The sequence below is a fragment of the Peromyscus leucopus genome, chromosome 14 (assembly GCF_004664715.2).
Source record: "Peromyscus leucopus breed LL Stock chromosome 14, UCI_PerLeu_2.1, whole genome shotgun sequence".
Lineage (NCBI taxonomy): Eukaryota > Metazoa > Chordata > Mammalia > Rodentia > Cricetidae > Peromyscus > Peromyscus leucopus.
In genome coordinates, this window is record NC_051075.1 from 46,922,798 (window position 1) to 47,035,118 (window position 112,321).

The 112,321-nt window shown below is 44.2% G+C and overlaps 4 protein-coding genes across 4 annotated transcripts; 2 read left to right on the forward strand and 2 right to left on the reverse strand.

Annotated features, from left to right (window-relative positions):
* Nucleotides 1-16,059: 16,059 nt before the first annotated feature.
* Nucleotides 16,060-42,638, forward strand: Arg2 (arginase 2). Its single transcript, XM_028876119.2, has 8 exons — nucleotides 16,060-16,288; nucleotides 17,145-17,217; nucleotides 33,223-33,400; nucleotides 35,371-35,530; nucleotides 36,401-36,495; nucleotides 36,632-36,736; nucleotides 37,604-37,740; nucleotides 42,176-42,638. The coding sequence occupies exons 1-8, from the start codon at nucleotides 16,154-16,156 to the stop codon at nucleotides 42,379-42,381; spliced, it is 1,089 nt and encodes a 362-aa protein (XP_028731952.1). The 5' UTR covers nucleotides 16,060-16,153; the 3' UTR covers nucleotides 42,382-42,638.
* Nucleotides 42,602-61,054, reverse strand: Vti1b (vesicle transport through interaction with t-SNAREs 1B). Its single transcript, XM_028876122.2, has 6 exons — nucleotides 60,614-61,054; nucleotides 53,360-53,418; nucleotides 52,131-52,322; nucleotides 46,753-46,926; nucleotides 44,144-44,205; nucleotides 42,602-42,914 (listed from the first exon to the last, which is right to left on the reverse strand). The coding sequence occupies exons 1-6, from the start codon at nucleotides 60,726-60,728 to the stop codon at nucleotides 42,818-42,820; spliced, it is 699 nt and encodes a 232-aa protein (XP_028731955.1). The 5' UTR covers nucleotides 60,729-61,054; the 3' UTR covers nucleotides 42,602-42,817.
* A 3,042-nt stretch (nucleotides 61,055-64,096) lies between these two features.
* Nucleotides 64,097-80,222, reverse strand: Rdh11 (retinol dehydrogenase 11). The gene is made up of 7 exons (XM_028876121.2): nucleotides 80,071-80,222; nucleotides 76,855-76,973; nucleotides 76,338-76,493; nucleotides 73,778-73,882; nucleotides 72,509-72,718; nucleotides 70,215-70,404; nucleotides 64,097-64,812 (listed from the first exon to the last, which is right to left on the reverse strand). The coding sequence occupies exons 1-7, from the start codon at nucleotides 80,133-80,135 to the stop codon at nucleotides 64,707-64,709; spliced, it is 951 nt and encodes a 316-aa protein (XP_028731954.1). The 5' UTR covers nucleotides 80,136-80,222; the 3' UTR covers nucleotides 64,097-64,706.
* A 17,185-nt stretch (nucleotides 80,223-97,407) lies between these two features.
* Nucleotides 97,408-109,960, forward strand: Rdh12 (retinol dehydrogenase 12). Its single transcript, XM_028876123.2, has 7 exons — nucleotides 97,408-97,657; nucleotides 99,600-99,718; nucleotides 100,158-100,313; nucleotides 101,087-101,191; nucleotides 102,029-102,238; nucleotides 106,040-106,229; nucleotides 109,217-109,960. Exons 1-7 carry the CDS (start codon nucleotides 97,590-97,592, stop codon nucleotides 109,317-109,319), a joined length of 951 nt encoding a protein of 316 aa, XP_028731956.1. The 5' UTR covers nucleotides 97,408-97,589; the 3' UTR covers nucleotides 109,320-109,960.
* Nucleotides 109,961-112,321: the final 2,361 nt, after the last annotated feature.

The following is a 112,321-nucleotide window of genomic DNA, read 5'->3' on the forward strand; positions in this document are numbered from 1 at the left end:
AGAGAGAATCAGTGCTCAGCCTTTCCACTCTTGCAGAACCAAAGGGCACCTTGTCACCAGGACTTCAGTCCAATGTCCTCAGAGGACCTTAGCTTCAACTCCAGTGGGATCAGGGTCCCACAAAGACAAGAGCTTTGGTTCCAGTGGTCTCTGAGGTCATTATGGATGTAGGGCTTTGATTTCTGAGGTTCCAATGGTCACGCCAGGACCTGGAGTCTATTCTGTTATGGCTCCAGAGTTTACTTTGTTCCTGTGGCACTCACCACAGCCCCTGGAGCATAGACAGACTTTATTGGGTCTGAAGTTTTGTATCCTGCCTCCATCAGGTTCACAGAACCCAAGCTGTGACCAAGGTTTTGACTCCATCTGGTCACCTTGGTGCTGAATGTCCAGCCCCTTAGTCCTGATGGCACATAGTCAAGACAGGATCACATCATTAACTCATTTGATAGTCAATACCACGTTTCACCAGTCCTCTACGATGAGTTACAGAAACCAGAATATCCCAATAGGCGCAGAAGAAGAGGAAGTTAAAACAAACCCACTCCAACAGATATGTAAAACATGACAAAAAACACAAAAAAATATGACACAATTACCATCCATGACTCATCATCAACTGATCAATTCCCCTGGAAGGGGTTCCAAAGTAACAGAGATAGCTGGAATGTTTGAAAATAAATTTAGAGTGTTCCTTACTATTCAAAAGAATTATTGAACACATACAAAAGTTAGACAAACAGATGCGTGGATTTAGGAAATCAATCCAAGACTTTGACAAGACAGTCTTCAAAGAGAACATAGCAATTGGTAAATTGGAAATGAGCATCCAAAATATGAAGGAAAATTTTTGCAAGGAGGTTGAAACATTGAAAAACAAACAAACAGACAGACAGACACTTGAAATGAAGGAGATCATCAAGCAAATAAAAACCATAACAGATATCATTATTAGCAGACAAGATCATGCAGAAGAATTAATTTCAGGAATGGAAGACAAAAATCAAGAAAACACATACATAAGGAAAATAATTGAGGAGCATGAATGATTATTTCCAAGAAGTCTGTGATACATGAAAGGCCAAACCTGAGAATTTATGGTGTAGAAGAAAGAACAGAGGTAAAAATCAAATGGAATAGACAGACTACTTAATGAGGAGGAGGAAGAAAAGGAGGATGAGAAGAAGGAGAAGGAAGGGGAGGAGGAGGAAAAGACTTCAACCGCTAGAGGACAGTTAGATTCCCTTGGTATTGCTGGATTTTTGCTAGATTTAAGACTGCAGTTATGAACTAATAGTGTGCCATTCCATAAAGCTTTAAAGGGTTTGGACTCTGGTCCATTAAAGTGAACCCATGCTCATTAGCTGGACAAGAGGCAACAAGTTGGGCTGGAATGTTGATCCAAACGCTAGGGGATGTTCCCCAGTTAATTGCTTACCACTTACTTCAAACGGCTCGGAAAGCGGCAGAAGGATGGTTCCCATGGCTGAGCCATAGCTGCCCTTCACTGCAATTTACTGGATGCTAAACTTTTCACCCTGGGGACCTGGGGAGATGGTTCAGCAGGGAAAGCACTTGCCACAACAAGTGTAAGCAGCAGAGTTCAGATTCCCATGTCCAGTAGAAGAGGTAGCAGAGACAAGGGGAATCCCTGGAGCAAGCTGGCTAGGTCGATCAGCAAGCCTGGGACTCAAGTGAGAGATCCTGTCTCTCTGTGTAAGTGGAGAGTGAAAGAGGAAGACACCCAAAGTCAACCTCTAGCTGGAACATGTGCACACACACACACACACACACACACACACACACACACACACATGCCCTTCACACAAGCATTCATACACACATCCATTAAAAAATAATTTTTATCCACCAGGTACTGACTTTTAGAGCAAAGTGCTAATTGGCTAAGAGCTAAAACAAGAGCCGGGCGGTGGTGGCACACACCTTTAATCCCAGCACTCGGGAGGCAGAGCCAGGCAGATCTCTGTGAATTCGAGGCCAGCCTGGTCTACAGAATGAGATCCAGGACAGGCACCAAAACTACACAGAGAAACCCTGTATGAACTCCCCCCCCCCAAAAAAAGAGCTAAAATAACGGGCAAATATCAGTCTATAGTACACTTCATAGGACTGATGCTTTAAGTCATAATTGTATAAAAACTGTGGACTTAGCCTAGTACAGCAGGACTGCCCTGGCAAATCAATCAGGCAGGGAGCTTTTCACTGTTGGATGGAACTTCTTGGGACGAGGGCGCTGGCTCTGGGTTATACCATATGGGCTATGTGCCTTGACCGAGGGATAAAGGCGAAACTCCTCTGCTGAGACATCGGCAATAAAGGCAAAATTCAGTGTTGACAATGACCCTACAAGTGTCAGCCAGGAAGAAGGTGAAAATCTGCACAGATTTTAGGTACGTCTTTCTGGTCACTCATCAACATGCAAAAACTTGGCCAAAAAAGATGAGAGTATGACACAGCAAATAAACTACTGAATGCCTATCATCCCTGGAAACTAGACACCTTTTCGTACCCACCGACATGGAAATGCCCTCAGAAGTAGTCAGGGTTCTACTAAAAGAGATAATGCCCTGGTTTGGGCTGCTAAATTGGGTAAGGAGTGACAATAGACTGGCTTGCATTTCGTGGTGGTTTGAATGAGAATGACCCTCCATAGGCTTATATGTTTGAACATTTGGTCTCCAGTTAGTAGAATTGTTTGGGAAGGATTGGGAGGTGTGGCCTTGTTGATGAGCTGTGTCACTGGAGGTGGGCAGTGAGGATTCAAAAGCCCAACCCATTCTGAGTTAGCTCTCTCTGCCTTGTGTGTATGAATGAGATGTGTGTATCTGTGTGTCTCTCAGCTTGTGTGTAACTCTCAGCTACTCTTCTAGCACCATGCCTTCCTGCCCACTGCCATGATGGTGAGTGACTCACTGTGGTGATTTGAATGTCATTGGCCCCCATAATCCCACAGGGAGTGGCATTATTAGGAGGTGTGGCTTTGTTGGAGTAGGTGTAGCTTTGTTGGAGGAAGTGTGTCACTGTGGGGGCAAGGCTTTGAGGATTCCTATGCTCAGGATACTGCCCAGTGTCTCAGTCGACTTCCTGTTGCCTGCAAGATGTTGCACTCTTCATCTCTAGCACCACATTTGCCTGCACACTGACATGCTCCCCCATCATGCTGAAGTGGACTGGACCTTTTAAACTGTAAATGAGTCATCTCAATTAAATGTTTTCTTTATAAGAGCTGCTGTGGTCATGGTGTCTCATCACAGAAATGAAAACCTAACTAAGGACGCTCACCCTCTGAAACTGTAAGCCCCAAATAAACTCTTACTTCTATAAGTTGCCTTAGTCACGGTGTCTCATCACAACAACAGAAAAGTAACTAAGACACATTCCTGTTGTTTTTCTTTATAACTGTGGCTGCCTTTTAAGCAATGGTTGTCCTGACCAGAGGTTGCAACTTTACTGCTACTAGCAAGGGTTCGGCCTGCAAGGGCCGCAGCCTGAGGGGATTTCGTTCCCTCAGGCACCGACTCTTTCAAAGTTACTAAGGGAACTTATCTAATTCTCTAGCCCTCTAAAGAACTCAAAATTCAAAGGCTGAGGTGGAATTCTGCTCTCTCAGGGGGGGCTGAAGAGCAAGTAGCTAACTTTCTCCCTTTGCCTGCAAAAAAACCCAGCGTCCTTCTCTCAGCCCCGCACTTAAGAACCCTAGCTACACGTGGTTCCTGCTTACCACTTCCTGTCAGCTACTTGCTGATTCAGCCTCCTGCCCGCAGGTTAATTTTACTTAATCAAACAAAAGGAATACATCTTTGCATTAACAAAAGCAGCAGGAAAAAATGCAACACACTTTAAAATAATATTCCACAATTCATTTCAAAACCAAAATGATGAAAACAAAGCAACTTTTGCCAAGATCTACCTCTTTGCCTGTTTATGTTAGGGTGTCTTCCTGGAGGGGGCTAAAATCAAGCCCACTTAAAGTTCTGTTCAGCAGATCCTTTCAGGCATCTGGAACACTTTGTTTCCCACTTTAAATATGGAGGAATTTTTAAAATTAAATATCCTTATTCTAGGTCAGTTTCCATCATATAAATTTCTGTACCCAGGGGACCAGTGATGGCAACTTCAAGCTATTGTGTGTGTGTGTGTGTGTGTGTGTGTGTGTGTGTGTGTGTGTGTGCACCTGTGTTTTATGAGACACAGTTTCTCTGTGGAGCCCTAGCTGTCCTGGAACTCACTTTGTGGACCAAGCTGGTCTTGAACTCAGAGATCCACCTGCCTCTGCCTCCAGAGTGCTGGGATTAAAGGCATGCACCACCACACCCAGCTTCAAACTATCCTGGTTTACCTGGCTATCCAGATGCATGAAAGGATAAAGTTTTCATCTAAGTTAAAACTGTACCTGAGGGAGGGGGGCAGCAAGATATCCAGTGCGTCAAGGCACTTGGTTCTGCACCCGATGACCTGAGTTCATCCGTGGGACTCACACCGTGCAAGGAAAAAACAGCCTCCTACAAGTTGTTCTCGGACTTCATGCATGCTATGGCATTAGCCCTAAATAAACACTAAATAAGTAAATGACAACAAAAATACCCCTGTGGCTGGAGCAGAGGAGATGGCTCAGTGGACAGAGGACTTGCCCCACAACCATGAGGGCTTGAGATCAAATCTCCTGCCCCACCACGTAAAGCCTGGCATGGCATCAAATCTTTAAAGTCTTTGCTCCTACGGTGAGAAAGTGGGTGGAGACAGGAGAATTCCTGCGAGCTAGTCTGGTATGTGCAGTGGGGAACAACAAAGAAATTCTGTCTCAAAAAAACAAACAAAGGTAGGAATTAAGGACCAACATGCAAGGCTATCCTCTGACATGCATATTTGATAAATGTTTTAAGTTTATTTGCATTTTTCTCAACAGTCTAAATATGAATAAGCTGTAAGTTTAGGCCTTTTCTTTGATTAAATTGGGTGAATTAATCTGGCCGTTAGGATCTCTTGACCAGGAATGAGTACGAAAAATAAATAAAAGTTTAGGAAAGAAGATAGGAATATCTTAAAACAATGGTGCATAAAGTAACAGTAATTAAATATACTATCAAGGAGACTGGGATGCAATGGGAGATGATAGAGGTGGCTATATTTATAATATATATGTCCATTTGAGAATTAGGTATATAATTTTTAATTTTTTTAAATGATTACATTTTCAATTTTTTTTTAGAAAAGATTTATTTGCTTCATGGGCATGGATGTTTAGTCTGCATGCATGTCTGTGTACCACATGTGTGTCTGGTGCCCAGGCAGGCCAGAAGAGGGTGTCAGATCCCCTGGAACTGGAGTTTCAGATGGTTGTGAGCCACCATGTGGGTGCTGGTTGCTCAACCTAGGACTTCTGCAAGAGCAGCCAGTGCTCTGAACCTCTGAGCCATCCCTCCAGCCCCAGGTGACCAGTTTTTAAATGAGAGGCTAATACTAGTGAGTTCTATTGTGTCTCCATGGTTTATTTCACCACTAAAGGTGGATTCTCATCAGCAGCAAAATGTCCAGAGTAAATCAAAACACCGGAATAACAGGTGGAGAGTAGCCTGGATGCTCACTGGCAAAACCACCTGGGGTGTGATTCTCCATCTGTGATAAAGTATTTTATGACCAAAATGGAAAATAACCGGCCACCAATCAACCACTCATACTCAGTCCCCAGGGGGTCCTGTTCTAGCTCAACACATTTCCCCTGCCTCTGTTCAGTGTGGGTAGCTTGGTCTGAGACTGAAAGTCCAGTGCCAGAAGACCGTGAAATAGACATCTGACGGTGGAGAACTGGAGTGGAGTGCCAAGTGTGTTTCCATTCCTTACCATGCGTTTGGCAATCAACCACAGGGCCGTGGGGCAGCTGCCCCATCTGGCCTGCCCTTTGTGATATAAACAGCATAAGCCAATCAGTGATAAGAATAACTCTTGACATAATGACCTTTGTTCTTGAGATTAAAAAAAAACAACAACAACTGAAAAATACCGTATGACTAGGTTGGTAGGGATCAAGTGTGCGTCATCTGCCCACCTGCTTTGGGAAGATATCCCCCACCCCCAATTCTGTGGTTGTTCATCATCAGCTGGGAGAAGCCTGAGACGACCACCAACCATATGCATAAACCGACTGCCAAGATGGGCTCTGTAGGAAAAGAGCGCTTCCCCCTCACCCCAGGGTCTCACGTATTCCCAGGTTGGCCTCACGCTCATTATGTAGACAAGGATGACCTTGGACTTCTTTGTTTTAAATATATTTGTTATTCCATTTGAAAGCTACTGTTTTAACTGGAGCTACTCCATTTGGAGTATAAGGGCTAAAGACAGAATTATTCTACATCTTGTTTACACAAGTAAACACCATCTGCCAGCATACCAGGAGGCACAAACTGATGGTTTATTTGTGCCAATAAAGAATTACACCTGTGAATGTATCAAATCAAAGGAGAAACACAGACCTATTTATTGGTTGAAGTATTAAGGCAACTCCTCGTTGTTAAAAGGGAGGTTTATTTCGTGGGGTAACTTACAAGTGAAGGGATAGGTAGGTTACAGGGTCTGGGAAAGGTGTAACGCAGTCCGGCGGTGTTCTCTGGAGAACTCTGCTCGGTCTACCTCCAGCATCCAGGATCCAGGAACCAAGAGAGCCCACACATCCGGCTCTCGGGTCTTAAGGGCTCCTCTTTCCACCCTGCCTCATAGGCATGACAGTTACCGGAAGCCTCAATGGGGGTAGTACTTCCAGGTCAAAGCTGGAACAGCTACTCACTACACCTATTGGTGTCACCAGACATGCCCCTCCCCTGGGACACTTGGAACAGAGCCCACCAAGACTGAGAAGTGGTAGACACTGAACCATCCCTTTGTTGCTCACTGTGATGGTGAGTTTTGATTGTTGACTTGGCATAATACAGAACCACCTGGGAAGGGAAGCCCAGTGAGAAATTATAGGTTGGCTTGTATGCCTATAAAGGATTTTCTTAATTGGGTCAGTTGAGGCGAGAAGCCCCACCTTGGATGCTGGCAGCACCATTTCATGGTGGGGTCCAGGACTAATAGAAAGGAGGAGCTGAGCACTCATGTACATGTACGAATTCACTGTTCTCTTCTTGACTGGAGATGTAGCATGACTGCTTTGAGCTCCCACTACCTTGATCTCCCACAATGATGGACTGTAACCTGGAATTGTAAGTCAAATAAAGCCTTTCTCCACTAGGTTGCTTTTGTGAGGGTGTTTTTTAGCACAGAACAGGAAATAAAAAACCAAGACATTATTCATGATTCATAAGACTTGTCCAGGAAAATTACCAGAGCAAAAGACCTCCGTGTTGGACCTGGACTCCAACTCAAAGACAGTTTGTCCTGCTTGGACACTTGGACACGTTGAGACCACTTCAAAGTGACACTCAAGACTGCCTACCATCAGGACCTGCACTTGAAAAACTCGGTGTCCTACATACATTGGTACAGGTTACTAAACCTTATCTGGTCCTGTGTAGGGATGTTCCCCGGTGTCTCCAACAACTCTCCTCTCTGCCTTCAGTATAGCACCTCTAAACCCTACGGCTCTTAAAACCACTTAGTAGCTGTTGTAATGTGTCGGTTACACAACCATGTTTCTAACATAGCTCATTCAGGATACCTGCATCTCATGTTATCATAGGCACTGTGATGATGAATCTTTATTTTGCATTTCTCTCTCTCTCTCTCTCTCTCTCTCTCTCTCTCTCTCTCTCTCTCTCTCTCTGTGTGTGTGTGTGTGTGTGTGTGTGTGTGTGTGTGTATGGGCATGCAAGTCACAGCATTCTTGTGGAGGTCAGAGGACAACACATGGGGGTCAGTTCTCTCTTTCCACCATGTGGGTTCTGGTCATCAGGCTTGGTGAAAATTTCCTTTACCTGCTGAGCTGTCTTGCCAGCTCATTATCTTGCCAACTTGCTAGGATTTAGAATTACCATGGGAACAAATCTCTGGATTGACTGTGAGGAATATGATTTAGAACTACCATGGGAATCAATCTCTGGATTGGCTGTGAGGAGTATCTATCTAGTTTAGGTTAATTGAAGTAGGAAGATCTATTCTAAGGGGGGGGGGGGTTGGGGAGCACAGTTCCACTGGTGGGGTTCCAGGCTGAACAAACAGGAGAAAGCAAGCTGAACACATGCACTCACGCCTCTCTCCTTCTTGCCTTTTTGGATGGAAAGTGAACACTCACCTCAAGTCTGTGCTCCCATGGATTCCCCCCTACCCACAGAGTGTGTGGTAAAATCAGCCCTCCCTTCCTTAAGGGGTTGTCAGGTGCTGCATCTCGGCAGCGAGAAAGGAACTGATGTAGGCACAGCCCCGTTTATGAAGGCTCCACTCTGGTGAGCTCATCATCTCCCTGGAGTGCTCACGCTACCTTTTGATGGGAGTTAGGACTTCTATGGATGAGCCTGGGAACACAAACATTTAGACCAGTTCCCTTGACTCTATCCTAGGGTGGCATCAATTGTCTCCACCCAGATAAGAAAGAACAAGAAAAGTCCTCAATGTCTAGTGTTGCTTCAGACCAGTAGCCCTTCTGCTCCACAGTGCTGTCTGGTGGGTGGCCCCTGCCAGTCCCCCTGAACTGACCTACCACACACCCATTGCTCTGTACATCTAGGTTACATAGGTGTTCCGGCTCTTTCACTGACCTGCAAACACATTCTCATTCTCTCTCTCTCTCTCTCTCTCTCTCTCTCTCTCTCTCTCTCTCTCCTTTTTTTTCTTTTTGAGACAGGGTTTCTCTGTGTGTCTCTGGCTGTCCTAGGACTCACTCTGTAGACCAGGCTGGCCTCGAACTCAGAGATCCACCTGCCTCTGCCTCCCAAGTGCTGGGATTAAAGGCGTGATTTATTCATTTATGATTGTGTGTGTGTGTGTGTGAGAGAGAGAGAGAGAGGGAGAGAGAGAGAGAAAGAGAGAGAGAATTTATATATACATATATATACATATGATATACATACATTATACACATACATATATATATAATGTATATGTATCATATGTGTGCCTGGTGCCCAAAGGGGCTATAAGAGGGTGTCTGATCCCCTGAAACTGGAATTACAGATGGTTATGAACCATGATGTGTGGCTGGGAACCTAACCCTAGCTTTTCTGCAAAAGTAGCAAGTGGTTTTAACCACTGAGCCATCTCTCCAAGTCCTACAAATACATTTTCACCACAGAGCTTTTGAGCTTGCTGTCCCTTAGCAAGGAACAGGCTCACCTTCCTTGGGTCTCTGGCTCAAATAGAAGTTTGGAGAGGCCCTTTGACATCCTCTAAATGTCTTGGCCTCTTAACCCATTACTCTGATTTATTTTCTTCATGGCATGTCTTACCATCTGATTGGCTATTTATAAATTTCTTTTTACTTCATTATTCATTAATTTGTGTGTGGTGTTGGTGCGCATGTGCAGAGGTCAGAGGAGGCTGTCTGGTGGCCGGCCAGCTTTCCCTCTCTCCTCTTTATTCCTTTGAAACAGAGTCCCTCACTGGACCGAAAACAGGCTTATGTGCAGCAAGCCCCAGTGACCCTCCTGGCACGCCCACGACAATGCTGGAGTTGTCGGCCCATGTGAGGCCATGTCTGGTTTTTCATTTGGTTGCTGGGATCCAAACGTAGGTCCTCACGCTTGTCCAGTAAGCTCTCTTATGCACGGAGCCATCTCTCCAGCCCCCAATCTGAAATTATTTGCTTGTTGGCCCAACTAAATGCTGCACAGGTGATGGACGATTTCCCCCGTCTCCGTACGTGCTGATGGCACGTAGGAAAGTTCCTTGCACACACCGGGTGCTCGGTCAACAACTGAAGCAAGTTGAAGGAACGTATTTTGAAAACTATGGAAAGCTCTAGAGTGTGGCTGATGATTGTAACTAACACATAAAGGAACTACAGAAAGCTTCCTGGGGCTTCACTTTTCCATATTTGAGTCATAGACTTAGGACTGTGAATAAGGACTTTCAGGTTGTCTTAGTTGCCGTTTGCTCCAGCTGCGTGTTGATCACTGTACGCAGGAAGTGATAAAATGATGGCCAGAAGGAGTCAAGTCCCCGTCATCCTTTGAGAATTTAGTTTTTGCTCCGTTCTCTCAGATTCACAGTTTGAAGCTTGTTCTTAGCAGCTTGTCATTTTTGGGAAATTTGTAAGCTAATTATTTAAACTTGCCTTCTTTAAAAATCAAGTTTTATAAACTTAAATTTAAAAGTACAGGCATGACTGTAGCACTTGGGAGCCAGAGGCCAGGGATCAAGAGTTCAAGGTCAGCCTCAGATACATAGCTGGGTTGAATCCAGCCTGTGACACTTGAGACCTGGGTTGGTAGCTCAGTGGGCAAGGGCATGTGCTACACAATCACGAGTTTATGAGTTCAGGTGCCCCATGCCCATGTGAAGAGCTAAGCTACAGCCTCAGTACTGAGTGTGGGACTGAGGGGAGACAGAAGGGCTTGCTCGAGCTTGCTGGATTGCCAACCTAGCCAAAGTACCCACCAGATCTAGGTTCAGTGAGAGACACTGTGTAATGAGTCTTTCTCTGTCCTGCCAGCCATCTCCCAAAAGTGACATGGAGACTTCTTATTATGAAAGCTTGTCCTATAGCTTAGGCTTGTAACTTAACCCATTTCTATTCATCTACATCCTGCCATGTGACTCATGGCTCTTACCTCTCCTCCTGCAAGTCCTGCTTCCTCTGCTTCTGGCTGGTGACTCCACCTTTCTCCGTCCCAGTGTTCTTCTCTGCCCAGAAGTCTCCCGCCTAGCTATTGGCCGTTCAGTTTCTTATTACACCGATCACAGAAATACGTCTTCACACAGCGTACAAATATTCCACAACCCTGTTTCAAGGAATAAAATTGGGGAGTGATAGAGAAGGGCTTCCTCTGTTTCCCCCATACACCCTGTGTGTGTATGTGTGTGTGTGTGTGTGTGTGTGTGTGTGTGTGTGTGTGTACATGCGCTGGTGCATGCACACGGGCATAGGAAACACACACACACAAATAAATAAGTAAATAAATAAGGACAATATACTCAGCACTTACTACTACCCATTAAAAAAAAAAAGATCTCTCACTATTATTTATGCTCCTGAGGTTATTTCTGTGTATTGCATTTACATGGTGAAATTTTTACATAATGAACTCCTTTCTCAATGATATCTTTGGTTCCTGTGTAGGAAGTTTGAAGTCAGCATCAGTGAGTGTTTACACCATAGAAATCAGCAAACACAACAGTCAGATTTTACTGGCTCTTCCTCTCTTCCAGGCCCTCAACCCCTTTCTACTCCCAGCAATTTATGAAGGATAGAATGTGGGCTAGCAGACATAAAGTTAAAGAGGCAGATATGAACTCTAGCTTGGGTCAAACTGACACAAAACTAGCCAGCACAAGAACCAACTTGAGAAGAAAGGCTCCATCACTGAGAGGAGTTGGAGCAGGAACCATGGAAGAAGCTACTTGCTTTCCAGGTCTTGCTTAGCTATGACTCTTTCTTTCTAGACTTAGTCATTCTATTTTGATGTGTCTAGTTGTTTTGCTTGCATGTATGCATGTGTACCACGTGCATGCCGGGTACCTGAGAAGGTCAGAAGAAATGTTGGAACTGAAGTTATAGATAATTGTGAGCCCTTATATTAACAAAAGCTATTGGGGTCCCAACCCTCGATAGCCTTCACCCAGAGTTCCAGAAGAGACGATACCGGCAGCAGATTCATCTGAAGGGGTCACTAATAAACCTACTCACACAAAAGTCTTTGTCCATACACTTTATTCTTCTGAGTCATTTCTCTCTAGACAGCTTCTTTTCTGCTCGCGTACTTAGTTCCTTTCTTGCCTGATTCTCTCTACATCTTTCTGCTCTTCCCTCTAAGTGCTACCTTAATTCCTTCATCTTAGTTCTGCCCCATCTTGGTCTTTCTCATCTTGTTCTTACCCACCTAGTTCTTTCCCATCAGGCTCTTCCTCCTCTCCCATCTTGTCCTTCTAGTTATCCATCTAGTTCTCCAATCTAGTCCCCCAGTCTCTGAGGTTTACAGTTATATACCCATGCAATAGCAATGCTCTAGCTAAAGCAAGGTCACTAGGCTTGAATTCTTACAGGGTCATAAAGGTAGACAAGAGTTTTCCTCGGTCAGTGACCGTCAGGCTTTCTTTTACAACCCAAAAGGGGAGTGGTAAAGGAGGAGGTCAGCTGAGAGCTAAAATCAGTTGATATATCATAAAAAGGGAATTTATGTGCTCAAACTACATTCCTGAAAGTGGTTAGGTAAAATGTTAGGAGTCTATAATGTTAGTACAAATACCACTAAGGCTGTATAAGAAAGGAGGGTCTCGGCTTAATTTGTACAAGAAACAAAGCTATGTACCTAAGGTCCGCCTGACCTAGGCAGTGTCTCCATATGGAATTTACCTTAATTCAAGAGACTGGCAGATGGTGGTCTGGAGTGCTATTTCTGTCATTTGTCCTTGGGTGGAGCTAAAGGAGGTATCTGGTTTTAATGCTAAAAAAGAAAAGCAGAAGGCCTGGAGACAGGAAACCTTGTCTATGTGACTGTATCCGAATACCTTAGAAGCTCTTGGGGAAGCTATGAGGGTGCACATGAAATTCATAGCAGGAAACAGTTGATATATTAAAAGCCAAATAACACTAAATACTCCTTGAGATCTGGCTTTTACTCTGGAAGAATTTCTTGATTCTTCCAGGTATAGTTTTACCATATTGAGCTGAATTCTTACTATATTCCTGCGGCTCATAGCACTATACGAGTGCTAGGAATTAAACTCAGGTCCTCTGCACGAGCTCTTAATCACCAAGTTTTCTCCTCAGTCCCTCAGTTGCTTTCTTAGACAACTCAGGACCACCTGCCCAGGAGTGGCACCATCCGCGGTGGGCTGGGCCCTCCCACATCAATCCTTGATCAAGAAAATGCCCTCCAGACATGCCCACAGGCTGGTCTGATAGAAGCAATTCCTCAATTGACGTTCTTTCTTCCCAGATGACTCTAGCTTGTGTCAAGTTGACAAAAATTAACCAGCACAATGTTCTATACTGCCAGTATCAAACATGCAGCCAAGATTTAATTCTTTATGTAAAATTAAACAACCACATCCATCTAATTAATATGCAAATCTGCTTTCATTTTTAATAAATGATAAAATTATGTGTATGCCAAATAATTATTTTTAACATAAACTGTCATCAGTAAATACTTGATTTGTATACTTATTTTATCTTTTAAAATGATTTTATTTTGTTTTTGTGTGTGTGTGTGTGTGTGTGTGTGTGTGTGTGTGTGTGTGCAGGTGGAGGCCAGAATAGACATCAGATCGCCTAGAACTTTATGTCTATTTTATACAGCTGGGGTTACATAAAAGAATTCTCAGGCCAGGTATGGTGTCACACACCTTTAATTCCAGCACTCGAGAGGCAGGGGTGGGTGTGTTTCTGTGAGTTCAAGTACAGCCTGGTCTACAAAGTGAGTTCCAGGCCAGACAGGGCTAAATAGTGAGACCCTGTCTCAAAACAACAACAAAATTCTCTGGAAATAAAGGGTTGTGAATTGGGGGGGGAAAAAGAGCTTAAGATGCCCTGATTTGGTGTGCTAGCTAGTCTTTTGTCAACTTGACACAAGCTAGGGTCAACTGGAAAGATGGAACTATTGAAAAAATGCTCCCATCAGATTGTCCAATGGGCAAGTGTATAGGGACATTTTCTTTATTAATGATTGATGGGGGGGCAAGTCTGAATGAAAAAAAAGTGAGGACATGACTGCTCCCAGGTATGGGTTTATTGTAGACATAAGGGGAAAAACCAACCAGAGACATCTAGAAGGGTCCAGACTGAATGGGGCCGTGACAGGAGAGAGAGGTGGGTTTGGGAGTGTGGGGTGGGGGTGTAGGACAAGAGGCCAAGAGATCTAGAGACCAGCATGGCCCAAATGGCTGAGATTATATAGGGGTTCAAGGCTGGGAGAAGAGAAGTCCAGGCCCTGGGCTGAGAGGTTTAGGGTAGGAGGTGGGGGTGAGAAGAGCTGGGAGGAGCCACAGATCCTGAGAAATGTGCTAGGTTTGTTACCTATCGAAGGCCACTGTAGGTGGTGCCACCCATGGGTGGGTGGCCCTGAACTGTATAAGAAAGCAGGCTGAGTAAGCCTGTAAATACCACTCCTCAGTTCCTGCCCCATTTAACGTCCAGCCCTGACTCCCCTCAGTGACGGAGTGTGACCGGAGAGTTATAAGCTGAAATAAACCCCTTCCTCCCCAAGTTGCTTGGTCATAGTGTTCCGTCACAGCAATAAAAACCCAAAGCCGCTGGGGGCTGGAGAGATGGCTCAGAAGTTGAGAACTGTTAACTGACTAATTAATGACTGTTCTTCCAGAGGTCCTGAGTCAATTCCCAGCAACCACACACAGCAACTCAACACCATCTATAATGAGATCTGAAGCCCTCTTCTGGTGTGCAGGCATTGCATGTAGACAGAACACTGTATACATAATAAATCTTAAAACAAGAACCAAAGCCGCTTAACTAAAGCCTTGCCAGGTTCAAGTAATGTTGGGCTGATTTTGCTTACAGCACAAGACGTCCTTATTTAACCAGCAGGGGGAGACACGTATACCACCTAGCCCCTAAGACGCTTTATACCAAGCACCTTGGAGTTAGTGTTGCTATGGAGACTGCTGAACAACTTAGCTTCTTAGAAAGAAGCATGTAAATTGGCATCAGGTGAAATAAATTTCAGATGACTTTAGGAAAAATGTATTTGGGAAAGAATAAGGTCTAGATTTTTGCTTGCTATAGTGTTACTGTTAAGAGTGTGGTGTTCATAGTCTTGTCGCTGTATGAAACATTAAATATGTCTATTTTATCAAACACTGCAAACTTGTGCTTACATTAAAGTATTCAAATCTTTTTATCTCCCCTCCCTTGCAGTGACTATGGAGGCAGGAAGCATCTGATTCCCCAGAAGCTGGAATTACAGGCTGGGGACAAAACTACAAAACTCAGGTCCTCTGCAAGAGCAGTGTGTGCTCTTTCCTGCCAAGTCCAGTAAACATGTTTTACTACTAAAGCCATGAGTAGCTATTTGGTATTGTGCGTTTGTTTTAGCCTCCTTTTAGTTTATAATGGTCCAAGTGTGTTGATATAATTGACCTTTAGTAACCAGTGCTCTCATTATTCATGTAAACAATTGAAAGCAGGAGCTGGTGGAGAGGTGGGTCAGCAGGTAAGAGCACTTGTTACTTTTGCAAAGGACTTGGGTTTCCCAGCACCCACAGGGTGGCTTACAATGATCTGTAATTGAGTTCCAGCAAATCCAAAATCCACTTCTGACCTCCCTGGGCACATGTACGCACGTGGTACACAAACACACAGACGGGCAAAACACTCATATATCTAAAAAAGAAACAACTGTTTGTTTAAAAAAAAAAAAAAAAAGAATTAAAAACACCTAGAAAGTAATTGCTTGGTAAATCCTAACTTCCCCATCAGGAATACCCAAGGTAGATGAGTCTTTATTAAGAAGCCAGACCCAGAGGATTCTGCTCTGAGTTTTGACTCTTCAAAGATGGGGTAAATGTTGCTAGAATTTTTAAGCTTTGGAAATGCTTAAAAGCTATAGATGGATGCTGATTTGGTGTGGACTGGCTGATGATGCCTGTCAGCCAGACCATGGCCAGCACCAAGTCTTCAGTCGAGATAGTTCCTGCGGCAGGTACATATGTGTGAAGAAACCTGGAGAGCATGTGTCGTGTGTTCCACTGAGGTCTCCAACCTGGCGAGGACCTCATCTCCGCTTCCCGTGGAAACCACACACCTGCCACCCCAACCAAGGCCTATTTGGATCCAGTCCTCAAGGCTTAGGCATTGGGGGCGCGTCCAGGGAGAGAGGACACGCCCTCTTTGGTGACTCAACAGCGGGCGTGTCCCAAGCTCTGGAGAGAAGTGGTCCTCGGAGAAGGTGCGCCGGGGGCTGGTTGGGGGGCGTGTCCAAGCGATGCTGACATCACAGGGCGGGGCGCTCGCCTCGTAAGGCAGAGAAGCTGGGGGCGGCGGAGCTCACTCGAGATTTTTGAGTCGCACTGAGTCACTTCTCCTATGGTGATCCCCTCCCTGCCAATCATGTTCCTGAGGAGCAGAGCCTCGAGTCTCCTCCGCGCGCAAGTCCATTGCGTCCTGACGAGATCTGTCCACTCTGTGGCTATAGTCGGAGCCCCTTTCTCTCAGGGACAGGTGAGAGCGGGGACCCGAGCTGGCGGGACAGGGAGCCCCGAGAGAGTGGCGTGGGGCCGGGAGGGGGGGGGGGGGGAGCGAGAATGAAGAGAAACGCCGCGGGGAGGGGGGAAGCTCGCGGGTTCCCGCGGCTGGCACCGGAGCGCACTTGGGATTTTTTCCCCGACCCAGATGCAGATGAGGGACGGATGGAAGGCGAGGGGTGAAGGAGATCAGTGGGCATCGAGAGGGCAGGCTGCTGCGGCCTCCCCAGGACGATGGAGAGATCGGTATTTCCAGCCTGGGGTGGTGAAGGGGAGAAAAAGGGAGAGGAGAGGACTCCCTGGAGGATCTGGAGAAGGCAAAACCGGGGGTCGTTGGAAAACTGTTGGAGAGGTTAGAGACTGCGACCGGGGGATTAAGGAAGGCTTCAGGATCTATTCTTGCCTCAAGAGCATTAACCTGGAAAGAAATCAATGCTGGCCTCGCCAGCTGCGGGAGGACCCGAGGTGCTTTGTTCTGTCTTCAAAGAAAGAAACCTGCTGTCGGGGAGGGCGCGCTCACTGATGGGAAAGCCCAGCCTGTCATCCCAGCCACCGGATCATAGCCTCACTCAGCCCCTTCCCAATCTGGGACTCCTCTGGCCCGGCTGTCAGTGAGAGACTCAGAAGGTTGATTTGCTTTCAATAATGGAATTTTGCCTCCTCCATCCATTAAGCATTTAATGAAATGACCAGCCCCCTGCGGTGGAAGTTTGGATGCTGTGGCAGGTTTGCAGAGGAAGCTGTTAGGAATTCGGTGAAGCATCACTGAGTCAAAGTTTTTCTGCCCCTTCCTCGACCTTTCCTTATATCTGTGGGATTTGCATTATTCACAGAAAAAGAAAGGAGTGGAATATGGTCCAGCTGCCATTAGAGAAGCGGGCTTGCTGAAGAGGCTCTCCCTACTGGGTAAGTGGTTGGATTTCCAACGTTCAGGAATGGAAACGAGACCTGTTTAGAATTCTCTCTCCTCTATCCTGGCCCTGTGGTATCTATCAGCTTCGCACCTGGAAGTGTTTTGCGCCATCTGGTATCCTTCAGATTCCTTCTGCAGATAGAGACGTCAGGGAGTCTTGGGGGAAGTCTTGTTGCAAATAGTGTAAAGTGCTGGGATGGGGGGCAGAACAAAGGAGGGCCTGGTCCAGCCGTCAGTGACTAGGCTATCACGGTAGCTCTCTTAACTCTGTCTTCTCACGCTTCTGAGGCACTGGTCTTACAGGTTGCCTCTCTCCAAACCGTTTCCTCTCTGGGATTAACAGGTTTGTGTTATTGTCATCGGGACATAGATGAGTTTTTTTCAAAACTACCTAATTATGAAATCGCTTGGGTGACTTCTTAACAGTAGCTCCTAAACTCCCCCATGGAAGAGTTCTGACTCCCCGCATCTCAGGCAGGGGCTGGATGGAGCTGCGCATTTTCACGGGTCTCCCTGTAATCTCATTTGCCTTGTAACTGAGGTGGTATTTAGGTTTTTAGGACCAGAAGTACATCTAACCCAAGATGTCTACAGTAATGGAGAACTATTAGTGCCAAGGTCCCAAATTTCAATACCCGTATGGTCTCTAACCCAAATATCTCTAGCTTGTCCTCTATTGTCACTAGGACCATTCACGAGTCTTTTTCTGGTATTGTGAATACAAAATTTCTTTTCAGTCAATAGAGAGCTCCGGCAATGGGAATGCAGAATCTGGGCGAACTACAGAATCTTTGTCCACTCTTACTATGAAACAATTGCTGATTTGTGAGGCCATTCCAGGGGCCGCTCATCTTCCAAAATCAGGAATAATGAAATCACCTCATTCATCCCTCTTATGGGGACCATGATAGGGAACAGAAGGCTGATGGAAGTGAAGATCACACCAAAGTCAAGCTGGTGAACCAATGAATGTATTGGGATGACTTATAGGAGGATGGGTGAGGGGTTACTCACAGGAACACAAGGACTCAAAGGCAGCTGCATTACTGAGAACCCATCCTAGTTTGAATATCGAAATAACTAGTCACTTGAGCACTTTCAAATTAGCATGGGTCAGATTTTAAAGGAGAGAAGGAAGGCCTTTGACAAGATAGAGACTTGTGATGTCTTTGAATGGACTTGAATGGACCATAACTAGATTATGGGTGATTGTGTTAGACAGAAAATAAAAGATAGCAAAACAAAACAAAAACCAACCCGATTTTGTTGTTGTTTGAGACATGGTCTCTCTATGTATCCCTGGCTGTCCTAGAACTTGTTATGTAAACCAGGCTGGCATTGAACTTGAAGAGATCCACCTGCCTCTCCCTCCAGAGTGCTGGGATTAAAGATGTGTGCTGCCACGCCTGGCAGAAAAGCAGATTTGAAGATGAAATAAACTTGGTTTGGAACTTGATGGGTTTTTAAAAGGGAAATGAGGCACTAGAACCAAGGCGGAGAAGCAAGCTTGGCTTCCTAGAGGAAGGTCAGAGTCGGGGCAGAGCTGTGAGAATGGAGGGGGGTTGAGATATCTCAGGAATCAAGAGCACTTGCTGCTTTCGGAGAGGACCCAGGTTTGGTTCCCAGCATCCGCATGGCTGCTCACAGCTATCTGTGATTGCAGGAGATCTGATGCCCCTCTTCGGATCTCCATGGGCACCAGGCATGCACAAGTGCACACACATGTGAGCGACTAGGAGACAGTCTCTGTGGTAGGTAGACTGACAGGGAGCCATGGAGAATTTCCAAGACTTTTTCTTCACCCCCCTGACTTGAATCAAAAGCCTGGCAGCTTAAAACAACAAAGGCCTTGCAGGCCTTTTTTCCCACCAGCAGGCCTTCTGCTGACGGACTGGCTCAACAGGTTCAAAGCCAGATCCAGGACATGTTATATGACAGATGTGTGCCAATCAACCATCCTCTTCCTACAAACCGACCAGTTCTTCAGAGACTTGAAAATCCCCAGCCCTCAAGAAGAGACTGGATTTTTCCGTCTGTGTAAGGGTCTCTTTTCTCTGTGTGTCTGCTACATCTGTATGTCTCCTCACCCCCAATGAACACCTTTCTTCAATCGCTGATTCTGTCTGTCCCTGTTGGTTGTGTTTGTGATTGCTCTGCTGTAACCTGTTGTGTTCAGATTTCCCTGCCTCTTAATTCTTTAACTGGCAGAAAACGAACCCAGTCAAGACCCCTGGCCTGTATCACATGCATACACACACACATGCAGGTAAAAAAAAAAAAAAATCATACATAAAATGTGTTTGGCTGAGTGTGCCATAATGAACAAATGCCAGAGACACATCATTTGTGTGTTTTTGGATAAGAGGGTCTCCCAGGAAGGGACCTGGAAGGACCAACCAAGGGAGAGAGTGAGGTGTTGACCTAAAGAGGAGGATGTTTTGGGGACAAAGCAAGCAGCTGTGTGTGGGGGGTAAGAAGTCCAGCAAAATAAAGGATAGCAGATCCCCAGGCGTGAGCATGAAAGTTTCAGTGGAATAGTGGGAGAGAGCCGGACTGAGCCATCACGGTCATGCATCTCAGCGTGTGCCTCCTGACGGTCTCCTAACCACTGAAAACACACACATGCTAACATCACAGATACCTCTTCTCATACTTAAAATCTCTCATGTTCAATGACCAAAACAGATTCCTCTTCTGCTATTGGAAAAGAAGTAGATTCAAGAAGAAATGTCTTAGGGAAATTAAAGTGAGCTTTGTGATGAGACCAGAAAATTCCCAGGCAGCTTCTTGAATTCCAGCACCTGTGGCCAGCTAACACTGTCAGGTTTTTATACAGCAGCCTCAGTAACTTGTGGCCTCTTTGCGATCATAGCTGAGTCACATTACCATAATTACAAAGTGAGACGTGGAAGTGTTCACTGAGGCTTGTTGCTGCCTCTAAGCACAGGACACTCACTCTGCTTGTAATGACATGAAGTGGATTTCCATGGTGGTCAGAACTTAAGTAGACTCTGGAGCGGACGGACAGACGGATGGACAGACGGACCGACGGACGGATGCCTCTGAGCCTTGACAGAGAGAGCAGTGCCTCTTTCTCAATCAGGTTCTCCGGCTGGCACATTCCACCTTGTTTTCATCGCTGCTAAAGCTGTGGCCGATTGACCTAGGTTCCACCAAGGAAAGCATGCATAGCAAATTTTGATTTGAAATTCCAGAAGGGACTGTGACAATACCTTCACCGGAACATTTTGTATTGTGGGTGTCAGTAGATGGGTTTTTTGTTTGTTTGTGGAGTTGGTGTCTTACTATATAACCCTGGGTGTCCTGGAACTCCAGGGTGACCTCAAACGTGTAGCAACCCTTCTGCCTTTACCTCCCTAGGGTTAGAGGTTGGTGTCACTGTGCCTGGCTTTAGATTTAAATTCTTAATGATTCTTTTTAATGATTTCCAGGAAAGTCTCCGATTCATACGTTGTTTTCCTGCTTAGGCAGGTTTCTGTTGTTTGCAGCTTAAAACCTCCTAACCAGCAAACTAGTTCATAAGTGCCAGTGAGAGACGGAATACTATGAAGACCTTGAGTGCAAATTTTTGGTCTTCTGCCCCCACCCCCTTACACAATCTTTTTATGAGTTAATCCAGTGTTCTAGTTTGGTTTCTGTGGCCTTTAATCTTGGACTCTATCTTAATTCTTTTGTATTTCAGTAACTTCCTGATCTGGTAGGTGCTTTGATTTCTGAACTGTCACATTCCTTAATATGACTTCTGGAAGCAACAGTCTAAAGGCTTGATTTGCTTACAGATATCAAGTTCTCAATAATAATCCACCTTTTGTGACTGGAATTTTTTTCCCCATTCTGTTTTTAGTGTGGTGGTGGTTATAGGACTATATAACCATCAAAACACATTGAACTTAAAGATGTGAATTAATATAAAACACGCCTCAAATCTGTTTTGAAAAATTTCCACGTCTTGAAGTTTCTTTTTTGCTCTGTCTCTTCTTTCCTCCCTCCTGCCCATTCTTTCTGACAGGAGCTATCATTATGTATCCCAGCCGGCCTCAAGCTCACAATCCTCCTGCCTTAGCCTCCTGAGTTAGGAATTACAGGCATGTGGCACTGTGTCCAGCTAAGTTTATTTTTCTTAAGAGCAGCTTTTAGGCACTAAGACTATAATGAGCTGGGCATGGGGCCACTCTAGTCTTTTAACTCAGAAGTGAGTGGATCTCTGAGTTTGAGGCCATTCTGGTCTAGGTAGTGAGTTAGAGGGCTAGCTATCGAGAGCCTGTCTCAAAGCAAAAACAAAAATATGATGAGCGCATTCATTTACTGATGTGTATGTGCAAAGGTGTAATAGCTTGTATTTGCATCAGAGTGCTGCTAAATCCTAGATGCTAGACTTAACACTAGGGAACAAAATAGATTCCTGTTAACAATGTGCTAATGAGGTGTGATCGGAAATGAAAATGTAAAACTGAGGCGAGTATGTCAGTGGTCATGAGCACTTAACGGGGTAAGCAGGAGCCAGAGATGGGGAAAGCAAAGGGTAAGTGCTGTACCTTAGATAGGAGACTTCACTGACAACAAGGCTAAGTGAGCAGACCTGGGCAGGAAGGAAAGGAGTCTAAGCAAATTTGGAATAACACTATTTCAGGCAGAGAGAACAACGTGTACAAAGACCCTGAGACAGATCTAGACTATTAATGGAACAGAACCCATTCCCGGAGCCCTAACCAAGATTGCTGTCTTCAGAGGGGTTGACCTTCTACTTCAGGGTTTTAGCCTCATCAGTGACAGTTCCCAGGAAATTGTCATTATTTGACGATTCCAGTAGCTATTTATTTATAAGGCTTTTACTTGACTGACACAAGTCAATAGGGAAAAGAACCTTTTATAAACGGTGTCAGGACAACTGGATACCCTGGATAAATTTTTAAAAATGACTCCCCCTCCATTGTATTTATCAAAATTCCTAATTAGCTCTGGCTAGAGAGATGGCTCAGTGGTTAAGAGTGCTGGCTGTTCTTACAGAGGACTGGGATTTAGTTCCCAGCATCCACATGCGTCTCCATATTGTAGTTCCAATTCCAGGAGACGAAACACACTCTTCTGATATCCAGGGGCACCAGGCATGCAATAGTCCATATACATACATACATATACACATACACACATACATACATACACACACATACATACATACATTCATGCATGCTGGCACTCACACATGCATATAACATAAAAATAAATAAGTCTTTAAATAATTTTTAAAAGTTGGCATGTAGTTCTAAATTTAGTGTGAAGTTAGGAAACTGTAGAAGAAACTGTAAGTGAATTTTTGTGAATTTGGGTCAGACTGTAGTTTCTTAGCTATCTTAGCCAGTCACCAAAATCAGATATGACAGAAATAAAAATAGAGCCAGTGGATTTCATCAAAATCAAAACTGTGAGCCTTGAAGAGATTATTGTAGGAGGCCAGCTCTGACCTGTTCAAGGGTATTTGGGAGGAGAGAGGAATGAGAAAGTATTAGATAGATATATAGACAAAGACAATAAGAAAGACAGGGATGCCGGGTGGTGGTGGCACACGCCTGTAATCCCAGCATTTAGGAGGCAGAGGCAGGTGGATCTCTGTGAGTTCGAGGCCAGCCTGGTCTACAGAGCTAGTCCAGGACAGGCTCCAAAGCTACAGAGAAACCCTGTCTCAAAAGAAAGAAAGAAAGAAAGAAAGGACAGAGACACAGGATAGCTTTGGGAGGGCCCTGAGTCAATACCCAGCTGCCCCGAGTTTAATTATGATGGGCAAAAGACTTCACCCTTCCAAGGTCGAGGTATAAAGTAACGTGTAGACCCTTCAAAACACCTGGTAACCACGCCCTTGGCCAAATCATCCCATTATATATCCCTGCTGGGCAAATCAAGCTCAGACTTTCTGACCTTGAGTAAGGCCTTACTAGGGAGTCTCTGAGAGTCCTCACACATTATGCTTTGAAAGAAGGCAGACGTAAAAGGCCACTTATTGGCTCCTTAATTGTGAAATGTCTAGAGAGGGCAGCTCTTTGGAGGAAACAGGGCTGAGGAAATAAGGAATCACTGACAATGTCTTTAGGTTTTGGGGAGGAAGGGAACTTAAGATATCCTAGAATTAGATAGTATTGACATTTTCACAACTTGATGAATACATTAAAAACCACTGAATTGTAAATTCTGAGAATGAATCTCATGGAATATAAATTATATCTCTATCAAACTATAGAGACTTCTGTGACTGGTAAGGACTTGTGACCTGCATGTTTTCTTACATGGTGTTTGCTTTACAAACATCGTAAAACATATTTTGCATAGACTTTACAAATCATGTCTGTTGACAGATCTAGATCTTAGGCTATCAATTTACAATGTCTAGTTTGGGGGGAGGGGAAGAAAAAATTCTATATTAAAAAAAGATGAAATTAATGTCTTTGGGATGCTGTTTGAATAACACTGGGATATCTTTGGAACAAAAATTGGTTGCAAGGTTGCATCAGTAGCAAATAGCGAATCTCAGAATTTGCTGTCACTGGAGGGAGTAGAGTGGTGTAGTCACTTTTTGTATAAAAAAGACAATCTGCCTTTGCAGGGAGAAGGAAATCAAAGCAGAGAAGCTGTCAAAAAAGGAATCCAGCATAATGTAGTTTAGGCCTGGATGTGGGCTTGGAAGCTAAATTGTTGAAGTTAATGTCTTCAAAGTTTTGGATTCTGCTTTGTCACTAACATCATTTGGTCTTTGGAAGATCCAGTGCCAGAGACTTGGCTTTGTATTTCACTTTGATTGTGTTAGTCCATTTTATATTGCTTTAACAGGGTACCCGGGATTGGATGACTTATAATGAGCTGCCATGTAGGTGCTGGGATTCAAACTCTGGTCCTCTAGAAGAGCAGCCACTGCTTATAACCACTAAGCCATCTCTCCAGCACTCGATGACTTACAATGAATAGAAATGTATTGGCTCTAGGTGTGGAGGCTGAGGAGTCCATGACTGAGAGACTACACCTTTTGAGGCCTAAGTTTACTGTATCCTGACATGGCAGAAAGCATGGCAAAAGAGAACCAGAATCAACTTACAGCCTCCCACTCTCTTACAATGGGTATGAGGAAGACCTCATGATTGATTCATACACGTTTCCCATTAAGTCCCATTTCCCAGCATGGGAGTTGGTGCGTTAGGATTAAGTTTCCAACACATAATTTTTGAAGGACAACATTCAAAACCATAGCAAGAATTTAGAACAAGACCAAAATACTGCACTGCTTTGGACCTTTCTGAGTTCCACTGCCCCTGTGGGAAGGGCCTTTTGTCCTAAGGAACTAGGAGCTGAGGCCTGAGCTGAGGAATACCATCTTTTTTTTTTTTTTTTTTTTTTTTTTTTGGTTTTTCGAGACAGGGTTTCTCTGTGTAGCTTTGCGCCTTTCCTGGAACTCACTTGGTAGTCCAGGCTGGCCTCGAACTCACAGAGATCCGCCTGCCTCTGCCTCTCAAGTGCTGGGATTAAAGGCATGCGCCACCACTGCCTGGCCTTTATTTATTTATTTATTTATTTATTTATTTATTTATTTATTTATTTATTTATTTTGGTTTTGGAATACCATCTTTTTAGGCTTCCCTACTCTGTCATACCTTGAATGTTAGTATTAGTGATCTATTTCTTTTTTTTTTTTCCATTCTTAAAAAAAAGTTTGTTCATTTATTATTTTGTGTTTTGCCTGCATGTATGTATGTATGTATGTACCACATGGGGGCCTGGTACCCTTGCAGGCCAGAAGAGGGCATTTGATCCCCTGGAGCTGGAGTTACAGATGGTGCTGGGAATCCAACTTGGAGTCTCTAAAAGAGCAACAAGTACTCTTTACTAAGCCGTTTTTTCCAGCCCTTTAAAAAAACATTTTTTAAGCCGGGTGGTGGTGGTGGTGGTGGTGGTGGTGGTGGTGGTGGTGGTGGTGGTAGTGGTAGTGGTAGTGGTGGTGCACACCTTTAATCCCAGCACTCGGAAGGCAGAGCCAGGTGGATCTCTGTGAGTTCGAGGTCAGCCTAGTCTACAGAGCGACCTAGGACAGGCCCCAAAACTATACAGAGAAACCCTGTCTCGAAAACAAACAAACAAAAAAAAAAAACCACATCTTTAATTGTGTTTGTACACAGTTTGCTTGTAAAAGTCAGAGGGCCACTTGTACAATCTAGCAGGCACAGTAGTACACACCCATAAACCCAGCCAGTACCCTGGAGGCTGAGGCAGAAGCCAGTTTGGTCAGAAAATAAAAAAAGACATGTGGTCTTCAACGCCAACTTCCTCTGAAGATCCCGCTGTATTCGAGCTCACATGCTCACATTCCTCGTGACAATCCCTTATCTATAATCTCAAGCCTTTACCAGCTCAGATACAAACTCTCTAACTTCTCCGTGTCATCTCCCAAATTAGTTGTGATAACCAGAGCCAGTTTTTCCTCTCCTATCAAAGTCTGCATCCGGTCCCTGTATTGGGTAGCTAAGATTACACAAGCTCCTGAGATGTCAGCAGCTGGGGGAAAAAAAAAAAATTTCACTTTCAAGTAAACAATCTGGAGGGAGGTCTGGAACTGGTTTGGTGACTCTGTCCTCAGACCTGGGTTCTTATTTGTGTTATTGGCAAGGCCTCTCTACTTAATGGTTGTGTACTGGTTTCTGGAAGCAGGATAAATGAATGAACAAAGGAGGCACAAGGGGACATTTCCCGTTCTAAGAAGCCGTGGCAGGGCGTTTCTTCCTACATACTTGTTGGCTGGCATTGGTTATGTGGGCACATCCAGTTTCTAGGAACATCTTCTGTGGACAGAAGGCCAGATTTTGACCCTCAGCCATGCCAATGAGCTCTATATTAGGGCTTAAACTTCTACTGTCTCTCCTTTTCACCTGAGAAATTTCTATGCAGTTCTAGATATATAGGTATACAAATCAAGCATTTTCTGATAATCATAAATTTGTTTTAAAACAACCCCTTAGTATACATATTTTAACATGTATTAAAGACAACAGCAAATCCATACACTAATGAGATGGATGTGTCTAGTTTTACGTGCAGAATTAAATCTTGAACCGGGTGTGCTGGCTCATGCCTATAAATAACCCTAGTGCTTGAGAGGCCGCGGCAAGAGGATCATTACCAGTTTGAGGCTGTCAAGGGGCATAGTTCCAGGTAAATCTGGGTACAAATGTAAGACTCTGTATTAAAAAAATCAATCTTGGCTGAATGTTTGATTTTGCAGGATATAGTTACTGTCAATGGTTTTCAAAGTCGATTTGATATTTTTATTTTTATTCTAGGATCACCAACTTTAAGAATGCTGCTTCACATAAATATGTAGCATCAAGTAGAAGAATTATGTTTAGAGTTATTTCAGAGCCCCAAATCCAAGCCAAAATTCATGTAATGAGTTAGAAAAAAATTTTAAATCAATGTTATGTATGAATGTTTTGATTGCATGTATGGATGTGCATCATGTATGTGCTTGGTGCCTGAAGAGATCAGAAGAGGGCATCGGATCCCCTGGAACAGGAGTTACAGACAGTTGTGAGCTGCCCTGTGGGTGCTGGAAATCATACATAGGTCCTTTATAAGAGCAGCAAGTGCCTTTTAAGCCCCAAGCCATCTCTCTAGGCCTCATGTAATGATTTAAAAAAAAGAAAACTCAAGTCAGTAAGTGTATTTACCTTTATTTATTTATTTATTTATTTACTTACTTACTTACTTACTTACTTACTTATTTATTGTGTGTGTCTCTCTCTCTGTGTTGGGTCTTCTCACTCAAAATCGTTTAACAAAAATGATGCAGACATATGATAAACACATTTTGGGAAGTCTTAGGTTGCAACATCGGTTTCAAAGAAAACACAAGAGGAAGAATGGAGAGAAAAACCCCCAAGATGCCTCATGTAACCTGTAATCCCCTAGTATGTCCTGCCCTTCCTTGTTATTTGTTCATTTTATTACCATTTTAACACAGCCGGCAGGAAGGGCTTAGAAACTCCCTGTCCTTTGAGATCCCCACTCTTCTATGACATCTGGTGACAGAGGGCTGGGACTCTTGTTCCAGCATATGTGGTTATCGGTTCAGACCATGAATCTCAAGTCGTTATTATTAGGCTCATACATTGTTTCTTTTTATTTATTTAATTTTATTTATTTATTTATTTATTTATTTATTTATTTATTTATTTATTGGTTTTTTCGAGACAGGGTTTCTCTGTGTAGCTTTGCGCCTTTCCTGGGACTCACTTGGTAGCCCAGGCTGGCCTCGAACTCACAGAGATCCGCCTGCCTCTGCCTCCCAGAGTGCTGGGATTAAAGGCGTGCGCCACCACCGCCTGGCCATTGTTTCTTTTTAAATGTAGGGTCTGACTATGTAGCCCCAGCTGTCCTGGTATTGTAACATAGACCAGGCTGGCCTCAAACTACAGCTGGAACTTGGAGCTCTGCCTGCCTGTGCCTTCAGAGTGCTGGGATTGAAATCAAACACCTCCATGCCCGGCTCAGACACACATTTACTAGTTAAAATTGGAACCATTACAATCAATACATTTTTGCCACAGGGATATAAGTTTGTTTATTCCTGCAGTGTGAAAATTCCTGGTTTGGGATTTGACAAAGCCCTGGGAAGCGTTTCCTGCATCCTGCTGACTGTGTTAAAGGTTGTCAGGGTGTTTGAAGAAGTAACAGTCTGATGGTGAGAGGTCAGATGAGCATGGTGGATGAGGCAGAACTTCATTGCTCAATTGGTTCAACTTTTGAAGCATTGGCCTTGTGATGTATAGTGAGGCGCTGTTGGGGAGAATGGGGCCCTTCTGCTGACCAGTGTCTCCTGGAGGCACTGCAGTTTGTGGTGTGGTCTCCGAGGTTTGCAAGGGCTTCTTCATGCCTTTCTCTGTTCCTGCTGTCTTGAACCTGGGGAGACCTATCCTTAGACACAAAAGAGCAAAACCCTAGGTATGACAGAGCCACAAGCCAGGTCCTGAATCACTACAGAGGAAAGTCTGCTGTTTACTTGGATGGTACACAGACATGGCTGTATTTGAGCCATAGTTTGAGTAGGTAGCTGCAACAACTTAACCTATTCCACCTAATAATTTTGTTTAAAAAAATATGTATTATGCATAAAGGTCTGCAAGAATACAGTTGTCAGGTGTGGGGAGTAACAGGGGAGCTTTTACCATTAGATACTTATTCATTCTTACAGAGAATTTTTATTGCCTATAAGGGAAGAGGAGAAATACACACAAAACAGCATTGGTACAAATTGTACTTATAGAAGGCCCTTCCTCGACTCCAGCAGTCATTGTCTCTATTTTTTACGTGGTACTTATCTCGTGAAAATGAAAGAGCCGGATTAGGGAGGCAGTCATATTGAGTAGGTCACTTAGGCAGGGCTTTTCAAGATACAAGCCCCGTAAGGGTCTGCCTCTTAGTTTTGGGGAAACACAAGGCACAGCTCATCAAGTTTTCATGGCCAGACTCACGTTGACCACGTAAATGATCAAAAGTGCATGCAGCGGGGCATAGTTAGATTGAGAAATAGTCCTTCTAGTACACACTGTCAAGAAGCCCTTGTGGGTAAGGCATCTGGAAAGTAAGTGACAAACAGGAAGGCTGTTTGGCAAGAAGGAATCAGTAAATAGAGTGAGTAGTCATGCCTTAAAAAAATTATTTTTTATTTTATATGTGTGGGTGTTTTGCCTGCATGCCTGGTGCCCGCAGAGACCAGGAGAGGGCATCAGATCCTCTAGAACTGGAGTTACAGACAGTTGTGAGCTGCCATGTGGGTGCTGGGAATTGAAGCTGGGTCTTCTGGAAGGGCAGCCAGTGCTATTAATCACTGGGGCATCTATCCAGTCCTCCAGAGTTGGTAGAGTCCACATTCAGTATGTAAGTGAATCTGTTGAACCACCTCCAGCAATTGATTAGTGTCTGGGATCAAATTCAGGATCTCATGCATGCTAAGCAATTGCTCCACCCCAGAGTTACTGCCTAGCCCCAGGGCTGCACATTTAAAGACCAAAATCCTCTAGTGAGATGCAGTCTGTCTTCTCTGGAGTACTGCAGCAAGATCACCAGGTTCTTTTCAGACCTTGCACAGTTCCTTTCTGTTAGGCGCCTGTGACCAGAAGACTGTTTTCCGTCAGGCTTATATCAGTTTACACTCTGGGATCCTTGATTGGGCTTGAGTGTTCCTTAAGTTCTATTACTTATCTTATCCACTGGAACTTTAATGTCCTTGTTTTTCTATGAGTTAAAGGTTTGGCAGGTAGTTCTGAAAGTTAATATTAACATTATTATAACCTTTTGTATTAGGGTTCTCTAGAGAAACAGAACTTATAGAATGACTCTGTGTATGTGTGTGTGTGTGTGTGTGTGTGTGTGTGTGTGTGTGTGTATGTATGTATGTGTATGGGATTTATTAGAATGGCTTATAGGCTGTAGTCCAGTTAGTCCAACAATGGCTGTCTACCGAAGGAAAGCCCACAACCCATTCAGTAGTTGTTCAGTCCATGAATCTGGATGTCTCAGCTGCTCTTCAGGATACATGAGAATTTCAGAGAAGTAAGTGCTAAGGCCAGTGAAGGAATGGGGACTTGCTAGTGAGTGTGAGAGCAAGCAAGCAGAGAGGAAGAGTGCTTTCTTCCTCCATGTCTTTACATGGGCTGCCAACAGAAGGTGCGGCCCAGATTAAAGGTGGATCTTCCCACCTCTAAAGGTCTGGGGTAGAGGTGTACCTTCCCACCTCAAAGATCTGGATTAGAAGTGGATCTTCCCATTAAGGAAAAAAAAAATCCCTCATAGGTGTGCTGTTAGGATTTCAGTTAATTCCAGATGTGGAGAAGTTAACAACCAAAAACAGCCACCACATCTTTTATAGTGAATATTGTAGTTTTACAAAACACCAGGTATATTCTGCTTTCTTAAGCCCTCATGCTTGATGAAGTCTAAGGAAGTCACTGAGACAAACAGGGAGGTAGAAACGCTCTAGAATAGGAATCATTCAAGATCCGTCCAGCTGAGCTGGAGAGATGGCTCAGTGGTTAAGAGCACCTAACTATTCCAGAGGACCAGAGTTCAATTCCCACCATCCACTATGGTTTCACAGCCTCTTGTAACTCCAGCTCTCGGGGATTTTACACCCTTCTCTAGCCTCAGAGTGTCTGTATGTCTGTTTGTGTGCATATGTGTTCAGGTGACTGGGAAGCTGGAAGAGGATTCAGATGCCCCAGAACGAGAGTTAGAAGAGGCTGTGAGCTGCCCAATGTGGGCACTGGGAACAGAACTCCTGTTTCCTGGAAGACTAGCCACCTCACCAATCACACAAATGTGAAAAACATTTTTTTTTGTTTGTGAATTCTCAAACTTATTTTTTTACGTTAATCTATTGTGCATATGTATGTGAGCACATACATGCTCTGGTACATGTGTAGAGGTCAGAGGACAGCTTTCGGGAGTTGGTTCTCTCCATCCACCATGGCTGTTCAGAGTCAGAGTCAGCCTTAGGTTGTCAGCCTTGGGGGACAAGAGCCTTTACTCTGTGAGCCACCTTGCCTAGCCCTCTTCCCAACTTTATTTACGTGTATGTGTGCCCAAGTGTACATATGTGCATATAATGAGCCACCTTGCCCAGCCCTCCCCCCAACTTTATGTGTATGTGCACCACATCTGTGCAGGAGCTGGAAGGTGTCAGATCCCCTTGAACTGGAGTTGTAAGTGGTGATGATTCACCATGTGGGTGCTGGGAACTAAACACAGATTCTCTGTATGAGCAGCAAGTGCTCTTAACTACCGAGTCATCTCTCCAGCAGCCCCCTGTCCACAAGCCTTTTAAAACAACTGTTTTATTTAGTCATTTTTCTGCTGATTCTTGAACTTGTTGGTTATTTTGTCAGTTTGACACAAGCTAGAGTCATCAAGGAAAGGGGAATGCCAATTAAGAATGGTCTCCAATAGATTGGCTTGTAGATATGTCTATGGGGGCATTTTCTTTTCTTTTCCGTTTGAGATAGGATCTCTATGTGACCTTGGCTGGCCTGGAATGCCCTGTGAAGACCAGGTTGGCTTGGAATTCAGAGAGAACCACCAGCCTCTGCACCCTAAGTGCTGGGAATAAAGGCATGTGCCACCATGCCCAGCTGTAGGATATTTTTCTTGAATGATGATGGATGTGAAAGGGCCCAGCTCACTGTGAGTGGTGCCTCCTCTAGACAGGTGGCCCTGGGTTGTACATGAGCAAGCTATGGAGACCAAGCTAGTCAGCAGCATCCCTTCATGGTCTCTGCTTTAGTTCCTGTCTCCAGGTTCCAGCATTGAGTTCCTGCTCTGATGTCCCTCAGTGATGGACTGAGATGTGTATGCCAAATAGACATCTTTCCTCCCCTGGTTGATTTTGGTCATGGTGTCTATCACAACAACAGACAGGCAAACTAGAACAGTTCTCAGTGTCTTCAGCCTGTTGTCGCGGTCATCTTCTACTTGCCTGTATCTCCTTTCTTTACTTGACTAGATCTCCCTGGGGCCTTTTATAATTATTTCTTAATATGCAGGGATTAAAAGGTTCATAAAAATTTTAGTCAAGGTATGTCTTTTGAGAAAGGATAAAAATTTTCTGTTTTGCTTCCAATATTCATTTTTGTTGAGGATTAAGGTTGGCCTCAATGTCCCAGGTCATTCTTGGCCTTACGATTTAGTATTTTGAGTTAATGCTTCTCATTTTTACATTCTCTCCAAGTTTTGCTTTAGGATGAGTTGGGTTCAAGAGGAAAGCTCCTAAACTGTCTACTTTAAATTCCTGATAAATCCACACTGGTCATAATCCAAATCTTTAACCAGCCTCTGCAACTGTTAAGATGAATGGCTTTCCCAACACTCCAGAGGCAGAGGCAGGTGGATCTCTGTGAGTTTAGGGCCAGGCTGATTGACATAGTGAGTTCCAGGCCCAGGGATATATAATGAGATCCTGTCTCAACAAAACAAAAACAAACAACAATAACTAACAAAACGGGCCTCTTAGCTATAGATTTTGATTTTGGCACTTAGCAGGTGTGTGACCTTGGGCAGGTTCCTTCTTTGATGTCTTATCTATGCATGAGGTATTATTTTAGTTGCCTCATTATTTTAAGTCAGAAATAAAAATTTATGTTAAGCAATTCGAACAGGATACAAGCCCCTCTAAGTAACGAATAAACATTAGATATTTTTCTCTTTATGTCCTCTACTATTATTATTTTGGGACAAGTCTTGCAGCCTTGGCTGGCCTTGACCTTGTTTATGTAACCAAGGTGATAGCTTCTGATCCTCCTGCTATCAGTTCCCAAGAGGAGTACCACTGTGTGCACAGGGTTTTGTATAGGTGAGGCAATACTCTGTGTGCTCCAGTGCCTGAAGAGGGAACTGGATCTCCTGGAGCTGTAGTTATAGGCAGCTGATGTTAAGTGCTGTCTCAGGTCCTATGGAAGAGCAGAAAGTGTCCTTAACCGCCATGACATCGCTCCAGCCTCAGCTCCTGATCTTTTATTCTAGGGGGAAAAAATGAGAATTTGTTTTCTTGCCCTGCTGAGGCTCAAACCATGGCCTTGAGAATGTCTACACATGTATTTTTGTCTTAAATTGACAGTACTTAATTTTCCTTATAGCCTGATGGGTTTTTATTTGAATTACACCTTATAATTCTGAGATGTGAGGTCTATTTGCTTGTTACCTATCTGGTGATTCTTAGGTTAATAATGGCTCCGGATTTCACTGTCCAACGTGCAGCTTCTGGAAAATGGTGTTCCTAAGAGGGTCTACTTTGAAGACTTGAGCCAACCTTGCCAGTCAGATGACACCAGGAATTGTTCTGACAAAATGAAGCTGACATGTCCCAACTTTGTTGCCAATGATTACTTGTAGCCCAGGCCAGTAGAAGCTGGAATGGCATCAACCGTTCATTTTGTTATTTCCATGTGTTTCAGGATGCCACCTAAAAGACTTCGGAGATCTGAGTTTTACTAAAGTCCCCAAAGATGATCCGTACAATAATCTGGTAGTGTATCCTCGCTCAGTGGGCCTTGCCAACCAGGAACTGTCTGAGGTGGTTAGTAGAGCTGTGTCAGGTGGTTACAGCTGTGTCACCATAGGAGGTGACCACAGGTAAGCCGGGAGCAAGTGTGCTTTGGGCTTAGTGATGGGCTTCTTTATTTCAGTGTCCTTACTTGGAGAAAAATATACAACAGACAAGATCATGCGTGCAAGTGTAGAGGTAGACAAAGCAAGTTTCTTGAGAAACTGTCTCAAGACTTTCATGAAGCTCTTCTGATCCATCCATACTGAATTTTTTATAAGCATTTCTGCTATTACATTTGTTAGTGATCCTTCCTTGGGATGCTAATTTATTTTCTCTCTAATAAAGACACACTCCTTTCAATCATTCTTAGTGAATAGTGTTTTCCAACCAAGATCTATTAGGACTAGATAAAATAAATACATTATAGTAAAATAAAAACTGTAAAGTACTGAATACTACAGAAGTTGTTCAGAGGTGGGAAAGGTCTGGGCTAGTGGAGTCAGAGTTCACCAGGGAGTGTGGAATGAGCTAAGCAGTGAAAGTGGAAAGAGGTCTGTGGTACTAGCATTGAACACTTACTGGTACTTTCAGTTAGACAATCCGAACAATGTCACAAAGGAGATAGGGCTTTATCTCATTTATTGACCAAGTTAGATAACTTGTTCAAGGCCTAGCGCCAGGAAGTAGCTGAGCAGGCATCCAAATCCACTGTTTCTCTTCTTGATTCAGCCTAGCAATTTTCCCTGAGGTGTTCAGAGAACTTTCTAGATAACTACCTGAAGTTAAACCTTTGCTCCGGGTGCAGAGCAAGTAGATTCCTCTTTGGGAATAAAAATTCAGGCAGGGAAAAAACAGGTCAGACTCGGGTGCTCTAGAGATGATTGGGCATTCAGGGGAATCAACCAGAGAAGAGGGCAGCTCTCTTGCTTCCTACCTCAGTCCTGTCTCTGAATGCTTAATCTTTTTTTTTGTTTTTTTTCCCCTTGAGGTCAAGTCTCACTGGGAACCTCATCAAAGTGACAGCCACAGCCTTTAGCTTTCCTTTTTGTCTATAGCTGTATATACGGTAACCAGGTTACTCAACTATTTCCAGTTCAAAGTTAAAACTTGCCAGAGTTTTAGAGTCTGTTAAATTCTAGCAGGCAGGAATAAATGTATAATTTGAATGACTTTTATTCAGTGGTGTACATGAGCTCAACAGAGGTTGCCTTGTAACTTGAATGTCTCACAGCCCCACTTTTCAGGTTTTAAGAAGTGTTATAAACCAGCTTTTACAGCTGATTCTGTTGTGCTGGGAATTAAACTCAGGGCTTCACACATGCTAAGGCAAATGCAGGACTACTTAGCTACACCTGCAAGTTGGCTTCTTAATTTTTACCTTAAAAAAAAAAAATGTAGACTGGGTGGTGGTGGTGGTGCACGCCTTGATTCCCAGTACTCAGGAAGCAGAGGCAGGCAGATCTATTGCAACATGCAAGACCCATCTCAACCGAACAATAAAACCCCCTTCAGTGTCCCAGATTCTTTGCAAGTTAGAATTAAAGGAATTAAGCAGCTTTTCTGCAAATTGTTAGACTAGACCCCATTGCTCGACTAAATTGCATCCACTGGACAAATGTTAATATTTGAGCTCTTTTTCTGGGTTAGGGCTAATGGACAATTTACCAGGGGCCTGGGAGCTGCAGTGACATGTGTCTCACTGAAGGGACAGCCAATCATCAGCATTCTTCCCCCTAACCTTTAATTTTATGTATACGGTCTTCTGCCTGCCTGCATATCTATACACCACGTGAGTAGAGTGCCCTCAGAGGCCAGAAGAGGGTGTTGGATCCCCTAGGACTAGGGCACTGATTCTTTAAAGCTTTATCTTTCTCCGGTCTAATCCACTTAAAAGTTAATCTTTGGGAAGTGCAACTGAGGGACTTTTGTCTCCCTGGAACCCAGCCTCAGGCCAGACCCTGACTTTGCCCTGGGGGCAGAGTATAAGCAATGTTGGCTGAGGTTATCTGTTTGCCAAGCAGAAGGCCTTGAAGATTATTATATTTGTTTTTTGCAGCCTGGCAATAGGTACCATTAGCGGCCACGCCCAGCACCGCCCAGATCTCTGTGTCATCTGGGTTGATGCTCATGCCGACATTAATACACCCCTCACCACTGTATCTGGAAATATCCATGGACAGCCACTTTCCTTTCTTGTTAGAGAACTACAAGACAAGGTAAGTGAGATAAAATGAGACAGGGAATGGCCTGCAAGATTATTCTGGGACCTTGGGAATCTAATTGAGATTTGGATGAAGGGTGGGCTGAATGTGGCTAACTCAACTCCTTTACTTGTTATTCACATTATTAAGGACCAGACAGTCAGCTGGATGCTTGGGCTACAAAGATAACTAGGTTTCTGTCCTCAGTGGGGCTCATAATTGTTGAGGAAATTCAGTTTGTAGTAGTAGATAACTGTAGTGCTGGACACTTCATAGCCAGGGGCTATGTCAGGCTCCCACACTAAAACACACTGATCTGGAGCTTGCCTTTGGGTAAAATTCTTCTGAGCTCTTCAAAAGACAGGGAGTCTATGCTAGGCAGACAAGACTCTACGTCCCTCCACTTAGTGAAAAGCCAAGCTAAGCCAGGACAAGTTAAAGAACCAATCTGGAATGAGCAAAGGGGTGGGAAGGACTGGCCAGGATATTCCTGCTATGGAGGTAGTTAATGAGAAACCAGATCACCTCAGAAGACTTTTTTTTCGTTTTCAAGACAAGGTTTCTCTGGGTAGCCCTGGCTGTCCTAGAACTCACTCTGTAGACAAGACTGGCCTCGAACTAAGAGATCCGCCTGCCTCTGCCTCTCAAGTGCTGGGATCAAAGGTGTGTGCCACCACCCCTCAGCAGAATTTTTTTTTAAAACCTTCTCAAGAAACCTGTAATTTGTGGCTCCCCTTCTGAAACATTTCTATTGGACAGTTGTCTCTTCTAGCCCAAGTGTGCTTTGTGTCATTTTAAACAAACAGTGGACAGGAGAGGAAAGGGATGGTATGCTCTAAGGATCAAGATTATTTCAGTGAGAGTAAGAATTTCCTCTCTTCACAGGTACCACAACTGCCAGGCTTTTCCTGGGTCAAACCCTGTCTCTCTTCCCCAAGTATTGTGTACATTGGCCTAAGAGATGTGGACCCTCCTGAACAGTAAGTTGATGTAGAGGAGTTAAGCTTTGGGCCTGTTCTGCCTACTTCTTGTAGGTCAATATGAAGATGAGAGTTCCTAAATACACGTTTATTAAAACTGCTTTTAAAACTACAGTCTTTCCTTTTATCTCACCAGTTTTATTTTAAAGAACTATGACATCCAGTATTTCTCCATGAGAGACATTGATCGACTTGGTATCCAGAAGGTCATGGAACAGACATTTGATCTGCTGATTGGCAAGTAAGTAAAACAGCAAATGTCTACTTCTAGGTCCCAGGGGAAGATGGGCAAACTCTGGGAGAGCAGCACACTTAAGCCCGTATCTTGAACACAGTAAATGCACTTCTTAAATAAAAGCAAAACATGTGCATATTTTCAAATAGTTCAGAAGGCAAACTGTCAAACAAATCACATTCTTGTGGACTGGGGGTGGGGGGGCTCCTTTAAGTCACTGACCCATCCTTCTTCTCCTGAATTTTGTTTGTTCTCTATTACGATCTTACAATGAGAAGATTCATTGTTCTAGTGGTCTCATTACTTCATCCGAGTTCTGTATTAAGCATAAAACTGCATGCCAGTTAGGACAGTTTTCTCAGCCTTCTTGGCGGTCTAGGTCAGAACTGCCGTCTTAGGTCACTCTGTAAGCCTCTAAGAAGTCAGTCATTTGCTATGAGGATATTGTATATATGTTAGTTTCAGTCATGGGATATCCTCACTCAAGTTAGAATTGGAGGATAAATTTGCAAGCAGGAAACTGGATTATGTTCATCTGCAACAACTATAACCTAAATGAAGCTAACTTAATTAGTCCATCATGGAAGTGAAGAATTCCTTGTACTGGCAGTTACTAGTGTGAGAGGCTCTACTGCTTTAGGTAACCCAGAAATATGCACTGGGGTTTTTCTGAGACATGCAAAATAAATAGCAATATCTTAAAGTACAATGTAAGAAGTTAATGTGCCAATCTGAGTAATTTCCAGGAATAGAAAATCTAGAAATATGCTGAACTAGCAAAGCACCAGGACTAGAACAAAACCAAGTTCAAGCCACAGAATGAAGACTCCAAGCATAACCAGTGTCGTATTCTCTCGTCCTTTTCCTTTCCAGAAGACAGAGGCCAATCCACCTGAGTTTTGATATTGATGCATTTGACCCTAAACTGGCACCAGCCACAGGAACCCCTGTTGTAGGAGGAATAACTTATAGAGAAGGAATGTATATTACTGAAGAAATACATAAAACAGGTATGTAGTATTCAAGTCTGCAGCCATGTTAACTATATGGAACATGTCAAAATCTTTCTGCAGGGGCTCTTTTCTATGTCACTGAATTTGTTTTTGGTTAGACTTTTATAGCCCCAAATCATACAGTCAGGTTAATAGAGGATATAGATATTTTGAGGCATCTTTGGATCCGGACTGTACCAAAATATGCTAACACTGAACAAGAAATTGTGTCACTCACACTTAGTAGATTTAATATACGAACAGAATGCCAAGCATGCAGTCCCAGTGCCCAAGCTGTCTAAAGGCAGATTAAGACAAACAAAGCCAAGTAGCTCATTTTCTCTCATTATAAGGGCTTGTTGGTGCACTAGGAGTTGGGATTTGGAGTTAAGTCTGCCACCGCCGCCTTTTGGAGACCAGGTCTCTCTCATGTAGTCAAGGCTGACTTGAAACTCATGTAGTTGAGCAGGTAATGACTGAATGACATCCTGCTTCCACCTCCCAGCTGCTGAGATTATAGGCATGCACCAGCCACCATGGCCAGTTTTTAAGAGGGTTTCTTAGTTTTTGTTTTTTTGTTTTTGGATGTGGTTAACCTCCACTGTTGTTTCTCAGGTGCCACCCATCCTGTTTCTTGGATCTCTTACTTACATGGAACTCCCCGACTGGGCAAGTTGACTAGCCAATGAGCGCCAAGATCCACTTGCCTCAGCCTCCCTAACTAGAATCATAATCACACACCATTAGGCCTGGCTTTTTAAGCATAGGCTCTGAGGATTCTGCTCAGGTCCTCATGCTCGCACAAGCCCTCTGACTAGTTATCTCCCCAGTCTCAATCCTGAAGGCAGTTTAAGTTAATATCTTTTTTCTTTTTAATCTAAGCCTTCTCCTGGAGCTTGTTGGTAATTTTTTTTTTTTTTTTTTTTTTTTTTTTTTGAGACAGGCTTTCTCTGTGTAGCCTTGTGCCTTTCCTGGATCTCGCTCTGTAGACCAGGCTGGCCTCGAACTCACAGAGATCTGCCTGCCTCTGCCTCCCGCGTGCTGGGATTAAAGGCATGTGCCACCACCGCCCGGCTAACTTGTTGGTAATTTTAATGAGGATACCTTTACAAGAATGACTGATAAAGAACTAGGGTGAATTCTAGATTATCAACAGTAACTACCACATGATACAACTTCACTAATCATTTCATGAAACTGAGAGACAAAAGCAACCAGAACCTCGAGATTCAAAGGCCAAGGCCAATAAGGAATCCTTTGTTTTTATGCAGGGTCCCACTTATATAGACTAGGCTGGCCTTTAACTCATCATCCGCCTGCCTCTGCTTCCCAAGTGCTGGGATTAAAGGTGCACACCTCACAACTGACGAGGAACCCTTTAGGAATTAGGCACACACATGGAGTCAGAGGACAACTTGTCGTCGTCGGCTCCCTTCCACCATGTCAGTCCTGGGAATAGAACTCAGGTTGTGAGGCTTCGTGGCAGAAGCCTCCTCCCTCTGACCCACCTCACCAGGCCTACAAGGAACCCTTAGCTAGCGACAATAGAAATGGGGATTGGGTCCCAGAGTCTACTAGAACCTTAGGTGAGAACTGTCGATTAGAATAAGGAAGACACTTATTCTTGATACACAAATATAAATATTGACAGTGATCTTTTAGTTAACAGAGAACTTGGAAGTTCAATACTTCATGTGGCTTCATTCAGGAGGGGTTAACAAACTTAGCAGACAGTTGTGGCAATGGTGTGTCTTGTTTCCCTTCTGTTTTGTTGACGTGGCATTGTCAACAAAGACAATAATTTGCTTAAACTAATCTGCAGGATGGCAGTAGTCTGGAAACATAGGCAACATACATTTTTTTTTTTTTTGATGGTTCAAACCCTCTTTAGGATATACTAGAGATGCTAGGTTCAACCAGTAGGAATAAGACACAAATCACTAGGGACACAAGTTACCTGTGCAGGAAATAATGAATGCAATGTTAAATCCTTGGTCATTGTAGTTTTGTACAATACACTCAACTATGCATCACTAAGGACATAAAAACCACTGTAGTTTGTCACATACCATAATGTACTATAAGTAAACCATCAGGTATTAGAATATACTTTGACTTTATAGCCACTCTAAATATTCTTAAATACTTATGATAATGAATTCTAGTTTGTTCAGATCACTCTTTAAGAGGTAGATTAACCCAGAGTAACTGACTAAATTAAAAATCTAAGCCCAGGAGGTGTTGGGCTGTTATTCAAATCTTAGATGGTCTTTTAATAAAAAACCCAGAGCCAGATATCAAGGTAAAAGTTGAAAGATCAGAGAAGCAGAGCAGCCAGCCACTAGTTCTTACTTCTATAAAATCCTCAGCCTAAAGACAGTGAGTTCCTGTTTCCTCATGCCTTATATACCTTTCTCTGCCCTGCCATATTACTTCCTGGGATTAAAGGTATGTCTGCTTCCCAAGCAATGGCATGAGATCTCAAGTGCTGGGATTAAAGGTGTGTGCCACCACTGCCTGACCTCTATGTCTAATCTAGTGGCTGGCTCTGTCCTCTGATTCTCAGGCAAGTTTATTAGGGTACACATTATATCACCACACTGGGCAGTGGTGGTGCATGCCTTTAATCCTAGCACTCAAGAGGCAGGTGGATCTGAGTTTGAGGCCAGAATGGTCTACAGAGTGAGTTCCAGCATGGCCATGCAGAGAAACCCTGTCCTGGGGGAAAATGTCTGAAGGGGAAGTAGGCCAGATAAGGGGGGAAAGAGGGAGAAGGCAGATAGGGAGAGGCTCTTTCCTTTCCCTCAGCCCACTCCAGACAAATGAACAATGCTGAGGCACAAACTCAGACCTCAGAGAAGGCAACTGGAATCCAGACTGAACCAGTCAACACATGGCTGGATCCTTCTCTTTGACCGAATGCCAAGGCGCTAGGCCAGTCAGATAAGAGACAAAAATTGTGTCATATGTGGAAACTCTTCTTACAACTGAGTCATGAAAGTTTGGGCTAGCCTGGGATAGCAAGACCTTGTCTCAGAACAAAGAAAGTTAAGAGCAGTTACTATACTTTGGGCATGTGGGGGGTGGTGCTTTAAAAGATACTGATAGGGAGATGGCTGCTTGGTAAATCAATTGCACAAACATGAAGACCTGAGTTTGGATCCCAGAGATAGCACATGTCGGTAATCCCAATGTTCCTGTGGCAAGACGGAGACTTGAGGGCCAGATATCCTGGCATGTGCAACTAAAGAGACCCCATCTCAAAGTAGAAATGAAGACCACCACCCAAGATTGTCTTCTGATCTCCACATGCACACAGTGGCAGGTGTACACACACACACACACACACACACACACACACACACACACACACACACACACACCTTAACAAAAGGGTAAAGAAGTACTGGTGGGGCTGGAATGCAGCTCTGTGGTCAAGTATGTGCTTAGTATGCAGAAGACCCTGGGTTCAATCCATAGCACTGGGTGGGAGGGAAGAGGACCAATAAAAATCCCAGACAGAAAAACAGATGCCTAAAAGCCTGACAGACAACGCTTATTACAGTAGTTGAACCGGGGTAGATTTTATAATTTTTCAGTCCTAATATAGTTATTTCTTTTAACTTAAACTTGTGGTCAAGTGGATGAGGTACAAAGGGCTTTACATTTTGAGTGTGTATGAGTACTCTGCCTACATATATGGATGTATACCCACATGATTGGTGCCCAAGGAGATCTGAAGGTTTGGATCTTTTGGAATTAAGAACTGTAGACACTACTGAGCCACCATGTGGGTGCTGGGAACTTACCTGGGTCCTCTACGAGAGGAGCAAGCCATCTTGTCAGGCCCTCATGGGTTTTTGAGTCAGGGGGTCTCCGTGTAGCCCTGGCTGCCATGGAACTCACTCTATAGACCAGGCTGGCTTGCTATAGATCTGCCTGCCTCTGCCTCCCAATGACTAGGATTGAAGGTCTGTGCCACTACTGCCTGGCTGGTTTGTTTGTTTTTAAGTTAATTTTGCTTCTATGTTTGTGGGGAGTGGTGCGCACATGTGGAGATCAGTAGACAACGTGCTGGATTGGCTCTCTTAACACCATGTGGGACCCAGGGATTGAATTTAGGAAGTCAGGCTTGGCAAAGGCACCTTTACTTAGCCATCTACCGGCTGCAGAGGGTTTTCTGACAGTAGCAACCTTAGGCTGGAAAAGGACTTTCTACCAGGTGGAACAGCCCTCAGTGGAAGTAGCAGTAGGGAGGTTTGTTTTTTTTTTTTTTCTTCTTGAGACAGGGTTTCTCTGTGTAGCTTTGGAGTCTGTCCTGGAACTCACTTTGTAGACCAGGCTGGCCTTGAACTCACAGAGATCCGCCTGCCTCTGCCCGCCAAGTGCTGGGACTAAAGGCGTGCGCCACCACTGAGTTTTCTAAGGTCTTCTCCTACCTTTATTGTTCCAGGGTTGCTGTCAGCTCTGGATCTTGTTGAAGTCAATCCTCACTTGGCCACTTCAGAGGAAGAGGCCAAGGCCACAGCCAGCCTAGCGGTGGACGTGATTGCTTCAAGTTTCGGGCAGACAAGAGAAGGAGGACATACTGTCTATGACCACCTTCCTACTCCTAGCTCACCAGATGAATCGGAAAATGAAGAACGTGTGAGAATTTAGGAACTACTGTAAACTGCACCTTTCACCACAGCACTCAGAGTTGCAAGGCAGTGAAGGGGACAAGTATTAAGTAGCTGTCTGGAGCAATATTGCCTTAATGAGAACATCTGTGCATTCACAGCTGTAAAATTCCCCTTCTCTATTTGGTGACCAATACTACTACTGTAAATGTATTTGGGTTTTTTGTTTGTTTATAAGATATTAATGTTATACGTGTAAATCTGAAGGAGTCATAAACAGCATTTATTACCTTAGTATATCATACTGGTCTTGTTGCGGTTCCTTCACATTGATGTGGTTTTCCATCGCCCGCCCCCCCCAGAGTCTGGCTACACAATGCATTCTTGAACTGTTAGCCCACAGCAGCAATATATACGCCTAACACCGTTCCTTCAGAGTCAAGGTTCTGGTCCACAAGCCCTTCCCTCCAGGAAGTTCAATGGTGTCGAAAGAATTTGTAGTACACAAGACCAACCAGGATGGCTAGCTCCAGTAGGATGATGATGGAAAGCAGCAGCTTGTTGGTTATCACTCTACAAAGACAAGCAGAGTAAGAGACATGAGTCTGGGTAACCTTAGGTCTAGCTGTTTCTAATGCTGGATACAGTGAGGCAGATGGAGTCTGTGCTCGTTCACACAGCCACTTAGCACTAAGGCCTAAGTCCTTGGGCTACTGACAATTCATGGTGCTCTTCAGTTGTAACCGAAGGACATTACTTAGTACATCAGACATGTGGCAACCAGGAATATAAATACCAAAACATAAACATATCCTCCATTTGCATTTCTGCTGCTCTAAATATGGTCCTATCCGTTATACATACAGCTCTGAGTGCACCCTGGAAGCAGGGTTTGAGGATACTCCAGTTTCAAAGTTCATTAGGCTCATGGATGGGTCCTGCTTTTAGGTCAAGTAACTAGTGGCCTTGAGTTCTGCTTTTCAGTCTCTTGTAACTTCTCCCTTCCCCATCTGTCCCTCTGCTCTGCTACCTGGACAGTCACTCTAGAAGTTTACTTCAGATTATCATCTTTCTCTTATCTCACAAGGAATTTACCACTGTTTGGGAAAATTCTACTCCAATGGCTAGTTAAATGAACGGATTATGGTAGTTCTTGTTAGCTCACATGTACACAAAGACATGCCACACTACTACTATACAGCAGGTTAGCCCAGTCAGTGCCTCCCCTTTGGCCTTGTTTTTGCTACTGTTAGTACTCCCCTCAGATTGGTTGTTTTGTTCTAATCAGCGCATGTGTGCACACTCATGTGTGCACCACCACAGGTCACTTGTGGCAGTCAGAGGACAACGTTGGAGATGCTTCTCCCCCTCAACTCATCCCACAGCCACCTCTACCACTTGCCAGCTTGTTTAATATTTCTTGCTAAGAGGACAGGACTTCCAAAAGGGTCCGCCACGAAAGGCAGGAACTAAGCTCTATCAGTGCTCACTCCGGGCACTGGCAAAGCTGCTCAGGGAGTAGAGAAGCCTATCAGGTCCTTAGGTCCCGCTGAGAAATGGAAAGTGACGCTAACAGTGTCCAGCAGACACACTTCCCACTGCTTTAACAAAGGACTCTATCCTGGGATTGTAACTGCACCAACCTTCGCTCTTCTTTGGACAGTGAGTGCTGGGTGGAGTGCTTGATAGCACTGAGGTTATTTATTAGGACATTGGTTAAGTTACTGTATTTCAACTAAGAAAGCTTAAAACAAGTCTCAAGAAGTTGAGGGTTTTTTTTTTTGTTTGTTTTTTTAACTTACTTTCTGGACATTGAGCGGAGAATCTTTCGACTTTTGCTCAAGTTTTCATTTGTGTTTACCAGCTGAAAGAGAAAATAACAATCATTTCCTTCTCCTTTGAAAAAAATTCTATAGAATTTGAACAGTGCGTACTAAAAGATCTTCGTTAAGAAATGCAATGGATTTAATGGCTTATACTTGAGTCTAAGTGAAAGAACCTAGAAAGGTCAAGGCATGTGGGTGCCCATCGAGGAGGGAATGGCTGTGGCTCATTGTTCCTGTAGGAGTGGGTAGTTGTGAGGAAACTAATCCTTCACCCTGGCTATGCAAACAGGAAGGCTAAAGGCATGGCGGTGTACACCTTTAATCCTAGCACATGGAAGCAGAGGCAGGCCCTGTGAATTGTAGACAGCCTGGTCTACATAGTGAGTTCCAGAACAGCCAGAACTACCGAATGAGACCCTGTCTTAGGAGAAAAAAAACAAAGAATGGTGCCACAGTTGTAGCATCAAACCTTTCTGACTGCCAAATAGGAAGGCTTCATCTGTACCTGGCCAGTGACTGCAGGACAATTTAAGATTTGAATTTCATCAAACACTAGGAGAGCCTCTTGAGTTGGTGTTCGCTTATTTTTTTCTTTTTAAGGATTTATTTTGTATGTGTGAGTATTTGCCTCAATGTATGTATGTGCACCATGTGCATGTCTGGTGTTCACACAAATCAAAAGTGAGCATGAGATCCCCTGGATCTGGGTCCTCTGCAAGAGCAGAAAGTGCTGCTCTCTAGTCCTGCTTTTAGGATCTTAAGTTATTTTTTTTTTTCCTTTACTTGCTTGAGTAGTTACACTGAATGCAGAAAGGAATTAGCCCCGGTGTACCTTTCTCATTTGATTACCTGTTCCTAATCTAGTTAGCAGAAGGACATTTCACTGATGCTCCTTGCTGTCTGTTACTGCTGCTCTGTGGCCTTGGTAAGTCACTCTCTCAGATCAAACTTCGGTGTTTTAAGTTCAACCAATCTACAAAGTATATTCAAGACCCAAAACTTATACAACCTGTTAGCAATTTGCCTTCTCCATAGCTTGCTTTGAGAGTAGCACTTTATTGTGAATTTGCACAAAATAGGAAAATGGCGGGGGGGGGGATCCCTTTAATAAGATGTACAAGAAAATCAAGTCCTCACAATGAGCTAGTACTTTCCTGTCCAAATCCTGGCTACAATGTTTTTAGTTAAGATTTGCCTCAGGAGCCAGGTGGTGGTGGTGTCTACCTTTAATCCCAGCACTCGGGAGGCAGAGCCAGGCAGATCTCTGTGAGTTCGAGGCCAGCCTAGTCTACAAAGCAAGATCCAGGACAGGCACCAAAACTACACAGAGAAACCCTGTCTCCAAAAACAAAAAAAAAAACAACAACAACAACAAAAAATTATATATAACATTCAACAGGTAAACTTTTTTATTCTTTAAATCTGAAGTAAACTATCCCATTTATATAAAGGAAAAAGGAATTTCCCAAAGCCTCTTACAATCATAGTAGACCAGAGAAACTCAATACAGTCATCAGTTGACCCACATTTCTGCTTTCTTCCTTCAATAGAGCAACTTACCTTAGGCTAATGGGATTGAACTATAATTTATAAACCAATAAACTATCAGTTGTACTGTTTTTGACATGTGGGAAAAAAGAGGCTTTGCATTAAAAAATAGTCACATAAGTAGACAGTGTTTTCATAATAATAGAAAATAGGGCTGGAGAGGTGGCTCAACGGTTAAGAGGACTTGCTGCTCAGAGGACCCAGGTTTGATTGACAGGACCTGCATGGCAGCTTCAAAACCATCTAGCTCCACTTCCAGGGAATCCAATGTCCTCCTCTTGCCTATGTGGTACAGAGACATATGTGCAGGCAAAACACCTGTATATATTTATTTTTTAAGAACAGAAAAATATGCCACTAGATCTGAAATTGAAATATGCTGATGACACTGAATCCTTGCATGTGTTTTCACATTCTCTTGTAATGAATAAAGCAGGAGATGGAGTGGCATAAATCAGATTCTTCAGAAATAAAGCTAATGATTTCTAACTCTTAAAGATAAAATTACTTCTTTGTGGTCTAGCATGGTGGCACACAACTTTAATCCCAGGAGGCAGAGGCAGGAGGATCACTGAATTCCAGGCCAGCAGCCAGGCTTAAATGAGACTCAGTCACAAATATATATGCATACATGTATTTTTTTGGTATGTATGTGTGTTGTATGTGCACGTCTGTGTGGGAATGGAGGGTGCCTTCCTTGACTGCTCTCCACCTTACTAAGAAAGGATCTCTCACATAAACCTAGCCACAATGGCTAGTAACAAGCTCCAAAGATCCAACTGTTTCTAACCCTCATCCCCCAGCTCTGGGGTTACAGATATTAGCTGCTACTTTTATTAATTGACCCATCTCCCTAGCTCTGTAAAATTAATTCTAAGGGGAAATTTCTTAGCCAAGCAATTTAAAAATTAAGAAAAGTATATTGTATGTGGGGGGAGGGGGAGAGAAGAACAAAGTCATTCCCAGAATTCAGTCCTGCTGCAGTATCCGGCCTTTGTATGGAGGGCCCACCTACTTCACATATTGCCCAGACTTACTCTATTCTTGGTACGTTCCAACTGGTCTCTTTGCTCCCCCAACTCTTCTATGATTTCTGTACCAATCTGGTCAGTTTCTGTGGCAATCCGATGAGAACGCTCAATGCTCTGGGTGGCCCGGTTCAGGCTTTCAGTGCCTTGTAGGAGCAATGCTCTTTGAGACTGTAGCCGATTCTGACAGGAGTAGGGAAGAGTTGGGTTAGACTTCTTTAGTCATTATAAGTTTATTGTCAATATAGTCCTTGTGACCTTTTACACAACAAAAAGGTCACAGTGAGCAATCATTTCATTAGTTTTTCCTTTATATCTACAGGGCATTGGTTCTAGGACACTAGTGCTGCAATCCACATGTAAAATAGTGTAGTATCTGCTTATTAATATATATACATCCTCCCAACACATTAAATCATCTTTAGATTAATTATACCTGATGAAAGGTAATGCTATGTAAATAGTTATTTATGGTTCAAGAGAATGATGACAGAAAAAAGTCAGAAGATGTTCAGCATATATGAGGAAGTTTGCAAGGATTTGTATGTAAGCACCAAGGTACCCATGGATGCCAAAAGAAGGCAATGGATCCCTCAGAATTTTTTTTTTGAGACAGGGTCTCACTGTGTATTCCTGGTGTCCTGGAACTCTGTAGACTAGGCTGGCTTCAACTCAGAGATCTGTAGCTAGAGTTTTCCTGCCTTGCCCACAGTCAGGACAAATCTCTGTCACCCACCAGTCCCACAGCCGCTCAGACCCAACCAAATAAACACTGCTTATAAACTGTATGGCTGTGGCAGGCTTCTTGCTTACTGTTCTTATAGCTAAAATTAATCCATTTCCATAAATCTATACCTTGCCACGTGGCTCGTGGCTTACCGGCATCTTCACATGCTGCTTGTCATGGCGGTGGCTGGCAGTGACTCCCTCCGCCTTCCTGTTTTCTCTGTTCTCCTCTCTGTTAGTCCCGCCTATACTTCCTGCCTGGCCACTGGCCAATCAGTGTTTTATTTATTGACCAATCAGAGCAATTTGACATACAGACCATTCCACAGCAGAGATCCACCTGCCTCTGCCTCCCAAGAGCTGGGATAAAACAGGTATGGGCCACCACACTGAGTAGATGCAATATTTTTAAAAAATATTTTCAACTCAAGGCTGAGTATTCAGCAGCAGTGGATATGAAAAGCTGGCCAGCTGTGTTTCTAAAATAGAATCAAAGATACTAATGAATTGTCAGATCCTGTTCAAGGTCACAGACTAAAGAGGTGCATCCCACTGCCTGCTATACTTCTGTGAGGCAAGAGAAGAGACTCAAACAAAACAAAACGAATACTGGAGCATTTTGCTGTGGATCAGTTAAAATCTATCATAAACATGTAACTGGTTGGTTACTAGCAACTTCAGTCAACAACCGGACTGGGCAGGGGCAGGTGGAAATATGACCTGATAATGCAAATATCCTGCAACTTTAAAACTTTGTGTAAATATTTATTCACGTTTGTTTTTTTGAGACAGTCACTGTAATTCAAGCTGGTCTCAAACTCATCATGACCCTCCTGGCTCAACCTCCGAATGCTGGACCTGCAAGCATGTGTCATCATGCCCGGCTACCCCTGAACTTTAATAGTGCCACACTCTAAAACTCTGGAACATTAGTTCACTGAAGATGGGCTTGACTGATACTGAGGACTCGGGGACCATATAAAGCATGCTTTCTCAGCACAGAAGTCATTAAAAGCCAGAGACATTGCCACATTCTTAAAAAATAAAAATAAAAAATAAATAGCTTATGTGGCTGTACTCTGTTGGTGAACTTCACCTCAAGGCAAACGACACTCCAAAATGATCACACTGGTTGGTAGAATGTGTAGATGTGTTCACACGGAAGGTAGAATCTAGGCCTCAAGTAAGCTTCTTAGGTGCCCTAACTCCCAGGGGCTCTAAATTTTAAAGTCTCCACTGAACTTTTCCTCTACCTATAACCCTAAGCACAGAATACCGACAAAAGCAGCCTAGGCCAGAATTAGTAACTAGGGACAGGATGGGTGCAGTACCAAGTTCTGATCTGTTCGAAGCGCACACAGCCAAGAGGGGCTTGGCTCACAGAGCTCATTACAGGACAGACGGCAAATGGCATAAGATGTCATCAAGAATTAGGTTCTCAGGAGGCAGAGGCAGGTGGATCTCCGAGTTTCAGGATAGCCAGGGCTACAAAGAGAAACCCTGTATGGGGGGAAAAGATTCTTGGGCTTGGGGTGATGCACACTGCTAATCCCAGTACTCAGGAAGGAGGCAGGAGATCTGAGCTAAGGGCCAGCCTGGTCTATAATAGCAAGTTCCAGGACAATATACTCTGTCTCAAAATTTTTTTAAAGTAGATTCTTAGAACAGAATGTTTACTTCACAGATAGCATACAAACTATTAAGTGAAGAAATCACCAAGGGTCAAATAAACCAACTGTGTGTGAGGCATGCTTATAATCTTAACAAGCAGGAGGTAGAAGTGGGAGGATAGCTCAAATTCTGAGGCCAGCCTGGTCAATATAGTGAGGTCCAGTCCAGCAAACGTGGAGGCTAGTGATGTGGCTCAGTGCTAAGCCTGAAGACCTGAGTTCAATTATGTCCTTAGACTTCCACACATGTGCCTGTGCACGCATACAAAATAAATAATGTAATAAACAATAAACAAAGTAGGACTGGAGAGATGGCTCAGTGGTTAAGAGCACTGGCTGTCTTCCAGAGAACCTTGGTTCAATTCCTAGCACCCACATAGTGGCTCACAACTATCTGGAACTCCAATTCCAGAGGATCCAATACCCCCATGAGAGAGGTAGCCTCTAAGAGAGCTGCATGCATGTGGTAAACTCCCATGCACATAAAAATAGATCTTAAAAAATAAACTACAATTATATTAGCTGAAAGGAAGAAAAAACAATCTTTAAATAAAACATACAGTTTTAAATGATTAGTCTAAAGAAAGCAAGAAATGACATCACATAAATCAACCTCAGACAGATGTTGAATAATCCTACTGAAGGTAATATGTGTTATCTACAATGACATATGGACTTGGGTTTATGGTCCCAGCTACTCAGAATGCTGAATCAGGAGGCTCGATTGGGCATTTGAGGCCAGTCTGGGCAACACAGTGAGACTCCCCCTTCAAGAGAACTTATAAGTTCTGAAATTAATATATCTAAAACAAATGTTTGAACTTGTCAACCCTCCTGTTTTTGAGGAGAAAGTAGCAAATGGCCAGAGTAATTTTTATATAATTTCTGTTTTAACAGATTCTATTTGCCTTTTTCCAGCCTGTCTTCACAGGTGTACTCACATGTATCCATTTCAAAGTTGTTTCAGCTTTAATTATTATTAATTAATAATAATAATAATTATTATTTATTATTATTATTATTATTATTATTATTCAGCTTGTTTATTCTTCACAAATTGTGTATGATAAGGCAGGAACTAAATTGTGTATGATAAGGGGTTGTTGCTGGATATCTCAGCTCTGCTCCAGGTCAGCCACCAAGCAGGGCTGTGCATACCTCGGGGCTTTGAGGAGCAGGTATTTGCAGCTCTAGACTGGAGCAAAGCTGAAGAGCTCCCTTGCCTTGCTTGGGCTGGTGGTCTCTGTGCAAAGTGCTTGGTACTGTTCTGCAGCTGGCACCCCATCAAAGTCTGGGATCCTGGCAGTGAGTGCCTGCCTGGGCTGGTACACAAAATGTGCTGAAATGGCTGCCATCTGAGGAGGAGCACTGTGCCGCGACCCACGCAGCTGGAGCACGAAATCTGGCGAGGGACGCCAAGGTGGTTAAACAGCACTCTAGACACCCAGTTTCGGTTCGTCAGGGAAGCAGCTCTCTTTATTCATAACAACATGGGCTTATATACCCCTCTAACATCAGGGGTCAAGGAATGGCTACTCTGTATCTGGAGGCAAGCCAGACACTGTTTTCCAAACAGGAAAAACCACGGGGGAACTGATCCCCAGCACCCTCCGGAACCCAACTGCACATTTTTCACACAAACTTAACTGGGACAGGACAAAAAAGGGCATTTAAAATTAAGGCAGCAAACTTACTGCTGCCGACAGCACTGGTCACAGTTGACACAGCATCAGACTCTGATAATGACCATTTCCAGCTGCTTGGCCATCTTCCACATGCTTACGTCTCTAAGTACAATCACTGTGAGCTCCATGCCATGAGCCTCCAGACAGAAGCTGATAAGCTTGTCAGTGAGCTCTATGGTGTCCATCTGCATCGGGGTCCCAAGGCATGCATTCATAGCCCTTGCACAGGAGCACAGGCAGTAGCCTCACCTTGAACTTCATGAGCTCATTCACTGTATGGTATCTGCCTGTCCCACGACTTGGGTTCCCAGCCTCTTACCTTGACTGTGCCTGCCTCTATTTTAAAGTTTTACATTACTCCCAATGTTCTTTAACACCAGCAAGGTCAAGTCTGTATCACTCTGTTTCTCAAACTCTAATGAAGACCCGTCATAGAGCAGCAGTTAAAATTCTACTGCTAGTCTTTCTATAGATGTTAAGTTTGCATGCTGGATCCCTTTCCATTTCTTGTAAAAATTCTATGTCAACTTTGTTCTTTGTGGAATATAATCCAAGTACAGCACACTAAACTTAATCTTTGTCAAGTCTTTATTCTATTCCTTTATCTAGCCAGCTTCTCTAAGGGTATAAGATATGGGTTCTTAAGAGTCTAATTTTATGTCAGAATCCTCTGTGTTAGACGCATTCCAGCTGACTTTACAAGACTAGGAGATCAGAATGGCCCTATTGGGAAGCACCATGTCTCTTCTCTATCATTGCTGAGCTATCTTGAGATTAAGCTAACAGAAAGCTTACATTAGTCTTGCAAAAACAAAACCTCCGATGAATTAAAATCCTAACTGACAAGCTACTCAGGAGGTCAAGATGGGATGATTACTTGAGCTAATACAAAACCCTATCTCAAAAACAAAATGAAAACTTAAAACCTAACTGGATTTGGGGACTATATCTGAGAAAACGATTCTAAAATTTATATAAAAGAATAAAAATTCAAGAAGAAAAGGAATTAGAGCAATGGGTCAAGATAGATTCTAGCTAGGAAGAGTTTCTAGGTTTGCTAGAAACAAAGTACTGCTCTATATCTCTATATATGTATGCACACAAAGAAGTCTAGAGAACCTGAATTAGAATGAGCAGGTACCAGTGGGGAGAATGGACTAGATGCAGGAAAGAGGCCAAAGGCAGGAAAGTAAAGCCCGAGACTCCAACATGCAACCCTGTGACTGCTGCCCATCAGGTTCTGTACCACAGACCCTAAGGAGGAGCAGCTACCACCGCTCACTCTTACCAAACGCTGACCACTCACCAAATGCTCGTTCTCTAAGGCATATGAGCCATACTTCACATCTCCTCGGCCTCCAGGTGCGGCTGTCAAAGGTGTACTTCTCACCTCGCGGTGGAGTTTAGCAAGGTCCTTGCGGTAGTTTCGAAGCTTAGACATCATGGGGTTACGGAAAGTCAGGGGTGCATACCGTAGTTCTTCCTCCATCTCTGCCAACTAGGGAGGCAGAAAGGGATAAGTGGACAGCCTGGTTTTTCCCTAACCTGGGCATACACTTAGTTTAAACTTTACCACAGGCTACTAAAATAGCAACTGTATTTTGTGGCAGGGGCCACAAACACCATGTTCACTTTAAGCACCTGAAATAGTTTCTAGTAGACATTCACTCAAGGAAGTAGGTTATGGGGCTGGAGAGACAGTCAAGTGCTTGCTTTGCAAATATGAGGACCTACCTACCAATACCAAGCATGCGTGAGGACCTAGGCTCTATACCTAACACTGCAAATAAGTGCACACACACACACACACACACACACACACACACACACACACACACACGCATGCCCCATGAAGTATACATCTTCTGTGCTAATAAGTTTAACAAAGGTCAGGAACTGATCTCAGTGGCTAGCTTCAGGAAAGGTATGGGAATGCCCCTACTACTCATATCAGGAATGCATTATCAAAGGCCTGGACTTCAGAAATCTTCAAACTTTACCTGTTTGTGTTTGTTAAGCCCCCTCAACATCCATTCCCACCCGTCAGCCACATTTAATGAGTGTGACGGTTAGTGGCGTTAACTTGGCAGGATCTAGAATCACCTAGGAGACAAATTTCTGGACACACCTGTTATCTAGGGTAGCCTCTAGGGGATGGTTTTGATTGCATTACTCAAGGATGCAAAGGACTGCCACTGTGGGTGGCACCATTCCCTACCTAGCACCCTGGACTGAGTGGAGAAAGGGAGCTGAGCAGCGGCATGCATTCATCATCACTCTCTGTGATGTGACCTGCTGTCTTGACTGTCTACTACAGTGGACTGTACCCTTGAAATGTGAACCAGAACAAATACTTTCTCCCTTCAGACCTCTTTGTCAGAGTATTTTATCACAATAATGAAGGAGAACCTAAGAGTTACAAACAGTCAAAATCAAGGCAGTAGACAGGAAGAGGTTACCCGTTATGAAGTCACAGTATTTCTAGAAAAGATCAAAACCAAGTACAAGAAACAAGGACTTGCTCTCTGTCCTCACCGTTTCATTTGCTTCCTGTTGCTTTTCATCAAAGTCTCTGACCAGCTTCTTCTTCTCTTCTAGAAAAGACAGGCACATTTCAAACATTTATGGCTGCTTCTGTGCATTTGCAGAGGCCACTCCCTCCGCTTAGAACCACCTTCCCATTCTTCCCTGGGTCAGGTGGTAACACTTAACCCCCCCTGCTCCCCAGAGGCTTAGAAACATTTGAAGACTTGCTCTCACCATGCCTGAAGGATGCCTACTGCATTGGCATTTAGTTCCCAAGGAAATATTCCTGCTGAGGACAAAGTCTAGCTTAATAATTATTTGACTCTATGGCCAACAGCATCCCTACTACAGGTTTAAATTAATAATCATTTTTAACCTTTTCTCCTCCCCATCCTCATGTAGGGGCAGGCATTCTCTCATCAACATGAATGTCTACCAACACTGGGTTTCCAAAGTGAATCTGTAACCACCACTATTCTGAAAAACAAACTCAAAATTCACCTCCTCTGCTCACTAGTGACACCTCTCTCTCACCCATGGTGGCATGGATAATGACTTCGTTATGAGACTGTCACTCCTTCCAGCCCTTTGCATGCCATCTTAAGTGCTGCACTTGTTTGTTTACTGGCTTGTTTAATTAGGCTCTCCCTATGCTGGCCAGGCTGCCTTCAAATTTGCAATCCTCCCGACTTAGTCTCCCAAATGCTAGAGTTAAAGGTGAGTACAACCACTCCTGGCTGGTTTTTGTCTTTAACAGAAATTCCTGATCTTCCCTTTTAGCAATAAGAGAAAAAGCTTCAGTTTCAAAGTATAATATCTAAATGAATATTATTTCACCTTTACTATGTTTCTTCTGATCATTTATAATATGAAGATTTTCCGCTTAAAATATACATTTCTATTATAACTGTATTAGACACATATATTTTATATGAATACACTGATAAAGGAATAATGTCTAAATAACAAGAAAAATGGCACCTGACATGGTAAAAATTACTAAGGTACTTGGAATGCTGGTGAACCTCTGTAGAGGGGAGAGCTCTGGTTAGTCAGGGGGATTAGGTTCTAGAACCAGGATTGGACCTGCCTTAACGTGAAAGCTTGGGTAAGTTTCTTCATTTCTATGGCTGTAAAACAAGAAAGAAGATCATGCCTTCATATCTAACAAGCAGCAATCAGTTTCATTTGTGAAGAATTTGAATTTTTAAAAATGTATGCATTCACTGTGGTGGCTCACACCTTTAACACCATGCAGAGGCTGATGGATCTATGAGTTTGAGGCCAACCTGGTCTACGTAGTGAGTTCCAGAGCTTTAAAAAAAAAAAAAAAAAAAAAAAAAAAAAAAATTCCCCTGAAAGAACTATATGTGGAAATCTACACAACATAATCTACTCATTACAAAGTTACAGCCGGGCAGTGGTGGCGCACGTCTTTAATCCCAGCAGAGGAAGAGGAAGGTGGATCTCTGAGTTCGAGGCCAGCCTGGTCTACAAAGCGAGTTCTAGAACAGACTCCAAAGCTACAGAGAAACCCTGTCTCGAAACACACACACACACACACACACACACACACACACACACACACACAAAACAACCAAAAAACCAAAAAAACCCGAAGTTACTATTGTTACAATAGTTTTTGAACTCATTTTTTCCCTGTTTTGAGACAGGGTCTCCTATAGCTCAAAACTCCCCACTTACGGTGTAGCCAAGCACGACCCTGAACTTCTGATCCTCTTGCCCTCACCTCCCGACTCACCGTGTCCTACGTCCACTCCTGTAGTTTGATACTCCCTAACATACACAAGGCATGCCCAGTGAAACTATTTTTCATACTGCTTACAAAACAAACGGAAATCCCAAACCAAACTCAAGGATCCATTAATTAAACAACAACAATAAAAACAGGGAAAAGGTTAGCCCTGGCAAATGGTGCACACATCTTGACCATCTGTGATGTTACTGATATAGACACCAAAGCACATTCCTGAGGGCTGTGCTCTGAGCCACCAATATTGAAAGAACGTAATACTTGCCATCAAGACTTGCCACTTGCACAGAGCAATAATGTATTCTTTTGTAATAAATGTGCCTCAAAAAGTCGAGTGTCACCACTCCTGTAGAGGGGCCCCAAAGTAGCTTGACCACACAGCCAGAGGGACCAAGCTCCAGAGCTTGAAATAAAGGCTCTTTGCTTTTACATGCGGGATTCGGTCTCCGTGGTGGTCCTTCGGGGGTCCCCGCGATCTGGGCACAACACTCCTATGACAGAGCCTGTCTTCGTGACCCAAGCTAGAAAGCACACAGCAGCAGTACTGTGTCCATGCCTGTGTCCCCTCCTAGCCTGGGTCTTCCTGTAGCTGTGTCGGTCCTATTTTCCCTTTGTGAACATAGAAAAGGCTGCCGTCAGGGACATTTTCAAAGCAAGTGTCTGAGGCTTATGTGTGTCCCAAGCTCTATGTCAAGCTGCATTACTGTGGGAGCTGTACCGTTCACAGCAAGGTAGTCAGGATTCAATCTTGTGGAGCCAGGAGACCTAACACCCCCACCATGATTTAGACCTGCTGGTGCTGCCCCTCAACCTCCACCAAAGCCCATTAGGACAGAAAAACACCCGGGAAAAATAGATGCTAGAAAAGCAAATATTCAGAAGTCAAAAGAGGCTCGTCTCTATTCAAGAGCGGCCACTAGCTGCTTTTTTATGTTTCACTCTCACCCACCAGTCAACATTATAGCTAGGATGGATCTCAGAGATCATCAACTTCATTTTACAGCTATAGAAGCTAGAACCTGGACAACTAAGCATGTGCCCTAAGTGACATGGACTGCATGGTGACCACTGCTGCTTAACAAAGTTCCAGCATTTCAACATTGCAGACCACACTTCTCCAGCACCTTTTTACTTTTATTTTTAATGGTTTTCACTATTAATGCCTTTCCTTTTGGGAAATTTTGTAAAGGATAAAAATGTGTACAATGGTAGCCTCTCTAAACAAAATAATTCTTTGGAAAAAAAAAATCCCCGCCAGTGTGGAACCAGGAATTCCACTGTGCCCTCCTAATTACACCAAGAACAGGAGTGTTAAGAGATTTACTAGACACCTGATCCCAAGGATGAAATGCCTACAATTCAGATCCTGAGCCTGAGGCCATTAAGGTCAAGAGTTCAGTTAGTTAATAAATACAGAGAAATCAGAATGTTACAGTATAATGGGAAAAGAGTAAGACTTCCCTTTTGGAAGCATTATGAGGGGAACAGGCCCTTACAGTAAGACTAAGAAACTGTAGTATAGCATCTGCTCCCCAGAAGTCCTCTTCCTAAGGTCAGGCATTCGGATAAGGGTCTCCATTTCCTTGGGAGCTTGCAGAAAGTTCCTGTTTGATAAAGCAGTCATTCTTAGCCAAGAGGAACTTATGGCCCTTCCATTACATATGACTGGGACCTATTGTCAAGGTCAATGCTAGATTCCTCAACCCCTACCTCAAGCTACACTCCAGCTCACATGCCCCTTGTCTCCCGTTTAATCCTATGTGCAACTATACAGTAGAAAAGGTGTCATCTTTTCTCAATTAAAGGCTGCTGGCAGCCAACCTGATTCCCCGATTGACCCTCAGATAGTATCATCTCCTCTTTACCAGCCCCCCACCTCCACTCCCACTCCACACATCCTCTTTGGGACCTGAACCGCACACTGAAGCAGATCTCAGGCATTTAAGGCCACAGGAGTACGTGGGGACACTAGCTTTAAGAAGCAAGTCTCTTGACTCAGAAGCTAATTCTTCTGACATGGCTGTGTACAACTGAAGGGTGTTTGTATACTCAAAGTATACATCCTTAACCAGTAAAATATGCTAAAATACAAAAAAATCTCTTACTCCTTTTGGGGAACTAGAATGCATACTAAAATCAACCACAAAGCAGAATTGTATAGTGGGAAGGATGGGCCCCCAAACCAAGAGTGAACCACTGGAAGCAATGTGCACACACCTAATACCTGTGAGGTATGAGCGAAGGGTGAGAGATCAACTGTTTCATTTGATAAATGGGCTAGCACAATATTCTGGAATAAAATAGAAATAGGCTTTGAAAAACAGTGAGAAAAGGCTCAAATTAATATACTATGAAGGTTGGCACCCTCTCCTTACAGAATATTGGCTCATTAGACAGAAAAATTTCAGTTTCACCAAGATCTTGAAAACACAGGATTCATTTGCTTTTAGTGCCCTAGCGTGGCATTTCTATGACCTACAGAGTCTATCTGTAGACTAACAACGTGCTTACTTTATCTGATGGAAGAGAACAAAAACATCAGCTCTCTCAACCTGTTTCATTTGTAAATGCAATGAGTAATACTGACTTCAGAGGGCACTTAGCAAGTGCCAGGCACAGTCAACTTTCAAATACTAGGAACTACCATTGCTTTTCACAGACAATGAGCAAAAAACAAACAAACAAACAAACAAGAAAGCAACAAAACTCACCAGACAGATGAAGTAATTAAAATTCTGTAACCTGTAAGTGACTAGTGTTTACTGCTCGGCATGGGCATGGCACTTCATGTTTCCTTCCTAGCTCTTAAAATACAGAAAGGGCTGGCAGGACTACTTACCAGGCTAAAGTGTTTGCTGCAGCCTGGTAACCTGTTGAATCCCTAGGACCCATGTGGTGGACGAGGAAAACATAAGCTGTCCTCTGATCTCCACACACACATATACACAAAACAAACAAAACCGGGACTTGGGTATAGACACTAGAATTCAAGCATATGAAAACAGAAAACTGTCAATCATTTTATCACAGGGACACATGTCTACAGGTACCACAAAATCAAAACTTCATTCAATAGACCAATTAGATGACAAACCGCAGCACTCTGAGGCTTTAGCAAAAGCTCTTCAGAGGATACAAAGCTATAGGTGATGAATGGTATAAAGAGATCAATAAAGAGATGACAATGAGTATCATCCATGGTGAGACTGCCACTGCCACAAAGACTTCCTAAACCAGGACACAAGTGACAGCGATCCTTCAAGGGCCAAGAGAGAACACAGACTACACTTTGGGGAAATAAGTATCTCTTTTTGCTTTGGTTGTTTTAATAGGTGTGTACATCAATTTGAAGAGTAATGAAAATATGGGGAAAAAAATAGAAATATTCTGCTTATGCAGCTATTTTCTTCTAAAAACTCACAGTACCTTAAACAACCAAAAATGATGCTTAAAATAATTTAACAAGTTATTTTATGTGTTATGTAGTTTGGTTTTTTTTTTGTTTGTTTGTTTGTTTGTTTGAGACAGTCTCACTGTCTGAATTCAGGCTGGCCTTGAACTCATCTAGACCCATCCCCTGCCTCTGTCTCCTAAGCATGCACTACAACACTCAGATAAGGATGTGTTGGGTACTATTCCTGGGAGTTTATGATACAAGCTAACAGAACAAAATACTATTTTATTTCTAGTTCATTGGTTCTGAAACTTAAGCCAGCACCAGAAATCTTTATGAGCACAGTTAAGACAGACTGCTTGTCACAATAGTTACTGATTCTGTTTGTCTGGGTGGGGCCTGAGTGTGTGCATCTAACAAGGTCCTAGGTGGTGTTGATGGTGTCGATTTGTAGACCACACTTCCAAACTCCTTTTCTAGTGACAGAAAGACAAACAATATACTATATCATAAATATATAAAGTGCTGAGAACATTAGAAAGTAAGTGTTCTGAGGCCAGGCGTGGTGCTGCTTGCCTTTAATCCCAGCACTCAGGAGGCAGAGGCAGGTATATTTCTGAGTTCAAGGCCAGCCTGGTCTATAGATTAGGTTCCAGGTCAGTCAGGGCAACACAGAGAAACAAGAAAACCAAAACCCAACAAACAAAAAAGAGCATCCTAAGAATGGCTGTATAAAGAGCTAATATTTTAAATGTAAATGAAATAGCAAGTTCCCATATATTAACAAAAGCTAATAGCTCTTACTATTACCAGATGGTATTTTTAAGGGCTTTACGTATATTAACTCATTTACTCTTCACAAAACACCCATGAAGTTAGATGCTGTTTTATTTTGTAGAGGAAACTACTTTGGTTAAAATAACTTGCAAGGTCACAATGCTATTAAGCCAGTCTGAAGCCAGTCTCCCTCTCTCTCTCTCTCTCTCTCTCTCTCTCCATTCTCTCCTTATCTGCCCCCCCCCCAATACTGTCTCACTACATAAAATCTTGTCTGGAACACTCTATGTTACTAGGTAGACCAGGGTGGCCTTTAACTCACACAGATTCTCCTGTTTCTACAGCCCAAGTGCTGGAATTAAAAGTATTTGCCATTGGTTTTTACTATTTAATAAATTCTTCATGTTTTTAATGGCAGAAGAATATTTTGTCAGGCTAGATACAGAATACACTCCACAGGTAGACAGTCTCATCTACAACTCAAACGAATCTGCTCCTCATATTTAAGTTCATACACTCAACTGATCCGTGAGAAAACACGAAACTCCTCAATCTTTCTTCCTACTCTTATACACCAGTCTCATAAATCTGCCTCAGAGCCACCTGTTGGGTTTAACGCTCACTCTCCAGATTCCCATGCTTACCTAGTGCACTGCCATGAGCTCCTAATACAGCCTCATATCCATTCTCACATCCTCTATCCAGCTACCGCAGCCTTGCTTCAAAAATGAAATCCACATTACTCGGCTGCTTATGGTCCTTACTGACTTCCCCTAAGACATCAAAAGAGCCTTCATGTGAGACATTCAAGTTCCTCTTCAATGTGGCTGTTTGACTTCCCTCACCTCCCTCCTCTGTCTCACCTATAAATTAACTCTATGGTTAGAATTATTTTAAGATTTTCATTGCCTACCAAACTGCCAAACTCCTACATCCCCAACCCCCAATCTTAAGGTTTCTTTTTTTTAAATGTCATCACACTGAAACACAGGACCGCAGATTTAAGAACCTCCTATGCTCCTGGGAGAGGCAGATAACTGGGAATTTGGGGGGCTAGGACATGAGAGGATCCCTGAGACGACACCCTAATGTCTATCCCTTTGCACGCCCCCGTCACGCCAAGGGGCTGCAGGAGACGTGCCCGAATGGGAAGCGGGGAACCCGGGTTCGCTTTTGGGAGGACAGCACCGAGCGGAGTTCTTCTGGTCTGGTCCCGCAGCAGGGGGCGTGTCCGAATGGGAAGCGGGGAACCCGGGTTCTCATTTGGGAGGACAGCACCGGGCGGAGTTCTCCTGGTCTGGTCCCGCCCCCGCCTCACCGGTCCCCGCGGTCCCCAGCAGCCGCTCGGGCACCGCTCGTAGGTCTTCAAGGAGGCCGCGGAAGATCTCATGCAGCTTCTCGAAATGCTCGGAGGAGGCGGCGGAGGTGGCCATGGCGCAAGCTGCACGTGAGCGTCGGCCTCTGAGACTCCGGGCGCGGGGGCCCACTCCCACCTCGGCGCTCAGCTGCCGGGTCGCGAAGCCATCACCGCGACCGCCGGACCTGGGCGGCCCGGAACCAGGCGCTTCCGGGGTCCTCCAAGCCGGACGCCCTCCCTCTGCTGTCACCGCGCGGGCGCCAGGCGCCAAAGCCTGACGGAAAGCCGGGGCGGGGACGACTCCCCGCTCCTTCAGGGGCCCGGCGCCGCGCGGGGGACCAGCAGCTGTCTCCGACCTGGGGACAACCAGCCGGGGCTGGGGAGGTACCAAGGCGAAGATGCCCGAGGGGGCCCGCGGGACGGGCGCCTCGGCCGCCTCATCCGGGCCCGCCGGCCCTGCAGTGCATGCTGGGGGTTGTAGTTAAGTGAGGGAGCTCGGCTGATGGGTCACACGGTGTAGGGGCGTGGAAGGCCAGCCCTGTTGCGCAGTGACTGGAAAGCACGGGAGCCTCGGCTTCATCCTCGCTGTCACCGCAGTTCGTTCTGTCCCCTGACTTCGACTAAATGTTCACTCTTAGCCCTAGATTGTTAGGTGAGCACAGTCATGCCTGCCCTCGGATGGTAAAACACTAATATTGGGGAGACTAAGTGGCCAGGGTCACATGCTTTCACAAGAGGAAACTGGGCTGTGTGATCCCAAAATACAGTCACAGCTTCTAGGGGCTGAGCCCGTCTAGTTCATTAGGCTCTCACCACAGGTTAAGCACAGACATTGTGCAAAGGCCAAGTCGTATGTTGAACAAAATAGATTTTTGTCTCTGCGCTTGGGTTATTTATGATCTGGTGTGGAAGGCAGAGCCGTCTTACTGCGTCTTATCTGCCGTTAAGTGAAATATATCAACAATCATGACTTCTGACTTTCCATGGGTATTAACGGAAATATATCAACAATCATGACTTCTGACTTTCCATGGGTATTAATTAGTTCCTATGTATACTGATGGTATGGTTCACACAAAGAGCCTGTTCTCAAAAGTTTGTGTGAGGGCTCAGTATTTATGCATGGAAAGATATATATGGGGCTGAGGGTGCGACTGAGGGGTACAACGCTTATCTAGCATAAGCAAAGTCCTACATTCCATTTTCCAAGATGTGTAGGGGAGCAGGTTCCTTGGGGAATGTTTTAGTGATTTTTGTCTTTGAGGCCCTAGGTTTTACTAGCTTGAATTCAATAACCATTGAATTCAATAAATAAAATGTAATATGCATTGTGCAGAGATAAAATCTGGGAGTTAGTGGTGGTGCAAAGTCTTATATTCCTTTTTCTTATAAGTTAAAAGATTGGTCAGGAGTGGTGTCACACACTTTTAATCCCAGCACTTGGGAGGCAGAGGCAGGTGCATCACTGAGTTCAGGCCAGCCTGGTCTACAGAGCAAGTTCCAGAATAGCCAGTGCTACACAGAGAAATCCTGCCTCAAAAATAAAATTAAAATATTTGTATTTAGGTGTATGTGTATATGTATGCATACAAGTGTACTACTGCCTGTGGAGCCCAGAAGAGGGTGTTGGGTCCCCAGGAGCTGGAGTCACTGGTGGTTGTGAGCTGCCTGCCATGCATGTAAGAGTCGTGTGATCCTAAGAGCTGTGCCTTCTCTTCAGCCCCAAGCCTCATATTTTTGTCACAGAAATAAAGAGGTACAAACCAGGAGAGCCTGCCATGTCCAAGAGCTGTGGAAACAGTGACCTTTGGATAGTGGCATGAAAGGTAAGTAGGAAATAGATTTGATGATTGGTCTGATGATCACAACCCAAATTAAGGCATGTGAATTGCAGTTGTACTGTAATGATTCTGGGACACATCATCCACTAGAACGGGAAATAGCTGCATAACCACAGTAAGTGTTTTCTTTAAACTACAATTAAACTTTGTTTTAATTCTTACAGTGATAATCTGGAACTAAAAACATGATAATTGAAAAGCATCTTTATTTTCATTGACAGTTGAATATAAATTAAGTAAAATATTAATTCAGTTATTTGCTGCATTACCAAAAATTTTCCAATTTCCCCATAAACTCATTTTTAAGTATATAGTTTAATGGTCAGAAAAAACCCACCCAAATTATTAATTTACAAATATTAGAAGTTAAAGATTGTGGTCCTATCAATCTTACCTATTCCAGTGAAAATATAATTGTCAGCCCAAGAAGATGGCAAATGCTCTACAGTAACATCCTCCAAACAAGTGATGGGACGTGAGGAATTCCTGACTCCCTTTACTGGTAAAGCTCTCCAAACAAAGCACGGACTCTAAGTCAGTGGAAGCTATCTCTAGTTTCTTTTGCAGTGCTGGGATCCAACCCAAAGCCTCACACATGCCAGGAAAGCACTCGCCTCCATTCCCAAGATCGACATCTTTGTTTCTTAACAAAACATTCATGTGTGAGTGCCTGCTTGTGCACCTGTGCACCACATCTGTACAGTGCAGCACATCTGCACAGTGCAGCACATCTGCACAGTGTACCTCATCTGGACAGTGCACCACATCTGGACAGTGCACCACATCTGGACAGTGCCCATGGAGGGAGACGAGGGTGTGGGATCCTCTAGAACTGAGGCTAGAGATGGTTGGGAGCTGCCATGTAGGTCCTAGGAACTGAACCAGGGTCCTCTGGAGCAGCAGCCAGTGCTAAGTCACCTCATCTCTTCACAACCCCTCCCCCCAAATTGACACCTTAATATTGTTAAGCTAGTATAAAGATATGCTCTGAGAGATTATGTATTGACTATAATTACCAGTGTCAGACCTTAGGATAAAGACTTGTTAATTTTTTACTCTTGTGCTTTGGACTTTTTCTTCACACACACACACACACACACACACACACAGAGTGAGCTTTCTTTCTTTCTTTTTTTTTTTTTTTTGGTTTTTTTGAGATAGGGTTTCTCTGTGTAGTTCTGATCCCTTCCTATCATGGATTACCTCCCAGGATTTTTCTTTTTTAAAACTTCTTCCCTGCCGCATCTGTGCTTCTCAGTGACTGATTACAACATGTACAGTGTCTCCCTCTCTTTGCAGCCATACTCAGTAATATCGAGGACGCCACATGGGATTGCTCCACCTCTGGTCATCTGTCTAAACTATAGTCTGACTTAGGACTTTTCCCTTGTAGCTGCCGTGAATTTTGTGGAAACACTCTCAACTGCATGAATGCACAAGGAGACACACAAAGGCCAGCACAGTGATAGTGAAAAGGCTTTGCCTTTTCTGTTTCCTAAGAGAAACAAAGGTACAAAAAAAAGAGGCCTCCACGGGTCTGGAGTCAGTAACTGAAGCCAAGTGACCTATCTTCTCATAACGCTTCATTACCTCCTCACTGGGCTGAGAAACAGTGGGAAATGACAGTTTGACTTTATTTTTATTTCTGCCCTTCACATTCCACAAACTTCTTAGAGAAGGAAGCTCATCTGTGATCTGGACATGGGAAAGTGTTTCAGTAGCAAATGCTTCAGCCTGCCAGATTTAGTGAAGACTTTCCTCTAAGTAGCCAGACGTTGGGGCCACAAAGCCTTGCTCTTGAGCCAAGTCACTGGACTCCGGGGGTTCAGCTGAGGTCGCAGTGGAGCCTCTTCATGGAAAGTTTGGTTGGCTGGGAGGAGCTATATCTAATCCATATTGCCATGCACCGATCCTTCTAGGGTTTCCATTCTCCTAGGAATGGGTTTCCAAAGGCAACCAGGAGCTGCGTGGGTCATTTGAGGGTCCTCTATCCTAGTGCGTGATAGATAGCACTAGAAATGTCGGCAGGTGCAGGAACAAAGTAAGTCAGTACGAACTCAAAACGTTTCGAGGAACCTGGCAGTGTACTGGGATTTCACTGGATGGAGACCAAGCAGGCAAGGCTCGAAGTTCTGCTCTTCATGCTCAAGGTTTTGGCCACTTTGAAGGACAATCATCATCTCTTCCAATCTTCTCTGAGTCCAAACTAGCACTTACCAATCTGTAGGGAGGCCAAGCAGGTCACAGCTGACATCCCACAGCCGCCTGGCTATTGTCTCATTACGAGCTTGGCCGGAGACCCATGCCAAGTGACAATCACTGGAAGGGAAACAGAGATTTGAACAGAGGGTGAAGAATAGAATTTGGCCGGGCGTTGGTGGCGCACGCCTTTAATCCCAGCACTCGGGAGGCAGAGCCAGGCGGATCTCTGTGAGTTCGAGGCCAGCCTGGGCTACCAAGTGAGCTCCAGGAAAGGCGCAAAGCTACACAGAGAAACCCTGTCTCGAAAAACAAAAAATCAAAAAAAAAAAAAAAAGAATAGAATTTGTGCTGGGTGATAGTGGCACACGCCTTTAATCCCAGCACTCAAGAGGCAGAGGTAGGTGGATCTCTGTGAGTTTGAGTCTACATTACTAGTTCCAGGACAGCCAGGGCTACACAAAGAAACCCTGTCTCGAAACCTGCCTCCCCCCCCCCCAAAAAAAAAAGAATGGAATTTGCTTTTTGCCTAGAATGAAAAATATGACAGGAAAGCAGTCTAGTGTTCACAGGCCCCCAGGTACTTCACGGGAACAGTGCTGTCCCATTCATCCCCTGATCCTTCTGTTGATTAGCATCCCTCTATGTAGCCCAGGCTGGCCTGGAACACTTGCTCTGTGGCCCAGCCTGCCTTCAAACTCACGATCTGTCTGCCTCTATGCCCTCCCCTGAAATGCTGGGATTATAGGTATATGCCACCACATCTAACCTACTCTCCAGGCTTTCCCCCAAGAAAATATTTCGATCTTCTCCCTATACCATCTCTAAATCGGAATGCTTTGTCTGTGATACAATGTGATCAGTGCCTCCCTGACACCCGGACAGCTCCATCTATTTCAAATGAGGCCACAAGGTCTACCCTTCAAGGCCTCAGACAGTGTGCAGGAGCTAAGGCCCCGGTGTTCACAGTGGCTGCAGAACGCATCGGTACATGAGTGAAGAAGGCTGGGGAACCAGCTCAGTGGCTGAGCGCTGCCTGGCCTGCTAGAAGCCCTGTCACCAGGGGACCTGGGCAGGAGTGAGAGGAAGCCACTTTCATAATACCAAACCCACTCTGTCATAATGGCAATAATACCGATCTTGATGGTTCTGGTCAACACTGTTGTGTTGAGGACACAGTCAAGCCACAGAAAGGTATTCACATGCCTTTTCTGCCATAACTCTGCGCGACAGGTATCCAAGCTTTGTATCAAGGACAATCCTTTTAGTCATTTAAAATTCCCTGCATCTGGTACATGTTGTGTGTGCATACATGTGCATACGCATGTGTGTACTCATGTATGTGGAAGGCAGTGGTAGATGTCAAATGACTTCCTCAATCTGCCTTATTTTTAGGACAGGGTCTCTCACTGAACTAGAGGTCACCAATTCAGCTAGACTGGCTGGCCCGCAAGCCTCAGAGATCTTCCTGTCTCTGCCTCCCAGTGCTGGGATTACAGGTGTGTACCACTGCACTTGACTTTTCTGTGGGTTCTGGCGAATGATCTTAGGTCCTCATATGAGATGTGCTAGTTAAATGAGAATCATTTTATCCAACGATCCTGTAAGAAATGCTCGGTGGGAACACTGAGCAAAGTAACTCTGGACAAACCCAAAGTGTTTACCAACTGAGCAACCTCCCTGTCCCCTCTAGTACATCCTCATGCTGGGTTTGTCCTTGTCCTTTGTCCCTGCTTTGTCCTCCAGGACAGTGGTTCTCAATCAAGGGTGACATCCCTCCCAAGGAAACTTGGTAATGTCTGACTACAGTTATGGTTTTCACAATGGACAGGGGTCTACCAGCATCTAGCAGGGGGAAGGCAGGCGGCCAAAGATCTTACTGTGCACAGGGCAGCCTCCCACAAGACAGGACAAGTGTTGTGGCTCAGAAACTCTGCTTTACATTTAAACTTTGTTTGCAGTTAGAAAGGACTCCTCTGAGGACAGCTGACCTCCCCATATCACCAAGAGTGAGCAACTCCATCCTCATCCCTACAGTTGTAGGAGGTTCAAAGCCTTACCCAGCAAGACTTCCTCCCCAACACAGGTATAAATAGAATCAGTTCTTTCAACTTGCAAGGTTGGCCACAGGTCAATAGGCATTCGTGTTGTTCTCCAGGACCTAGCCACTCCTCTCCAAACTCTGCTTCTCTATGAACCCTTCCTCCATCTCGTCAGCTACTTGGTCACAGCAAGGAGGAAAGTCACCAACATGGTGACCTTTATATTGTGTCACATTAAAAAATTAACTGGAATGGCTCTTAGCCCTCACTGTAATGTTAATGCTGTAAAATGGTTAGAAGGAAACACAGTACAGTAGTATATCCTTGTGACCGCAGATTAGGCAATGGTTTCTTGGATATGACACCAAAAACCTATCTGACAAAGAAAAATGATAAATTGGACTTAGTCAAAATTAAAATTAAACACTTAGATTAGGGATGTAGCTCAGTGATTGAAGCTCTGGGTTCAATCCTAGCAACACACACACACACACACACACACACACACACACACACGCCATAAGTTAAATGTGTTTAAGGTTCAAAGGATACTATTAAAAAAGGTGAAATGAGCCGGGCGGTGGGAGCGCACACCTTTAATCCCAGCACTCGGGGGAGGCAGAGCCAGGCAGATCTCTGTGAGTTCAAGGCCACCCTGGTCTACAAAGCAAGTTCCAGGAAAGGCGCAAAGCTACACAGAGAAACTCTGTCTCGGGGAAAGAAAAAAAAGGTGAAATGATAATTCACAAAATATGAAAATATATATGTGAATCATATATCTGATAAAGGACTTGTATCTAGACCACAGCAGCAGGGAAGGGGCAAGAACAAGCTTCTATTTCATATGCACCAGGATGGCCAAGACCAGGAGGTGGGACAAGTGTCCACGACCGTGGAGAAACCAAAACTGTCATACACTGCCAGTGTCCAGCAAAATACGACAGCCACTTTGGAAAAGGGTGGTAGTTCCTCCGCAATTCACTCAGAAATTCCACCTCACACCAGAAGGAATGTCCATACGAAAATTTCTACATGGGCCAGGTATGGTGGTATATGACTTTAATTCAAGTATTCAGGAGGCAGAGGTTGGAGGATCATAAGTTCAAGGCCTGCCTGGGTTACTTAGCAAATTCAAGGCCAGCCAAAATACAGAGTGGAAACCTGTCTGAAAAACAAACACAGAACCAAAAAATAGAGCTGGGACATTGTAGCTCACACCTATAATCCCAGCATTTGGGAAGCTGAGACAGGAGGATTGCCACAAGTTCCAGGCCAGCCCCGTCTGAAAAGCTAAAATGAAAGCAAGCAAATAATAATAGTAAAATAAAAATGATATGAATGTTTATAGTATTATGTAAATAGTCAGAAAGCAGAATAGTATGTTCATTTTATGCATGATATATGATGCTGTGTCCATACAATGAAATATTCTTTGTAATTAAAAAGTGACTAAGTAATGACATATGTTTGGGCATGGATGAAACTTGAAAACAGTAGGGTTAAGTGAAAGAAGACACAGAAGATTCTAGTTGTACGATTCCATTTATAGAGAACATCCAGAATAGGCAGGTCCTTAGAGACAGGAAGCAGATTAGTAAAACCAGGCCAAGGGAAGAGCCACTAAAACAGCCAGGGCCTCAATTCAAACAGACTCCTACGCTCGCGTCTAGGTACCGATCTATATGACTGCTGTGGGGTCAAGTGAAGAAAAAGTCACGTCCACAGCATGAGAAAATTTCCTTACAAGTCAGTTCAGTCACCACGTGTGCTAGTGCGCACCTGTAATCCCAGCATCTGGGCATCTGGGAATCAGAGGCAGGAGGATTAGGAGTTCAAGACCAGCCTCATCTATAGAGTGAGCTTCAGGCCAGTGTGAGCTACAAGAAACCATGTCTCAAAATAAATAAATAAATAAATAAATAAATAAATAAATAAATAAATAAATAAATAAAAGAGAGGCCATTGTGGTGATGCACACCTATAATCCCAGCACTGTGGGAGGTAGAGGCCTCTGTTTAAGGTCAGCCTGGTCTACACAGAAAGTTTTAGGACAGCCAAGGCTACATAGTGAGACCACATCTAAAAAAAAAAATCATTGCAATGCACAGAGCTATGTATTTGTCCAGTGTATGGTGCTTCTACAGTTTATATAGTTCTTAAACTTCAGATCCTCATTTCCCAGTGTCTGCTGTACATTGTGTGGCATGCAGATATCACATATGAGACACATACAGTCTCAACTGTCACTTCAACTGACTATCCATTTCATTTTTAATTTTTTTGGTAACAGCAAGCTTACCCTCCTAACCAACTTGTCCTCTTTGGAGAGTGAATAGGAAACAAGGGGATTAAGACTCGACAGTTGGTGTCACACCCTCCCAAAACAGTTCCCAGTGGGGTGTGTCAGACAGTAGAGTTTTCATTGACCATTCCAAGTCGGCCCTGCGGTCTTCCCTGTAGATGTAGAGCCAACCCCTCTAACACTGTGGTACATTTCCTTCTGCCTTGTCAGCCAGACTCCATGCCCACTGCCTTGGAATTCAAGATCTTTAAGTCACATGTCCTCTTTCCCCATGCTGTTTCTCGGTTCATGTTCTCATCAACCTCCTAGTGCCACGGATGTGAAACTGGGTTACCAAATCCTCCTCCAGCCCCACACTCATAGGCACCCACTAAAATTCAGACCTCTCCCTTGTAAATTTCATTTTCATTCCAGTTCTCATTACTTGAAACTCTGTGTCTTACTGGGTTACTTGTTCATTCATTTATTAAAAAAAAAAAAAAAAAAAAAAAAAAAGCTTTCTCTTTTTTTCTCTTTTCTTTCCCCTAAATCACAGATCAGATTCTGTCTCTCTGTTGAACTAACTTCTAGGGCTCCTCCCCAAGTCTGGCATTATTAGCTTTTATCATCTGCTTACTCATCTTTCCAATCTAATACTATCCACAGCCTCTTCTCAAAAATGTAGATTATTTCAACAATATCTTGAAGGTGGAGGTAAAACACGTTAGAAGTTTGATCTATGTCTTCTTACTATTTTCTTACTAAAAATATGGTGACGAGCTGAGGATGGGAATGGGGCAGGTTTGGCCATGGTTATTGACAGCTGAGGCTGGATAGCGGGTACAGATGAGATTAATATGCTATATATTCTATGTGTACTTAGATTTTTAAAAATGTATTATTATTTTCATAGGTATGAGTATTTATTTATCTGCCTGTATGTCTGTGCACATGTCCATGCCCGGTGCCCCTGGTGGCCAGAAGAGAGTGTCAGATTCCCTGGAACTAGAGTTACGGACAGCTGTAACTGGGTGTGGAGAATGGAACCCAGGACCTCTGGAAGAGCAGCCTGTGCCGAGAACAACCTCATCTCCAACTCTGGGAAATACACTTCATACAAAGCATATAACACAGCAGACAAACCCAAGTTTTTCCCTTAAACAGTAACAACTCATTTCCAAAGACAGATACATTCATACCTGAAGTAACTGCCACTTAGGCTCTCGAGACCTTCTGTTACGGCACAGTACAGGCTTGTCTGGGCTCCCTGCTGAGGGGTCTTGATGAAAAGGAAGAAAAGCTGCCATATCCATCTCATGAACAACGAGTGCCGAGTCAATTCAGAATGGACTGTGCCAGGGTGGACAGAATACGTTGTCACTCCAGAGCCTGGTGCAGGAAGGTGTCATGTCAAGAAGGAAGATAAGACTCAATTTTACCAACTAGCCAAAGAGAGCAAGGCATGGGAAGACACATATGACCCCCGACCCCCAACAAGAATCTACACTTGTGATGACATCACACATCTTACAATTTTATGATGCTCATGCCTTTTGTTTTGTTTTGTTTTTTTGTTTTTGTTTTTTGAAATAGGGTTTTGTTTTGTAGCTGTGGCTATTCTGTAACTCACTCTATAGACCAGGCTAGCCTCAAACTCAAGAGATTGTCCTGCCTCCTGAGTGCTGGGAATAAAGGCGTGCACCACCACTGCCTGGCTGATGCTGACACTTTTTTAAAAAAATTTATTTCTATTTTATCTTGCGTATATGTGTGTTTCTCTGTGTGTATGCCGTGTGTGGGTGCATGGAAAGGCCAGAAGACACCCTGGAGCTGGGGTTATAGGCAGGGACTAAACTTGGATCCTCTGGAAGAGCAGCAAGCACTCTTAACTGCTGTATGCTCACATTTATAAATCTACACCCCAAACTGTTCCTTTGAATGGGAGTAAATTTGTATCGATTACATGGAAAGACCACTGAGATCTTGTTAGAGTTGTAGTGCCTCATGTATGACACACACAGAGAAGAAAACGCTTGGGAAAATGACTGGCAGTTGCCGACAGTGGTAACTGGAAGGATGGGGATGAGTGGAGGCTTTTTGTCTTTAGTGTACATCTAAACTATTTGAACTTCTTTACAGTGAGTGCTATTCACACAGAACTAGAGTGACTTTACATGTGTGACTTATACAAACACTTGTTAACATTTCTCTCCCCCATTAGATGTAAGCCAAGTCAAGGAAGTACCTGAGCCTGTCTTGTCCTGTGCTTCATCCCCAAACCCTAACTAGGACATGAGATGCACGTCTGTGGCATGGATGATGGACTTCCCTGGCATCAGGGTTCCTGTAGCATACCACTATTTTCCACTTAATCATCACAGCTGCTAGGGTCCCTCACTGGCGTACACTCTGCTTTTACCTAACTCTCACCCTGGATGCAGGTCTCTACCTCTGGGTCATCTTAACTTCCTAGTCGGCCCTTAGTGGTTCTTACTACCGTTTCTCCTGACCCATCCTGGTCTGATAAAGGATGCCTGGCCCTGGGCACAGACTCGGCTTCAGGGCTGAGCTGACCACCAGATTCCTTCCTCTCATCCTTCCTGCTTTGCCGCTGTCCATGTGGTCTGATTACTGCTTCAACGGTGGAGCTCTAGCTCCTGATTCCTTGAGCTTGAATTCTGTCTGGCTCAACTCCTAGCACTGCCCATCCTAGATTCCCTTTCTCGTTATCAGAAATGCACAGTAGACGGTGCTAACGACCTCTGTTTACTTAGGACTAGAGATCCCCCTTCTCAAGTATATTCTCCCTTTTATTTTAAAAAAAGTTATTTTTTTGTTGTTGCTGTGAGTGTTTTGCCTGAAGGTATATACCCCACATGTGTGTCTGGTACCCAAGGAGGTCAGAAGAAGGGATCAGATCTCCTGGAACTAGAATTATGGATGGTTGAGCCACCATGTGGCTGCTGACAACTGATCCTGAGTCCTTTACAAAAGCAACAAGTGCTCTGAACTGCTAAGCCATCTCTCCAGCCCCTTATTTGACCCTTTGCTATTAGAGAGATGCCCCCTCCCCGTGTCCACCAATCCCAGTCTATGCTTCCTACTAATGTCTGCTATTAAGTTCCATTTCACTTATCACTAGAAGTGAGAAACTCTGACTTGCTTGTCAGGACGGAATGGATTATGACAGCAACCCAGGAAGCAGTCCTAACTGTACCTAGGAGGAACTAGATCTTGGAAATCTCAGTAACTTCCTGCAGGCCACACAGCAGTAAGCAGTGGGGCCAAGTCTTCAGATTCAGAGTCAGAATTTCCCTGACCCCAGCCAGCCACCTCCAATAGTCAATGTGGGTGACTTACAAAACCATGCCGTTAGACTCATGGAAGCGGTTTCTGTTTAGGTGATGGGCTCTGGAAAAAGAGTCCCCATCTTGTGGCTTTTCACTATTTCCCCGCTCACTCTTACCTCTCATACTGCTCACTCTCCACTCACCTTTCAGCCTCCTGGCCAGCTCCTGAGTGAAGAGAACGTTGGCTAATTTGCTGTGGCAATAAGCCAGAGCCGCACTGTAGAACTTCTCCCCCTGCAGGTTATGGAAGTGGATCCTTCCCAGATGGTGTGCCAAGGAAGACACATTGACTATCCTTGATGGGGCTGAGTCCTTCAGTTTTTCGAGCAGCAAATGGGTCAAGAGGAAGTGACCTGCCGGGAGAAAGCAGGGTTATCAGAGTTGTTGGGCGCCTGGGTTGGGTAAGCAGCACAGTGGACAGCAGAGCTCAGCTCTGTGAGAGGTGAGGTGGCACTTGGGGACGAGGTACACCGCTGCAACCTTCCGTTGTAAATTAGAGAACAGGTTCAGAGGGGATTTAAGGAAATAGAAGCAGCCAAAGACATGAGACACCCTTACACAAGGCAGGTCTGTGCTAAGAATATGAGTCCTGTTTCATGTTGACAGAGCTGAGTGAGCCACACATAGGAGGCCGAGGCAGAAAGATCACGAGCTGGAAGGTAATCTGGGCTACAGAGCAAGACCTTGTCCCCCAACAAATGAACACGAAGAGAACATGGCCTCCACCTGATGCTGACCATAAAGATTATTCATAAGAATGGCAACACATTCCTCAATCTAGTCAAGCCATTCAAATCTACCCCCCACAGAAGCCAAATCGGAATCACAGATTTAAAAAGTAGGGAGAGGACTTGGAGAGGTGGCTCAGCAGTTAAGAGTGCTTGCTGGCGGGCCAGTCGGTGGCGCACGCCTTTAATCCCAGCATTCAGGAGGCAGAGCCAGGCGGATCTCTGTGAGTTCGAGGCCAGCCTGGTCTCCAAAGCGAGTTCCAGGAAAGGCACAAAGTTATACAGAGAAACCCTGTCTCAAAAAACCAAAAAAAAAAAGGGGGGGGGGGGGAGAGTGCTTGCTGGTCTTCCAGAGGACCCGTCTGGTTCCCAGCACCCATATGTGGAGGCTCACAACCACCTGGAACTCCAGCTCCAGGGGATCTGATGCTTTATTTCTGCTTCTGTAGACAAATACATACATGTAGCATACACCTACACAGTAATACACACATGTGTATGTATGCATGTATGTATGTATGTTTTTACATATGTATGTATGTACAGTAGGCAGAACTTGGAGCAGGCCTCAGGGCTGGTTAGCCCTCAGCCCCAATGATTCCACAGAGAAGGTTTGATCTGACCCTGAATGTTCCAAAAGAGTTTAGGTCCCCTCTGGCTTTGGACCGAGGCGAGACTTCTCACCCAAGTGGTTGACTCCAATGTGCATCTCAAAGCCATCTGCCGTCTTAGAGTAGGGACACATCATCACTCCTGCATTGTTGATCAGAATGTGGAGGTGCTTTTCCTCTGCGGGAAGAGAAAACAACCATGGCTTTCACGTCTCAGAAATCGTCCTCACAACCCAGGCCTAGGCCTCCAAGGAGGGGGCATGAAAGCAGGGGTGTAAGACTCCACCTTCTCCCTATACCCCCTCCTGCTACTTTGTATTGGTTTTCTTGTAAGACTCCACTCTCTTCCCCATCTCCCCTTTCAGTTTGTTATTGTTTTATATTGTAAGACTAGGGCTGATCTCACACACTTTTACAGGGCAAAATTCTATTTCCCACCACAGAATAGTATGTCCAGGCTCTCTCCAAAAGCTCCTTACTCATTGTCTTGGGGAAGTGTTCTGTCCATCTCTCCCAACAGAAAGACTTCCCAAGCTCAGTGGGAAGATGTAGAAGTCAGCAGGAAAAAGATGTTCCATAAGCACTGATGTGTCTAGGATTTGGGCCCCCAAAGAAACCTGCCACTTCTCTCTTGTAGTTCATTTCCTGGGTGATTTGTAATTCATGACTGTAAACCCCTGTGGGTGGAAGCTGCCTTCCTTAAGCAGTCTAGATCCCTGGGTGATGGGGGTGGGGCATACCCGAACAGTACTCGTGGGTGTATTTTTGGTGAAATACCCACAGCTTTCTAAACAACGTTTCTGCATGTGTTTATTTGAGTGAGAGAGAATACACGACATGGAGCGCATGTACAGGTCAGAGGACAACTTGGGGGAGCTAATTCTCTCCTTCCACCACGGGGAAGCAGGCGGCCTTCACCTGCTGAGCCATCCTGTGGGCCCCACAGGTTCTTAGATTAAGATGCTACAACGCTTAGTAGAATGACTTCACGATATCAGCTTGGATTCTAATTTCTTGCAGATCACCACCCTTCCTTCCTTCATTGATCCAGATCTAAGTGTGTGTTTGAAGCAGATGTCCCCCATAAATCTCGGGCACTTGAATACTTGGTCCCCAGTTGGTAGTTTTTTGGAGAGAATTAGGCAGTGTGGCCTTGCTGGAGGAAGTATGTTACTGGGGACAGGTTTTGAGGTTTCAAAAGGCTCATGCCATTCCCAGGACACTTTCTGTGTCCTGCTTATAGTTCAAGATGTGAGCTCTCGGCTGTTCCCGCTGCCATGCCTTTGCTCTGGAATCATGGACTCTAACCTTCCGGGACTGTAAACCCAACTAAGTGCTTTCTATTGTAAGTTGACTTGGTCATAGTATCTTATCACAGCAAGAGAAAAGTATCCAATATACTAAGAAAGAGTGAGCTGCTTTATTATGGCCCCGAGGTGGTAGCCAGGGTTTTGTTTTTCTCATTAGTACTTATATCAAGGACCAAATGGCTCTCTATGAATCTCAACCTTTTACACAGCTCCAGCTCTCAAAGGCCTGAGGCCTCATCGCTTTCCTATCCCAGCGTGGATGTTTATGACAGACCCTACCGAGCCCAGCCCACATTGAGTTCTGATGTTCCTGCTACAGTTTGACTTTAGCTCTTGCTCCCAGTTGTGGGTTTGGAGCTCTGTGGTGGTCTGAATGAGAGCGGCTCCCATAGGCTCATAGATTTGAAGTCTTGATCGCTAGTTGGTGGAACTCTTTGGGGAAGATTAGGAGGTGTGGTCTTGTTGGAGAAGGTATGTTACTGGGGTTGGGCTTTGAGATTTCAAAAGCCCATACCATTCCCAATGAACTATTTCTGCCTTGCGGTTACAATCAGGATGTGATCTCTCAGCTACTGCTCCAGCACCATGCCTGCCTACCTGCTGCCATGATCCTCCCTATGATGGTCATGGACTGTAGCCTTCTGGAACTGAGAAATCCAAATGAAACTGTAGTAGAATATTATTTTAAAGTGTGTTACTTTTGTTTATGTTTCATTTGTTTAACTCTGTGAAGCTGTGTTACTGTGCTTGTCTAAAACACCTGATGGTCTAATAAAGAACTGAACGGCCGATAGCAAGGCAGGAGAAAGGGTAGGCGGGGCTGTCAGGCAGAGAGAAGATATAGAGGGAGAAATCTGGAAAGGGAGAAGGAAAAGGAGCCAGAGAAGGGGAGGACATGAAGAGCCAGCCACCCAGCTACACAGCAAGTCATGGAGTAAGAGTAAGAATTACAGAAGTAAGAGAACAGGAAAAGCCCAGAGGCAAAAAGGTAGACGGGATAAGTTAAGATAAGGAAAGCTGGCTAGAAATAAGCCAAGCTAAGGCTGGGCATTCATAAGTAAGAATAAGCCTCCGTGTGTGAATTTATTTGGGAGCTGGGTGGTGATCCCCCCAAAGAGCAAAAACCCCCTACAACATTAAACACTTTCTTTTATAAGTTGCCTTGGTTATGGCATCTCATCATGGCAATAGAAAAGTAACTAAGACAGGTTCTCTGTTTGCTTCTGCATCCTGAAGGTGTCCCTTTGATCATAATATATTGACATAATGATATAAATAAAATGATGTCCCAATGGTCATAATATAGTCTTTGTCTCCACTTACCAGCTAAGAAGTCTTTGGCAAAGGCTCGGATAGACTTGGTATCAGCTAGGTCCAGTTTCCGTACCAGGACCTGATTGTTCCCGGTGGTGGCTTGGATCTCTCTAGCCACCTGTTCCCCCTTTTGGACATCCCGGCAAGCTAAATACACACGGGCTCCTGGCAGCCAAACGAAGGAAAAATTGTCAGCTCTATTTTCAAGTGGTTTGAGAGAATGAACACAGATGCTGAATGTTCCTGATATTTTACAAAACGGCAATTTTTATCCCTTACGTCACAACAGTGGTATATGAAGCAAATGAGCAAAGAAAAAAATAGAAGTGATATTTATTTTTTAAGTTTTTTTGTTAAATGCCCATTATATATAGAGCACCACACTAGATTCAGTCTATAATAGGAAATTAACGAGGTGTTTGGAGTATTCTTCATTCAAAATCTGGGAAGAAACAATGAATATGATAATCACTATGAAGGACAAAACATCAGCAGGGCAAGTTGGGAGCAGGCACACTTCACTTGCCTCTTTGGGCCAGGTCTTTGGCAGTCTCCTTCCCAATGCCTGTGTTTGCGCCGGTGACGATGACTACCTTTCCGGGAAGCTGGACATTAGATGTACACACCCCACTGGACAGCATTTTCCTAGAATCACAGGAGAATATATCAGTTCTTCGTTATCCATTCCTGCTGAGGGCTCCTGCAACCCCGTCTGCCTTCCAACCCCAAGGCTGAGTTTGCTTTTATGTTTTTCAATGTTACTCTTTTATAAGCTTAAGGTGGAAAGCAACAAGGACAGCAAGATGGCTTAGCAGGTAAGCATGCTTGCCTCCACGCCTGTCAACATCAGTTCAGCCTCCAGGACCGACATGATGGAAAGTGAGAACTGACTCCTGGGAGTTGTCCTCTGATCTCCATGTATATGCCATGGTACACACATGTGTACCCACCCAACATACAATAAATACATATACACAACAAATAAATGTTAAAAAAAAATTTAAAAGAAAGAAATAAGACAGCCTTCTGCTCTTAAGCCAGGTCTAATCTTACCACTTAGGAGACAGAAGAATTGAGTTCAAGGCCAGCCTGGGCTACTAAGCAACTGTCTCAAAAAGGAAAACAAACAAAAATTTTATGCTCTTGTTTAAGGACAAAACGTGATAGCATTTTAAAGACAAAAGTTAGATCTGGCTGGGCATGGTGACGCATGCCTTTGATCCTAGCACTTGGGAGGCAGAGGGATCTTTGTGTGTTCGAGGCCAGCCTGGTCTACATAGTGAGTTCCAGGACAGCTAGGATGATATAGAGATGCTGTCTCAAAAAACTAAAACAAACAAAGTTCTATCTGCTCCCTGAAGCACAAGACCTGGCTGACTGATTGGTCAGGCACCTGACTTCAGTTTGAGTTCCCCATCAGCATTTTTGGCTTAGGAAATCACAAGACTCAACCAAATAGAAAAAACTTCATCTCTGTAAGCCAATCTGTGACAAATGGCATTTTATAATCTTGAGAATGGCTAATCCAATTCAAAGACAAGCTTATGAATATAGGTCAAAAATAAGAAAAAGATAACACATCATTCACACATTTAAAAAAATTAAGAATGAGACAGGTGCTGGAAAGACGGCTCAGTGGTTAAGAGCACTGACTGCCTTTTCAGAGGACCAGCGTTCAATTCCCAGCACAGACATGGTGGCTCACAGCTATATGCAACTCCAGTTTCAGGGGATCTGACACCCTCACCCAGACATACATACATGCAGGCAAAACACCAGTACACATAAAATTTAAAACACACACACACACACACACACACACACACACACACACACACACGGCCAGGAGTATTGGATTTTAGCTTGGGGTAAAAGTATGTTCTTAGCATGTCCAAAGCCCCAGGTTTGATTACTAAGGTCACACATTAGTAACAGAATAATAAACCGGGTGGTGGTTGTGCACACCTTTAATCCCAGCACATGAGAGGCAGAGCCAGGCGGATCTCTGTGAGTTCAAGGCCAGCCTGGTCTATAGAGTGAAATCCAGGACAGGCACCAAAAACTACACAGAGAAACCCTGTCTCGATAAACCAAAATAATAATAATAATAATAATAATAATAATAATAATAATAATAGCAGCAACAGAACAGAGTAACACAGAGAGTGTGAGGATTTGTATCTTTTTTGTCTAATAGGAGTTCTTGGTCCTATGCTGTATGCTCTGCAGACTTTCCAAATGGGTGAGGCACAAACACAATCCTCAGGTTTTTCTTTTCTCTACAATCTTGGAACTAAAAGCATCCATTGACTAAGAGGTGTGTTTTGAAAGAGCATTTCAACCTGTTCTGTTGAACTTGCTAAATGCAAACAGCCACTGAGGCTACTGCTTAAGGCAAACTAACGCCTGGTGCCAACTGAACCTCTCTGCTCAGGGGTCAGGCCTCTGTCTCTGTCTCTCACAGCCCTTCAGATTGAGCGTCAACACCGTCAAATCCTCAGGACCTGTGCTTGGTTCTTTCTCTGTAATCAGCAAAAACAAAAGATCCGATCAACTATGAAAGCCCTACTCTGGCCCCACTCCCACAAGCTCCCATGGGGATAATAAAGTCCTTAGAGGGTAGTCTTCTCAGAAACATCTCCCTGGACGGAGTTCCGGTTCAAGTCTGTTCAGATTCTATGTGGATATGAAGATCTGGTGGTGGAAAGAAACCTATGTTTTCATCTGAGTACAAGGTCCATGTGTGCCTACTACATGTGGGACTATTGAGAATTCAGAGAGAAAGGAAAACTACGAACGGAAGAAGGCCACCAGGGAGAGAAGGAAAAGTAAAAAGAGAGGGAAGCCGGCCTTAATAAACCATTTACTACGGTTAAAAAATGACAGGAGGATCGGGCACAGCCTCAGGTCCAATAGGAACTACAGCCATGCTGCTAGAAAGAAGGAGACGATTATTACTAGTCCACCGTCACTCCTGGTGACTTACTCAGAACCAATCAGTGGGCTGCCCCTAGTGTAGCGCGCCTCTGATTCTCCGGCGGTATATGGCCAGCTTTGGGCTGATCTGACACCTGGTTAAGAGCCCATTTCGCCTTCTTTCACTCCGTCCTTCCTCTCCTGGTCCCTAGGAGTCTAATTCAGGCAAACACACACACACACCCCTGCTCCAACGGCAAAAGAAAGCAATCTCCCCTTTCAATTCTTCCTTTAACATCTGCACGGAGGAGTGAATAACAGTAAAGGGAGCATGCAGTGGGGCTACGGATAAAACTCGCGTCGGGTTCAGATAGCAAAAAGTGCAAGCAAGCGCTCTCTACTACCTCAAGGGCTAAAAGCAAGCAGCTAGACAACGGCTGGCTCTAAGCGTGGGAGTAGAGGAAATAGCGTTGAGAGCTGCACCCCATGTTAGGGTCTGAAGCCCGCCATGCTGTCGGGCTTCCCCCAGCCAGAAGCAGGTGGTGCTAGAGGAAAAGTAGGCCAGAGGAGCAAAGCAGGATGCTGGGGACCGGGCGCCCGTTCACGACCACCTGGGGTCTGGCGTCTCTCCATGCCCACATCCAGGGCACCAGGATCTCGCCTGCAGTCCACTGAGCTCTAGATCCTGACTATCTAAAGGACTCCTCGGGGAGTTTTCCTAGTCTTTTTTTTTTTTTTTTAAAGGGAGGGAAAAAGATGAGCTTCAGTGGGGATTCTTGTCCTCTCAAAACGACCTGGAGAGAAAAGGCAATACATTGGCACAGACCTGATTTTTGGCGTGGCCAGGTAGAGGATGAAGGGAAGACAGAGGAGCAGCAGGAGCACAACCATCTCAGCACCACCGTAGCCCAGAGGAGGTTGATGCTCCAAAGCCGCTGGCAGACTATGGCTTCTCTTTCCTAGTCACACCCCGATTCAATTGCAACCGCCCAAGAGCAAAGCCCTCTGGGAAATGTAGTCCAGGATTTGGCGGCGTACTTTCAGAATGATGCTTCCAAGCACTATTGAATAACACAATAATGGAGAAAGGCAGTAGCCAATGGCCTAGGTCCTGTGGGATCATTGAACCAGCCCTTCTGCCGCCCTTTGGCCACTATGATTCTTTGGAAATCGCCCCAGTTTGTTTTTTCCTGGAGCCCAAGTCCAGTACTTTGCTCAATTTTCCCCAATCATGATTAGGAAATTACCATATTTTGTCCAGGAGATAGCGTCTGGTAAGTATTCTGAGGCTGATTACACAGGAAAGGAATCATTAGTCTGACAGTTGGTGAGGTAGAAGGCATCCCTTCTCAGAGACTACCTTGGTCCTATGGGGGCAAAGCATGTAAGACTCCCCTAGAGAATCACCATAGCACCTACTTTGAACCATGATGCTATCCATCATAATTTCCCAAGTATTTGATCACTGCATGATAATAAAACAATAGTTTTTTTAATGACTGTCACGTGTTAGTCCTCAAACTAGCAACGGATTTCTCAGATTGGCACAGTTGGTTTTGCCAGTTTATGAAAATATTTAATCCTGTCTTGAACTAGGGCCAGTTAACATTTCTCTGGGATCAGGCAGGCTCCCTAGTCAACTTTTCTTTCATCTGAGGTCTATTTTGTGGGGATGAACATGGATTAAGTTTTAACAAGTCCTTATCTATTTGTGATTTCCCATCTACACTGGTAGTTTCTGGTTCTTTTGCTTAATTAATTTCCATTTGATTGGAAGACACTTGTTGCATGGCCAACTTGAAACAATATGTTGTATAGCAACTGAGGAAGAGGTTCCTTTACAAAATACATATTCTTACAGATTTAGCACCAGATTTCTCTAGTAATCATTAGATTTAGTCACTTTATCATTGTGCTGTTTAGTTTTTTGGATAGCAGCTTGCAGCTCAATAAAAAAGCCTTTTATGTGTTCTGTTTCTTTATTCATTTTGCAAATGTTTCAGGCATTTCTACTGTGAACTGGATTGTGCTGAGGCCAAGAGGGAGCCAGGCAGACATAACCTCTGCCCTCTCAAGCTTAAAGGATGTCAGGGGAAGTCTTAAAGGAGGATTACCTTAAATAGATCATGGGAAGGTTGTGGAGGAGAACAGAGAAAGCTTTGGCAGTTGTCAAAAAGCAGGGCTCTCTCACCCTGGATATCAGTAAGAAAATGGCATTGGAGCTGAGGCCTCAGAGGAGGTCAAGATTAATGCAGCTCAACACACAGGAGTTCACAGAGGAAAGACACACACACACACACACACACACACACACACACACACACACACACCAAAGGGGAAAAACAGGGCAGAGTGCAGAGGACTTGGGGGCAAGGAGAAGAGCCAGAAATGACACTTGCCTGTGTTTATATAGGGCTTATGTGCCAGATCAGGACCAAGCCCTTTATATTCTCCCTCTCTTTCTCCCCAACCCCCCACTGCTAAATTGCCTCAGATAACCTCAAATATATTAGCTCTTTTAGTTCTTAAAAAAAGCTTTTAGATTTATTTTATGTACATGAGTGCTTTGTCTGACTGTAGGTATGTATGTGATGTAGAGGAAAAATTAGTAGAGTCATTGTATCTAGGGTAAACATTAGAATGAAATAGTTGTTTTCACTGAATCTAAGCTAAACATATGAATGAACAGTTGTTTGCTACAAGTACTTAAGTCTTGAAGAAATCATTGTGGAAAACAGTTGTCTGATATCTATAGAGTTGTTTTTCTAAAGGAGCTTTACAGCCTTTGCATGACTTTGGTCACAAGACAGTCCTGGCACACCTGGAGTGTCTTGCATCATTGGGTCCTGCAAAGAGTACACAATAAGGACCAAGGTTGCAGGGGTGTGTTGCTTTCCTTCAGAAAACATACAGATTAGGCCGGGCGGTGGTGGTGCTCGCCTTTAATCCCAGCACTTGGGAGGCAGAGCCAGGCGGATCTCTGTGAGTTCGAGGCCAGCCTGGTCTACAGAGCGACATCCAGGACAGGCAATAAAACTACACAGAGAAACCTTGTCTCGGAAAAAAAACAAAAAACAAAACAAAAAAACAACAAACATACAGATTAGATCAGGGGCTTTGGTATGAGGAACTTGCTCTACCCAAAACACAACTTTGTGTAACAATCAATAAATACACCTTTGCCGGCTGTTTGGGGTTCAGTCAGTTCATAGGAACTGTTCCTCCCTGCTGTGACAGAGCCTGAATTGCATCTTGGAGTGACCCTCTTTCTTCAACTGACGGAGCAACACAGAACACCCAACAGCACAATGTGCATGCCTGGTGCTCAAGGAGGTCAGAAGAGGGCACTGGGTCCCCTGGCACTGGAAAGTACTGACGGCTGTGAGCCACAGTGTGGGTGCTGGGAACTCAACCCTGGTCCCCTGCAAGAGCTCTTAGCCACTGAACCACGTCTTCAGCTCCAACTCGTTTCATTCTTTTTTGGGGTGGCTGATAACCATCTATGACTCCAGGTCCAGGAGATCCAATGCCCTCTTCTGGTCTCCTCAAGTACCAGGCACACACATGATACACAGACATGCATGAAGGCGAAACACCCATATGCATGAAATAAGAATTAAAAAGCAAAAACGTTGGTTAAACTGAGTATGGTGGTACACGTTTTTAATCTCAGCACTCAGAAAGCTGAGGCAGTTGGATATCTATGAGTTCCACGATAGCCTGACCTAAATAATGAGTTCCAGGACAACCAGGGCTACACAGAGAGAACTTATCTCAAACTCCCCATAGCAGTAATAATAATAACAATAATAGGATGGGTCAGTTCCTTAGAGATCCAGAGGAGAACCTGGAGGATTACTAAAGGAAGGAAACGGTGGTGAGTGGGACTGAAAAAGGCCAGAGAATTAGAGATGTATCAGGTTTAATCTGCAGAGAGAGAGAGAGAGAGAGAGAGAGAGAGAGAGAGAGAGAGAGAGAGAGAGAGAGAGATGGAGACCTGGCTTTTTTAAAGTTTCAGAAGGAAGTTTACAGACTCTATCAAGGTTGTTCACTATTTTGAATTAATATTCTGTCATTCTGGTCAGCTGGGGCTGAAGAAGCAGCCATGATTAACAAGAGACCAGACAAATGAATCTTTTTGCATTGCTGGGACAATGGTTAGCCGGAGCTCAGAAATTAGTGATGATTAAGAAGAGACCAGCATCACCGAGGTGAAATCTTCTGGGAAGTGTTTCTTGAGTCAGTACACAGAAGCCGTGTTCCCGAGGCGGCCAAGGTTGTTCCTTACACTGGCAGCCAAACTTGGCAGGATGAGAGGCACCCAGGTGGTGCTGGTTTTGAAGTCACGAAGAGGCCGTGGAGAACAGCTGAGGCTGGGAACTATGAGAGGCCGGCCCAGAGTAGCCACCAATGAAGGTGCAGCCCCAGGAGCAGCTCAGGGCCAGGATTGAAGGGGTCACGCAGAGAAGATGAGGCTTGGCACCATGAAGTGAGCCTAGAAGAGGCTGTTGGTCAAAGTGCAGCCCAGTTGCCGCAGAAGGCCTCGGCCTTTTGGAGATGCCAGGACCATGGGAGGACCACCAGGAACAGCAGCAGCAGCGGTGTGGAGCCATCTGAGCCTAGAAGACAAGCTGTGTGTGCTGCAGAGGGTGGAGGAGAAGTGACCCAAGGCCCTTGGAGGATCCCAGAAGATCGTAAGTGGAACCTAGACATTGGGCATTGCGTTATTTGCACTGTTTGAGTTTGGTTTTTGCTTTGTTCAGATTGTGACTGTGCCCTGGTTCTTCCCTCTTGAAGTAAGGAAATATTTAATTAATTAATTTATTTATTTTTGATTTACAGGAGCCCACGGTTGAGACTGAATTTTTATTAAGATCTGTTTTTATTTTATGTGTATGAATGTTTCACCTGTAAGTATGTCCATCTACCAAATTCGTGCGATGTTCACAGGGTGTGGGGGCACAGAGAAGAGGGTGTGGATCCCCTGGCACTGAAGTTATAAACGGTTGTGAGTCATTATGTGGGTACTGGGATTTGAACCCAGGTTCTCCAGAAGAGCAGCAACTATTCTTAACTACTGAGCCATCTCTCCAGCCCTGAGAAACTGAATTTTAAAGTGTTTGATTTTTAAAGACTGTGGGACTTTTAATGTTTGGAAAATGTTTTATGTTGTGATTTTGATGTTAATGTGTGATCTTGGGGGTGAACAAGAAATGATTGGTTATGGTTAAACAGTGATATGTTTGTGTGTCAAGTTGACAAGAGGTCAATTGTCCTGGCTAGTTTATGCCAACTTGATAAATCTGAAAGGAGGGAACCTTAATTGAGAAAAGTCCTCTCTAAGGTCCAGCTGTAAGGCATTTTCTTAATTGATGGGGGAGGGTCCAGTCCATGATGGATGGTGCCATCCCTGGGCTGGTGGTCATGGGTTCTATAAAAAAAAAAAAAAAAAAAAAAAAAAAAAGCAGGCTGAGCAAAGCCATGGGAGCAAGCCAGTAAGCAGCACCCCTCCATGGCCTCTGCATCAGCTCCTGCCTCCAGGATCCTATCCTGACTTCCTTCAATGATGAGCATTGCTGTGAAAGTGTAAGCCAAATAAACCCCTTCTTCTTCAAGTTGCTTGAGTCATGGTGTTTCGATGCAGCCATACAAACGCTAACTAAGACAGATGTTTCTAGAATGTGGCTACATCTGGATCAAAGGGTAATTTGAGCAGAGATATTTGCAAACCTATGCGTGTTGCTTTATTCACAATCGCTAAGGTTCTGAAGTGCTTAGGTGCCCAGGAACAGATGAATGGCTGAAGGAACTGTGGTTGTATTAGTTACTTTTTTTACTGCTGTGATAAGATGCCATGACCAAAGCAACTTACAGATGAAAGCGTTTTGTTAGGCTTACAGTTCCAGAGGGTTAAAGTCCATGATGTAGAGCAAAAGCATGGCAGCAGGATCATCTCAAACCACAGACAAGAGGCAGAGAGCACTCTGGGAACAGCATGAATCTTTTGAAACCTCAAAGCCCACCCCAGTGACACACCTCTTTCTATGAAGGCCACACCTCTTAATCCTTCCCAAACATTTCCACCAACTGGGTTCCAAGTATTCAAATATACGAGCCGATGGGGCCCATTCTCATTCAAACCACCACAGTAATAGACAGACACAATGGAACTTTATTCAACTATACAGAAGAATGAAATTACGGCATTTTCTAGAAAATGGATGAAACTAAAGACCATCATGTTAAGTGAAATGAGCCAGCCTCAGAAAAGCAAATATCTCATTTTTTTTTCACATGCATAATCTAGATTTAAATATAAATATGGCAATACATATATATGATATGACTATAAGGAAGACTATGAAAGGGAAGAAGAGGCCTAAAGGAGGGCAGAGAGAAGAACAAGACAGAGTCCTCCCCAATGAGGGTGGGAGAGAAAAATAAAATAGTACACATCTTCTCTCTTATGGAATCTGGATTTAACTCTCCTCCTATCTACCTATCTAAGTACCCTATCTATGTACTTATTTGTATATCTATCTATCTATCTATCTATCTATCTATCTATCTATCTTTCTACACACACACACCAAGAAAGCATTGGGGAGAGAGAAGCAAGCAGTGAGGTGGGAGGAGGGATAGGAGAGATAGCAGAAGGGCACATATTATAAAGGGTATGATAATATATGTGAAAATACTATAATGAACCCTATTACCTTGTTTGCTAATTTTAATAATTTGGAAGGGTGGTACAGGCAAAGGATGGCCACTAAGGTCAAAGGCACAGATAGAAACCCGGGAGAACATGATGGGCCTGGATTGCCAAGCTAGAGCTACACTTTTATGTTACATCAAGCAGTGAAGGGTTTAAACAAAAGAAATGAGGCACAGAGGTCATGTTCTGTTTTATTCCCCCAAAGAAATACAATGCTCAACTCATCCCCCCAAAGAAATACAATGCTCAGCTCACCCCCTACAACACTCAACACACCCATTTCTCCCTCCCAGACTTCTGAGTGCCAGACCGATGTTTCCCACAACCCAACAGCCCCTTTATCTGGATAGCCTGGTCCTCTCCATGAGTTCCTTAGGTTGGGTGACTGGGACCATCCTTCTGTGTATCTACAGAGAGCCTGAAGGGTGTGCTGTTCAAGAGTATCTTTCGCTTTGGATAAGTAGGGATCTGGTAAATCACCCCTCAGCAACTGCAATCCAACATCACATTCATTAATCCATACTGGTTAAGTGTTCAACTGATATTTGGAAAGAAATGAACAAGCTTATGGCCTAGGTGACAAACTGGCTTCCAGATAGAACTGATTAATAAATTACCACCATTCTCTTTCAAGTTTACATGTAGGCATGGATTCAAGGGTAGCAAGATGTCATTAGTAAGGGATCTTTGTTTTATTGCTTAAGGTATTTATTTTGCAAATGTGAGCTGAGTAATAGTTCTCTAGGGCAGTTTTGTCAAACCATTGTTCCATGGTTGGGTAACACTCCACCCACACTTAGGAATTAAATAAAATTTACTTCACAATGGTTATGATTAAGAGTCCAGGAGGGCTTCACAGGCTGATTCTTCTGTGCCCTATGGAGTTGACTGTGACGGCTCCATGGGGTACAATTGATTTGTGGGTAGGTCTGGGGAAATTCAAGAAGGTATCTGGATTAATTTAAGCTATAAGCACAGTTAGCAAGAAGCCTGCCACGGCCATACAGTTTGCAAGCAATATAAGTCTCTGTGTTTACTTGGTTGGGTCTGAGCGGCTGTGGGACTGGCGGGTGACAGAGATTTGTCCTGACTGTGGGCAAGGCAGAAAAACTAAAGCTACAGGTATCCCTCAAATGTCTCAAGTTTTGGCAGGAATAACCAGAAGCTGAGCTGGGTGGGGCTGGGCTACCCTCTCTTTGTAGTCTCAGGACCGCTCTATGGTCCTCCTAGAATGCTGGTTGATCATCATCTCCTCCCCCTCCTCTTCCTCCTCCTCTTCCCCTTCTTCCTCCTCTTTCTCCTCCTATCTATTTTCTTCTCTTATTTTTGGAATTTTATTTGTTAGTTACAAACTCCTTTTCATAGGATAGTTATAAAGAAATAGGAAGCTGGTTAAGTCCATACATAATAGAATACAATTTTAGCTATGCATGCAGATCTTGTTCGTTGGATTTCTAATAAGATGACTTTGAGTTCAGGAGTGATCGTCAAGAGACAGGAAGACCCCTGAGTCTGAACATAGAAAGCTGCATGATGCCACTTCTGTGTGGTCTGTTTTACAAGAAATTGGCATGGAGGTTGCCTGGTCTTTTGAGATTCAAAGGAAGGGGACACAGAGAGATTTACCTCCCCGTAGCCAAGAAGACTGAGCGCAGCTGTGTTTAGTCTCACAGGTGTGACTCTAGTGAAATTAGCCTTTTGATCCTCTGTGAAACAACTGCGATTGTTCTCATACTAAACGTGCCTGAAGACATTTAAGCCTGGTTACTTATGTTTTTATTGTTATATGTGTGTGTAAAGGTCAAAGGACAACTTTTTTGTTTGTTTGTTTGTTTGTTTTTTGTTTTTGTTTTCAAGACAGGGTTTCTTTGTGTAACAGCTTTGGTTGTCCTGGAACCCGGCTTTGTAGACCAGGCTGGCCTTGATAGACCAGGCTGGCCTTGAACTCACAGAGTTCCACTTGCCTTGGCCTCCGGAGTGCTGGGATGAAAGGCATGCACCACCACTGCCCGGCTTAGAGGACAACTTTTATGGGTTCTCTTCTACTTTTCTGTGGGTGCTTGGGTTGTCAGGCTTCTATGACAAGAGCTTTAACTACTGAGCCATCCCACCACCTAAATGGTTCCGTTTTTTTATTATTAAAGATTCATTTTATCTTTTATTTATGTGTATGTATCTGTGTCTGTGTGTCCTGTATGCCACTTGTGTGTGTTTGTGGAGGCCAGAAAAGGGTGTCAGATCCCCTGGAGCTGGAGTTGTAAGTGGCTGAGAGCTGCCATACAGTGTGGGTGTTGGGAACTTCAGTTGAATAGCTTAGAAGAACAGGAAGTGCTCTTACCTGCTGAGCTATCCCTCCAGGCCCCCTAAAGTTTTTTTGTTTTTGTTTTTAATCAGTGAATTATGTTTTTGCTTGTTATATAGTTATACAAAAAAATGCATCTTTTTTTCTTTTCTTTTCTTTTTTTTTAAATGATGTAATCTCACTATGCTGCCTAAGATGGTTTCCAAAGCCTGAGCCCAAGTGATCCTCACTGCAGCCTCTTGAATACTGTGCTGAATTCATCCTTTTAAAAAGTAAACTTTGGGGGCTGGTGAGATGATAATTCGGTGGTTAGGGGTGCTTGCAGAGGACCAGGGTTGGGTTTCCAGTCCCTGCATGGTGGCTCACAATCATCCCTAACTCCAGGTCCAGGAGATCCAGCACCTTCTTCAGTCCGATGCAAGTAGCAGACAAGCATGTTGTGAGGTACCCACCAGAGAAGACCACTCAGACACAGATTCAAGCCAATAGTAAGTTTTTATTAATTGGCTGGAAACTACACTGGGTTATGGTGATATTTTATTTGTACTGAAATGTGATTTTAATTTTATGTTAATAAATAAAGTTGCCATGGGGTCAGAGCTATTAGAGCCATAGCAAGTGCGTGGTGGTTAGAAGAGCTAGGTAGATTTCTGTGTGTTCAGGGATACAGCCAGTATTGGAGACATACGCCTTTAAGACCTGGAGGGTGGTACTTACAGGCAGTGATGAGGCAGCCATGTGGTTGGGTTTACAACCAATGAGAAGGTAGAACAGAAAGACTATTTAAACACAGACAAACAGGAAGTAGCTCTCTCGCGGGGAAGTTAGGAGCACTGCAGGAGGTAAGATTTTATCTCTGAGCTCTGACGTCTCGACTTTCTCTTTTACATTGGCTCTGTGTTTCTTATTTTAATAAGACGATTGGTTACATCTACACTGGGTGTTCAGGATCCCAGTATAGCTCAGAACCTTTCTCACATGAGTGTTTAAACACACACACACACACACACACACACACACACACACACACACACACACACTCACACACACTCACACAACCCCACATCCTGGGTTGACACAACTAAGTTAGCAGGAGCAGTTAGCCAGAAGCAGAACTACAGAACCAAAAGGCAAAGTTAGTACATTTATGGACTTTTCCAGAACCATGGACTTGGATGGGTTAGGTCTTTGTTCTCCTTTTGGTAAGGTGTTGCCGCCTACATGCTGGGTTCCACAGGAGGCCTGAATTGCTAATTCCTGTTGTGCTAAGGTCTGTGAACCGCATATAGGCATGTGGTACACATTCATACCTGCAGGCAAAACACTCATACACAGAAAATAAAAATAAATAAATTTATCTTAAAGTACAATTTAGAGATGGGGAGATGGCTCAGATTTTGTGGTGGACATCTCTAATCCCAGCATTGAGAGGTGGTAGGGTGATAACAGAATCAGTGGGGAACTTGGGGACTAGGTAGCCTGGAGTATGCAGTGCCGCCTCAACCAGGGCAGAAGGAGAGAACCACCTTTGACAGTCGCCTCCAAACACTAATCAGTTTCTGCCTCTATGGATTTACCTATTTAGGACACATCGTATAAATGAAATCCTACAGCATGTGGCCCTTTAAATCTGGCCTTTTTCATTTAGCATAATCTTTGAAAGTTTTATTTTTAATATTTTTAATTATGTGTATGTGTGCATGCCTGTGTGGGGGCATGCCAGAGGCATTGGATCCTCCTGAAGCTGGAGTTATGGGCTGTTGTGAGCACTTGATGTAGGTGCTGGAGACCAAACTTAGGCCCTCTGCAAGAGCAGTATGTACTCTTAACCACCCACTAGGCATGTTTCCAGCCCCCCAGCAGAAGGTTTTGTTTTTGTTTTTTTAAAGATGGATGATTTTCTAGCGTGTATTAATATTTAATTCCTTTTTTATGGCTGAGAAACATTTCACTATGTAAATATTTTGTTCAGCCACTCATCAATTAATGCAGTTTGGTTTTTCTGCTACCTTTTTGATTATCATACATAATGCTGTTGTAAACATTTGTGTGCAGTTTCTGGGGGGACATGTTTCTATCATCTTAACTATATACCCAGGAGTGGAAGTGCTGGGTCATCTCTTATTTCTTATATTCTTGGTTTTGAGTCTAGCCTTGATGGCTGAGCTATCTCTCCAGCCCGCATCTCTTATTTCTATGCTCAATTACTTTACAGGGAAGCTATTTCATTATATATTTTCACTTGCAAGTATGAAGGTTTAAATTTCTCTGCATCCCTGCAAACACTTGCCATTGTGTATTTGATTTTAACCTTTCTTGTGGGTTAGTTTCCCCTGATGATTGAAGAGGCAGAAGGCCTTTTCATATACTTACTGGTCATTTTGGTCTTTGGGGACATTTTCTGGGAGAAAAGTTCGTTCTTATCCATCACCTGTCAGATTGCAAAGCATAGTGGTTATAAAGCAACACAGACTTTGCCTTGTTACAATTTCTTTGTGGAAAAGCAGTTGAAAGCTAGAAAGCAGCTTCTCTAAGGGGTGCAAGCAGCCTTACTATCTGAGCAACAGCCCATTTGGCCAAGGGAGGGCAGCCTGGTATACAGAGCGAGTTCTAGGATAGTCAGGGTGATAGAGAAACCCTGCCTTGAAAAACAAACAAACAAACAAACAAACAAAAGCAAAGTAATGGGGGAGTTTCCAAGCTGGTTAAGGCATATGATGGTAAGATTAGTGGAACTAAGGGAAGGGTGTTCAGAAATGCTCTGTATGATTTTCCCCCTAGTATTTCTGTAGTATTTCTAAGTAAGATGTTTTACAAAACTAATTTGATCAGCCATGATGCAGGAAAGGCTGAATATATGTTTTCAGTCTCTCTGTAGAAAATTCTGTCTATATAATACTTATTATTAGATGCACTCATCAAAGCACACAGCAAAGGATGAGAAAAAGAACCTCAGAGGAGCACTGGCTTGCTCCCTGGCTCGCTCAGCTTGCTTTTTCATACCTCCAGGACCACCTGCCCAGAGGTGACAGTACACACAGTGGGCTAGGTCTTCCCACATCAACTGTCAATTATGAGAGTGCTCCACAGACTTGCTTGAGCCCAGTCTGATGAAGGCCATACCAGACAGTTTTATGTCAACTTGACACAGGCTGCAGTTGTCAGGGAGCCGTGAACTTCAAGGAAGAAAATGCCTCCCTAAGATTGGGCTGTGGGCAAGCCTGCAGGGCATTTTCTTAATTAATGATTGATGGGGGAGGGTCCAGCCCATGGTGGGTGGTGCTGTCTCTGGGTTGGCAGTCCTGGGTTCTATAAGAAAGCAGGCTGAGCAAGCCATGGGGAGCAAGCCAGTAAGCAGCACTCCTCCATGGCCTCTGCATCAGCTCCTGCCTCCAGGTTCCTGCCTGTTCAAGTTCCCGCCCTGACTTCCTTCAGTGAACCCTTTCCTCCCTAACTTGCTTTTTGGTCATGGTGTTTCATCTCAGCAATAGAAGTCTTAACTAAAACAGAGGCATTTCCTCAAGATTGATGCTCCATCTTTCCAGATGACTCTAGCTTGTGCAAGTGGACATAAAAGCAACCTGCACAGCATTCTTGATCTTGATTTTCTCTTTTTTTCCCCTCTCCTCTCCTTTCCTCCTTTCTCCTATCTCTTTTTCTTCTTCTTTTTTTTTTTTTTTTTTTTTTTTTTTTTTTTTTTTTTTTTTTTTTTTTTTGGTTTTGAGACAAGGTCTTGCTATGTAGTCTAGGTGGAACTGGAACTCAGTTTTCCTCTCCCAGCATTCCATGTGTGGGATTCCAGGTGTGCCAGGTGCTTGTGAGTATTCTCCATATTATTCCTTAGATTCTTTGGTTTGCCCCACGTGAAAAATGCATTGTTTTAAAACAAGCAATGAGGCATGGTGCCTAAGGACTTTGCTCATATCTGTGGACACGCAAGTTGGCAGAAGTTTTGGACAGCCTTGCCCCCTCCACCTCTGAGCCACTCACCATAGTTTCTTTCTTTTCCTTCCTTCCTCCCTTTCTCCCCCCATTTCTGTAGTCCTAGGGATCAAACTTAGGGCCTGTGCATGCCAAGCAAGGCTTCTGCCAGCTGAGCTAACCCCCAGCTCCTCAGTACCATCTTTTTCACTTTATTTTTTTTATTTTTTATTTTATTTTATTTTGGTTTTTTGAGACAGGGTTTCTCTATGTAGCTTTGCGCCTTTCCTAGACCTCACTTTGGAGACCAGGTTGGCCTCGAACTCACAGAGATCCGCCTGCCTCTGCCTCCCGAGTGCTGGGATTAAAGGGTGGTGCCACCACGGCCCGGCCTTTTTCACTTTATATCCCATTGCAATCCCTGGTGCCCAGTTGTCTGTTTTCTACTTATCCTCTGTAGGAGAGGCTTCACCATTTACTTCTCTGCAATCTATTGTGGTGGTTTAAAAAAAAAAAAAAGTCCCCAAAGGGAGTGGCACTATTAGGAGGTGTGGCCTTGTTGGAGTAGGTGTGGTCTTATGGGGGGGGAGTGTGTCACTGTGGAGGCAGGCTTTGAGGACTCATATATGCTCAAGATACAGCCCAGTGTCTCAGACCATTTTCTGTTGCCTGCGAGATATAAGACACTTGGCTGCTTCTCCAGCACCACGTCTGCCTGCACACCACCACGTTACACCATGAGGATAATGAAATGAACCTCTGAACTGTAAGCCAGCCACTACAATGAAATGTTTTCCTTTATACGAGTTGCCGTGGTCATGGTGTCTCTTCACAGCAATAGAAACCCTAACTAAGATACCCATGCTGTCCAGAGTGGCTTTGAATTCCCCCTTCAGCCAGTAACTGAGGCTGCAGGCATGAGCCACAATCCCTGGCTTGCCATCTGCTGCTGTTGGAACCGAATTCTTATAGGACTCACAAAATTGTGTGAACCTAAAAACTTTTTTACTTTGAAAAAATAGTCAATATCAGGACTGGAGAGATACCTCAGCAGTTAAGAGAGCTTACTGCAGAGGACCGAGGTTCAGTTCCCAGCTCCAATATGATGCTCACGGCAATCTGTAACTTTAATTCTAGGGGGATCTGATGTCCTCTTCTGGCCTCCTTGGGCACTAGGCATGCACATGGTACACATACATACATGCAGACAAAACACTTATACACACGAAATAAATATAAATCTTTTAAAAAGATGTCAGGCGCATATTACAAATCTTTAAAAAACCAACAGTTGCTCCAAATATCACAAAATCTGAAAAATCTTATTACATTTGTGTTAAGCAGATTAAGTGCAAAGTAAATTGAAGGCATCAATTTACTCCAAAAACTTCTGCATGTATATCACAAACTATAGCTCAATGACTTTAGTTTTTTATTTTAAAATTTACATATGGTGAAACATAAAAGTTTTAAATGTGCCGGGCGGTGGTGGCGCACGCCTTTAATCCCAGCACTCGGGAGGCAGAGCCAGGCGGATCTCTGTGAGTTCGAGGCCAGCCTGGACTACCAAGTGAGTTCCAGGAAAGGCGCAAAGCTACACAGAGAAACCCTGTCTCGAAAAACCAAAAAAAAAAAAAAAAAAAAAAAAAAAAAAAAGTTTTAAATGTATGTTTTCTATTTTGACCAATGCATAGATCCATTGTGGGTCCCAGGGATTGAACTTGGGTCATCAAGCTTGGCGCCAGGTGCCTTTACCCAGTGAGCCATCTCATTGGCCACTCTAAAGTCCAACCCAAGCCTCTACCAAGGCAGAACATTCCTATCATCCAAGAAGGTCATTCATGAGAGGTATGGCTTTAACTTTAAAAAAAATTACATTTATTCATTCATTTATATTCTGTATGTATTTTGTGTATGTGACTATATGGTACAGAAAGCATGTGGAAGTTAGAGGACAATTTTAGGTAGTTGATTCTCTCTTTCCATCATTTGAGTCCTAAAGACTGAGTTCAGGTCATCAGGATTGGTAGCAAGTATTTTTACCTGATCAGCCATCTCATTAGCTGGAGAGATGTGTTTTTGGCCTGTTCATATGCACAGATACCAGATATTGTAGGTTAATGAAATGACCAGTGGTAGACAGAATTAAAGTGTGAGGAATAAAGTTTGGAAGGTCAAAATGATTAGTAGATGATCAGCATCCTGGGCCCTGAGAGAAACCAGTCATTTGTGGCAGACTGTAAGCAGATTAGCTTGGCTTGACCTGAGTAAAATGCACAGGATCTAAGTGAAGCTTTGTTGTGCTCTGATTGCTTCAATAACACACATACCAGAGCTGGACTGTAACTCAGTGGTAGAGAATGGAGTTAGCATAGGTGAAGCTCTGTGTTCATTCTCCAGCATCAGGACCAAAACCTTATACAGGATTCTCCCATAGATCCTACCTCCCGAAGGACAGTGTTTCCCAGCAGAAGTGACTGTGGCCCACAGTGGACAGTTGACAATGTCTGGTTGTTGCAGGAGTAGTGCATAGGCATTTTACTGAATGGAGTCCAGGGATCCTGCTAAACACTATCTGCTGTATAGAACAGTTCTTCACCATTTTACAACCCAAAATGGTATTAGTATCTGCCGTAGGTTAAAGGTAGAGGTTGCCGTCTATACAGGAATGGCAATGGCAGTTAGCGCTCACAGCGAACTTTTTTTTTTTTTTTTTGAGAAAAAAAGGTGATGTGTTATTTTACCTTTTAAGATCAAGAAGAGAGTCTGGTGAGATGGTCCAATGGTTAAGAGCATGTACTGCTAGGCAGAAGACCCTAGCTTAACTCCTAGCACCCACACTGGGTGGCTCACAACCACGTATAAATTCCTGTTTCAGAGAGATTTGTAGCCTACCTTTGTGGACACCTGCGTTCATGGGCATGTACCTTCTCCCATACACGTAATTTAAAATAAAATTTAAAAAATATCGAGGAAGAGGAACAATAACTCATTATTGAATAAAATAGATACAAGCAGGCGTGGTGATACACACCTTTAATCCCAGCGCTTGGGAAGCAGAGGCAGGAAGAACTCTGTGAGTTTGAGATCAGCCCAGTCTACAGAGTAGACCAGTGCCAGGCCAGCCAGGGCTATATGGTAAGACCTTAACTCAAACCAAACACCCCCACTCCCAGGCAAAAAAAAAAAAAAAAAAAAAACAAAGCCAAAAAACACACTTCCATTTTGGTTTAATTTTGGGTAGGGATGCAGGCAGAGGCAGCAGACTGCTCATGCCTAGAAATGGGCATGTTATTGTACAAAAGGTATTTTAGGGAAACTTGGGGGCAGTACTAGACTTCCATTTTTTCTCATCTGGATTCCTGGACCAGTAATTTGAGGATGAAGACAGGAAGAGAGGAGGAATGGAAGAGGAGGAGGAAGAGGTATTTACAGTTTCCCCGCTTGCTCTGATTCTGCAGCCTCGGTTCTTATGGAATATTGAGGACAGTGATGACATCAGCTACAGCTCATTTGTCAAGTGACTCCACTTGACAAATTCCCAGCAAACGTCAAATCAGAGAGCCGCTTCCCAGCTCTGTTTCACGGAGCATGACCTTGGCAGGCCAGACTGCTGTGTCATCCTAGGAGTCTGGCTAACCTGTGAATCGCCTGAGGTGAGCGAGGCACAGTGTCCTTACGGAGGCTTGCAAGTGATTATCCCTCCCATTTTGGATAAACAGTAAACTGAGGAGCAGAGAGCCTTGGTGACTTAACCTAGAACCATAGCACTTGTGGGACGGTGACCTGGGATTTGAGCCAGGAAGCCTAGCTCGAAAGTTCTTGAACACCATACCCTTCCCTTGACAGTCATTGGGTGTGTCAACGTCGTTGAAGTGCAACATAAAGCATGCACACAAAACGCTGAAGTCACAAGTGTCTGACTCAATGAATTTTCACAGCGGGCACACCTCTGTACTAGTGCACAGATCAAAGGATGGAACACTAGCAGCCCCACAGGACCTTCAGCCACCTCCTCTTCATCCTATCTCTTCAATTTATTTATTTATTTATTTATTTATTTATTTATTTATTTATTTATTTATTTATTTATTTATTTATTTATTTTTTGGTTTTTCGAGACAGGGTTTCTCTGTGTAGCTTTGCGCCTTTTCCTGGAACTCACTTGGTAGCCCAGGCTGGCCTCGAACTCACAGAGATCCACCTGGCTCTGCCTCCCAAGTGCTGGGATTAAAGGCGTGCGCCACCACCTCCCGGCTCAATTTATTTATTTTTAACTTTTGCTTATATAATTGTATACGTATGAGAGTGCAGGAATGCAAATGCCATGGCGCACGTGTGTGCGTGTGTGCGTGTGTGCGTGCGTGCGTGCGTGCGTGCGTGCGTGTGTGTGTGTGTGTGTGTGTGTGTGTGTGTGTAGAGGGCGTGGGATAACTCCTGGGAATCGGCTTGTGGGACCCAGGAACCAAACTCCGGTCATCAAGTCTGCTTGTTTTTGCTGAAACCTACTGATCCATTTTCCCTGGTCTATTTGTTTATTTTGGGCTTTGTACATGCATATGGAAATCCCAGGACAATTTTTCTGGAGTCAGCTCTCTCGTTGTGCCTTCTCTTTGAGGCAAGGTATCTCTTGATTCTGCTACACTTTCAGTTCCTCCGGGATCCCTGGCCCCTGAGCTTCAAGCGTCCGTTTTATGTCAGTATTACTGTGATTACAGATGGAAGCCACCTCTTCTGGCCTGAGTCACCACATCTGGCTTCTATATGTGTTTAGGGGATTGAACTCAGGTCAACAGGCTTGCTTGGAAAGTGCCCTCCCCGGCCCCCAAGCCTCCTCCCTGACCCTCACTCTTCTATGTTAAATCACACATATTTCAAGCATCATTAGGTCTTGGGTTTTTGGTTTGTTTGTCTGCATGCTTGCTTATTTTAGTTTAGTTTTTTTGACACAGGGTGTCTTGTTATATTGTTTAGGCTGGTCTTGAATTTGTAGGCTGAAGTGATCATCCTGCTTCGCCCTGCCAAATAACTTGGATTGTAAGAGCGTGTCACTGTGTGTGGCTTTTTATGAAGTCTTCTGATAAAGTTTAACATACTCTATCTTGAAGATACAATGGTTAGGGGAACTCCCAGTTTCGCCAAATTCTCTCTACTGGTAAAAGGTGAAGCTCTAATCTTCCCTTAAGCCCCACCCCTCCGGAACTACATCTCCCAGGAGGCTGTGCTCTGACGGCTCTCCGATTTAAGTCGGATTCTGGGCTCCGTTTAAACCAGCCTGTTGCAGAGTGCCCTGGAGTGAGAGGAGCCAAGAGCCAGCAGGAGCTGCCAGGAGTTGCAGCCAGAGGAGGCTCCCGAGGCCAGGTTGAGGGCGGAATCTGGAGCAGCAGCAACCAAGGAGGTTGACACGATGCTGGTTATCTTGGGACTGCTCACGTCTTTCCTCTCCATCTTGTACTTGACAGCTCCGTCCATCAGGTATGTCTTAATCCAGCCACTCAACACCACTTTGCAAAGCCCTGCAGTGGTAGCTGGCTGCGACTGCTAAAGGAGAGATGAGTGCAGCAAGCAGGAAAGGAGAGGTCATGGAAGCCGCAGTGGAAAATGAGGAGGAAGCACCTGGGAGGGTGGAGGTGGGGCTGATTTGAATGCTGATGCTAAGGGAAGGCTGAGGGGATGGCTGTCCGGAATCTTTCCTTTGATCCCTTTAAGTTTCTCTGACACTTTCCCTTTCTTTTCTGACCCCAGGTAAGATGGGGTGTCACTGTGGAGGGACTCATTGTCGAGTAGCAGGCACTTTGGGAAGGAAACAAACTCCTTTCCCATGATACTTCTCTCAATAAATGTTTTGGAAATGGCCCTTGCACTGGGGATTTCTGGAGGTACCAAAGAAAGAGCTATTCCAAGTGGAGAATTAAAAGTTTGCCTGTGATTAAGAAGGTTAGATAGCCTGGTCTACAGAGCGAGATCCAGGACAGGCACCAAAACTACACAGAGAAACGCTGTCCTCCCTCCCCCCTCCCCAAAAGAAGGTTAGATAGGAGCCAGGAGGTGGTGGCACACACCTTAATCCCAGCACTGGGGAGGCAGAAGCCGGTGGATCTCTGTGAGTTCGAGGCCAGCCTGGTCTATAGAGGGAGTTCCAGGACAGTGAGGGCTGAATAGAGATAGCGTGTCTTGAACCCCCATCCCCACCCCACCCACAAAAAGAGGTTAGATAGACATATTAGGGACAGAGTGTCAGTGCCATCCTTGATCCTGGCCACTTTTAGAAATGACTTGAACATCTTTGGGCTTCAGTTTTCTTCTTTGTGGTGTAGAAATAATACTGAAATGGCTGGGGAGAATAACATAAATTACATATGGAAAGATAGTATGTATGGACAGTATCTAGCTCGGGAAAGACATTGAGTATAGAGACGGTCTACCCTGGGGTAGACAGCGAATGTAGAAAGTATCTGGCCTGGGATAGATTATTGTGTAGAAAGTCAAGCCTGGGATAAACAGTGAGTGTAGAAAGTGTCTAGCCTGGGATAGATATTAAGTGTAGAAAGTCTAGCCTGGGGTGGATAGTGAGTGTAAGAAATTTCTAGCCTAGAAATGACAGTGTATAGAAAGTGTCTAGCTCAGTGTCTGTCAGCCAATGATGTTCGGGAAGTGTTATAGCCTCTCTGGTCCTGTTTCCAACAAGAAAGTTTTCTCTGTCTGCCAGTTGCCTGAATAAAATCCTTAACACAGTGGCAGAAAGTCTCTCAAGGTGCTCTACTCTCTAAAACTGAAGAGACAGTTGAGGGGTGATACTTACATGTGTCAGCCCAGATGCTGTCCACCAGTTCTTATGGTGACTATTGGAGCCCCAGGGCTCAGGGCTATTGATTCCACTAGTGTTCATCACCCATGTGTTTCCAATGTGGATCAGAGGAGGAAGCTGACCTATGGGAATCCAGAGATTAGACTGATATCTTTGTTACCTGACAAGGAATGCCTCCATTGGCTCTGGCTCAGGAGCCCTTTCTCTGCTTGTTCAGGTGACTATTTTCTGTTTCTGGACACATGAACCTTTCTATGACTATGAGCTGGTCACTACCTTGCCCAATCATAGTAGCCCATGCAAATTAACTTCTTTTTCTGTTTTGTTTTATTTTTCAAGACAGATTTTCTTTGCATGGCCTTGGCTGTACCGGAACTAGCTCTGTAGACCAGGCTGGCCTGGAACTCACAGAAATTCACCTGCCTCTGCCTCCCAAGTGTGGAATTAAAGGCGTGCGCCACCACTGCATGGCTCAAACTAACTTAAGATGACAAAAATTTTATGACTCCAATTTAAAGCCCTCCATCTTTGGAATTATGTGGCCTCACTTTAGGCATCTCAGCATGAGATTGGGAAAATGGTGTCTGATTTTCCTCCTTTTGGTGACAGGAAGTTCTTTGCTGGTGGAGTTTGTACAACAACTGTGCAGATTCCTGGGAAGGTAGTGGTCATCACAGGTGCCAACACTGGCATTGGCAAGGAGACAGCCAGAGAGCTTGCTCGAAGAGGTGAGTCCTTCCCCTTCAGTCTCCTCAGGGCCACACCTCCTGCCTACGTCACCGGGGTCCTGCCTGAATTCCCTTGTCTTCCTTCCTGGGCTCAGAGGCCCTGATGGGAATTCAAGGAAACTGGAATCCAAGTCCAATGTGACACTAATTCACTCTGGCTTTCAGCATTGCTCCCTTCCTGTACCTTCCTTACTTCAAGGAGTGAGGAGAATGATGTCTCTGTATAATGTTGGTCAAGTCAGTTATTCGAAGGTAGATACTAAGCGGAATTAAACATTAGGGTGTAAAATGAGAGTTCTCAGCTCTACCATGAAAATCTGGAAGTGGCAGTATGGCCGTTCAGCTACCATAGGGAAAGCTGTGAGTATGCTCTACCCAAGAGCTGCAAAGCTCACTTCCTGTACCTCTGCACACATTGCCCTTTCTACTTTGGCCCCAGGAGCACGAGTATACATTGCCTGTCGAGATGTACTGAAGGGAGAGTCTGCTGCTAGTGAAATTCGAGCAGATACCAAGAACTCCCAGGTGCTGGTTAGGAAACTGGACCTATCAGACACCAAATCCATCCGAGCCTTTGCTGAAGGCTTCCTGGCAGGTAAGGTTCCAGTGAGTAGCTGGGAAAACAGGAAACTAAGTGTAGGGATGGCTGCCCCACCCAGGACCATCTATGGCCCTTGCATCATACCCATGATCCCACTGGACAGGTTCAGCCACATGAACCAGCAGGACAGGGAATTGGCAAAGGGATGGCAGGGGGACAAGCTGGGCAGGATCTTTATCAACATTTTGCTCCACATAGGGAATCTTGGAGGTTTCGTCTCCATGTCTGAGCTTGTACCTTGGCATGAGGCGTGGTCCTGCTGCTGCTCTCTTCTTTCATCCAGAAAATCAACCTTCTGTGGCTACAGGCACTAGATGAGTCTGTGCCATTGTCAAAATGTTCCCATGTTTTGGGAAATTACCAGCATCTACCAAGGACTACAGGTCCTTGAGGGACAAGGTCTAGGTGTGCCTTGTTTTACCATGTCTTCATTGTCCCAGGGCCCATCAGTGTGGGCCTTGTCCAGAGTTGGTGGTTAGTACACATTGGCCATATACATGAACAAATGGTGTCCAGGAAGATGTCAGCAAGCAAAACCAGAAACCCAATGACAATGGTGATTCCTATCACACAGATGGGTCCAAATGGGGAATAGCTATTGACCTCTGAGGCAACATCTTATCTTAGAAGACAGGAGAAAGATGAGTGATAATCTTGCATAGCAAAGAATGTTCACAGATGAAAGCTGGGGGGGGGGACTCAAGACAGTGACGGGTGGCTAGAAGATGCATCACTAGCCACAGGACCTCTTTGACTGTACTCAACAGAGGAAAAGAAGCTCCATATTCTGATCAACAATGCAGGAGTGATGTTATATCCATATTCTAAGACAGCAGATGGCTTTGAGATGCACTTGGGAGTCAACCACCTGGGTGAGTATCCTTGGGTGGCTAAAACGTGAGTTATAATCCACCTTGTCCTCTATAGCAAGATGCCCCTGTACCAGTGCTCAGGGTCTCCACTGATCCTCCTAGAGCCTCCTAGAGCCTCCTAGAGTCTCCTAGACTCCTCATAGGATACCTCTACACAAGACACATTGCTTGTTTGCACTTCTCTGAGCAAAAATGTGACTCTGTGTTTCTATTTAGAAGCGCCTTCCCCGCCCCCCCCCCCCATCTCAGAAGATCCTAGGGAGAAAAATGTCATCCTTGGATGAGGCACTGGCAATGCAGGGCTTGCTAGGCAGGGCCAACCTGTGGGTATGCAGGAATCCGGATTTGGCAGGGGGAAGGAACATCCACATGAGAACCAAAGCAAGCCTTGGGCTGGTATGCAGGGGTGAGTGAACCTCGGGAAATTGACATACAAGATAGATTGGTGTTTGGAGTTCAAGATTAAGGTTTTAGTCAGAGAAACATGTGGCATATTCTTGGGTCCTAGGCAAATGTTACTTTCCCTGACCATTATAGCTTTCTTTCTGTATGAGTATATGAGTTATACAGAGAAATCGGAGGCTAGCAGATGGGTATATAAACAATAGGTACAAAAATATAGATTAAATATCGTTATTACAGTCTAGCTTTGGCCCTTGCTTTGGAGAATCGGCTAACTGAAGAGTCAGTGACCCTTTAGCATGGAGTAACTCATGCTATCAGACTTGACTCACCCTCAGAAGACAGTGAGCTAATACGGAAGTCCTGTCTTCAGTTCTCATACCCTGAGCCTAGAGCCATCATACCCCTGAGTCTTTCTTTTGGATTTCTTCGTAGGCCACTTTCTTCTTACATACCTGCTTTTGGGGCGATTGAAGGAGTCTGCTCCCTCACGGGTGGTAAACCTATCCTCAGTGGCCCACCTTGGTGGCAAGATCCGTTTCCACGACCTCCACGGCGAGAAGCGTTACTGCAGCGGTTTTGCCTACTGCCACAGCAAGCTGGCCAATGTGCTTTTCACTCGAGAGCTGGCCAAGCGGCTCCAAGGTACGTGCGGAGGGATAATAAAGCATTTGATTATTTAAATAGTAAGAAACAGGATCCTCGGCCCAGCTTGAAGGTTCATAGAAACTTCTGTAACCAGGCTGTTGAACATACACATTTTAGTTGTATTCTGTATGGTTCAGAGAATGATAGCCATGTTTGCTATCTATGATGGCTGTGTTTTTTGTTTTGAATGGGTGAGTTTATTAAATGTGTAGCAAGCAAAAATAAAAGGATAAATAGTGGGAACAGATAGAAGCAGCGGATGGGTACTAAAACATCAGATTGGGCACTAACAACATCTAGCAGAGACAACTGGAGTCGCCCAGTTGAGAGAGCAAATAAAAGGTAAGGTCGTTGCATCAGAGGCTTACAAACATCTACTGGAAATTCACTGAGGAAGTCCCCGTTGTGGCAGTCAGCTGGAGTTCCGATGGAGAATACTGGATAGAGCATAAAATTGCTTCCAAGTAAAAGAACAAATAGCTTCAGATAAACATAACATTATCAAAGCAGGCACCTACACCCGCCAGCAGAAGCCAACTATTGAAACTGAAGCAGGCAGCTGGAATTCCCTGTTGAGCTTTTCCCCATGGATAAGCTTCCTGCAGCTGAACTTCCGACTCCCTGTTCCTACTCCAGGCATTTTAATGTTGTAGGATAGACAATAGTAACCTGGGCTGGAAACAGTTTGCTGTCTAGCTGTCCTCAGGAACACATTTTTTAACGCTCTTAGCCGCTTGCCATTTTTCCCTCTTCCCATTAGAGAGCCAGGGGCCAGCCCGACCTAGAAAAGGAAAAGGGGGGTTGGAAGACGTTTGACATAAATATGCTTGAGGCTGAAGGGGAGGCAACCCTGATTCCAGAGCTGGCTTCTCAGGGAGCTCAAACAGAACATAAAAATTTACCGGTACAACCGTACATTACAAGAAGGAACTTGGTGTGCCTCGGAGAATGAGGTTCTTCACAGACGGAGCCACTGTCCCATAGGAAGCACTGTCATAAGGAGGTGTTGGAACTCTGTAAAGCTGCCTCATATTTGTTGCCTTTTTGCCTCTTATTATTTCATTCTGTTGTTACAAACAACCCTTTGTAACAGTCAGGGTGGGTATTATTACTCCTATTTCATAGGTCAGAACTGAAGTCCTTGGAAAAGGCTAGCTCAACTTTACATGACAAATGGAGTCGTCAGACTGTGCCTCAGGGATTACTTCCGGAGTTCGTAAAGGAGTCAGAAATGGAACGCCGGCTCTCTGCTCTAAGCCCAGAGCTCTTCCTCCTGTGTGCCTCTCACTAAGTTCTGCCAAGCTCCACAGGGGTCTGTGCCTTCCGTCAGGGAGTTAGGGCTGGATTTCAGGGTCCTGGGTCCGAGTCCTTGCCCTTGTACATACTAAGCTTGTGTATATGTAGACACATTCCTTTAACTTCCCTGACTCTCCTCAGCTATAAAATGAGGCCTTAATCCTTAATAATTCTGCTCTTGCCTGGGGTCTAGATATTCTGTGAGCATCTCTGACATCTCTGAGTCTAGGGGACTATTGGCTATTGTGTATAATTCAGAATTGGAGAAGAATGATCTGTATCAGAATGCCAAAGCAGAAGAATAAGATAATCATGGCAATAAATAGAAATAATAGAGAGTTTTGTATGCCAGTCACTGCATAAGTCCCAAAACATTCTTTTGAGATAAGCATTAATATTTTCCTCTATCTACAGACAAAGAGAAAGGCACAGCTGTATTGAGGAATTTGTTCAAGTACCATTCCTCGCTGAGACAGTCCTCATGCAAGAATCTAGCAATGGGATTAATACTCTTTACTCCCTGTGGGGCATCAGAGCTTGGTCTGCAGCCTACTAAATATGACCTTGGGCAGTTTATTTAGTTTCTCTGTGTCTCTGTTTCCTTAGCGGTACATGGGCATTTTAATATTACCTTCTGCACAAGCCTCTTTTAAGAACTGAGACATGACTGGCCTCTGTCCCCTGCTCTCCAAATCCCCCTGCCTTTGAGTAGTTGAGTAAGAAGGGCTGTCCCAAAAAAAGAGAGTGGAAAGGATGGCACAGAATCGCCTGACCTTGGCGTGACACCTGTGCTGGGTAGAGCTGGTGTGAGAGGAAGCGACAGCCTCTCATCATCAGACCTTTGGAGACATATTGAGGCAGTGGGGAGCCAAGCACAGACGAGCCGTTGAAAGGGATTAATAAGGCACGTAGTGACTTGGCCCATAACCCTCCCCCACAGTGTCCTGCAGGTCACTTGAGGACGATGCTTCTTTGACAAGGCACAATTATGAAACCTGATGACAGTCCGTACCAAATCAGCATTGTCTTTTGACAATTTATTTTCCCATAGGGCTACCCTTCTCCACCAGCCAAGGTTGCATTCACAACCAGATTTATCATTCGAATATTAACAGTAATGGCATCATTTGTCTCAATATTCTGAGGTCACAGCACTCTCCTGCTTGAATTATTTCCTAAGTGACCGTATCCGTTTTGTCCACTGCTAAGTGATCCAAACTCGCATGCCCCCCTTGTGCCAGAGATTGCATAAATCTATGAAACAGAGAGGGCTACAGATGAGAGCACATCCGTGGAACAGACTCCGGAAGGATGCCATGCAGTGTTGTTGCCTTGAACTCAGAAGAACCTGCATTGTAGCTGGAATGGAGTCTACACTGCTGTTCCTGTGTTGATTTTTTTTTTTTTTCTTTACCCAGCTGCTCCCCTGTCAGACCTCACCTTTATTTTCTTTTCTCCCGGCTTTGGACAATAACTACTTTCTAAAAGAGTTACAAGTTGTCCAAGATTGATGAGGCCTTTTTAATAGAACATATGCATTATGTGGCCAATATCTTCACTTTGACTTGGTTGTGAGAGATACTCTGCTGTCACATCAAAGGAGGGAACAAGAGTCTACCTTCGTCTGTCCTTGTTTAAGGCATTCACTGTTGAAGATATACTTTACGTTCATGACTGATATGGCTGGCGAACCATATTGAATTTATAGCACCGTCAGAAGCGGAAATGTGATATAAGTTACATGCGTCAGTGAAGGAGTGGCCTACTCTTCACAGAGTAGAAACTGAAAATCAAAACACCCTTTGCATTCCAAATTAGAATCTCAAAACTTTTGTAGTTTTCAGTTGCCAGGAGACTTGGAGTTATTACTTAGCCCGTCTTCCAGCATACAGTTTAATATCTCACTGAATAGCTGATGCAAGTCACTGGTGGCTGCTTGATCCAGTGGTAACTCTGCTAGTAACTGATTTATTTTCCTTCAGGTAGTTGTTGTGTAAACCAAAAGACTAAAAAGAAAGGGAACAGCACAGGGAAAGGGCACAGTGCAGCCCTTGCACAAAAAAAGTATTGAAAATGAGCTGGTGCCGGAGTCATGTTGGGGGCTGCTTAATGTCCCATAATTCCCATAAACACTCCTCCACCCACACCTCATAAATGTGCTTGCCCAACTAGCCTCTACCCCACACCTTCTAAACAGATTGTTGTCCCAAAGCTCCTCCCATGGAAACAGCAAAGATACTGCTATTAATGATTAATACCACTATTTCCCACGTTTTTATTAGTAGTGTGTAAGCCCCCATATAAGATAACATTGAAATAGGACTCTTCTTTTGGAGCACAGAAAGCTGAGAAGGCTGTGTTGAACTCTTCTCGAAGAGATCAATTCATGAGTACTGGGCAGAGAGAGTTTTGAACCCTGGAGGGTTTCCCAAGTCCCTTCTCATTTGGGTGTTTTGCGGCAGGGTGTGTGTCCTTGGTCTTACTGTGTTCTCTTTGTCCTAGGGACGGGGGTCACCGCCTATGTGGTACACCCAGGGATCGTCATGTCTGAGATCGTCAGGCACTCCTACCTGATGTGCTTGTTGTGGAGGCTTTTCTCGCCCTTCTTCAAGTCCACCCGGCAGGGAGCTCAGACCAGCCTGCACTGCGCCCTGGCGGAAGGCCTGGAGCCCCTGAGCGGCAAGTACTTCAGGTACGGGTTAGCAGTGCAGGGGGGGGGGGTCCACTACCTGTGTGTCCGCAAATCACAGCACCCCGGAGCTTTGCCCTGGTCAGACCCTTTGTGCCTGATGATGGAGTCCAGGCTTGGGTCGGGCCTGCAAACAGATTGTTATAAGTTTCCCAAAGAAACTTAGGTTAGAAAGAATTGCTTTTGTGATACTGTTTTATTCCAGAATGCCGTGTTCCTATGAGCACCGTTGTTTTCTGAAATCCGCTGACGGCTTTCCCTCTTGGTTATGCTATATAACAAGAGTGTTAGCGGGCCCTCTGGATTCTTTTCCTTTAGAGACCAGCTGATGGGACATTTGAATTCTTTGAAATCACTTTGGCATACAGTGCTGGGGGTGGGGGAGGTCACGTCCGCTCACTGTGAACCCTCACTTTAGCCTTGTCAGAGTTGGCCTTGCCTGTTGCTGTGTAGGGATGGAAATTTGAGTACCACATGTCAACACAACTCCAGAGCTTTCAAATAAGAAGTCCAAGATCAAGGCTCCTTCCTTTTCCATGACTGGCCCAGTCTGTTCTACTGTCTGTTGCTAAGCAACGTACCATGTATGAAGTGGCGTGCCAGGAGTACCTTTAGTGTCGTAGGGAATGGGTGAATGGCTGAAGCCATGTGGCTTGAGCTCTTGGAATGTGTTTGGCCCCCATCTAAGCATGTATTAGTTCATACAGTCATCTCAGCTGGCCTCAAACTCAGGAGTTCCACCTGCCTCTGCCTCCAGAGTGCTGGGATTAGAGTGCCACCATGGCCAGATCTTGATCTAGTTTAGAGGCAGTTTTTCACTATGAAGTCCAATCTGGCCTCAAATTTATGATTCTTTGGTCTCAGTCTTTGAGAGTGCTGGAATTACAGTTATGTCCCAGCATACCTAGCTTCTTTTTCTCTTTTAAATGGGACCATTAAAAAAATCTGAATTATATATGTGGCTCATAATTTTGGTTTGCATCTTTTTTTGTTTGTTTGTTTGTTTTTTGGGGGACAAAGTCTCTCTATGTAGTCCTGGTTGTCCTGGAACTCACTATGTAGACCAGGCTGACTTTAACTCACAAAGCTCACCTCTGCTTCCTGAGTGCTGGGATTAAAGGTGTGTACCACCATGCCTAGCATACATCCTGTTTTTTGTTTTGTTTTGTTTTTTCTCAAGATGGGGTTTTTCTGTGTAGCTTTGGTGCCTTTCCTGGAACTCACTCTGTAGACCAGGCTGGCCTCGAACTCACAGAGATCCACCTGGCTCTGCCTCCCGAGTGCTGGGATTAAAGGCGTGCACCACCACCGCCTGGTTTATACATCCTATTTTTATTGAACAAATTTATCCCACAATCTGAGTGTTTACATTACTGTCTTATGAATGTGACAGATATTATGTAGTCATTTAATAGGATCTCAGATAATATTTAATTAATAAGGGATTTTTCATAATACAATATGAGGACACGAACAGGCCAAAAACCTAGACTATAAAATGGTAGGGGCTGGAGACATGACCCAGCAGCTAGGAGTTCTTACTGCTCTTGCAGAGGACCCCAGGTCCAGTTCTCAGTACTGAGTGTCTCACACTGCCTGTAACTTCAGCTCCAGGGGTCTGATAGCCTCTTCTTGCCTCCACAGGCATTCACTCATATGCACAAGCTCTCACACAGACACACACAGATACATGTAGTGAAAAATAAAATCTTTAAAAAAACCATATCAACTTTTGTTACAAATACATAGTAAATATTTTAGAAAGACCAGTTAGTGGGTAGTAATGCTACTTCTAAGAGTTGAGGAAGAGACAGACAGGATGTGAAAGAGAATTGTCACTTCTTATTCTAGCTGTTTCCTTATTATTTAAAATGTTCTGGAGGGTCATACATATATTTGCTATCTATATCATTAAAACGCATTTTAACAACAAAAAAGACTTCTTCCCCAAACCAAATACAACATGATCCCACTTTTGTATAAAAGTAAAAATACATATACATTTATGTGTATCTATATATAAACAAGAAGGTTGGAAAAGAATAAGGCCAGTCAAATGATAAGCTCTTCCTTTTTATCAGAATTGTGTTTTCCAAACATCATATAAAAGTATCATAATTATAAAAGGTAGAACTCCAGTGGGGAGTCTGTCTCTTATCCCTCCCATCCTTGATCCCTCTGCTCACTCTAAAACAGGGCAGTGCTTAAGTCTCACTGGGCACAAGTGACTCGGGATGGAATTCAGAGTTTCTCTAAATTTAGTAAGAAAGTCAATGTAGTGTTATCTGTGACTTTGCCACCACAGGGTGACAGGTATTTTCATACCACATTGAATTATTGAAGATATTTCATAATGCGTCTTTTGCTCAAAAATTACTTTGAAATAGTTGGGTATCAGTTCTGGTATTACATCTTGTTGTAGGCCATATTAACAAAAAGCCTATGTATTACTATTTCAAAGTTTAAGTATACATGTATAAGTGAATACATATTTATATTTTGTTGTTGTTGTTTTTAAATCTTTAAATTTGCATGTTTCTGTGTGAGTGTATATGCGTGTGGATGAGGGTGCCCAGGGGCATCAGAGGGGATATTGGATCCTCTGGAACTGGAGTTTCAGGTGGTGGTGAGCAGTTTGACACGGTGCTGGGAACCGGACCTGGGTCCTCTGGAAGAGCAGCACACATTCTTAGCTACCCACTCATCTCTCCAGCCCCTGTATTTTGTTTTTTCAAGACAGGGCCTAATTGTAGCCCAGGATAAGTCACTCTGTAGTCAAGGATGACTCCGATCTTCCTGCCTCTGCTTCCCACGGGCTAGGATTAGTTAGGCTGCACCACTACACTTGACCCTGAAGTACTTAGGAATTCATTTCAATGCAGTTTCCTTAAGTCCAGTGCACATAGTTTATGTAATTAGAACTCTATTCTGAGAAATGTGTTCCAGGATTGTCAGTTTTCATTCTAATGTTCGCTCTCTATGCCCACCAGTGACTGCAAGAGGACCTGGGTGTCCCCAAGGGCCCGGAATAAGAAAACAGCTGAGCGCCTATGGAATGTCAGTTGTGAGCTTCTAGGAATCCAGTGGGAATAGTAGGCCGGAAGAACATGGCCTTTTTTAGGCTCAATCCATGCCGTGATGAAAGGGGACAAAAAAGAAGGCCAGCCCAAAAGGATTATCCTCCTGGCCTGCTGCGGCTGTGACTCCTGCCTAATCAGAATCTTCCAGAACACTTTATACACAAGACCTTTTTGTGAGGCAGGGTCATAGTACAGAATGATATTCACACCGACAGACCATTCTCCTCAAAGACGTAGAGAATCCACAACTCTCTGGGTCAAGAGGTCTATGTAGATGCCAGGCTGGACATGGGGGTGGCAGAGGAACCTAGAAAATCAGGTCAGTTTCCTCACCAGCACCCTAAACACTAGCCTACATGCTCACAGGAGCACCAGCATTGCACATTTCTATGAACTATAGCTTCAAACTCTAGATTGGCCTCTCTTCTCTTTGAAATGAAACACGTCACAATCCTGAAGTCTGGACCAACGCGCGAAGAAATGGCTCACTTTGACCAAACTTCATTTCTTCCTTTGAGCATCCTGGAGCCATTGCATGAAGCTGGGCCTTCCTGTTTTCCACCATGTATATTTTCCCTCCCCATCCTAGCCCCCCACCGCAAACCATTCTCTTTACCTCAATTTTTAGAGAAATAAAGATTTGTGTTCATCTCATTGCCTCATTTATTTTCTCAGGGAGAAATGGAAGAAAAGGAATCAGCCTGTTAGTCTAGTGAGGCATATGTCATCTTCCTGAGCCACTCACCCATCCATCCAGAACTTTCTGAGAACACTGCGTCTGGGTACAGAGTAAGATGGGCAAGCGAGGCGTTCACTCATGTTTCTTTCAATGCCAGTATTTTATTATGAGAAGTGAGAGGTGTGGCTTAAAATACAGAGCCTTTCAGCTCCACCATGGATTATGACCCGATAGATTTGACATGTAGATACCAAAGCCCCCTCCAATCTGTCTTCCTAAACTTAGGGCTCTCATTCCCTCTGGCTCTCCTGTTCTTCTGTGTTGTGGTCCTCATGACCTCTTTGCTGAAGATCGCCCAGAAGAGGTGGGCAGATGTGGCTAATGTTACAAACCCATTGGCCCAAGAAGCCATGTTTATTGATCCCAGATCTGAAGCATCTGAAGGGCAACTGATGATAAATATTCTCTTTTCTTCAATACAACATAGTCCTAAAATTTTTATTTGTATATATTAACTGTAAAAAAATAATGGGTTTATTTGTGACATTTTCACCCATGTATATGAGGTACTTTGATCATATTTATCCACACTTATCTTATTGCCCCTGGGAGTAGCCTTTAAAATCTTTTATTATTAATTCTCTCCCAGTCTCTCTTTTTGTGCAATGTGAGTATGTGTGTGTGTGTGTGTGTTTGAGTGTGTGTGTGAGAGAGAGATGTTGAACTCAAGGCTCAAAGTCAAGACAAGACAGAAGAGACTACAGTAGTACTTTCCTGCACTGCATTGATGATGACCCTGATCCTCTCTGTGCTGGAAACAGGAACAGAGACCCAGAAGCACGGAAGGTGGAAAGCAAGCACATCCAGCTACTGTCTGTGTGGCGAAGCATACCATGAGTGAGAGTGTGTGTGTGTGTGTGTGTGTGTGTGTGTGTGTGTAAAGGTTCACACGTGAGTCCCAGGCACATCTGCTGGGTCTAAGAAAGATAAAGGTGCAGTGGGAACAGTGACGCAGAGGACAAGCTTGAGGTGGGGTTCACATATATGTCAGAGGGGGATAGATAGAGGCAGAAGAAGCAAAGCTGTGTGTGGGCTGCAAGAAGCCAGCTGCTCTGGCTCCCCGACCCAGGGCATCACATTCCTACTGAAATCAGCATTAGATGCTGTGATGGAGATTATGTTTCTAAATTGCCACTCGCTATTTAAATTTGAAGCTGGCTCTGGAAGCAAGGTAGTTCTCCCTCCATTTCAGATCCAATCATGTTTGTCCCAAAGTGTCCCCTAAAATTCATGGTCCAGGACAGGCTGGCCTTGTGTCAAGGAGAAAGGAGGACAGTGAAACAGCCCGAGAGTGAAAACATGATGTCCCTAAGAACAGGAGGGTGAGTCAGTTGATCTGTGCCCTTAAGAACAGCTGGAAGATAATCATATAATATAAAACATATATAAAGTATAATATAAAAATGCTTGTGGGAATAGCTAATTGGAAGTCTCACCTGAAAGGAAGGTGTTCTGCTTAGGACCTTGTCATAAATCAGGGACTCGGCTGATTGTTTTCTTGGCTTCTTGAGCTGTTCTGCTGGATGATGGAAGCGCCTAATCTGATGTCCTGCCATACTATTTTTCTTTTACTTTTTTTTTTTTTTGCTATATATTTAACATACTCATTTGAAACCAAAAGCATGGCTATCATGAATCATTCTCTATATGTAGCAGAGGCCAGGCTCCATCATTTTCTCTGCCGTTCCTATGCTCCCTTGGGCCATAGCCTCCCTCAGCAACAAGCCCCCAGGCTACGCACCACCTCTCTATAGCTTTCTCCCAGCATCCAAAGTATTGTCTAGTATTCTGCCTAGGCAAGGAAGAGGTGTCAGCCATGTTTTTTTCCAGAGGAGACTTTCCCAAAGTTAATAATCGAGCAACCCAAAGCCTTGGTCCCACATCAATAATGCAGCTTATCAGTGGTGGAGACATTGACCTGTCCATCTTGGCGTTCCCCTGTGACCACAGACAATTTTTCTTTGGCTTACTTGTGTTTGAATATGGATATGGCATCCTGTGTTGGCTCACTGGAACCCAGGTGACTGGATCCTAGACAGGAAGGGCTCAGAAGTGACAGTAGTCTCCACTTCCTTCCAACTGTTCCAGTTCCCTTGCCTTCATCATTCCTGGATCCTCTGAGGCTCTGACACCCTTAGCTAGGCTAGGACAGTAGTACCACATCTTTTTCTTTTAGCTTGTCTGACAGACTGTCCTAGATTTCTCTACAACAACCCCTGGAAAAAATAAGAGAAAAGGGATGCAAAGGGACACCCAAGCGAGGAAGTGTGTCAGTG

What these genes read in the sequence shown, in the direction of transcription:
- Arg2 (XM_028876119.2), top strand. Translation starts at nt 16,154, where the DNA reads ATGGTGATCCCCTCCCTGCCAATCATGTTCCTGAGGAGCAGAGCCTCG. An exon ending in CCCCTTTCTCTCAGGGACAG is followed by an intron (nt 16,289 to 17,144) that starts GTGAGAGCGGGG and finishes CATTATTCACAG; the next exon opens with AAAAAGAAAGGAGTGGAATA. An exon ending in TGAAGAAATACATAAAACAG is followed by an intron (nt 37,741 to 42,175) that starts GTATGTAGTATT and finishes TTATTGTTCCAG; the next exon opens with GGTTGCTGTCAGCTCTGGAT.
- Vti1b (XM_028876122.2), bottom strand. Translation starts at nt 60,728, where the DNA reads ATGGCCACCTCCGCCGCCTCCTCCGAGCATTTCGAGAAGCTGCATGAG. An exon ending in GCTGGGGACCGCGGGGACCG is followed by an intron (nt 53,419 to 60,613) that starts GTGAGGCGGGGG and finishes TGTCTTTTCTAG; the next exon opens with AAGAGAAGAAGAAGCTGGTC. An exon ending in CCTTAGAGAACGAGCATTTG is followed by an intron (nt 46,927 to 52,130) that starts GTGAGTGGTCAG and finishes TACTCCTGTCAG; the next exon opens with AATCGGCTACAGTCTCAAAG.
- Rdh11 (XM_028876121.2), bottom strand. Translation starts at nt 80,135, where the DNA reads ATGGTTGTGCTCCTGCTGCTCCTCTGTCTTCCCTTCATCCTCTACCTG. An exon ending in CTGGCCACGCCAAAAATCAG is followed by an intron (nt 76,974 to 80,070) that starts GTCTGTGCCAAT and finishes CTGTGATTCTAG; the next exon opens with GAAAATGCTGTCCAGTGGGG. An exon ending in GCTGGCCAGGAGGCTGAAAG is followed by an intron (nt 70,405 to 72,508) that starts GTGAGTGGAGAG and finishes TTCCTGCACCAG; the next exon opens with GCTCTGGAGTGACAACGTAT.
- Rdh12 (XM_028876123.2), top strand. Translation starts at nt 97,590, where the DNA reads ATGCTGGTTATCTTGGGACTGCTCACGTCTTTCCTCTCCATCTTGTAC. An exon ending in CAGAGAGCTTGCTCGAAGAG is followed by an intron (nt 99,719 to 100,157) that starts GTGAGTCCTTCC and finishes CTTTGGCCCCAG; the next exon opens with GAGCACGAGTATACATTGCC. An exon ending in GCTGGCCAAGCGGCTCCAAG is followed by an intron (nt 102,239 to 106,039) that starts GTACGTGCGGAG and finishes TCTTTGTCCTAG; the next exon opens with GGACGGGGGTCACCGCCTAT.